The sequence below is a fragment of the Electrophorus electricus genome, chromosome 16, assembly GCF_013358815.1.
Source record: "Electrophorus electricus isolate fEleEle1 chromosome 16, fEleEle1.pri, whole genome shotgun sequence".
In the NCBI taxonomy this organism is placed as follows: Eukaryota; Metazoa; Chordata; class Actinopteri; order Gymnotiformes; family Gymnotidae; genus Electrophorus; species Electrophorus electricus.
In genome coordinates, this window is record NC_049550.1 from 18,738,786 (window position 1) to 18,881,662 (window position 142,877).

The 142,877-nt window shown below is 42.2% G+C and overlaps 9 protein-coding genes across 18 annotated transcripts in view; 6 read left to right on the forward strand and 3 right to left on the reverse strand.

Moving 5' to 3' along the window:
- The window catches only part of zbtb45 (zinc finger and BTB domain containing 45), a 5,470-nt gene extending 2,491 nt beyond the window's left edge, over positions 1 to 2,979 (reverse strand). The window contains exons 1-4 of the mRNA XM_035534741.1: positions 2,554 to 2,979; positions 1,034 to 2,035; positions 653 to 772; positions 1 to 71 (exon numbers count right to left, since the gene is read on the reverse strand). The exon at positions 1 to 71 is cut by the window's left edge and continues 73 nt beyond it. Of these exons, the coding sequence (XP_035390634.1) occupies positions 1 to 71; positions 653 to 772; positions 1,034 to 2,029 (1,187 nt within the window). The 5' untranslated portion in view covers positions 2,030 to 2,035; positions 2,554 to 2,979. The remainder of the gene's footprint in view (positions 72 to 652; positions 773 to 1,033; positions 2,036 to 2,553) is intronic.
- A 10,087-nt stretch (positions 2,980 to 13,066) lies between these two features.
- LOC113567719 (transmembrane channel-like protein 7) lies at positions 13,067 to 32,182 on the reverse strand. Of its 3 annotated transcripts, XM_035535044.1 has the most exons (16): positions 32,009 to 32,181; positions 27,977 to 28,259; positions 27,537 to 27,676; positions 26,806 to 26,961; positions 26,492 to 26,577; positions 25,818 to 25,963; positions 25,353 to 25,500; positions 20,410 to 20,583; positions 20,105 to 20,262; positions 18,718 to 18,829; positions 18,462 to 18,559; positions 17,933 to 18,116; positions 16,891 to 17,021; positions 15,175 to 15,330; positions 14,453 to 14,531; positions 13,067 to 13,915 (listed from the first exon to the last, which is right to left on the reverse strand). In XM_035535044.1, the coding sequence occupies exons 1-16, from the start codon at positions 32,025 to 32,027 to the stop codon at positions 13,778 to 13,780; spliced, it is 2,208 nt and encodes a 735-aa protein (XP_035390937.1). In that variant the 5' UTR covers positions 32,028 to 32,181; the 3' UTR covers positions 13,067 to 13,777. The 3 variants fall into 3 exon arrangements, with proteins under 3 accessions (XP_035390937.1, XP_035390938.1, XP_035390939.1); XM_035535045.1 differs by lacking the exon at positions 14,453 to 14,531 and having other exon boundaries at positions 32,009 to 32,182; XM_035535046.1 differs by lacking the exon at positions 32,009 to 32,181 and having other exon boundaries at positions 27,537 to 27,683; positions 27,977 to 28,060.
- A 3,757-nt stretch (positions 32,183 to 35,939) lies between these two features.
- On the forward strand, positions 35,940 to 40,130 carry LOC113567718 (WAP, Kazal, immunoglobulin, Kunitz and NTR domain-containing protein-like). The gene is made up of 2 exons (XM_026995812.2): positions 35,940 to 36,173; positions 38,543 to 40,130. The coding sequence occupies exons 1-2, from the start codon at positions 35,940 to 35,942 to the stop codon at positions 40,079 to 40,081; spliced, it is 1,773 nt and encodes a 590-aa protein (XP_026851613.2). The 3' UTR covers positions 40,082 to 40,130.
- A 3,111-nt stretch (positions 40,131 to 43,241) lies between these two features.
- Positions 43,242 to 69,121, forward strand: zmp:0000001082 (integrin alpha-M). 3 transcript variants are annotated; one of them, XM_035535131.1, is made up of 32 exons: positions 43,269 to 43,316; positions 49,934 to 49,977; positions 50,075 to 50,192; positions 50,324 to 50,424; positions 50,693 to 50,760; positions 51,523 to 51,637; positions 52,250 to 52,380; positions 53,939 to 54,081; positions 54,297 to 54,462; positions 54,605 to 54,740; positions 54,831 to 54,904; positions 55,485 to 55,614; positions 56,230 to 56,372; positions 56,525 to 56,671; positions 59,361 to 59,558; positions 60,515 to 60,645; positions 60,977 to 61,131; positions 61,240 to 61,406; positions 61,733 to 61,855; positions 62,115 to 62,185; positions 62,340 to 62,481; positions 63,358 to 63,459; positions 63,958 to 64,037; positions 64,912 to 64,992; positions 65,278 to 65,356; positions 65,647 to 65,754; positions 65,844 to 65,882; positions 67,090 to 67,215; positions 67,427 to 67,528; positions 68,217 to 68,246; positions 68,480 to 68,590; positions 68,711 to 69,121. In XM_035535131.1, the coding sequence occupies exons 3-32, from the start codon at positions 50,122 to 50,124 to the stop codon at positions 68,996 to 68,998; spliced, it is 3,558 nt and encodes a 1,185-aa protein (XP_035391024.1). In that variant the 5' UTR covers positions 43,269 to 43,316; positions 49,934 to 49,977; positions 50,075 to 50,121; the 3' UTR covers positions 68,999 to 69,121. The 3 variants fall into 3 exon arrangements, with proteins under 3 accessions (XP_035391023.1, XP_035391024.1, XP_035391025.1); XM_035535130.1 differs by lacking the exon at positions 49,934 to 49,977 and having other exon boundaries at positions 43,242 to 43,316; XM_035535132.1 differs by lacking the exons at positions 43,269 to 43,316; positions 49,934 to 49,977; positions 50,075 to 50,192; ... (1 more) ...; positions 50,693 to 50,760; positions 51,523 to 51,637 and having other exon boundaries at positions 52,308 to 52,380; positions 53,991 to 54,081.
- Positions 69,122 to 91,612: 22,491 nt separating this feature from the next.
- Positions 91,613 to 98,790, forward strand: parn (poly(A)-specific ribonuclease (deadenylation nuclease)). Its single transcript, XM_027031908.2, has 26 exons — positions 91,613 to 91,684; positions 91,854 to 91,931; positions 92,066 to 92,145; positions 92,491 to 92,558; positions 92,660 to 92,741; positions 92,828 to 92,888; positions 93,323 to 93,488; positions 93,631 to 93,693; positions 93,819 to 93,857; positions 94,005 to 94,047; positions 94,170 to 94,250; positions 94,336 to 94,392; positions 94,473 to 94,550; positions 94,712 to 94,755; positions 94,837 to 94,879; positions 95,005 to 95,080; positions 95,258 to 95,368; positions 95,471 to 95,540; positions 96,039 to 96,094; positions 96,170 to 96,256; positions 96,708 to 96,782; positions 96,900 to 97,071; positions 97,167 to 97,291; positions 97,383 to 97,461; positions 97,553 to 97,650; positions 97,869 to 98,790. The coding sequence occupies exons 1-26, from the start codon at positions 91,666 to 91,668 to the stop codon at positions 97,916 to 97,918; spliced, it is 2,001 nt and encodes a 666-aa protein (XP_026887709.2). The 5' UTR covers positions 91,613 to 91,665; the 3' UTR covers positions 97,919 to 98,790.
- Positions 98,791 to 101,861: 3,071 nt separating this feature from the next.
- LOC113591415 (RNA exonuclease 5) lies at positions 101,862 to 109,716 on the reverse strand. 3 transcript variants are annotated; one of them, XM_027031897.2, is made up of 19 exons: positions 109,272 to 109,716; positions 109,057 to 109,181; positions 108,822 to 108,948; positions 108,533 to 108,641; positions 108,115 to 108,225; positions 107,508 to 107,596; positions 107,280 to 107,395; positions 106,282 to 106,420; positions 106,027 to 106,121; positions 105,653 to 105,755; positions 105,482 to 105,570; positions 105,251 to 105,380; positions 104,922 to 105,041; positions 104,687 to 104,824; positions 104,199 to 104,291; positions 103,531 to 103,750; positions 102,900 to 103,111; positions 102,517 to 102,626; positions 101,862 to 102,213 (listed from the first exon to the last, which is right to left on the reverse strand). In XM_027031897.2, exons 1-19 carry the CDS (start codon positions 109,344 to 109,346, stop codon positions 102,162 to 102,164), a joined length of 2,253 nt encoding a protein of 750 aa, XP_026887698.2. In that variant the 5' UTR covers positions 109,347 to 109,716; the 3' UTR covers positions 101,862 to 102,161. The 3 variants fall into 3 exon arrangements, with proteins under 3 accessions (XP_026887698.2, XP_026887700.2, XP_026887699.2); XM_027031898.2 differs by lacking the exon at positions 101,862 to 102,213 and having other exon boundaries at positions 102,523 to 102,626; positions 102,865 to 103,111; XM_027031899.2 differs by lacking the exons at positions 102,517 to 102,626; positions 102,900 to 103,111.
- Positions 109,717 to 109,838: 122 nt separating this feature from the next.
- On the forward strand, positions 109,839 to 113,841 carry eri2 (ERI1 exoribonuclease family member 2). Its single transcript, XM_035534742.1, has 11 exons — positions 109,839 to 109,973; positions 110,106 to 110,167; positions 110,257 to 110,337; positions 110,760 to 110,887; positions 111,161 to 111,314; positions 111,762 to 111,862; positions 112,019 to 112,100; positions 112,330 to 112,418; positions 112,555 to 112,794; positions 112,854 to 113,001; positions 113,138 to 113,841. Exons 1-11 carry the CDS (start codon positions 109,951 to 109,953, stop codon positions 113,839 to 113,841), a joined length of 1,812 nt encoding a protein of 603 aa, XP_035390635.1. The 5' UTR covers positions 109,839 to 109,950.
- Positions 113,842 to 114,310: 469 nt separating this feature from the next.
- thumpd1 (THUMP domain containing 1) lies at positions 114,311 to 117,023 on the forward strand. The gene is made up of 4 exons (XM_027031895.2): positions 114,311 to 114,735; positions 114,955 to 115,117; positions 115,748 to 115,996; positions 116,149 to 117,023. Exons 1-4 carry the CDS (start codon positions 114,535 to 114,537, stop codon positions 116,481 to 116,483), a joined length of 948 nt encoding a protein of 315 aa, XP_026887696.2. The 5' UTR covers positions 114,311 to 114,534; the 3' UTR covers positions 116,484 to 117,023.
- Positions 117,024 to 132,842: 15,819 nt separating this feature from the next.
- LOC113591421 (axin-1-like) lies at positions 132,843 to 142,649 on the forward strand. 4 transcript variants are annotated; one of them, XM_027031904.2, is made up of 10 exons: positions 132,843 to 133,260; positions 133,656 to 134,556; positions 135,853 to 135,990; positions 136,110 to 136,206; positions 136,865 to 137,002; positions 138,034 to 138,410; positions 140,223 to 140,402; positions 140,690 to 140,827; positions 140,923 to 141,078; positions 141,227 to 142,649. In XM_027031904.2, exons 2-10 carry the CDS (start codon positions 133,709 to 133,711, stop codon positions 141,351 to 141,353), a joined length of 2,199 nt encoding a protein of 732 aa, XP_026887705.2. In that variant the 5' UTR covers positions 132,843 to 133,260; positions 133,656 to 133,708; the 3' UTR covers positions 141,354 to 142,649. The 4 variants fall into 4 exon arrangements, with proteins under 4 accessions (XP_026887705.2, XP_035390895.1, XP_026887708.2 ...); XM_035535002.1 differs by having other exon boundaries at positions 132,843 to 133,250; XM_027031907.2 differs by having other exon boundaries at positions 132,843 to 132,994.
- The last annotated feature ends 228 nt before the right edge of the window (positions 142,650 to 142,877 follow it).

Here is a 142,877-nt window from a genome sequence, read left to right on the forward strand (position 1 = left end):
AGAGTCTGAGATGTATCCGCTTGTGGCCAGTAACCCCCAGCAAACACACCCGGCTCTTCATAAAATCCACCCTGAAACACACATACACACACACACACTCTTACCTATATGTAATAAGAACATATGTATATGTAATAAGAACATATGCTTAACTCTAAACTCTGAACTTAAGCTCTGTAACATCAACATCAGGTGCACCTCTTACATTTTAGGTAGATAGAACCAATTTTTCTGTTTGTTTTCCAGGTCCATTAAGCAACACAGGTCCTCTAAACTCAGCCCCGCTCCGCTAGATCCATAAACTCGACCTAGGCCATTTAACAGTATGTGTGTGTTCTGCCTCTAATCTAAACTCTCTAAATTTTCTCATGACCTGTGTTGTTACCTAATCTTCCAAGTCAGCTACAGAAGCACAACGATAGCAAATACTGAACATGTGTTGTCTGACTGTGCCAAGGCAAGTTATATGGTTGTGTGTGTTTTACTTAATTAAAAGCTACATTGGCGTGTGTTTTACCTGGCTATACCTAGACTGGGGTGGGTGGGTGTGTGCATGCTACCTGGCTCTATTTATGCTGGGGTGTGTGTGTGTGTGTGTGTGTGTGTGTATTTTACCTGGCTGTAGCAAGGCTCATGTTTGTGTGTTAGTTACCTGGCTGTAACTAGGCTGGTGTGCATCATGTGTTGTATCTCGCCTCTCGTCCAGCTCAAACAGACCCTCCCCATCCTGCACGCTTTCATCCTTTACCACCACCTGCTCTGCTCCCAGCACCTACAAACCCACACATACATGTGCACACATATACAAACATATACATACACGCACGCACACGCACAGGTGTGCACACACGAACATGTACATGCACACATACACAAGGAGACAAAGAATTACGTGACTACACTGCACAGTTGCTATGGTGTGGTAAGAAGTGTTTAAGTGCAGACTGATTAATAACATGCTAATAATGCTGTTATAAGGCTGTTATGAGGTGTTATAAAGGTGTTACAAGGCTATTATAAAGCAGTTATAAACCTGTAGTCGGAGTGGCTGCCTCTGTTTGCGGCTGTGCCCTGCCCCCCTTTCTCTCTCTCCGTCTCTCCCTCTATCTTCCACCTCTTCCTCCTCGCTGAATCTCTCCATCCCCACCCCCAGCTCCTCGCCAACGCCCACATACTCCGCCCCGTTGCCACGGAGACCGTCCCGTACCATGGGGGCGGGGGTGCTCATCTGGGCGCGGCCTGGTTCGGGGAGGTTCTGGCTTTGGTTCTGGTTCTGCACAGCACCTCGATCTGCGCTCTGGTTCAGCATATAGTTCATCTCCTGAGTGCAGCTTGCCTGCTTCATCATGGCTCCACCTCCAGCCCCACCTAGCCCCTCCCCCCGGCACAGCAAGCCCCCACCCAGCTCCCCAAGCGGCATCAGACCGCCGACTCCGCCCCCGTCCAGCCCAGTACCCTCTCCCTGCCCCCCTCCACTGAGGCCAGGGTCAGGCAGGGTGGGTCCCGCCCCCACACCAGGTGCGCACTCCCCCATTGGGTAGCCATACCCCTGCAGAGCCCCACCCGCTCCACTAGCGCCCTCCCGCCCCTTCCCACCCCCCTGCTCCTCTTGCTTGGGCATGGCACCCCCTAGCGGGCCGACGGCGGCGCGTTTCTGCGAGATGATCTGCGTGCACTCGTCGATGACGGTCTTGATCTGCAGGATGCTGGCGGCCGTAAGGATGCAGAGGGCCTGCGAGTGCAGCACCACCAGCGAGCCGCTGTACATGAAGTCCACCAGCTGCTTCACCGTCTCCGCGGGGACCAGGGGTGGCACAGAGATCTCCGAGTGACCCAGAAGCAGCTTGTCCTGGAAGAAGGGGCTGCCGGCAGCCAGCACGCAGGCGTGCGCACGCAGTGAGGCGTCGTGAATCCGCACGGTGACGTCGCAGAACAGCCCCTTCCGCCGCTGAGACCGCAGGGCTTCCAGAACAGACTGGCTGGCGTTGTGCAGGTGAATGTAGTGAACCGTCTCAGAGCCCGACGACATGACCGTCTGTAGAAAAGTAATAGGCTAGTGGTCTGAGCACGCGCGCGCGCGCACACACACACACACACACACACACACACGACCATAAACACAGGACATTTAACATAGAAACAAGAAAACGGATGAGTTCAAATTCAAATGTTCAATATTGAACCGCAACTGTAGTATATGACTGTAGTATATGAGCCGTAATAATGTTGTCTATGGAGTCTTATTTATTTATTTATTTATTTAAGCTTTGTCTGCAGGCCTGGGACGTTCATTGTCAACACCACCGAGCTCACTCGCTCTGTTTCGGCGGAGGGCCGATTTCATGCCTGTCGATTATGACGTTTAAACTCCGGACAGCGACAGAACGCGAGCGCGAGCGTCCGGCCGTTCCCGACACGTCCCACCTTAGCGCGAGAGGCGTTCCGCCACTGCGGCAGCGGAGACGGACGGAGAGGACCGCTGGCGCGTGTCCAAAACACACCTCTGCGCTCGGCTGGCGAGTGATAAAAAAAAACAAGGCGGGACAAACTTACCTTCGAATGTAAAAGAGTGACGACGGCGCGGCGGTTCAGAGCGAGTATACCGTAACCAAGCTTCCACGGGCCTGCAGAGGAGCGGAAATCATTTGTTTTTACAAAGTTAGCTCGCTACATCGAACAAACACTGACAATGGCTTTCGCTTCGTCTACTGTCATAAAGCCGTTTGTATTCATGCGGCAAGTAGTTCCAGACATATGCATGGTAATTATTGCAAGAACCTGCAATAAATGCACGAAGGCGACAGAGGCTTTCTATATTACTGTACTAGCTGGACCTAATCTTGTGCAGAAGCGGCTGGCTAAACTGATAGCGGCTCGGCGTTGACTGGGCTTGCTAACGACTGCTCAAACTACGGAATCTCTCCTAAGACATACCGTTCTCAAACAATGTCAAAATAAGAGTCTTGTGCAATAAAATCAATTCACTTCACTTATACGTCTCAATATTTTATATGTCAAAGTAGCAGATGAAATGTGCTCTTCCTGTAAAGCGTGTGTATTATTTTGCATACTACTGATTAATACATTTTGGAAAGTCATCTGTGAGGTTTGTCATCTTCCTTAACGTACTGTGTTTACACAAACTACTGGCATGCAGTCACTGACATTGTGATGACCAGTGGGCTGGTTTCACACTTTCACAATCAAAAACAAAAAAGTCATCTGGTTAAAGCCCTAGTCATATAAATTCTCTAAATCTCTAATCTCCAAATTCTCATAAAAAGGAACTATACGTGTACAAGGTCAGTTTCTCCCAACTGCTCATTCTTGTCCCCAAATTTATCTTTCCACATAACCTTTCATGCATTCATCCATCGAGCCATCCATCCGCTGAGCAAGGTGGTGTGTGTTGTGAGTGTACAAGACTGACTTGCTATGAGTGTGTGTATTATGAGTGTACCATACCTTCTTGCTCTGTGTGTCATGAGTGTACAAGACTGATTTGCTGTTTGCTGTGTGTGTGTGTGTGTGCATGTGTTATCAGTTTATAAAACTGACTTGCTCTTTGTGCTAAGATGGTTTGATCAACACTTTACACAAAACTGAATTGGCAAATGAACTACAGCAATATTAATTTTCTCATCACAGTCTGCTGAAGTAGATATATGAAGCAGAATTACAATCCATTGTTTTATCGTGAATAAAGAGTAGATTATCTTTGGAATCACCAACTGTTTAAATAATGAGGACAAAGCAACTTGTGAACTCAGATATGGTTAGTTCTACTCCCAGAGCCTTAGTCTAAATGACAGAAATGTCAGATTTACTAATGTGCCTTCTCAGCAGACCTCTGTTCTCCTGTCCTATTACAGCAGACCTCTCCTTTTGCTACAGTCCCATTTCAGTTACTACTGAGACAGTGTGACAGGTGCACAGGCCATACATCACAGTGCCACTCAGATCATCTGTAGTTATCCACATCATCAGATGACATTTACATGACTTAACCTTTCCACAGAGAGTTTGCACACAGCATTCGAAATCAGGCAAAAGTAAATGATTGCCATTGAAATTTCTAACAATTTAATTAATATCCCACTACTTTACATGGACCGCAAACGAGAATGTAAATCAGTCAGCAAGAGAGTGGACCATGGATCGTTCATTAAAAACAAGTGCTTTAGCTAGAAATGTTTTAGATGCAGGCTGCAAGGAGCATTCAGCACAATAACAAATACTGATAGGCATTTATGATAACACAAAAACACACCAATAACAAATACTGATAGGCATTTATCATAAAAAAACACATCAATAAGGAAATACTGATAGGCAATTTATGAGAACAAAAACACACCAATAGCAAATACTGACAGGCCATTTATGATAACAAAAACACACCAATAACAAATACTGATAGGGCATTGACAATAACAAAAAAAGACAAATACAATACAATAACAAATACTCACAACTATTGATTACGGCTGTTATAAAATGTGCTACATAAATAAATTTAACTTTGACTTTAAATCTCCACTCAACTCGTTGCAGGAATAGTGTTTCTCCCTGTTGTGTGTGCCCGTGTGCGCTGTCAGACTAGACTGTACACAAGTAGAGTGCGAGTATGGTTTCTCGTCCACGTGTCTCTTCATGTGGACTTAAGTGGGAAGGTTTGATGAAGCATTTTTCACACAGATTGCAGGAGTATGGAGTGTCTCCACTATGCATCCTTGTGTGTTTTAACTGCTTTGTGCACTGAAGCACACTCCCCACACAGAGCAGGGGTAGAGGCTCTGCTCGCTGTGGGACACTGTGGCACTTGTGCCTCTGGAGGTGAAACTCCGCTGGCAATGGGAGCACTGGTGCCTCCAGAGTTTAAACTCTGCTGGACGTTTAGACATTTTGTTCTGCTCCTCTCTCTGAACTAACCCTTTCACATGCTGTGGCAACACCTCCACCTAGAGGCAGAACAAAAGATTCTGATAAAGTCAAAGTTGTACTCAGTAACTATGAACTTTGTCTAGTTTAACTATCAGCAGGATAATGGTATTGAAATTGCTGCAATAATCACAATAGTAGTCTTTTTAACCATCTTTTAAAATCAAGAGGGACAATAAATCACCTAGCAACATGTGGAAACATGCTCTCTGCTCATGTCAGGGACTATGAACGAATGTAAACTCAACGGCAGAAATTATCCTCTAACACACTTAGACATATAAATCAGGCAACTAAATATGGATATGAATTTATTATTACTAAAGGTCAGCAGTTTATCATAATGTCTGCCCTTTTCTAATTAATAAAGCATTTTGTAGAAAATATGGACTAAAAAAGTCATATGCTAATTCACTCACTGGACTTATTGAATCACACAGTCATATGCTAATTCATTCAATGGATTTAATGAATCACACAGTCATATAATTTGCTCAATGGACTTAATGAATCACACAGTCATATGCTAATTCACTCACTGGACTGAAAGTTTATTTTCAGCAGCGTTTCCTCTCTCCTGTACTGCACTGTGAACCCCCAGTGCTGCTGCCCCCTGCTGGTCGCCATAGGGGCACTCAGGACACACACTGCTTCTCAGGCTGGGATCTGCGTAGTAGAGGTGCATGAGGGTGGAGACATCCTCCTACAGAGTGGTGGTCTTAAGCACCCGTGCATTAAAGCTGCCACTCTGCTTTTGAATCTTGGTCAGTGTATTAGAGAGTCACTCAACAAAAACCTTTTTGCTGTTTCTTTTCTTGTTGCCTCAACTTTTCCAGCAGTAATGCCACTTCCTTTTTAGTTCAATTATTTCTGTTTCCAGATTTCTTATGTGCTGCATGCTTAGGTCAGCTCCACCTGACTTCATGCAACAGGACGTCTCAACACCGTTCAACAGACACGCTTGCATTAAAACTTTGCCATGATCTTTTCGCTGAGTAGACATCTTCAGTACACCAACTAAAGACATTTACCTTTACATTTACATTTTTGGTATTTGGGACCTGCGTGAAACTGGCAACCCATATGATCAAAAACAGATAAATGTATTTCTATTCATTTGTGCTGGTACCATTTTTGAGAAATTAAATAAAACATTTTATTAGCCGTGATGTCACCCAACTCCCCATTAATGTTCAGATTGCACCAAAACACTCTTGTTCGTTTGTGCCGCTAAAGGAAACATTCATAATATTACATTTCTCAAGTTATAAAGCAGTAACGGGTTGATGAGTGATGTCACCCAGACCAAACATTCTTGTAAGGAGATTAAATCTCTTAGTGTTGCACTATGAACTTAATTTTCATTTTAGTAAAAGGTGAGCACACCGTTAGTACTACAATGCCGAATCAACAGTGACAGACTTACTATATACTAGAAAATCAAAGTGTGAGCAGAGGTCTGTGGAACTTTGGGAAGGGGGGAATACTGGTGAACTGCAGTCTTACAAAATAACACTTAGCTCCAGAGCCCAGCCATCTACCATGTGGTTTTAAAAAACAATAGCACTTAAATCCAGAACCCAGCCATCTACCATGTAGTCCCTTATCCTGCATTAAGATCTATTTAAAATAATCACACCGATTACACTTATTTAACACAGCAGCATTACATATATGTGCTCTATAGAAGGAACACTGGAAAATCACATCTTCATCTAGCAGGTGTGACCATGTATGCAAATGATTAATACTCAGACATCAGATTATGTTGGAAAGGTGTATACAGATTTTGCTCTATGCAAATATACACTGTATGGCTACTTTATTAGAGAGACCCATCTCGTAGTACGTTGGACCTACATTGTCCTACAGAACCACAGCAATTCATCACTGCATGGTGTTGAATTTGTTCTGCAGGAATCTTGGCCCATGCAGACAGGATAGCTTCTCGCAGTTGCTGTAAATCCTTTTGTTATCTAGGGTTAGGGTTTGATATGACAAGACTCCTTTTGTTATCTAGGGTTAGGGTTTGATATGACAGGACTCCTTTTGTTATTTAGGGTTAGGGTTTGATATGACAGGACTCTTTTTGTTGCACATCTTGCCACCCCAGACTCCTGGCAGGAAAAAAAAGCCTAGAGGACCAGTGCCTGCCAAGCTATGGAAGATCATTATCACACCTTTTCTTAAGTTGAACCACCAATTCAGACTCCTTGCTCTTTGTCTAGAATAGCAGAATGCCTCTGATTGTTTGTATACTTGTAGTCTTGCAGGAGCCTGAATGAGCACATAGAGACAGAATGGGTAACCCTATCTTCTTGCTTCAGAAACCACCAAGCAGGTCATCAGCAGTTTCTTTGTCGTTGTGGACAAGCTCATTTCGTGTGAAGGAAGGACCACATTGGCAGCATTCGATGAACTTTTCAAGGTTCGTTTTTTCAGTCTAAACTATGATGAATCTCTCAGCAGCATGTACATGTTTCTCCAGACAGCAGTGTACAGTATTGATGTATGCACCACAAGAGATAACTCAAAGGTTAAAGAACTGAGAGCAAGGTTTATGAATCATGTATAGATGTTGCATAGATGAAATGAGAGTAAAGTGTATAAATAATGTTACATTTGTAAATCATTGCATGATGCATCAGGCACCTTCAGTCAGCATATTTAGTTGTTGCTTGGTTCATAACCAGGAAAAATGTTAAATTCAATTTGTGCTCAGGATGATTGTTCTCTGCAGCTGAAAAGTTTTGCATCTGAAAATTGTTCAAGAAAGAAACACGTGGCACAGGTAGCAATAGTGCCTCAGTGTCCATAGCCTTCAAATGTAGAACACACAGTGTACCTTCAAATGAAGAACACAATGTCCCAAGCTGATTATTCTGATGTAACCAGTTATTTGCCAGCTCAGCCTGAAACTTGTCATATGTCCACTGAAATGTGCGCTTCTGTAATTGACAAGCTAACAGGGTACTGGTGTTACCAATAAGGTCATTTTGCATCACGTAGAAAGTATGGGAGAACTTGAAGACTGAAGTCCACACAACAGTAAGTATTAAAGGTATTGCCCCCAGACAATTCCAGTAAAAAGGCAGTATAAGTTGTTTTTGAAAATCTACACATTCAAGGTCATGAGTTCATGTTTAATAATAAGACTTTATATGTTTATTTATTTATATATATTTATATATCTCTGCTGAAGACTTTGGAGTTCATGTTCAAGAACAAGGAAGTGTGCAGTCACATTCAGTCATTCTATGAGGGAGACCTTTACCATTTTTGTGCTGGAAACTTTAAAAAAAATAGCATCCACTATATTCGCAGTATAAAAATGCATTGCAAATTCAAGTTTATTGTGATGAATTTGAAACAGCAAACCTCTTGGGATATAAACAAAGCATGCATAAACTAGGATGTTTGTATTTTAAACTCAGAAACCTCCCACCACAATTGAATTCTTCTCATTTCCTTATTTTATTCTCCAGCTGCCAAGAAGTATAGTACTGATACATATTAAGCCTATGTATACAAGATATTAAAACTTCTGGGAGACAATTAAATGAAAGTGTCATTTTCAGAGCAACCTCTTTGGGTTGGCATTTCACAAATCACAGGTGACAATTTAGAGTTGAATAGTATTCTAGGCTAAGTAGAATCTTTCAGTACTAACTATTATTGCAGGATCTTGCTTACTGATAAGGCCACTGCTCAGACAGGGTTCAGGGCACATGAGCCACAGGTTGTTCTGCACCCCAGAACATTGAATCAGTGTTGAATGTTGGAATCATTGAATGAATCAGCAGTATTATAGTGAATTAAGTGAAATAGTTTCTCAATAGTTTGACTTACTTTAGTGTGATGGATAACTGTTTTTGATATTATCTTAGAGGGTTAGGACAGTATGAAATCAAGCTGAGTGTAAACTTAATCTCCAATGAAAATAATCTTATAAGAGTGCATTCAACTGTGGTTATATGGACAAAAAGAACAAACCAACTAAACCAAACCAAGATATCCCTTCAAGGTAATAGTGCCAGGCTCAATCCCAGTCAATGTCCCTTATTAAAAATGTTCCTGTCTTATTTGACATGTTGTTCCAGAAGGAAACAGAAATTGGATTTTGATGTTACTGTTGTTGGACTTAATCAAAATACTGTTCTCCTAGTGTCTCAGAGGGGACTGCTGTATATTTGAAGTACCTTTAGCAGACAATCATCGTTTAATCACAGAAGTGTAACTTCAAAATAATTTGATCCCAAAACATCACTTCATGATTCATTATCCCGAATGTATTTGCCAAATTGGTCCATTGGTCCATGTCTGGAGTATGAGGTATGAAGTAAAGCATCAGTTTTTCAAATCTAGTATAAAACATTTTAAGAATCTGAAAAAGTCCCTTGGGCTAGAACACCAAATAGCCATTGCTTATCATTGTGAATCACTGTCCATAAAAGGCATTGAATCTGGCCCTGCCAGAACTCTAAACTCTACACAATGGATTGGTTTCAAAGTACATTCAACTTGATCTGTGCACAGAAAGAATTATATTCATTCTTAAAATAAACATTTTTAAAATAATCAATCAATAACTAATTACTTTGAGTGTGCTAAAATGCACAAAAACGTGTAATGTATAAAATATATTGGGGGGTTAAAATTAGCTTCATAGTACATTCCCTCTCTTCTGTGGTAACAGAAATATCGACCTATCGACCCATCAGTAGTGGAGTGGTGATAACTGACATTGTTGATAACAGTGTCAGTGGTGCAGCAGAGACAACTGACCTTATTGATAACAGAGTCAGTCAGTGGTGGAGTAGAGACATCTGATGTTATTGATAACAGAGTCAGTCAGTGGTGGAGTAGGGTCATCTGCTGTTATTGATAACAGTTTGTCAGAGGTGGAGAAGAGACATCTGATGGTATTGATAAGTCTGTCAGAGGTGGAGTAGAGACAACTACGTTATTGATAATGATGAACGTGATTACTCAAGACACTTACATTTCAGGCCTACCCTAATTCAATAAAATCTCTTCTCTAAAATGAATTTAATTTTGGTGAAACTTGGTGGAGAAACTACACGTTGCTGACTAGCTTACTAATGGTTAAGATGCTAGCTAGCTAGTCGGGTTGTGCATTTTGTGCTAGTTTCCCATTTATATTACCAATGATCTAGTCAAACCCAGGTTTGTGCTAGTGTTAGTTAATGGCTTTGCAATGTTAAATTAGTTCGCTAGCTAGCTAACAGCTTATTGTGTAGTTAATTTAGTGGTTGTTCGAGCTAACAGCTTATTGTGTAGTTAATTAAGTGGCTGTTCTAGATAACGGTTTGTTGTGTAGTTCATTTAGTGGTTGTTCTAGCTAACAGCTTATTGTGCAATTTAGTAGTTGTTCTAGCTAACAGCTTATTGTGTAGTTAATTTAGTGGTTGTTCTGGCGGTTCGAAATAGCTAGCATTCACTAACTGTTAGCCTGCTAGTAGTTTGTTAATGTTAGCTGCTTAGCTAGCTAGCTTATGGGTTTTAGTTTTGGCAGTTGTGTGTGTGTAGGAGCTTTCCTTTTGATACCTAATTTACAGGTGCATCTCAATAAATTAGAATATCATTGAAAAGTTAATTTATGTCAGTAATTCAATTCAAAAAGTGAAACTTGTATATTATATAGAATCATTACACACAGAGTGATCTAGTTCAAGTGTTTATTTCTTTTAATGTTGATGATTATGGACTACAGCCAATGAAAACCCAAAACTCAGTATCTCAGAAAATTTGAATATTGTGAAAAAGTTCAATATTGTAGACTCATGGTGTCACACTCTAATCAGCTAATCAACACAAAACACCTGCAAAGGCTTCCTAAGCCCTTAAACGCTCCCTCAGTCTGGTGCACTAGGCTACACAATCATGGGGAAGACTGCTGACTTGACAGTTGTCCAGAAGGAAGGTAAGCCACAAAAGGTCTTTGCTAAAGAAGTTGGCTGTTAACAGAGTGCTGTATCCAAGCATATAAATGGAAAGTTGACTGGAAGGAAAAAGTATGGTAGAAAAAAGTGCACAAGCAACAGGGATAAGAACCTTGAAAGGATTGTCAAGAAAAGGTGATTCAAGAATTTGGTGGAGATTCACAAGGAGTGGACTGCTGCTGGAGTCAGTGCTTCAAGAGCCACTACACACAGATGTATCCAGGACATGGCCTACAACTGTCGCTTTCCTTGTGTCACTCGTGACCCAGAGACAACGTCAGAAGCATCTTACCTGGGCCAAGGAGACAAAGGACTGGACTGTAGCTCAGTGGTCCAAAGTTCTGTTTTCAGATGAAAGTATATTTTGCATTTCCTTTGGAAGTCAAAGTCCCAGAGTCTGGAGGAAGACTGGAGAGGCACACAATCCAAGCTGCTTGAGGTCTAGTGTGAAGTGTTTACTATCAGTGATGGGTTGGGGAGCCATGTCATCTGCTAGTGTTGGTCCACTGTGTTATATCAAGTCCAAAGTCAGCACAACTGTCTAGCAAGACATTTTAGAGCACTTCATGCTTCCCTCTGCTGACAAGTTTTATGGAGATGTGGATTTCATTTTCCAGCAGGACTTGGCACCTTCCCACATTGCCAAAAGTACCAATATGTGGTTTAATAACCACAGTATCACTGTGTTTGATGGGCCAGCAAACTCACCTGACCTAAACCCCATAGAGAATCTATGGGATATTGTCAAAAGGAAGATGAGACACCAGACCCAAGACCCAACAATGCAGACAAGCTGAAGGCCGCCATCAAAGCAACCTGGGATTCCATAACACCTCAACAGTGCCACAGGCTGATCACCTTCATGCAAAAGGAGCCCTGACCAAGTATTGAGTGCATATACTGTACACTTTTCAGTAGGCCAACATTTGTATTAAAAATCATTTTTTTAATTGGTCTGATATAATTTTTTTGAGATACTGACTTTTGGGTTTTCATTGGCTGTAAGCCATAATCAACATTAAAAGAAATAAACACTTGAACTAGAGCACTCTGTGTGTAATTAATCTATATGAGTTTCACTTTTTGAATTGAATTACTGACAAACTTTTCAATGATATTCTAATTTATTGAGATGCACCTGTATAGCCAGATGATATCAGAATACTGCATTAACTTTGAAAATGCAAGCCATCTAATTCTTAAAAAGATGTTTCCCTTTAATAAAATACTCAAATTTTTTTCTAATGATATATACGGTCCCTTCCATCTGAACACATTAGAGCTGCAATTACTGATAATGGTTGCTGCAACTTGAGTATGTCGCCTCCGGCCCCACCGACTGTAACCCTATTCATTAACCGCATTAGTTACCTAACCTAGTTATCCACCTAAACTGCTAAATGTTGAGAGGGTTAAATCTGATTACACTTTAATATATCTGGTGGCATATTCACTAGCTAGCTGTGTGTGAATTCTGCTAGTGTGTTTGCTAGCCTAACAGTTAACCAAGTTCTATCAAGCATAGACAGCATTTGGTAATCAATGTAACAAGAGAAATAGACACCATGGCTGTACCCTGAAGGTAAAACAAGCCCTTAAACAGTCTTACCAAAGGGGCTCACTGTCTGGCTCGGTCGTCCGGTCTTCCTCTGTACATGCTGGCTTGGATTCTGATTCAGATAGCATGGGCATGTTCACAAAATATTATACAGTATCTGATCACAGAAAAATGTCTTGGACATTTTTTATCCAGTGGCATAGGGATCTTTTTTCTGTTTACATTTTGTTTTTAATGTTGGTGACTATTTTTATCGTCAGATTTATTTTTTTGGTCCAATTTTTTAATGGCATGTAAATAATTGAATACAAGACATACACGGGCCTCTTAACTACCTATATCTGAGTCCACAAACATCTGAGCAGATCTCATAATTTAAGACTGCACAAAAGGACGAACCTAACCGGTTTCTGCTCAATCATTTTTCTTTAGTCACATGCTGTGAGAGGCATGCAGCAATGTGAATTCTTCTTCAGTAATAAGCAGGCCACTAAAAAGTTTGTTCCTGCTTCTCTGCAAACCCAGGGTCTAGTTCAGAACTGCAACTTGACTATTTGAACACAAAAACAAGACACAAAAACACGCAGACGTGCCGGCGTCGAAATACTGTATAGTTGTTTAATACCCACACCTAAACGGTTCCATTACAGATTGTTTGATTTCAACAATACAATTTAAATACTTAAAAATATAGCAAAAAGACAAATTACAAAACAGGCAATCCGTGACAGGAATGATCATGAGCAACAGTTTCAGTAATGTTACAGGATTGGAGAGTTAGTTAAAGTTGCCTAGTTATATCTTTTGTTGTCAAATGTTTCATCCAGGTCTTTTATTATAGTTGTGTGGTTTATGGTATACAATGTCTGAGGTACCCTTGGGGTTATTATCCAACCTGGTGGTTAGTGTTGTGTGTGCATGCAGGTTTATATACAAATGTGGAGGGGGGGGGTGCATGAGTGCCTATCTGTGTGTGTATGTGTACATATATATGTGCACGTGAGTGTGTGTGAGAATGTAACATTCGGGGGAAGTGTGCTCCAGTACATGTGAACACTCAGGGGAAGTGTACTGTCTGCCTGCTGTTCAAGAATTTCAGGTTTTCTTTCTGGTAAACTCAGATGAAATATAAATAGAAAATAAAAATGCATTGAACTCTTTCCTTTTAACAGTTATACTGAAGATTTTAACTTTTTAACCAGTAAGAGATCTCTCCACAAGTTTGATCAATAAGTTAATCATGAAGCAAACCAATAACCCAAGAGCACCTTAATAACCCACACCCATGAGAGTACCTCTATGCCTGAGTCTTCACCTAAGTGGGCACCTGAACCATGTACACCCCGGTACTGCCATGTCTTCTGTTCCCGTGGTAACCCTGCACCAACCGACTGGATGAGTTTGCCTGGGCCTGACACAGCTTCTGAATGAGAAAACGCTTATCGCGTCCCTCCTGGGGGGAGAGAGAGGGCGCGATACAGAAATAGAGATACAGACAGATAGAGAAAGAGCAAGCAAGAAGGGGAAGGACATTATATATGCGAGAGAGATACAGAAACAGTGATAAGGACAGGAAGCAACAGACAAGTGGAGGAAGAGAGAAGGCTATTTAATGTACTACAATGTTTACTTTTTTATATATAATTACAAATTTTCTGTTGGGAATCTTTAAGACATTTAATTGTAAAGAACAAGAATAATACTGAATGGTTGTGTGTCTTACGAGAGAGTGTTTGTTTGTGAGTGACTCTCATATATGCATTTAGCTGACGCTTTTATCCAATGCGACTTCCAATTATGACTGAGTACAACTTGAGCAATTGAGGGTTAAGGGCCTTGCTCAGGGACCCAAAAGTGGCAATTTGGCAGTGGTGGGGCTTGAACCAGCAACCTTCCAATTACTAGCCAAGCACCTGAGCTACCACTGCCCTATATGTGTGTTGGTGACTGATTGTGAATGTGAGATTGTATGAGGTTATGTTATACACACCATGACAAGCTGATCTCTCAGCTGATTTATCACACGTTTATAAGCTCCAGCCAATGCTATGACATATAACATTGCCATACTGCAACACAGAAACACACAATTTCATACACTTGTGCCACATACATCCCTAGTGTGTAATGTTTAATATTAAATGTAACATTTACTGCAACACCTACACATGAAAGAGGATTCATTATACTCATTTTCACTGTTCATAATTAACGAGAACCTATTATGCTCATTTTCACGCTTTATCATTTTATTTTGGGGGCTACTAGAATAGATTTACATACTTCAATGTTCCAAAAACACAATCTTTCCTCATACTGTACATGTTTTCATTCTCTGACCAAAACTCTCTGGTAGAGCTCCTGTGTCCACCCAATTTTCAATGTCCACCATCAGCCTAGTGGATAGGACTTTGGGTTATCAATTGGTTGCTGGTTTGAATCTCGGCTCTGCCATGCAGCCTCTGTTGGGCCCTTGATCAAGGGGCTTAACCTTCTTGACTTTAGGGCTGCTGTACAACAGCTGACCCTGCACTCTGACCCCATATGGGATATGTGAAGAGAAACATTTCATTTTACTGTACATGTACATAGTGTTTAAACTTTATCCCTTTAACACATGTGAACAACATCCTAGTGGATCTATTCTCTCCATATTACAGAACAAGTAGATCTCTGTGTGTAGATGGTGTGTGTGTGTGTGTATTTCCTGACCAGGTGATGACGAAGAAGGACACAGCGAAAGCCTCAGAGGAGAGCGTGGTGAGGAAGGAGCGTAAATGTGGATGTAGCAGTGACACAGTCTGTGGAACCACTGCCCACGACGTGTTGTAGTTCACAAATGGCCCACATGAACCAGAGCTCCGAATCCTAACGTGCACACACAGAGATACATGCAAAAACACAGGCATATGAACGCACACAGACACGTGCACACACACACACGTTACTCACTGAGTCATGCTCGCTATAATGGGCACAAAAGCCAGTACTCAGTGTGTGTGTGTGCGCATGTGTGTTACTCACTGAGTCATGCTCACTATAATGGACACAGTAGCCAGTACTCAGTGTGTGTGTGTGTGTGTGTGTGTTACTCACTGAGTCATGCTCACTATAGTGGGCACAGTAGCCAGTACTCAGTGTGTGTGTGTGTTACTCACTGAGTCATGCTCACTATAATGGGCACAGTAGCCAGTACTCGGTGTGTGTGTGTGTGTGTGTGTGTGTGTGTGTGTGTGTGTGTGTGTGTGTTACTCACTGAGTCATGCTCACTATAATGGGCACAGTAGACAGTACTCAGTGTGTGTGTGTTACTCACTGAATCATGCTCACTATAGTGGGCACAGTAGCCAGTACTCAGTGTGTGTGTGTGTGTGTGTGTGTTACTATAATGGGCACAGTAGCCAGTACTCAGTGTGTGTGTGTGTGTGTGTGTGTGTGTGTGTGTGTTACTCACTGAGTCATGCTCACTATAATGGGCACAGTAGCCAGTACTCAGTGTGTGTGTGTGTGTGTTACTCACTGAGTCATGCTCACTATAATGGGCACAGTAGCCAGTACTCGGTGTGTGTGTGTGTGTGTGTGTGTGTGTGTGTGTGTGTGTGTGTGTGTTACTCACTGAGTCATGCTCACTATAATGGGCACAGTAGACAGTACTCAGTGTGTGTGTGTTACTCACTGAATCATGCTCACTATAGTGGGCACAGTAGCCAGTACTCAGTGTGTGTGTGTGTGTGTGTGTGTGTGTGTGTGTGTGTGTGTGTTACTATAATGGGCACAGTAGCCAGTACTCAGTGTGTGTGTGTGTGTGTATGTGTGTGTGTTACTCACTGAGTCATGCTCACTATAATGGGCACAGTAGCCAGTACTCAGTGTGTGTGTGTGTGTGTGTTACTCACTGAGTCATGCTCACTATAATGGGCACAGTAGCCAGTACTCAGTGTGTGTGTGTGTGTGTGTGTGTGTGTGTGTGTGTTACTCACTGAGTCATGCTCACTATAATGAGCACAGTAGCCAGTACTCAGTGTGTGTGTGTGTGTGTGTGTTACTCACTGAGTCATGCTCACTATAATGGGCACAGTAGCCAGTACTCAGTGTGTGTGTGTGTGTGTTACTCACTGAGTCATGCTCACTATAATGGGCACAGTAGCCAGTACTCAGTGTGTGTGTGTGTGTGTGTGTGTGTGTGTGTGTGTGTGTGTTACTCACTGAGTCATGCTCACTATAATGGGCACAGTAGCCAGTACTCAGTGTGTGTGTGTGTGTGTGTGTGTGTGTGTGTGTGTGTTACTCACTGAGTCATGCTCACTATAATGGGCACAGTAGCCAGTACTCAGTGTGTGTGTGTGTGTGTGTGTGTGTGTGTGTGTGTGTGTGTGTGTGTGTGTGTGTGTGTGTGTGTGTGTGTGTGTGTGTGTGTGTGTTACTCACTGAGTCATGCTCACTATAATGGGCACAGTAGCCAGTACTAGGCCGATCAGCAGTACTGCCAGGAAGAAGAATGTGGAGCTGCTTGCCCTGAATGGGCGTGAAGCAGGGCGACAGTTATTCACCAGAGTCACCTGCAATATGACACCTTTATCAATGGTTATTCACCAGGGACACCTGCATTAACACCTTTATCAACAGTTATTCAGCAGGGTCACTTGCAATACAGCAGCTTTATCAACAGTTATTCAGCAGGGTCACTTGCAATACAACAGCTTTATCAACAGTTATTCAGCAGGGTCACTTGCATTACAACAGCTTTATCAACAGTTATTCAGCAGGGTCACTTGCAATATAACACCTTTATCAACAGTTATTTACCAGTCACCTGCATTAACACCTTTATCAACAGTTATTCACCAGGGTCACCTGCAATATAACAGCTTTATCACCAGGTATGCTAACCATTACAACTACTTTATTAAGATACAAGACAATTAACCCTAAGCTATAATACACATTATACGGTTAATTATTTAACCAGTGAACACTGAGGTACGAGTCCCCTGTGAACAGCTAAACCAACATTTTTCACTTTGTCTACTAAAACGTTTTAATCAACACAATCAGTACATTCTCATTATAGCATCCCCAAATCTACAATGCATTCACTTTTGTCATGCAACACACTTCACTGTATTTACTTTAAGTATGTGACAGATTTCACTGTATTCATTTTAGTCATGTGACAGGCTTCAGGATGTGGTTTGGGACATAGCATGTCTTATTAGCGTTTATAAAAGTGAAGAAAACTACACTGTACGGATCAGTGGTGATGTCTGTATTAAGATGCCAGGGGATGAATATATGGGAATGTTATTATGAATGATATTGGGTGATATTGAGACTAGTTACTTCTTAGCTACATCAGACTCCTAGCTCCTGTGCAAATTTATAAAAAGAAAAAGAAAATGTCAGACTGCAAACATGTCTCTGAGGATCGAGTACAGTAAAGGGTTAAATGTCTAAAGGTGAATATTCTTACCTTCTTGATATAAAATACTAAGTAGTATTTGATGGTGTTGATGGCGGGCAGCAGGGGGCAGTAGAAAGCCCCAATCCAGCAGATGGTTTGGCCGTAGATGATCTCCAGGACGTTGTGAGGGATGGCAAACTCCTGCTGACCCAGCCACTTCACCAGCGCATAGTCACAGTGATTCACTAGAATCCTTCAGAGGAGTCAACTCTTTAATACCCTCAAAACACGTGCCAACTAAATGATTACTAAGATGCTTCAAACAAAAGAATGATAGTGATTCATTATAATCTATTACAAAGCAAGAGTTGTCTCCCATAGTAGTGGCTAATGTCTACTTTAAACAGTCAGCCTAATTCACACTGCTATGATTTCTTTATATTATTTGACTGAGTCAGAACTGAGTTGTCAACCCAAGAGCTGATCATCATAACCATAATTAACTCAGACTAAGTGTGAACAAAGACTTATCTCTGACTGTAACAGATCAGTCAGGCTGATCTATGCCTGTGTGAACAAAGTAAAGACTTTATCCTACTTTCGGGGAAACTCCACGAAAAGTGTGACCGCTCCGATGATGAGAAAATCAAAGATCAACAGCTTGTACATCTCCTGCCCGACATGCGTCTCCCAGCACTGAACTCACACATAAATACACACACACAGTGATTGGTGAGGTGGTGGATGGATGGGAGGGTGGGTGTGGGTGTGGGTGTGGGGGTGGGTGTGTGTGTGTGTGTGTGTGTGTGTGTGTGTGTGTGTGTGTGTGTGTGTGTGTGTGTGCGCACGCTCACAGGGTAAAGCTTTTTGTTGTATCCACAGGGACAATCTGTTTCAGGGCATCTAATCTGGGACCACAGAGAAAAGAGCAGGACCCCAATACTGGCCAATCGCATGAAAACACACCTGCAGAGGACAGCACGCACGCATGCGCACGCGCACACACACACACACACAGTGAACAATGAGCAACAACATTCTAACTTAAGAAACACTCTGCAATACACAACCTGACAAAGCAAGCCAGTGACTGTAACATTTTTATATCTCTGTACACCATGAAAATGCGTAAAACCATTCATGGGATTAGAGGTTACACGATATGATAAAGGCATTAGGGGTTGGAGGTTACAGGACATGATATAGGAGTTAGGGTATGGGAAACAAAGATTACGGTATGTTAAGGTATGTGAACCAGATATTAGGGTATGTTATGGTATGTGGAAGAGGTTAGGGTATGTTAGGAGCAGGTGTTAAAGGAAATGCGATAAGAGGCTAGACGTCAAAGGGTATGAGAAAAGGATTTGGAATAAGTTGGACAGGGGCTGGGGTAACAGGGATGGCTTGGGGTAACAGTGACAGGGGTTGGAGTAACAGTGACAGGGGATGGAGTAACAGTGACAGGGGTTGGAGTAACAGTGACAGGGGTTGGAGTAACAGTGATGAGGTAATGAGGATGGGGATTGAGGTAATAGTGACGGGTGTTGGGGTAATGGGGTAATGGGGTGCAGGGGTAATGGTGATGGGAGTTGGGATTATGGTGAAGGGGATTGGGATAATAGTAATGGGGGTTGGGGTAATAGTGACAGAAGTTTGGGGTAATGGGGTCGGAGGCTAGGGTAATAGGGATAATAGTGATGGGGTTAGGGTAATGGGAACAGTTTGGGTTAATAGGAATGTGGGTTGGGGTAATGAGGTTGGGATAATGCTGACAGGGTTGAGGTATAATAGTGACAGGGTTAGGGTAATAGTGATGGGGTTTGGTTAGGGTAATAGTGATGGGGTTTGGTTGGGGTAATAGTGACAGGGTTAGGGTAATAGTGATGGGGTTTGGTTAGGGTAATAGTGATGGGGTTTGGTTGGGGTAATAGTGACAGGGTTAGGGTAATAGTGATGTGGTTTGGTTGGGGTAATAGTGACGGGGGTTTGGGTAAATGAGACGCAGATTTGAAAAATGGGGATGGGGATATGGGTAAAGGGGATAGTGCTTGTGGTAATAGTGATGGGTTTGTGCAATAGGGACAGGGGTTGGGGAAATAGGGACAGGGGTTGGGGTAATGGAGCTGTACTTGAGAAGTAACTACAAATTTACTCTCATGCACACATACGCATGCGCACCACATGTACACACGTGTGCGCGCGCACGCGCACACACACACACGTGCGTGCGCACACACACACCTCAGGAGTGTGAAGCGGATCTCGAAGGCAGGAGAGTAGTCCTCAAAGCTGATGATGATAGTGAAGATGATCGGAGTGATGAAGTTGGCCATTGTGATAACGATGGAGGGCAGATACTCAAATATCAATGCCACAATAAAGGTGTACTGCTGAGACGCCTACACACACACACAAACAAATGAAGATAAACTATGATAAAAGGTATACTACTGATCTCTCTGCACACATGCAGGTACACACTTGTGCACACACAAACAGCTCTACAATATAGGTATACTATGCATACACACACACGTGCACTTCACCTGTGCCTGTATTTGCTGTGAGAAGATTGTGGCGATGTAGATGGCGTAAAAGCAGGCGGCCAACACACAGATGACAAAGAGGTTGAGAGTGAATCTGAGTGTGTAGATACGACACTTCTCCTGACGGGAGCGCTCAGCTATTTTCTGTCTGATCCTCTCCTCCTCCAGATCAGTCTACACACACACACACACACACACACACACACACACACACACACACACACACACACACACACACCATGCAAGGCAAGTTCAAATTCAAAGTGCTTCACATAAAAGAGATAAACAACAAGCTTATTTCATCCCAAGATCCATCACCTCAGGAAGGTTTTTATATTTAAAAAAAAAAACATAGATAAACAAAAATATTGCTTTAGCTTATTGTAAAATATTAATAATAGTAATAACAATAATAATACATTGTATTTATTTAGAGCTTTTCAAGGACCCAAAGATGCTTACAGTAGTCAGTACAAAAGACACTGATAGGACAACATATCCAGTATCCATTACATTTACAGATGGCACTTACAGAACATGCACAAGAGCTGATGAAAGAGGTTAGGATTGAGAAATATTATAGGCAAGGGAAGAGAGATTTTTAAAGTTAGACTTGAATAGAGAGAGTGGCAGCCTGCTGGACCAGAAGGGGAAGAGAGTTCCAGAGTGGATGAGCACATCTACAAATGGCACAGTCACCATCGCCGTGTAGGCTGGAGGAAGGAACAGTCTGCAGCCTGGATGAGGAAGATCTGAGTGTGAGTGGGCTTGTAAGGAAGGAGAAAATCAGACTTCTCCGTAAACGCACACCCACAGCGCGCCTGTACCAGCACACCGTAAATGCATACCCACAGCGCGCCTGTACCAGCACACCGTAAACGCATACCCACAGCGCGCCTGTACCAGCACACCGTAAACGCATACCCACAGTGCGCCTGTACCAGCACACCGTACGCACACACAGTGCGCCTGTACCAGCACACCGTAAACACATACACACAGCGCGCCTGTACCAGCACACCGTAAACACATACACACAGCGCGCCTGTACCAGCACCTCGTAAACACATACACACAGCGCGCCTGTACCAGCACACCGTAAACACACATACACAGCGCGCCTTTACCAGCACACCTGTACCACCCCACCGTAAACACACACAGCAGATCCTGTATTTGCACACCATAAACATGCACATACACCTGTATCATGACACCTTAAACACACACAGCACTCCTGTACTACCACACCTTAAACACATGTGCTAGTACAGGCGTGCTGTGTGTTTACGGTGTGCTGGTACAGGCGTGCTGTGTGTTTACGGTGTGCTGGTACAGGCGTGCTGTGCGTGCGCGCGCTGGTACAGGCGTGCTGTGTGTGTGCGCGCGCGCGCTGGTACAGGCGTGCTGTGTGTGTGCGCGCGCGCTGGTACAGGCGTGCTGTGTGTGTGCGCGCGCTGGTACAGGCGTGCTGTGTGTGTGCGCGCGCTGGTACAGGCGTGCTGTGTGTGTGCGCGCGCTGGTACAGGCGTGCTGTGTGTGCGCGCGCTGGTACAGGCATGCTGTGTGTGCGCGTGCTGGTACAGGCGTGCTGTGTGGACACAGCACTTACTGAACTGTAAAATTAGGATGACTCTGCTACAGATGTGTCTGTAGTGGTAATCAACGCCTGCAGAAGGCTTTTGTTGTGCTTTTCCTTTAGTTCCTCATCTACACTGAGACTGACTTCTCAATCTCATCCAAGTACCTTTTTTTCACTCACACTTCACCAAATTTTCATCACATACGTCCACAAACCTAGCATCTTTACAATCTGAAATGTCATTCCTGTCTACATATCCCACAATTCATTGTAGATGCTGCAATGTCAGCAACTACATTTACTCCCAACATTCGGTACAATCACAGATTGTGGTGGCAGTAGGGCCTGAAATTACCAATCTGCTGTCCAGAAGGCTGACTTCATCTCCGCCCTAGCGTCCCTCCACTCACTACATTTCCTGGCACTAACAGAGACCTGCACCACCCGTGACCTCGCGACTCTGGCTGCCCTGTCCTCTGCCTTTTCATTTACACATTCTATGAGGCATCTTGGCAGGGGATGTGGCATAGGTTTATTATTTTCTCAAAGTTTGCATTTCACTCCACTTTCCTTCTCTGCTCTTTCCATCTCTTCTTTTGAATTTCACACTATTAGTAGATGACAATGATGTGAGGTTTGGTATGAATGACACTGTAAGCCCTCCAGGTTCCCTAGATAACTTCACTGACGAGCTTGAAGTTCTCCTGAGTCAATTCCCCATTGAAGGAAATCCACTCATTCTTCTTGGTGACTTCAATCTTCCATCAGACAAGCTATACTCCTCCTGCATCTTTCCACTGTTGATGACATTTGACCTCACCTTCAACCAGTCTCCTCCGACTCACAGAGCAGCAATGACCTGATTTTCACCAGGACCACCACAACACACAACATCGCAGTCACCCCCCTCCACCTTTCAAACCATCATTTTCTATACTACTCTCTCCCTTGCTTCTCTTTCCATCCATACCTCCTCAACATGTTCTTCCTCCTTCTATCGCAATCTGCACTCCATCACTCCCTCTTCTCTTACTTCTACTATTTTGTCCACCCTTCCTCACTCTGACACACTTTCTTCTCTCTCCCTGGATTGCTAATACTTACTAATACTTTCCTTTCTACATTTTCATCATCAATGAAACTTCTGTGCGCTCTCTCCTCTAGACCACAATATCTTCCCCACCTGCCCCCTGGCTAACAAACACTCCACTGCCACAAGAGAAAACTAAGGACTGCAGAGAGGTGGTGGAGGAACACTCACCTAGAATCAGACCTCAGCTCATACCAGTCTCTCCTTTCCAAGTTCTCACTGGAAGTAACACCTGCAAAGTGATCCTACTACACAGGAAAATTTGAATCATCAGCATCTGATCCACACAAGCTTTTCAGTATGTTTTCTTCTCTCCTTAACCCTCCCCCTCCTACCTCATCTCTTACTGCTGAGGATTTCATCACGTTCTTTGAGGAGAAGGTTGCAGCAATCCGTCAGTCCTTTTCCTGTTCCCACCAGTGTTCAATCCCCTACATCTAAGTCTCTGGCTTCTTTTTTCTCCTATCTCCTCAGACAAAATTATTCAATTCCTGACTTCCAGCAATCCACTAGATCCCATTCTTTCCACTATGTTCCAGATCTCAAGAGATCTGCTTCCTTTCATCTCTGTCATCAACAACTCCTTCCTGCTTCCTTTCATCTCTGAAGGATCTGCTTCCTTTCATCTCCATCATCAACAAGAACTCCTTATCCTCTGGACATGTACCAACTACGTTCAAAACTGCCAGGATAGTACCAATCCTCAAGAAGGCCACTCGATGGCTCCAAAATAACCAATTACAGACCAGTATCACTTCTCTCTTTCCGCTAAAAGCCCTTGAACGAGCAGTTTACAATCAATTATTTATTTTCCTCACCTAAAAAAAGCTGCATGATCCCAATCATTCTGGCTACAAACCAGCACATTCAACAGTAAAAGCCCTCATAGCAGTGACAGAGAAAATTCATGCTGCTAATTCTGCCAAACTGTCATCTGTCTTTTCGACCTTTTGGCAGCCTTTGACAAAGTAACCACAAAATTCTCCTCTCCAGCCCCGGTGTGACTGGCTCTGCATGGAAATGATTTCAGTCCTATCTGGAGAGACGGTCCTATCAGGTAACGTGGGGAAGATCCACATCCAATACATATAAACTCTCCATTGGTGTCCCGCAGGGCTCAGTATTAGGCCCTCTTCTCTTCTCTTGGTGATGTAATATCTTCTCATGGCCTCTACTACAACTGTTATGCTGACGACGCCCAATTATTTCTTTCTTTCCCACCCTCCAACACACTGGTTTCCAGATGTATCTCAGAATGCTTGAGCAATATTGCATCATGGATGACAGCCCATTTGAAGCTCAACCCCAGTAAAACTGAGATTCTGTACATCCTAGGAACTCCCAGCCCTTACCATGACCTCACAGTTTCCTTCAAGAACTCCCTGGTATCACCATCTGAAGCTGCTTGTAGCCTGGGCACAACTTTGGACAACCAGTTGTTGTTCTCAACCCATGTTTCAAATGTGACCCTTGCAGATTCCTCCTTTGTAACACTGAAGGATTTGGTCTTTCTCTAAGAGCCATCAAACCTCTACAACTTGTCCAGAATGCAGCAGCACGACTGGTCTTCAATCTTCCGAAGTTCACACGTCACTCCACTGCTGCTCTCCCTTCATTGGCTTCCAGTAGCTACATGTATCAGATTTAAAACCTTGATGCTTGCCTACTAGGCCAAAAACGGACCAGCCCCTTCATATATGATGTCAATGTTCAAAGCCCGAGCCGTACCTTGAATATTTCAAACCACAAGTATGGCTCAGCCTGAAATACCATACTTCAAGTATCATGGAAGAGAAGCATCAAGACTATTCTCTGTATTTCCTCCTAGATGGTGGAATGAACTTCTGCTTGCTGACCGAACAGCAGGGTCCCTTGCACTCTTCAAATGCCGACTGGTAGGGTACTGTTTATTGCACTGATGTTGACAGCTCCTATATTGACTAACTGGATCTCTAGTACTAATTGTAGGGTTTATTGCACTGATTGAGCTTTTGTAATTTGCACTTCTACACATCAGCATTGATGCCTGTGTTTCAACAGTATTATAGTTCATTGGTATCTTGGATACTAACCTACTGTACTGGCCAGGAGGTATTCTATGAGTAAATGACAAGGCACTTTTTGAAGTCCCTCTAGATAAGAGTGTCTACCAAATGCCATAAATGAAAATGTGTGCGCTTAAGATTTGATGGTATTTTGGGGTTGTAGTGAATAATGGGTGTGTGTGTGTTTTAATGTGTGTATATTTCAGGTGTGCTGTAGGTTCGGTACCTTGAGCTCATAAAGGAGACTTTTGTGTTTCAGTCGGGCGGCGTTCTCATTAGTGATACAGCAGTCCCAGGCAGCAAAGATCTTATTACAGAAACTCTGGAAACGGTCTTCATCCCGAATAAGCTTCCGCTTAAAACCAGTCACTGATCTGAACACACACACACACACACACACACACACACACACACACACAGAAACGGTCTTCATCTTGGATCAGCTTCTGCTTAAAGCAAGCTCCTGACATGAACACCCACACAGAAATGCACACTCACAGATTTACACACACAATATCTTATTACAAATCTAGTTAGCCTGTGGAGCATTAGCTCCCCCAAACATTTAGCATGGCCTTGTCACACTCACACACACCCAAACACATACATACTTAGCATGGTCCTGTTTCAGGCTCTCAGTTAACTTCTGTAAGATGCATCACTCACACACACACTGCACACAGAACTGTACCTCTTAACGATCCAGAGGAGGCTCAGGAGTAGGTAGGCAATGGTGCAGAGCAAGTAAGCTATCGGCACACTGTAGCTGAATGAGGGGAACTGGATGGACTCCACCATATAGGACCCATAGAACAGGTAGGTCTGCTCCAGGAATCCCTACACACAAACACACACCTTCTTTATAGTACCCATAGAACAGGTAGATTTAACCAAATTTACATTTAGCTGAAGCTTTTATCCAAAGCAACTTACAATCATGGCTCAGTACAACTTGAGCAATTGCGGGTTAAGGGCAACTTGGTGATTGTGGTCCCTGATGTGGCAACCTTCCGATTACAAGTTGAGTACATTAACCACTGAGCTACCACTGCCACTACCACAAAGCATTAGCTGATTCATTATTTATATAGCACTGCGTGACTCAGTATTAAAATAGCACTAAGTGATTCTTTATTAAAACAGTGGTGAGTGATTCAGTACTGAAACAGCACTAAGTATTTAAACAGCACTGAGTGATTTGGTATTGAAACTGCACTAAATGCAGTTTGAGTATTCACAGAGCACTGAGTGATTTGGTATTGAAACAACACGGACAGTTTGAAAGCATCACAGATCAACTCACTCAGTGTTAATGCAGCAATGATCAATTCACTCAGTGTTAACGCAACGCAACATGATTCCTACCGTTCCAGACAGCAGGTCAGTAATGTACTGGTGAAAGACCACCAGGCCCTGTCGAGATCTGGGAGGATACACACTGCATTCTATCTCTGAACACATGCACACAAACACATACACAGTTAAAAACAATCTTTTGAAATAATCAGTGGAAACAACATATAGATAATACACAGCTGCTGTGGATTATGAATGAAATAAGGTGTGGGTGCATGTGAAAGTGGAGAGAGAAAGCAGAGAGAGCAGTACTCTTTGTGTGAGTGTGTGTGTGTGTGTGTGTGTGTGTGTGTGTGTGTGTGTGTGTGTGTGTGTGTGTGTACCTTCTCCACTGGTGACAGTGAGGTTGGAAGACGTGCGTTTCGCCACGATGACTGGTAGGATCACAAAGCTGAAGATGAGCAGAAACATCATGAAGTTCAGCAGGACCAGGAAACGCAGGAAGGAGAAATATGAGAGAATCCCCGTCCCGAACATGCCTGCAGAATACACACACACCCCATCATACAAGACAAGCCCTCTATGCTGAGGATGTGAGAGAGAACAAGTGTGAGAGTCTGACCCTCTATGATGTGGATGAGAGCACGAGTGTGAGTCTGACCCTCTATGGTGTGGGTCTGAGAGAGCGAGTGTGTGAGTCTGACCCTCTATGATGTGTATGAGAGAGACCAAGTGTGTGAGTCTGACCCTCTATGATGTGTATGAGAGAGAGCGAGTGTGTGAGTCTGACCCACTATGATGTGTATGAGAGCAAGTGTGTGAGTCTGACCCTCTATGATGTGTATGAGAGCGAGTGTGTGAGTCTGACCCTCTATGATGTGTATGAGAGAGCGAGTGTGAGAGTCTGACCCTCTATGATGTGTATGAGAGAGCAAGTGTGAGAGTCTGACCCTCTATGATGTCTATGAGAGAGCGAGTGTGTGAGTCTGACCCTCTATGATGTCTATGAGAGAGCGAGTGTGTGAGTCTGACCCTCTATGATGTGTATGACAGAGCGAGTGTGTGAGTCTGACCCTCTATGATGTCTATGAGAGAGCGAGTGTGTGAGTCTGACCCTCTATGAGGTGGATATCTGTTCTCCAGAGCTGCATGCTACTGAACACCACAGAGCCCTCCTCTCTCATCCTCTTCAGGTAGTGCCCTGCACTTGAACGCCACTGTTTCCAGCCAGACAGATCACGGTAGAGTTGCAACCTGTGCTCTCGTCACACACACACCCAGAGAGGTATATATTGCAGTGTAGTACATTGCAGACATTAGCTGTTAAGGGAAATACCCACAGATACCCACACACAGACACATGCTTGTGTCTGCATTTCTCTCACAGACCCACACTCACTCACCCCCTCACATACTCACTTATGTCTGCATTTCTCTCTCTCTCTCTCACACACACACACACACACACACACACACACATACATACACACACACCTACACACACACCTACACACACACCCACACACACACCCACACACACACCCACACACTCACTTGTGTCTGCGTTTCTCCGCCATGTTCAAGGGCAGTTCCCGGGCGAGTCTGTGCTCAGTAGTACTGCGGGAAGGCCCATCCTGTGTCCTCCCATATGCACACTTGCCTCTCACGTCCTGGGTCCCGCCCCCACTGCTGGTGGAGCCATAGCGCCCTCGGGAGACACGCCGACGCTTTGTGCTGCTGCTGCCTGATGACTTCCTGCGGTAGAGCAGGGTCTGGTAGCTGGGGAGCTGGTCCAGCAGAGGGTTATTGACAGCAACAACCCGTCTGGAGAGGAATGCTAAAGAAAACACAACACCTCTCACTAGGGCTGAAATGATTCAAGAAACTTGAGTAACTCGATCACTAAAAATCATCGATGGAAATTCTTTGCATAGAAGCTTCTTTTAATCCATATAACTCTATCCACAAATATTCCTATGCCCCATCATGCCTTAAGCCACATATTTGCAAACATCCATCAAGCTGAAAACAGATTCAGTAGCTAAATACTAGGTTCTCTAACAACAAAAATGTGGGAGCATACCAAAATAATGTTAAAGCGAGGTGATATTGTATTACTTCTACCATAGAATGGTGGAAGCATAATATGAATAAGTCAAATTTTACTTTTTAAAGTACTTTTGCTTGTTTTCTAGAATCATTAGCCAGGGATGGAGGCTATGAATAAGCTCCCAGGAACCAGTATCTTCATTGCAGTAATGTTGAGTGGGTTCTAGTGAAGACAATAGACAAATATGTTTACTTAAATGCAGACATTGTGCCCAGCCAGAGTTTGATCAGTCCATACCATCATGCTTGGTTTATCAATGCAGAGACAGGAGAGGTTCACAGAACAGGGTGATCATACATGGCTCTTGAGGTCATGCAGTCATGCTGCTGCCAGTTAACAGAAGGTTAGCTGGCAATGCATGCAATTCCCTATGCGAGATTGTTGAACTCTTCCAGAGCGATTTCTCATGTTTATTGGCAGAGACAATGAATTTGACATTTTTATATATATTCAATAGGCATTACAGTAAGACTAAAGTAAGTTATATTACATACAATTGTATTTCGGATGAATAAATTGAATTTGTGAAAAAATATACTGTTAGGAAATCACCTTTTGTACACTGAGGAAGTAATAACTTTTGTGTGTTCTGAGAAATGTTTCTACTGTTTTCAAAACTGCTTTCACACAAATGTTAAGGATCACTGAGTGCACTGCAAAGGTTATGGAAAGTAGCAAATGGCAAATTACTTAGTTTTACCTGATTTATATTTTTATATTTCTTGTAAACCAAACTATTTTGTGTTTCCCTTTCATATCAACAATCATTGGTACACCAGCCTCGACAAAATAATGTTTAATGACTCCATTCACAAACCATACCGCACATATCTTGAAAAACATGAAAAATAAAAAGGTCAAATGAAAATATCATAGATACCTTTATTTGAAATAATTGGAAATTAATTTTTTTTTAACTTATATATTTTTACGATTTACTCTTCTTGTTTTTGAATTTCAGAAAATGTTTTATTTAAAATCCATAAGGCAATATGGCATTTAAATACACTAAATTAGGAGTAGTTTTGAGAAATATATTATGAAATTTAAGCAATAAAAATGTTGATTTTCTAAAACAGAAACGAATTAGTTGTTCATTTTAAGACACCCGTCATATTCTTTTTTGTATATTTACTATTGCTCTTTAATAAAACAAAAGTATTTGTTTTCCAATTACATAATTAATTAATGGAGTAATCCTTAGAATACTTAATTACTAAAATAATCTATTACTGCAGCCCAACCACTCACAAACTCAGTCTCTCTGTGTGACACAATTGGAGGGGAACACTAGAGAATACACAACACAACACATGGAAATCTTTCCTAGTACACACAAGGTGAAATAACAAAACAAAAGCATTTTCATAAAAACGCATCTTTGAGGTTGTTTTAAACATGTGAGGAGCCAAGAGATTTCTCTTTAGCTACAACTACTGCAGGTAATGCATTATTTAGCTACACCAGAAACACAACAGTCAATGGCAAATACAGCTGATAGATATGCAGGACAAATCTGCCAGAGCACTGGGCTCATCCTGACCCTATCACCCACTCAGACCAGTAATGGTGGCCTGGTGGTTATAACGTTTGCCTCCCAGCACTCCTGCTGGTTTCCTCCCGCAGTTCAAGATCAGGTCAAACTGGCTATCATAATAAATTTTCCTGGTGTAAATGTGTGTTAAGGTTTGTGTGTGTCTGCATGCCCAGTTGTGGATGGTGCTCTGTCCAGGGTGTTGTCACCTCTCCCCTCCCTGCACCTATTTCAGTCCCCCAGGGGGACATGGTTTCTGGTTGAGAGTACACTGTGTAAGATTGGCTGCTTCTTCTCACTGGCATGTGATTGTATGCAAAAGCTGTGTGTTGATTGTAAAGTGTCCTTGGGTTTCCTTGAAAGGTGCTACATAAGTGTAAATTCTTTCATTCATAATAAAGAGATCATCTGCCAAAAACATTACTCACTGCAGCTTTAAAAAGATGGGCCCATCTCAGGTTCATTCATAAGACAGTGTGCCAGTTAGAGCCATATAAAGTAGGCATGGTACTGGATATCTGTAAAGCTGCTTTATAACAAAAGCTGTTATAGCATTATATAAATAAATTTGACTTTGACATTAAGTACAGTTTATGTTTAATTTTATGAAATTGTTTTATTTTCATGAGAAGGATCAAGAGAGCTACTTCCACATCCACCCAGAAGTAAACAATCTTTTTTGGATGGTTTATAAAAAGGTTGCTGTTTGGTTTTCCTACATCTAAGAACTTTCAACTGGTACAAGAAACTACCATAGCTATAGGCACCATTCTACCTGCCCCCTCTGTCTGTGTCTGTCTGTCTGTCTGTCTCTGTATGTGTGTGTGTGTGTGTGTGTGTGGGGGGGGGGGGGGGGGGTTAAATGTGTCAATCAAGCCTCAAGACTCAGCTTCAGTGACTGAAGATCTTGTGTATATATCTTATACACAAACACTAAAGAACAGAATTTTCTTTTCTCCTCTCTAAAACAACGGACTGTTGAGACATTAAAAAGAAACCACAAAGCGATATTTAGACTGTAGAGACCATTTTTGTTTTCCACGTTTGTTATTTCTCGATTTTACAAAGAGCGTAACATTCTGGCTAATACACTTAACTTAAATAGTAATTCCAAATTTTATCCAAGTTCGCACTTTAAGTTGTGATGTTACCCAGACTGGGCTGTGTGGTGTTCGGGACCATAGCTAGCCAGCTAGTTCATCTGCGCCACACGAGTAACACCATCCCGTTTGGCTACACGCATTTCATTTATTATTGAGATCGACATATTATTGAGATCAGCAATGTTTGGCTACGTGACGAAAAAACGCCAGTGTTGGCAACTGCACCAAAATGAAAAGTAGCGAGTCACGATGTAATTTAACGTTAGTTACATTAGTTAAATGTAACCTTAGCTACTTTAGTAACCTTATCTAGTTATCTGCCTAGTTAGTGGATTAGAACAGTACTCTTATACATGTCAGACAAACCAGCACCTAACATAACCTAGATAGTTAATGAACTTACTTCAGCCAGCTATGACAGCCCCATAACCGCAAATATCATTATTTAGAGAGCCGGCCAGCTAGCGTTAGCACTAGTAAGGTATCACCCCTGTAGTCTCTCCCAGTCTCTCCTGCAGTCTCTCCCATAGTGTCTCCGGCAGTCTCTCCTATAGTGTCTCCCAGTCTCTCCGGCGGTCTCTCCTATAGTATCTCCCAGTCCCTCCGGCAGTCTCTCCGGCGGTCTCTCCTATAGTATCTCCCAGTCCCTCCGGCAGTCTCTCCCATAGTGTCTCCCAGTCTCTCCGGCCGTCTCTCCTATAGTGTCTCCCAGTCTCTCCGGCGGTCTCTCCCACAGGTACTGAACTCCACACCTAGAGCTGCGTGCCTTGACAAGTTTGCTAGGCGGCTAGCGTTAGCTAGCTATAACTAATATCAATGATTTTAGGATGTTTACGTACCCCCATCAACGTTGTCCATTTGTAATGTTGACTATATAACGTGACCAAACGGTCGCTTTCTTAGTTAAATAATTTCAAACGGAACAGATGTTTGTTGTGGTTGATCCATAACAGGCTAGCTAACGTAGCCACATTCCTGAACATCCGAAGCAAGTAGTCTAAACTGCGCGTGCATGAATCTTGAAGCGCGTCCTTGTCAACACCGTGAATACCTAAGGCTTAGACCCAACCCTAATGCTGTATCCAGAAAAATGTAATTGAGAAACTGTTTAATATCGCAAATAGTGTAGAATTTACTGTAGAATGCTAATTAAGGGTTTCCAAAGCCTATTTACAATGAAAGCTAGAAATCCAGTGAATGATAAATTAAATCTGGCCTGTTAAGGTATGACAACCACCCTTCTCCGGTATCTAATTTACTAGATGTACTATCAATCAGTGATTATCTAAATGAGAATAACTTTAATTACAACATACTCAGACTAATCAGACACACTGGACAATTTACATAGTACAAAATATAGGAAATAAACTAGTCTTAAAAAAGGCAAAATAAAGAAATAACAGTATTATAAAATAGTAATCTAATATAACTAATGGGCTAGTTTATTTGTGTATGAAGAGGTGGTGTCTGAGGTGAGAGGGGTTGGGTATGATTGTACCTGCATGCTTCATGACTGCTTTGGTCCTTGTTTGTGGAAAGGTGTCCTAAAATGTTGCCTTGTTACACATATATGGTAAAGACATAAAGATATAAGGATATAATATGACTCCTCACGTATGTCAAGGCCAGTCCTTAGATCACGCTAACATCTTATGAAGAGATGTCTTTGTATAGAGATGTCTTTCTATGGACCTATTGTATCGATGGACATTCTATTCACCAAATAAACATTCCCCGCGCGCTTCAGTGAGCTCGGTCAATAGTTCCTGGGAGATGTTTAAGGGTCTCCATCTGCACATAAAGGCTTTGGAGCTCGGGAACCCCCACAGACAAAGATATTAAATGCAAATGCTTTCCAAAATCACTCTGCATACTGAAACACCTCATGCTGGAGTGATGTTATGTGTGGTGCCATAGATTAGCAGCACAAAAGCTAATCACAAAGATCCCACAGAAATCCAGGCTTGTGCATTTTACTCACATGATGTTTTTTTCAGTGACTTTTCATTTATTGGCCTTTTAAAACAAATCAGGATAAGGAAAAAACAGTCCCCTTTCAGGTGAAGATTATTTAGAACATTTAAGCATACATCATCGCTAAATATAACATAGTGGTACCAATCCCCCTTCATATTGTGTAGCTGCTGTAGCTGCCACTCTCCCAGACTCCCTATCAGTCCCTGTTTCTGGTGTAAAAGAAACCACCCAGCCAGTTCCCACCCACGGCGAGAGAGACGCCACCAGCCCAGTTCCTGCCTCTGGCAAGAGAAATGCCGCCCAGCCATTCCCTGCCTCCGGCGCAAGAAACACCACCTGTCCTGATCGTATTCCAATCCCTGGCGCGAGAGACACCACCCATCCTGATCCTGTTCCAGTCCTGGGCGCTAGAGACGCCGCCTGGCCTGTTCCCGGCATAGTGGATGCCGCCAATTCTGTTCCTGTTCCCAGCCTAGTGGTGGCCGCCTGGCCTGTTCTTGCCACCCAAGAGGTCTCTCAACCTGTTTCTGTTCCATGTGTCAAGTCTGTACCTGTAGGTGTGCCCCCGGATATCCCTGCAGCACCACTGACCACCACAGCCACTAGTCCAGACTTCCCAGACTCGCCGTTGAATGCTACAGAGTTTATTTTTAAGGGTGATATTTCCCTTAACATGCCAAGATCATGGACCAAATTGTCATGAACATGTTTTGGACTGATGACACCAGGAACAATGCATGAAAGAGGCCTGTGGAAGGATGTCCACTGTAAGGTGCATAAGGTGTTCTAGGGGCCCAACACTGGCAGTGACAGGGCTTGAACCAGCAACCATCCCATTATAAATCAAGTACCTTAACCATTGAGCTACATTTATTCAAACTGGATTTAGTATTAAAGCCTTATGTTATATTCAATAATTAATGTTCTAATAAAATACTAACACTTAAATGTATTTTCTAGCCACCCTAATTTGACTCCAGTCTTTAAGTAAGTGTGCTGGCAGTACTGAGTGAGTTGAGAATTGGTTGGTGATCTGATCAACTTCTGTTACCCAAGATTAAAGGAAGTGTGCAAGTGATGAGAAACTATTTAAATTTTCCCTTTTTATCCATTTAGCTCCGTTCACTCCCATTCACTCTCTCGCATGCGCCCTGCATTTGCAGTCATTTTTTGATGTAACGGGAGGAATGGTGAACAGGCTCCTCATAAACCAGCTCTGGCGGGATAAAGTCTGCTGCCATATGCAAACGACGAATACAGGCACCAAGACCTGAGAATAGAAAATATGTGGTAGCGAAGCTACAGCACTGCCTACTGGTGGAAGGAGGAAATTACTACTCTCAGGCTGGGGAAGGACTGGTTTGCTGCTCCAACTCTGCTCATGCTTCGGTTATTTCATCTCCTTATTATTCCAACTTAATATAATAAATAATAACAATCATAGAGACTACAATGATTGTTATGATGGTGAAAACTGTAGTTGAGAAACTGATTAATATCACAGTTGACCAAAACATCAGTAATACATCCCTAGTGTAATGGAACTGCAAGCTCAATTTTCTATCCTTCAAAACCTATTACAACAGCAATAAACATGGGGGCTGGGGGTAAATTTAGACTATAGCGCGGTTACTCTTGCTCAGTATAGTTACAGTATTGAGAGTTGGATATAACATAATTTTTCATGTTTGCCAGTAAATGTCCACCCTGTTTCTTAGATCAAGTTCAGCAAAGACGTTCTATGGACAGACGTTCTATTCACCAAATAATCACCTCCCACGCGCTTCAGTGAGCTCGGTAAAAAGTCACCAGGGGGAGGGGGGGTGGGGTTAGGGGTCACCGTCTGTACATAAAGGGTTCAGAGCTCTGGAGTACCCACAGACAAAGACACTTCCCTGGATATTAAAACATGCAGTTGCATTCCCAGATGGCTTTGCATACTGAAACACCTCGTGGTGGAGTGATGTGATGCCTGGGCCCATATATTAGCAGCACAAAAGCAAACAAAAAGTCCTGCAACTAGAAAAACTTTAGCATAGATTAGACCTACATGTTTATAATATGAAGTATGAGAATCACAAAGTTCTCAGAAATCCAGATTCATGCATTCTACTCACATGAGTATTTTTTAAACATTTCCTTTTTACAGTAAAAAGAACATAACACAGACCCCTTCCAGGTGAAAATCATTTACACTATTTACGCTTAAAATCATTTAGGATAGACTATTTACGCATAAAATATAAATTTGTCCAGTTCATCCTTACTGAGTCAAATGTAAGTCTAAGAATTTTGAAACATAAAGCGATGTTGTTTCTTCAAACTGGAGTGACTGGACATGTAAAATTCGTCTAGACCTATAAAGTGTATTCTTGCACAATAAGTCACAACGCGACTTCAGAGCTCGAGCTCCTTTGATCTCTTAACGATGTTTTTGCAGTTGCTTGGCGCGCGCCAGCCTATTCCACGTGAGACTGTTAAGACTTCAGACAGCCTCACGCGACCTGTGCATGGTCGGTAGTTGCAGAAAATGCGCGACGTTTGAGTCCCATCTGCACATGGTCTAATGCAAAACTGGACGGGCTAATTTCCTCGTGCACAGAGAGACCCAACGTTGGCGCGTTACGTGATATAAGCGTCCGTCTTCGTCCGATATTGGGGTTAAGACACTGCTGTATCGTCTAAAAGATGCATTTCTATTTCTGAGTACGTGGTTTTGGGGAGCTCTGGTGATCAGCCAAGTGAACTCCGAGACTGCGGATAACTCCCGAGGTCACGTTGTAAGGAATCATGACTCTGGCTGGAAGTTGGACATTTTGTCTGGGGAAACCGACTGTTCCGTGCCCCTGTTGCCTTTCACTCCTGCTTTGGGTGCTCGCTGCTGTCTCGCCCCCGCGGGCACTGTGCGCGAGTGTGGCAGGGTCCCGTCGCGCGGAGCATCCCGGAGTTTGTCCTGACAAACTGAACGCGAACCTCTGGGTGGACGCGCAGAGCACGTGCGACAGAGAATGCGAGAAGGACACGGTGAGACCATGAACACTGTACATTTATCGGCATTTGGGACACACATCTATAAATAATGACTTAGTTGCTGTTTAAACGTTAGAGTGGAGCATTCCGCCTCTGTGAACGATATATAAATGAAGCAATTAAGCGATATATCCGGCTAAGACCCAGGAAAGGTTTTGAAGTTGAAGTGTAGCAAATCTAAATTGTTATGAGTGCGCGAGGCACACTCGCGCTTACTCACGCACACACGTAACCTTCCACGCTCTGGCTCCACGTGCAGTGGTTCGCTTTCTCCGCCGCTAGAGGGCGCAGTCTGACTAGTGTACCAGCAGACACTGCTGGACTGCGTAGTGTGCGGCGCGCATGCGTACCGTGCCTCTCTCAGATGAAATTCAGTGGCTCTTTACTTCGCTGTTACACGTTTATAAGTAGACTGGCATAAATCGGCGGACCCAGTGTTCTGCTGGGTCTACACGGCAAAATTGAGCTAGATGTGTCAGGCCACAAAATATGGCATATGACCTTTATTGCTGTTCTGTGTGTGTGTACGTGTGTGTCTGTCAGTTTGTCTGGATCTGCTTAGTGTGTAAGCATTTTCGGGGTAAATGTTACACCAGACTCTACACCCCACATCTGTTTCCTTTCCTCATTCACAGAAGTCACGGGTTATAGGTGTCTCTTCTCTAAAACACATGTACATCCTAGATGGAAGGACCAGTTCTCCAAAGTTCTTCCTCCATATGTTCCTGAAGTGAATAATCTCAAACTGCATATTATCAGTTCTAATAGTATGTCCTATTAATAACTTGCAATCCTAAATTAGTTTTCCACTTTCCATAACTAATCAGGACATCTGCTCCTTTACGAGGAAGCAAACATCTCTTCACATTATGTTAATGAGCATGCCTTATATACATTACCTCTTAACCATACGTTCAAAACATATATATGTTATCTCTTCACCTTATGCTGTATATGTCATACAACTACTTTCCTATTACAATGAAATTTCTCCTGAAAGTTGCTTTACACACACATACAAGCATATGTGTGCATAGGTGTTATTTTTAGTTACATATGTATAGCACCTTTCTCAGACTCAAGGGACGCTTTACACACAGATATTGGCTTTTTACAAACACACACCGATGAGACATACAGCATACTCTCTATCAGTGTACTCTATCAGTGTACTCGTATCAGTGTACTCTATCAGCATACTCTCAGTGTACTCTATCAGCGTACTCTATCGGCGTACTCTCTATTAGTGTACTCTATCAGCGTACTCTATCAGCGTACTCTATCAGTGTATTCTCTATCAGCGTACTCTATCAGTGTACACTCTATCAGCGTACTCTATCAGCGTACTCTCTATCAGTGTACTCTATCAGTGTACTCTCTATCAGCATACTCTATCAGTATACGCTCTATCAGCGTACTCTCTATCAGCGTACTCTCTATCAGTGTACTCTATCAGCGTACGCTCTATCAGCGTACTCTCTATCAGCGTACTCTATCAGCGTACTCTATCAGTGTACTCTCTATCAGCATACTCTCTATCAGAAAGCACAGCCGGGTGTAGGGAAGCGGAGGAGGTTAAGACCAGGACAGAGCACCAACCATCACTGGACACACACAGAGGTCATATTCATACAGGATAATTTAGAGTGTCCAGTCAACATAAATTCTATGTTTTTAGACTGTGGGAGGAAACCCACAAAGACACAGGGAGTATGTGTATGACTATGTATGTGACAAATAAACTTGAACTTGAACTTGAACTTGGAGAACATGGAAATTCCACCCAGATAAGGACTCGAAGCCAAGACCCTAGCGCTGAGACCCTAGCCAATGTGCTGCCCCAGCTACATAATATATTTATGTGCAAGTGAACACATATGCTAGTGTGTATATGCAATTGTGGATTAACATTAATATGTATATCTAAGTAGTGTGTGTGTGTGTGTATGCGCAAGGATTTCATATGCATGTTCAAGTGTGTTCAGCATTGCATTTGTGTGTATCGGTTGGTTTTATTAATACGTCTATTAATATGTCGTCTATGTCTTAGTGTGTAAGCAGTAAAGTTACTTTTCTGGGTAAAGGTTCCCTGGTAGGTTCACCCCAGCTTCCACCAGAAGAAGATACACACACACACACACACATTCACCCTAGATGGAAGGGCTAGTTCGTCCATGTTGATGTGCATATGTATATGTGTGTATGTTCACCTTAGGAATGTAGGGCTATAAATTGTTTGGGAAATGCTGTGCTAATGTATGTGTTTGTGTGTGTGTGTGGTTGTATGTGTGTGTTTGCTGTAGGACTCTGCTGAGTTGGAGAAGTGCTCTGCTAACCTGTGTGTGTGTGTGTGTTTGCTGTAGGACTGTGCTGACTTTGAGAAGTGCTGTGCTAACGTGTGCGGTCTCCTCAGCTGTGTGGCTTCTCGTTTCCCTGACGGCACCCTCGCTCTTCCGGATGGCCAATCAAGTGCGAGTGTGTCATCAGGCGGTGCGTCAAGCTGCGACGGTTTCTTGTGCAATCAACAGGGGGCAGTGTGTGACGTGTGGGAAGGGCAGCCGGTATGTAAGTGCCAGAACGGCTGCGAGAGTGAGCCCAGCTTTACTTGCGCCTCCGACGGCCTCACCTACTTCAACCGCTGCTACATGGATGCGGAAGCATGCATTCAGGGTGTAACCCTCAGTGTGGTCACCTGCCGATACCATCTGTCTGGCCTGTGGACCAGCCCGTTGCCCCCGGACACCACCGCCCAGCCCACGCCCACCTCCTCCGCCCCCTTCCCCCCCACCCTTTACTCCAGCCCCCAGCACCAGGCCGTCTACCTGGGCGGCACCGTCAGCTTCCACTGTGACGCGATTGGCCATCCCAAGCCTGACGTCACATGGGAGAAGCAGTCAGAACGTCGGGAACGACTGGTCATGCGTCCAGACCAAATGTATGGCAATGTGGTGATCACCACCATTGGCCAGCTGGTGGTCTATAATGCCCAGACATGGGACACGGGCATCTACACCTGTATCGCCCGCAACTCCGCGGGTGAGCTACACGCCGACTTCCCGCTGTCGGTGGTGCGGCGGGCAGAGAGAGAGTTCTACGAGGAGCAGGAGGGAGGAGGGGAGGACGAAGAGGCCGAAGTGCAGCCCTTCTCTCCAGCGGACTGCCTGGCACCACTCGAGCGGGGTGAGTGTGGTGAGAGCCACGTGGACTGGTACTACAACACCACGCTGGGCTTGTGTCAGCCATTTGCCCACAGCGGCTGCCCAGTTGGGCGGAACCGCTTCGAGACATATGAGGAGTGCCGGGCCCTGTGTCAACTTGAGGGCCCAGGCGTGTGCAGCCTGCCTGCCGTACAGGGCCCGTGTCGCAACTGGGAGGTTCGTTGGGCCTACAATGCCCCCTCCCGCCACTGTCAGCCCTTCATCTATGGCGGCTGCCATGGAAACAGCAACAGCTTCCGTTCACGAGCGGAGTGCGAGGAGGCGTGTCCGCGGCGGCGGGCGCGGCCCTGCAGAGGGTGCCGGCCCCGAGCTCGCCTGGTGCCCAGCCTGTGCAGCAGCGATTTCGCCATCGTGGGGCGCCTGGCGGAGCTGCTGGAGGAGCCAGACTCAGGCGTAGCACGCTTCCGTCTAGAGCGCGTCCTGCGGGATGAGAAGATGGGCCTGGAGCTGTTTAAGGCCCAGCACCTGGAGGTGACGCTGGCACGCATCGACTGGTCCTGCCCCTGCCCCAACATCACGCTGCAGGATGAGCGCCCCCTGCTGGTCATGGGGGAGGTGCAGGACGGCATGGCAGTAGTGCTGCCCGACAGCTACGTGCGACTTGCTTCAGAACGCAAAGTCAGGAAGATCCAGGAGGTGCTGGCCAAGAGGACCTGTGAGATGCTGCAGCGCTTTCAGGACTGAGACTGAGCGTGTGTGTGTGTGTGCGTGTGTGTGTGAGTGAGCACGGCTTTGTGTATGCATGTCTGTGAGTGTGTGCATGTGTGAGTGTGTGCATGTTTGTGTCAGTCTGTATGTCTGTCTCTTTGCATGCATGCATGTGTTTGTCTTTTGTGTCACTGTGTGCGTGTGTGTTTGTGTGTGTGTAATATATCAGCATTTAAAAGAAGAACTGTATGCAAAACAATATTTTAAAGTCTTTACACAAATTAAGTGGGCAAGTTTACTGATAGCTGAACTGGTCACAGACAGGCAGATTAATAGATAGGTGCTGTTCTGTGTCAGCTATAGGAAGTGAGTTCATTTCAGGAGGTTTTTTTTAGCTGTATTAGTTGAAATGTGTTTTTGCTGAAACATGCATGGTACTTGTGGACAGTGATGAGTCGTCTATTAACGCAAAACAATTTTAAATTCTATTTTACTGTAATTTACTTGTCTACTTAAATAAAGCATTTACATTGTGTGTCTGTTTGTGTGTATGATGAAGAACCTCTGTCTGTTTCTCTGTACTACTGCTATTTTTATTAACCTCCCTCTCTCTCTCGTTCTCTCTCCCCCTATATATATATATATATATATATATATATATATATATATATATATATATATATAAAATCACACACTGCCTGGCCAAAAAAAAGGTCACACACTCTTAATATTTGGTTGGACCGCCTTTAGCTTTGATTACGGCACACAGTCACTGTGGCATCATTTCCACAAGCTTCTGCAATGTCACAACATCTATTTCTTTCCAGAATTGCATTAATTTTTCCCCAAGATCTTGTATTGATGATGGGAGATTTACACCACTGCGCAAAGTCTTCTCCAGCACATCCCAAAGGGGTTCAGGTCTGGACTCTGTGGCGGCCAATCCATGTGTGAAAATGATGTGTCATGCTCCCTGAACCACTCTTTCACAATTTGAGCCAGATGAATCCTGGCATTGTCAGCTTGGAATATACCTGTGCCATCAGGGAAGAAAAAAATCCATTGATGGAATAACCTTCAGTATATTCAGGTAGTCAGCTGACCTCATTCTTTGGGCACATAACTTTGCTGAACCTAGACCTGACCAACTGCAGAAACCCCAGATAGCACTGCCCCCACAGACTTGTACAGTATGCACTAGGCATGATGGGTGCATCACTTCAGCCACCTCTTCTTACCCTGATGCACCCACCATACTGGAACAGGGTAAATCTGGTCTCATCAGACCACATGACTTTCTTCCATTGCTCCAGAGTCCAATCTTCATGCTCCCTAGCAAATTGAAGCTGTTTTTGCCGGTTAGCCTCACTGACAAGTGGTTTTCTTAAGGCTACACAGCTGTTTAGTTCCAATCCCTTGAGTTCCCTTCGCACTGTGCTTGTGGAAATGCTCTTACTTTCACTATTAAACATACCTGAGTTGTACTTTTTCTACGATTTGATTTCACCACATACTTAAGTGATCGCCGATCACGATCATTCAAGATTTTTTCCCGACCACATTCCTTCCTTGAAGATGATGTTTCCCCACTGTCCTTCCACTTTTCAATAATGTGTTGGACAGTTCTTAACGCAATTTTAGTAGTTTCAGCAATCTCCATAGATGTTTTCTCTGCTTGATGCAAGCCAATAATAATTTATATATATATATATATATATATATATATATATATATATATATATATATATATATACATACATACATACATACACACACACACACACACACACACACACACACACACACACACACACCTGTGAGAAATTACGAACATACATTCAATAAACCAACTAAATAAACTTAATTAAAGGAATGCTCTGGACTTAAAAATGTAAACAAAAGGACTGACATTGTTATTAAGCCAGCTGATAAGTGTGGAGCAGCTGTTTGCAGAAAATACCTTAATTAGAAATAAGCAATCAAACAGCTTTCTGATACTAGTTTTTATAGGCAGAACAGCTCTGACATCACAGAACAGCTCTGACATCACTCCACACTTACAGTCTTACATTCAGTCCACTATTACTCAGCCATTTCAGCAGGACGCCTACCTGATTCTGCACAAATTCATATTGATAACCCTCACTATAACCATTTCTGTCTAAAACAATTCTGGACATCCTATTGTATGTTGGGTTGATTTGGTCAAGATTACATAATTAGATCTGTACTTACTGTGGGCTTTTTGACAGCAAACATTAAACTAGCTGAAAGCACACAAAAGTGTATGTTCCCTTTGATGGGCTTGGTCTGTCTGTCGACACATTTTCTACCTGAAAACGGAAATATTGCTTCATGGGAAATCATGATTGCAATGGCTAGCAGAAAAAAAAAAGTCCCTTGTGTGTGTGTGTGTGTGTGTGTGTGTGTGTGTGTGTGTGTGTGTGTGTGTGAATATGTGATCTAACTGAATTAACAGGACTGCTGTTTTCTCAGTAAAATTAGGGTGCTCAAACCATATGAGTGAGGGAGTGTCATGTGTATGGGTAAAAAAGTGCGTGTGGTTTGCACAAAGATCATCATGGGAAATGTACAGCCTTGCTTTACCATTTCCATCAACAGAAACAGCAGATCTGATATGTTGAAGGTCTTTGGTAAAGGTCATCCCTGATGTACCAGTACCAGTCTTAGTACCAGCTACACCAACATGTACCAGTACAAGTCTTAGTTCCAGCTACACCAACATGTACCAGTACCAGTCTTAGTTCCAGCTACACCAACATGTACCAGCACCAGTCTTAGTACCAGCTACACCAACATGTACCAGCACCAGTCTTAGTACCAGCTACACCAACATGTACCAGTGCCAGTCTTAGTACCAGCTATACCAACATGTACCAGTACAAGTCTTAGTTCCAGCTACACCAACATGTACCAGTACACTAATGTGCTGATAAAGCCCTAGATTATAATTACTAATTAATATCTAATGTTTGCCATGTGAAAACAGTATACTCACATCTCGCTGTTTACCTCACTACACACAACACATATTAATTTACGCTTCTAACTGCTGAATGCTTTTGCTGCACACCACCCTTTCACCTCCACAGATGCAAAACCACAAGGAAGTGCAAAAGAAAAACAACTTGAAACTCAGCAAAAGTGGTTGGGGAGGGGGGAGAGAGACTCATACAGAAAGATCAGTGAAAAGGAGACCTGGCTATGGAGAGGTGGAGAGCTCTCTTGCTGCTGATTTACAGTCTCTGGGGTAGGAAACTGTTCATTCAGCCAGATCTTATATAAATCCATAGTCATTTTATTTCAATGTAACATTTATTGTTATTTACTGTCTTATTACAGTATAAAAACATACTGTTTTTATGTCTCAATCTCAAACCTACTTAATGTATTTTTTTATCTCTTAGTGTCTTTCCTAACTGGTTATATCTAAAATTTTCTTGGCTATTATATTAATGTAAAACAGTTTGCACTGAAAATCATAGTATGAGTTTCTTGGTAAATTTAACCGCTGAAACCCGACATCCTCTGTAGATGGTTTCTATTGTATTAGGGTCAACAATATGTTAATTAATCTGCAGTATTCCTCTCATTTCACTTAATTTAATCATTTATTACTGAAGTTCTCACTGAAAATGCTGCCCCAGATGAAATGCTTGAGCCATTGATTTGTGAGAAAAACAGAACTCCACTGAGCATGTGTACAGGGGAGGTGAAGCATGATTGAGTTGTTGTGTAGAGCACATTGTGTATCCTGATCCTGCATGTTAGGGTTGAGTACGTCTTTATATACTTTACATAATAAAAAGCTGAATTTCACACGGGTCCAACATGCAAGAACACGTGTGGGAGGAGGTGGTGCTTTTTGGGTGTATTTGTTCCTGTGTAACCACAGTGAGAAGTTCCGGTAAATACAGAGAAAGAAGTCACCACTCCCTGTTCTAACCACACACATGTGCGCATGCTAACATGGTGGCCCCACTGCTGCAGAGCGTGGAGCGGGACGTACATTCTTCCTAGACATGGACGAACATTTAATTGAAACAAAGACAATGGCACTCACATGTATTACAAACTATGAACACAACACGGTTAACATTGGACAAACACGATAAACACGGATACCTTTAACAACAATGGGAAGACCATTTAACATTTACATGCTACATGAACATCTACACGTACAATGACCAATCCCCTGCACACAAGGACAAGGGTTTATATACATAAAGACAAGACAAGGTGCAGCTGTGTGTGGGTTTGGCGGGCCAAACCACGTGACTCGCGGGAGGCGAGCGTTCCGTGACATATACACAGGTACATGCACACGAATACACAAATTATAGGGTAAATATATAGATGTGAAATCTGTTAAAGCGCTATCGCTGTTTCTCTCTCATTGTGCAAAAGTGTGAGTTTTCTGTTTTTTCCTTTCTATTTTTTCATTATTATTAATTATCATAGATCCATTTTGTGGTGACATTTTGTAATAATAATAATAATAATAATAATAATAATAATAATAACATGCTATTCTAGTACCCAAAGTGTTACAAATGACTAAAAACATCAGAAAAAAACAACCCATACCAGAGACAATAAATAATTCAAACAAGTAAAATAAAATTATTAAAAATAAAATACAAATTAAACACTACCAGAAAACAAAATAATAAATAAAAATAAAATACATAAATAAACAAGAAATAAAAAATAAAATACAAACAGCAATCCAACAATGACATTTATGTCTTCCAGATCCTATACTACAATAATTAAAATAAAAAAATCTGAATAAGTCATTTTAAAAAGTCACATTTTCAGTAGTTTCTTAAAATTATCATGTGTGGGGGCCATTTGTACATGATTAGGCAAACAAGGAGTTCTCCATGAAAATATTTAGGTTTGTGAAGTGGAGAAAACAGGAAGGCACATAAAGCTTCATTACACCACTGAAGTATTGGGCAATGAACTGATATGTTTCAACAAGAATTTTATACTCTATACATTCATAGACAGGCAGTCAATGTAGTTAATGTTGAAGAAGAGAAGAATGAACATGAGCTGCACAATTCTGCACTGTAACTTGATAAGAGATTAAGTAGGGAGGTCAATATAAAGATCATTGCAGTTGTCAATGGGTAATAAAACCATGCATTAGTCTTTAAGCAAAAACTATACATATGAAATTTTAAATGAAATTTTAGATACATGTTCATGATGTGCCTCAGATGTCGGCTGGTTGACAAGGGCACCAAGATTCTGAACAACCACAGAGGGAGCAACCAAATTGCCATCAGTGGAAAGGCCGATGTCATCTTTCTGTAATACACAAGCTGCACCAATTAAAAGAACCTCAGACTTAGAAAAATTCAATTTATGAAGATTTATGCTGCCTCCATGACTTCACCCCATTCAGATGTAAGATGCAAGAACGTCAACTGAATGGGACAGATCACAGAGTGTGGTAATATAAATATGGATGTGATCTGCTTAGATATGAAAATCCAAATCAAACTCTCCAATAATATGCCCAAATGGAAGGTAATGAATACAAACAAGAGTAAGCCCGAGAACAGAGCCCAGAGGAACACTGTGCTGTACTGGAACAGGATGAGATTTCACCATTGTTAAGAACAAACTGAGAATGACCAGAGAAGTAAGAGTTGAACCAGTCAAGCACAGTACCAGACAGTCCAATCCACCAGTCAAGTAAAAGAGAATGTTGACACTGACCAAGCAATACAAGGATGTCACTTTTACTTCGGCTATATCAGTACTGTGCTTAGTATGTCGTTCATAACCTTTTCTACAGCTGTTTCAGTACTGTGCCCAGCTTTGAAGCCTTTGAAAAAGGGTCAGATAACCTAGAACATGAAAGGTGATTCTGTAGCTGACCACCTACCACACATTCAAGAATTTTAGCCAAGAGGGGAAGGTTTGAGATTGGACAATAGATAGAATAGTCATCATTCTCATAACCAGATTCTTCAGGAACCAGGCAGATGCAATCTAAAATTCTAAAGGGGCATTTACATGGGAAGGAGCATTTCATGGGGACAATGTTAGTTCAGTGATTAAAGTACTTGACTAGTAATGAGAATGGTGCTGGTTTAAGCCCCACCTGTGACATGAGAGGTGAAGTTCCACCAACAGATTATTTATTATATTATTCATTTTATCAAAAGCAGTGATGACGATTCTAGTGGCTTTTCAGGCGCAGAGTAGCCTCTCTCCAGTAGGCTCGTGTGGTCTTAACCGCTAATGTGCAGCGCTGTCCCTCCTAACCTGTGCGTGTATAAATGCGCATAATGTTTAACGAGACACAGGTGTCTCCTGTCAGAAGACAGGCGATTGCGAGCTGCGAAGGTGAGCGGTACGGTCCTGGTCCTGGTCTAGCGGGGGCGTGTTCCCCCCTGAAGGGGACCGGACAACCGTGACACCACCACCGCTGAGTTGCCACTGTTGGGCCCTTGATTAAGACCCTTAACCCTCAATTGCTGAAGTTGTACTCGCTTTGAATAAAAGTGTCGGGTAACTGTAGAAAGAGTTATTATATATGTTATAAAATATATTTCCATTCGATATGAGGAGCTAAGGCTGAGAATCAATTATTTAAATGTGCAGTGGGAATTGGTTCAAGTACACATGTGGTTGATTGCATATTTACTACCAGCTTGGATATAAATCAGTATTAACAGTAAATCTTGAAAGAGTATCGTCAAGGGAAAAGTCATTATAAATTAACACATGTTATTTTCTCAATCTCATCCATAAAATAATCCATAACATAATCCAAAAAATTGTTACAGACCTCAGTGGAAGAGCCAATGGAATTACTTTACATGAATGATTTAATTGTAGTATTAACAGTAATGCCACTGATGATTTGTGAGTAATAGGAAGTTCTGCCCACTTTAAGAGCAGTACCATATTCCAGTACATGCTGCTCTTATATTTGTCAATGGACAATGAGACCAGATGCTTAAACTTGGGCTCAAGATGGCTGCTGTTAGTCACGCCTTTGTAAACCAAGGAAAGGACCTTAGAAAAGAAACAGCTTGTTCCTGTAAATGTACCATTTGACCCGACAGAGAAGTAACTGCAGAGGTGTAACAATCAGCAGAAATACATACCAGGAAGTGCAGAAACAGCATCAGAGAAGTTTCGATAGTCAACATTCCTAAAGCATCAGAAATGTTTCTAGGCAATACATTTACATTCCTAAAAGTGATTATGAGCTTATTTGCAAAGTGAAACAAATTAGCATTCAGATCAAATATGAGCAGTTTAGGACCTGAGATACACATTATGTACAAGTTTCTAAAAGCAACTACAAACAATCTAAAATGTGACTGTCCTGATGTACAATAAAACTGACATGCTGAATATAATTCAAACAATGAAGTGTGCCAATGTAACCAGGACACAGGTAGACAAGGACCCAAATACTAGAGATCGTTTATTGAACCACAAGCAGGAAGGAGTAGTGCGGTGGGTTGGTAGGGTAGTTATTAGCGATCGGGGAATTGCAATGAGGAGTGTCGTAGGAACAGTCAAATGTGGAAACCAGCAGGCAGAGTCAGGAGTATTTCCGAGGGCTAGGGGCAAGGCATAGTCTAGGGGGAAGCAGAGGTCAATAGCCAGGAGAAGCAACAAAAAAGGGCCGCTCGGTATGCATAAGAGTAATACAATGCTTCACAAGCTGGATAGGGAAACCAGAACAAGAAACAGGTGCTACCGATCAGTACTCAGGCAAAGGCTAGTGAGTTGGACAAAAACTGTCACAGCCTACAAACCACACTGCTTTACTACAGTTTTGATCACCAATGTGACATTGCTGCTTCCCAAAAGGGTTCAGTGAATTCAAACAATGAATTACCCTTAGAAAAAATACAATAAGTAAAACCAGAACAGGAGATCCAAAACAGGCATTCAAAAGTTGGTTATGTTTAGCAACCCCTTCAGAAGCCATTTGCTTTTAACCCTTCCCATACTGCTATGATACAAATATCAAAATGTTACAATTGTGCAAAACTTAATTGGTGATTTGAATGCTTCTTTAAGGTTACCCAGTATTCTCTTTTTAACCCTCCCCCCCCCCCCATCCTTTCCCTCTGTTCGCATGCTTCCAACCAGTGTCCATTCCCCTATATGCAATTCTCTGGCTTCTCTTTCTCCTCAGACAAAAACCTTCAACTCCTGACTTCCATCAATCCAACATTAAATGTACAGCATTTTTAGCTGTTTTAATGATTAAAGCCCAGTCTGTACATCGAGTACTTTGAACCTCAAGTACAGCTAAGCTTGCTTTCAGTCTTATGCAAAACAAGCAGAGAAAGCAGAGCTCCTTGCAGTCTTCAAACACAGACTGATGACATCTATTTGTGGAATGTTTAGAATGACCATTGATTTTGCACCTTTGTTGAGTAACTGAAACCCTCATACTTATTTTAGGGTATTGTTTGTTATTGCACTTGTTGTCCAAGTAAAAATTTAAACATATTTTGCACTCTAACCTACTGTAATGGCTAGGACACATTCTATGAATAAATGACAAAGCACTTTTTTAAAGTCACTCAGGATAAAAGTGTCTGCTAAATACAGACAATGTAAATGTATTACAGCAGATCTAACCATATCTAATACAGAACAGATCTAATGCATTACACCACATCTAACCAAACCCATCATATGTAACGCTGCTGGCCCGAGTGCCGCAGGGCAGGACGCACAGAATTCCTCGTTCGTGCAAGACATTTATTCACATTAAACACTGACAACACAAGTGGCACCCAGATACAACTACACAGGTGAACATTTAACACTAACGATATACACTTAAATACGAAAAAGTGGAAACAAACACAGACGTTACCTGCTACAGCTACTGTTTACATTAATGACTCACAAAGAGACCCAGGTAGCGACAGTAACCAACGAAGGTACCACACATGGACAGGGGTTTAAATAGAAACACAACGAAGAACACATGCACATTAACGGTGAGTACACGGACTAACGTTACGGATACAGCGATGTTTACATAGATCGACTTTAACACATAAGTAGCGACATAGCCACTTACGCTACACAGCTACAATAACCAACAACGGTGCACCCATGGACAGAGGTTTAAATAGACAAACTAACACGTAACATCAAGCCCTACACACGTGTGTGCAATCCCGGGGGCGTGGTTACAAAAACAGACACACAGCACACTTGTGGATGCCCCTGCACGCGGCGGGCCGTAGCAGTCCGTGACATCACACCAGATCTATTGTCATACACTTGATCTAATGTATTACACAAGCTCTAACCAGTTCTAAAGTATAATACCAGATATAACTGATTACATCAGCTCTAACATATTACATTATATCTAACTTCATATCTTACACATTACACCAGAGCTAAAAGATTACACTAGGTCTAAGGGAAAGGTCCTGCCTAGGATAATTTAAACTTCTAGTGGAGGGGCTATATGTGTTAATGCATTTGTATCAGGGATCAGTCTAAATGTTAGTGATTTGTTTCTGTTTCTGTTTTGTAGGCTTAGGGACCTCATTTCAAGATGTTTTAGGACGTGTAAGACTTATTTTTGATTTATTGAGTATTGTGTTTAAAAAATGTGCTGAATATTTTACACCACAAATTTTAAATTTTGGGGCAGGCTATAACTATAGAAAGGAAAAAATAGCAGTTGCTTAATTTTCTTTATGGACTGACAAAACTTGCTATCTACAAAAAAAAAAGAAAACAAAACAGGGAAACGGATCCGCTCTGAAAGCTTTAGCCATTGTTTATAGCTTTTGTGAAATCCAGACTTACAATGGTGCTATAAGGACCTTCTTTGCATTGTAGTGGAAACTGAGCTTCATCTGGGTGGCTTTGGGCTGATACATCACGTATGTGAAGAGTTCTTTTAACAAATATATTGCTAAATTGACTGAATAAAAGTCTTTGCTAAATCAGTATATATTGCTTATCTCCCTGTAATTGCAGCTGTATCAGTCTCAGATGGATTTAACATTGACATAACAAATCCTGAGATGTTTGTGGGGGATGGAGAAGGTTATTTCGGTTACAGAGTTCTACAATATCAGTCCAAACTGCAGAATCAGTGAGTACACATTCAGCTATGTTTGTTATTGTTATAGTGAATGTTCCTTTGGCATAGAGCTAACAGATTAAATGGTTAAGTGTTTCATAGGATCATCAATAGAGGTAATTGGTTAACTGACTATTTTATAGGGTCATAGTTAGTGCGCCATTAAGAGGAAACCAAAACAAATCAGGAGCAATTTTCAGCTGCTCCCTGAAAACAAAAGAATGCCAGCTGCTGTACCAACAAGGTATATATAAATATATGTACACACACACACACACACACACACACACACACACACACACACACTCACACAGACACACACACACACACACACACACACTCACACACACACACACACACACACACACTCACACACACACACACACACACACACACACACACACACACACACACACACACACACACACAGTTTCAACATACACTGCATGTAGAATAAAAGATGTATATTAGAATAATCTGATCAGTCTAATCAGACTTTTACTGATCCACAGATACAGATGGCATCAGATTTTTTGGGATGTCCTTGGCAGTGAAGCCCACACCTCCTACTGGCCTGATTGTGAGTTTGGAGCTTATCATTTAAAAACAGGTTTTAAAACAAGCTTCTCTCCAGCTGTGACATAAAGCATCATTTTGTACTTATTTGAATAGAGGTTCAAAATTGAGCATGTCAGAGCAACATTCTCAGTACCTGTGTAACACCCCCTGTACTGTTAAACATGGACTAATCCTAACCCCCTGCACCGTTAAACATGGATTAACTGTAACCCCCTGCACCGTTAAACATGGATTAACCGTAATCCCCTGTATTGTTAAACATGGGTTAACTGTAACCCCATGTACTGTTAAACATGGATTAACTGTAACCCCCTGTACTGTTAAACATGGATTAACTAACCCCCTGTACTGTTAAACATGGATTAACTCACCCCCTGTACTGTTAAACATGGATTAACTGTAACCCCCTGTACTGTTAAACATGGATTAACTAAACCCCTGCACTGTTAAACATGGATTAACTGTAACCCCCTGTACTGTTAAACATGGATTAACTAACCCCCTGCACCGTTAAACATGGATTAACTAACCCCCTGTACTGTTAAACATGGATTAACCGTAACCCCCTGTACTGTTAAACATGGATTAACTGTAACCCCCTGTACTGTTACACATGGATTAACTGTAACCCCCTGTACTGTTAAATATAGATTAATCCACACAAAACCCTATGAGAGATCCCTGACACTGTTATATAACCCTTGTTACTACTGTTCATTTGAATCAATGCATAACATTTTATCTGTTTGTGGTGGTGTTTTAGAGCTGCAGTCCCAGTCTCACTCATGAATGTAATGGAAACTCGTATCTGAACAGCATCTGTTACGAGTTCAACCGCGAACTGGACACTGTCACCAACAGCACAGTTGCGTTCCAAGGTACCGAGCAGTTCTCTCTCTTCTTTTATTTCATTCACTCTTTCCTTTTCTCTCGCTCTCTGTCTCTTTGTCTCTCTCTTACTCTGTATGTAACTGAGTTCTAATTCCCAGAATTCCTTCACTGAAACAATTCCATTTCAGGGTCTCATCTTGTGAATTTAATTTAGTTCACTTCATCTTGTTAACATTACAGTCTCACAAAAAGTCAAGATTGATTTTCCAACAACTTGCTTCCTGTATGAATCACACACACTCATAACTCATAACTCAGATTATCATTTGCAGATGTTCTAATATTATCAGGATCTGGTGTCTTAGAGCTGGACTGCCACCCAAACCCACACCCCAGCCCTAACCCTAGAGCTAACCTTAACCCACAACCTAACCGTAACTCTAAAATTAACCCTAACCCACAACCTAACCATAGTGTTAATCCTAACCCACAGTCGAACCCTCAGGATCCTGAGATCATTTAAGTGTTTGCTGTGTGAATGATGAATATTGTGTTTAGAAGTTTAAAATGTTTAACTAGATTCAAAGCAACATACCTTTTAAACAAAACAGCAAATTTTGATTAATAATCTGATATAATTTCCTACAATTTCTTTGCAGAGTGCACAAAAGATTTGGTGAACCTGGTCTTCCTGTTTGATGGTTCTAGTAGTATGAAGAGTGATGATTTTAAGATGAATAAGGACTTTATATGGGATGTCATGTCAAACCTTAAAAACTCATCCATTCAGGTAATCATACTCTAAAAGCTTTAATCTAAATTAGTGTTTCTTTTTGCTTTCAGATATTCTTGATACTGGTCATTTATTTACACTTTATTGATTCTTGTCATAAGGATTACAGAAACTCACTAAACATTAAAATACAAATGCTCTTGTTTTTAAACTAATGCTAACTTTTGTAAACTACACTAAAATTGTGATGTCATAATTCCATTAGTCAGATAGACACATTAACCTGACACCTTTATCCAAAGCAACTTACAATTAAGACTGAACACAGCTTGAGCAATTGAGGGTTAAGGGCCCAGTAGCAGCAGGGCTTGAACCAGCTGCCTTCCAAGTACAAGTCAAGCACTTTAACCACTGAACTACTGCTGTACGTTTCATTAGCCCTACCATGTGATATGAATTAAAGATGACAATAACACCATTATCAATTACACCTGAGGTGAGATAAGATTAAACGGTTTGTAGACATTTCAGCACATTAAATAAGAATGTCTGCCAAATGCAGACAGTGTAAATTCTTATTAATTTGCAATCCTGGAATTGTGCTTGTGACAGCCCGAGAGCAGCAGGGCAAGGAACAGGATTCACAAACGTTTCTTGATGAAGACAGACTTTTATTACACACGGCAAAGCAATGGAGACTACAGCACTCACATCAAACAGTGCGGCGTGAGATGAACAATAAACAAGCACAAAGGCAATGTTAACACACGAACAAGACTTACAACAACAACAACATGACTATGAACATGAAAATGACTGACATCTAACCACACACACACACATGCACACAGGGGTTTAAATACATACATAACGATGTGAACAAAAAGGTGCAGGTGTGTGATAAGGCGCATGGTAAACAAGAGGGCAGTCACAAAGAGAACAGTCAACATTGACAACTCCACATGCACATGGCGGGCCGTACCACGTGATAACTTGGCTGGAGTGGGCTCGTCCTCCTCCTCCGGTGTGGCTGCGAGCTCTGTTCGAGGTCTTCGCCCCACCATCCAGCGATCCAGGCAGCAGCTTGGGATGTCAGCAATAGGGAGCACTCTGGATTAGCCATGACTAGGGGAACATCCCCCAGTGTCAGAGCAGCACACTTCCTCCTGGTGCGCACCTGCTCTGTGCCATCCTGAGTGCACAATCTCAACCTTGATTGCTCCCTGTGAGCAGTCCTTTAGTCGAGAGTAGCCGTCCTGTGGTGGTCGGCCGTTGTGTGACCGAGTGCCGCAAAGGCAAGCAGCAGGATAAACAGACGTCTCTTATGCACATACACAAATACACAAAAAATATAATGTGCCTTGCTTCAAACAGGTCATTCATGACGAGGGCCACTGGAATTGTGGTACAACAGTGCAGAGAATAAGACATATTACTAACATTCAGATAACCTCTGTGACAGTTTTTCAGAACTGTCTGAAAAAGGATTGCAAGCTTATAAGTACAGCTATAAAGTAAATGTATCTAATAAAGTGATGATTGTATGAAATGTTGATGTATTTAGGTATTTGCTTGTATGTTCTGAATAGTCCAACTCTCATCTCTGTGCATTTAGTTTGCTGCTGCCCAGTTTTCTGAAACTACTCGGACTGTTTTCACCTTTAAAGATTACATGGATGGCACAGCAAAGAAAAAACTTGATGATGAGAAACATATGCAAGATATCACAAACACATATGACGCTATTGGCTATGTACTGTGAGTAACCCAAGTATTTGCTAATATAAGTGGTTTTGGCTCAGACTGATACTGGATGATATTTATTTAGTGTTTAAATTGAATGTGAGCAAATCTTAGATTAGAATTGCAATTTTATAAAATGTGCATGTATGAAACCTACAATGTATGCAGCTGGACCATCAATTAATTGTTTTTAAACAAGGGTTTTAGTGAGCAGTTTGTTTGTTTTCCAGACAACATCTCTTTAATAATGTAACTTCTGGGGTGACTCCTGAGGCTACAAAAGCACTAGTCATCATCACTGATGGGAGCCCTAGTGATGAACACTCTCAAAAAAACAATAAACAAAATGTTCTAGAGAAATGTGAGGAGCAGAGCATCCAACGTTATATTATAGGGGTGAGCTCACTTAAGCAGACACAAGCCAACCATGAAATGTACACACATTGGTCCATACATCCATCCATCTATCTGTCCATGTACCCATTTAGACATCTACTCAGTGATCCACTGATACAGTCAAGATGTGTTTGATTAACAGGTTGGGCAAGTGAAGTTGAACAAACTTACCGCACTTGCCTCAGAGCCCAAAAAAGAGAATACATTTATGATTAAAAACTACAGTGGACTAAAGGGCCTTTTGGATAACTTGCAAAACAAGATCTACAACATTGAAGGTATTAAGAAAAACCTACACATACCAAATGCAATCATAGATTTCAGTATATCCTTATTCGGAAATCGATGCCATGTTTTTCTGGGTTCAGGAGAGCAGAGAGGAGTGAGCAGGAACTTGGTCAAGGAGTTGTCTCAAAGTGGATTCAGCGCAGCCTACAATGAGGTGCCTTTAATCTCACAAACTACCATTCTGAGAAAACAAACTACCTTTCTGTTAAACATGTGTCTCTATCAAAAAGAGTAGGGAAATGCACTTTCTGGTGGTGTTATCAGACCATTAAAAATGTGTCTCTAGCACATACAGTAAATAGAAGTTAATAGAAAGTGTTGGGTGGGGGTGGGGGGGTTACCAAATTTGTACCAAACTTCAAAGACTGAAGTTTAATATCATAATTAAAGGTAGCTTGTGTAGTTTGTTTCAGATATTCAGAAATTAGTTTGAGAATCCATTACCACAATGGGATGAATAGATTTCTTTTGTTATGACAATGAGTCCTAAGGCTGAGTGTTAAGTTTTGCCCCTGGGTGAAACACTACTGAACTTCTGAACTACTACTGTGGCTTTCATTAGGCTACTGTAATGCTGCTATTACTAATGTTAATATATTACAGACATGACCAGACTGGCCTGTGAATAAAGTGTTACAGTGGGACGTGGCTCTATAGAGCTACTGCTACAGAAATGATCATACAGCAATGACAAACCCTGATTCAAATATCCTTGGGTTTATTCTGGATTCCAGGACTTGCTATTTTTGGGAGCGGTTGGATCTAATAACTGGCGTGGAATACTTTATGGCGTAACGGGATCTGGAGCTGAAACCAGAGAAATAGAAATCACAGACCCAGAGCTGAATGAAGACTCCTACATGGGTATGTTAGACACTACACTGGGCTATGATGACCTGTCCATTAGTGCTCTTAGACACTATACTGGACTATGATGACCTGTCCATTAGTGCTGTTAGACAGTACACTGGGCTATGATGACCTGTCCATTAGTGCTGTAAGACACTATACTGGGCTGTGATGAGCTGTCCATTAGTGCTGTTAGATACTACACTGGGCTATGATGACCTGTCCATTAGTGCTGTTAGACACTATACTGGGCTATGATGACCTGTCCATTAGTGCTGTAAGACACTATACTGGGCTATGATGACCTGTCCATTAGTGCTGTAAGACACTATACTGGGCTGTGATGAGCTGTCCATTAGTGCTGTTAGACACTATACTGGGCTATGATGACCTGTCCATTAGTGCTGTTAGACACTATACTGTTATGTGTGCCTGAGCTAGTATCTGATGTTGTCTTTATGTGTATATATATGTGAATATTTCCTGAAACTGTTAGTTCTATTCATGTGCTGTATTATGTTTGTGTATTTATTGTGTTTTTTGTGTTGTTGCTTGTTGTTATACACTGCAATGGAAAGTGTGTTGGCAGTTTTATGTAAATTGTTTTGTATGTGATGCTGTTGTGTTTAGGTTACTCGCTAGTGGTTGGGGAGAAAGGTGGAGTTTCTCTGCTATTTTCTGGGGCTCCAAGAGCCAATCACAGAGGTCAAGTGACTCTCTTCAGTAAACAGAATGACACGTGGAACATCATGACCAGAGTCATTGGAGAACAGGCCAGTTATGATGTGCAAAACAACTCATTCACCTTTTAATTGCTGTTTTTTTTTTTTCTATTTACAACTCAGTTTACAGAGGAATGAGACTCAAGAAGTCTCATGTTCAGTCCCAGCTAAGCCCCTGCTGACTGTAACTCATCTCTATGCAGATTGGCTCGTACTTCGGGGCATCTCTGTGTTTGTTAGACGTGGACGCTAATGGTGACACTGATTTCCTTGTGGTTGGAGCACCTCTGTACTATCAGGCTCATCCTCAGAGAGAGGGCATGATGTACATCTACAGCCTCACACAACAGGTACAGAACCCTCTACAGCACATGCTGCTTCTACAGCAAGACTGCAGACAGACACACAGCCAGTCAGCCTAATAGCCAGGCAGCAGAACAGCCAATAAGACACCCAGCCAGTCAGCAGAACAGCCAGTCAGCAAAACAGCCAGTCATCCACTCAGCAGAACAGTGAGTTAACCTAACATCCAATCAGTCTAACAGTCAGTCTAAGCCAATCCATCCGCCTGACAGCCATTTAGTCAAACAGTGAATCTTTCTAACAGCCAATCAGCATCAGCCAAAGCCAGTAATCCTAACAGTCTGTCAGTCAAACAGCCAGTCAAGCAAATACCCAGTCAACATAAGACCCAATCAGCAGGACAGCTTAGTTAGTGGATCAGTCCGTAAAATCAGAACAGACAGTAATCAAAACTGGGTCAATGAAACAGACAACCAAAAAGCTAGTCAGTTAAACAGCCAATCAGTCAAAGAGACAATCAGACAGTTCAACAGATACTCAGACAGTTAATCTGACAGTCAGTCTAACTGCCAGTCAAGCATAGTCTGCATGTTTCACAACACTGTGTTGTAGAAATTATGTGTACATTTGTAAATGGATGAGGAAAAAAATCCTTGGCACTGTGTTTTTCTCAGGACTTGGCACTGTGTTTTTCTTAGCGTATGCCCCTCAAACCTTTGCTAATATTTGGAATATAGTATATGTCAGGTTATTTTTAGATTGTAGGTCAAGATTATGTCTCTTGAACCTAAAATTTTGAAATGTAGAAAATGTTGAGAAAATGTTATTTTTAGAGTACCAGTCACAGTCGCTCCTCCCTGACATGGTTCCTATGGCAATGCTGTCTGTTGTTTTCTTCCTGGTTTTGTTTCCTCCTGCTTCCTTGTTCTGGTTACATTCTGCTCTGCCCCTTGTTTGTATCTCTGCCTATCATTATGTTCACCTGTGTCTTGTTAGTCATCATTAGTCTCTGTATTTAAGCCACACCATAAATTAATTATGTTAATTACTTACATTCATTAACATAACTAATTGATGTAATTATAAACTTTATTGTAATTTTAGTCATTATTAATTCTGGGCTTGGGAAGGGTTATGGGTTTACATCATTGTACTAGTTCCTCTGCCTACACAGCTGTTTCTATGCAAGCATCTGCCGATATAATAGGCACTACTACTATATATCGTTCATATTATGATGTCAAGTTACATTTCTTTTATACTTTATAAGTGTAAGATGATGTGGATGTGGATGTGGATTCACATGTATATGTACTGCTTCTTTGTGTGCCTTAGGACCACACACATGCACACCTGAACACATATAATACAGAGTGGATATTGCAGCAAGCATCTGTAAATCACACACACCTCTGTACTGCCAAATAAACAGAAGATAATTCAGTCTGGAAGATAATCTGGTATTCCAGGATCTTATTCATTTTAATCAGATGACCCATAGTTTTCACGCTTATACTCTGTAACCTCACTAACACTGTGAGTTTCTCATGGTTTATCGGATTACTGCCTGTGTCTCTGTATTACTCTCTTTGCCTGTTCCCTTACTGCTATGTTTGTCTCATGGACCGCAGTGTGAATATTACCTTCGTTTGTTTATGGACTAGGTCTTTGGATTGCCCCTGTTCTCTATTAAACTATATAAACATTATACTTCGTTTGATGCCACCTCTGTTCGCTCCCAGAACTTGACAGATACAAGTGTGGACCAAGGTGCTTTTCAGTCAAATTCAATGAATAAAAAAGTATTAAAAGGAAAAACTCATGAGATAAAACAGACATAAAATATACCAATCAAAGACCACATGAGACTGTTTGTCAGGACAACATGAGGAAGCATAGTGACTAAATGCTAGGTTTTCTCAAATCCTCAAAAAGTGTTTCATCATTTTATTGTATTGTTTTATTGCTGTGGGGCTATTACCATCTTAATTATATAACATTTCAATATTAGTAATAATAATTTCTTCTACATCTTATTTTAATAATGTTTAATTTATCCCCTAATATTTCATACCTTTGTAAACCAGCTGGATAGTGAGTTAGGGGAACATATTTGAGACACAAGCAGCCTTAGGGAATGAATACAGAATTTACAGAAACCAACACCAAACCCACACCATCACCAAACTCAAGCTAGCACCAAACCAAACCAACATGACAAAGCAAAATGACTAAATGCTAATGAATGTTCATTAAGAGATGTCTGGGAAAATAAATATGTTTTCAAATTGGAGTTAAAATGTATAGTGTGTGACATGCTTTTATAGAGATGATTAAATTATTCTATAGTCCTGGGGCATCAGAAATATCACCTTTGAACCTCACCCAAGAGTTGGACTGTCTAGTAACATTAGTAAACATTAATGAAACAAGACACAATATACATAATCCATGATACATAATCCCTGAATATCAACTAAAAACTTATAACCTATTTATTTATTTATTATTATATTTCTTCTGTGCTCCTCATTATCGGGCTTTCTGGTTTTGCTTGTTGCCTTTTGATTACTGTCTGACTGAATGATGCACCATTTTGCAGTTGATTGATTGGTTAATTGGTCATTTTGCCTATTTTGTTTAATAAAAGGTTTTTCTCAATTAAATAATTTCCCAGTGCATTCTGTGTGATAATTACTAAAAGCCTCACTGTGTGGCCTTTCTGTTTGTGTGCAGCTGAAGCTGGTGACAGTGCAAGAAGTGTGTGAGTGTGTTCAGGGACGGTTTGGGACATCCATGGCACCGATAGCAGATCTGAATGGAGATGAGCTGCAGGATTTAACTGTTGGAGCTCCACTTGAGGATGATGGGAGAGGAGCAGTGTACATCTACCTCGGCAACCGCACACAGGGCATACGCCCCCAGTACAGCCAGGTAAACTCCAAAACCCAAACAAACACAGGGCATATGCCCCCAGTACAGCCAGGTAAAACCCAAAATTCAAACACGCATAGGGCATATGCTCCCAGTACAGCCAGGTAAAACCCAAAACACCCAGTACATACACACCCATTACAGCCAGGTAAACCCCAACACACAGGGTATATTCCCCCAGTAAAGCCAGGTAAAACCCAAAACCCAAACATACACAAGGCATATGCCACCAGTACAGCCAGTTAAACCTCAAAACCCAAACAAGAAAAGGAGATATGACCCCAGTGCAGTCAGGTAAACTCCAACACACACAGGACATACACACTCAGTGCAGCCAAGTAAACCCCAACATACACAGGCCATAAACCCCCAGTACAGCCAGGTAAACCCCAACATACACAGGCCATATTCCCCCTGTACAGCCAGGTAAACCCCAAAAGTCACACGAGACATACACCCCCAATACAGCTAGATAAACCCTAACACACACAAGACATACACCCCCCAAGTATTATCCTGGATCTTGATGTTTATTCTGTATAACCAAAAGCTGCACTTTAACATCTTGGTGTAATGAAGGCCTATCATTTTACCTCCTTATACTGCACCCTAGTGCCCAATATCAGTACTACTGTTTCATCAGAGTTTCGATGAAAGAACTTCCTGCTCATTCAAGCTGTTTTTAACAAAGCCATCAGTTATGTGTTGCTGTGTGGCTTGCTGAAGTAATAATGTGTATGTGTATCATGTGTAACTATATATCAGTGCAAAAGTCAAGATGTTTACAAAAATAGAAAATTGATGTACAATATATTGCACTCTCTTACTATATATTTTACTTTATATTTATCTTTTTTGGTTTGTTCATGAAAATATGATCAGTAGTGTCAAACATGGCACTCAGTTTTAGCCGTACCAAAGGGAACACATATAAACCTGTGTGTTTGTGTATGTAGCGAATCCCAGCACAGACCCTCTCTGAGAAGCTGCAGCAGTTTGGTTTGGCAATTGATGGAGTCATGGACATGAGTGGAGATAGACTGAACGACATCACTGTGGGAGCACGAGGGATGGTTGTGCTTTTAATGTAAGAACAATTCCCCAACAACGCAAAAAACTATTAGAACTATTATTTATTACAATTTATTGTAATTATTGCAATTGGGTAACTAGCCCAACTAGTCAACTAAGGAACTAACAATCTATCCAGTAGCTCCACTGAGCAAGCAAAAAAAACGTTTTAAGTAGCCAACCAAGTACATCATTGTTGTTTGTATAAATATATATATATATATTTTTTTTTTACTAATGTTCACTTTGTGAGCTGTATCTGTTATGTTAACTGTATTTTTGATCATTTCTATGAGGTATTCCTAGAGTTCTGTTTGTTATGCCTGTGATTTGTGTGGCTCTTTCAGGGCTAGGCCAGTTCTGTCTGTTTCTGCAAAGCTCAGTTTCTCCCCCTCTGAAATCAGTCTCAACAACTTCGACTGCATTCTCAGAACTGAAACTACATTTCCCATAATTACCCTCACCACCTGCTTCACCATGGCAGAGAGCACCAACAGCACAGGTATGCTCACCTAGAATACATTTAAAGGTACTCTACCTGGAACACAGTAAAAATATCAAAAACACAGGTGTAATTGATAGTAAAAGTGTGTTTACATTTTTTCCTCAGGTGATGCAAACCTTAGTCTGAATATATCATTTAGGCTCACTGCAGATGCTGTGAGACAGGACAGTCGAGCATTTTTTGAACAGACCATTAAAACATCCAGGAGTCTCCTACAGTCTGTGCTGCTCAGTTCACAACATTCCTGCTTCAACAACACAGTCTACATGCTGGTGTGTAACAGTCTCATATGACCCAGGAGTTCTTAAACAATACAGTCTACATGCCAGAATGTTACAATTTCATCTTATCCAGAAGTTCCAAAACATGTTCCTGGAGCTCCACCTACTTGAAGAATTTTGCTCCAACATTACAATACTATACAGTATAACACTAGAAATCTTTGAACTAATTTCAATATGCTGCAAACGTTCTAGTAGGTGCAGGGAGGTCTAACCTGTGGTGGTCATGTCTGATCTACCCACAGCACCTACATGCCACCACAGACCCACCTTATCTCTCCTCATGATCTATAACAAAGGCTGTCTTTCTGTTTCAGAACTGTGTGAAGGACACTTTGTCTCCATTATTGATCCGGATGAATTTCTCCCAGGTTGAACAGCAACCAGGCAGCTCCCGTGCTGTTCTTAACATGGACAGCAGGACAATGGCTTATGTGGAGGTGAGCCATGCTTCTTTCAGACTGTGTGATTGGCTGCTTTGGGGCACTCTGTAAGGTGATTATGAAACTTCAAGCTGATGAGGACTCATTGAATCAGTAGAATCTCTGTTTAAACTACTACCTGACTGATTCATCATTTGAGCAAGAAACAATTACATAATAAAGTGAATTATATGAATAATGAGATTTTTCGTTTGCTCACTGAAGAAGGAGATTTCAGTTCTGTCTGTGTTTGACTTGATCACTGCTGTGGTACCAGGTTCCCTTTCAAAGAAACTGTCGTGAGAATGTGAGCTGTGAAGCAGATCTAGAGCTGGACTTTAAATTCATGTAAGATTCAGAAACAAGCACATGCACACATACAATGTTGTGGATATGAATCTGGATCTATATGAAACAATGTGGAGTGTGTGTTCTGATTCACACACACGGTACAACATGATGGTCATAAGCTGTATGAAACAATGTGAGGTGTTTGTTTCAGGAACAGCTCACTGCTTGTGGTGGATCAGGCTTATTTCATCATCACTGTGTCTCTGCTGAATAAAGGAGACGATTCCTTCAACACCAGTATTGTGCTACACTATCCTCCTGGGCTCTCACTCTCCAAGTTTGAGACCATTAAGGTACAGCTGATCCCAGATCAGAATTACCAGTACAGTGACTGCAGGCTCAGTGAGAATACAGTCACTGAACTGACATCAGATCAAAACTAGCAGAACATTGAGACCAGTGGCACCAGTCTGGCTTCCCCCATCTGATGAACTTTTGAAATGTAATTTTGGGAAAACATTGTAATGCATAGAAATATTTGCTGATGTCGGTGATGGAAACGGTAGTTATAAGTAACATTGACAACTTTTCTCCATTTCATGTTGAATAAAACTTTGAGTGTTGCAGAAACAATTTGATAGTGAAAGTTATGCAATTAAGAAAACATGGCATTTCACAGGATTTACATCACATCTCTCTGAATCAGTTTTCTGTTTTATCTCCTTTTTTTCTGTCCTGTTTCTGTCACTATGATCAGTAGACTTTGAAAAAATCAAGGAAGCCGAACAAAATAATTATTTTTGATTAATCCATTTTCTCCCAAATGTATCCATTAAGCCAATTCCCCTTCACCTTCTAGCCAGCTCTCTCTTGTCATGCGACAACTAGCAACTGCAATTATTATTTTTTTTTTTACATATACATGAAATTCATGATGGAAGCATTTTTGCAGGAAATTAATTCATTATGTAAAACTTTTTTATTATTATTTTTTGCTAGATGTCATTGTTGCTAGATGTCAGCTGCTGCTTGTGAAACTCTCATTCTTCTGTCTCATTGTATTGCTTACAAAATGCACGCATAGTGAACGGAAACATTGCCACTGTTACGGACTCCATCACAGGCAGCAACACTTCCCTGCACATTCATTAGCCTATAAGTGGTGGTTACTCTTTAATTATATCAGAGTGTCCATCCATTGGAACCATTACATATAATGTGTCTTCCAGGCCAATAGGAGGACCCTGACCAGTTGTGGAGATCGGGATGATGGAGCACTGAATAAAACCACCTGCAGTATCAGTCGACCAGTGTACCGCAGCAAGACCAACGTAAACCTTCCTTTATTCTCAGTGCCTTGAGTGCATTCAACTCCCATAGTGTCATTCAACTCCCATAGTACACCTTTATAAATATATCTTCCCTCTTATTAGCATAGCATGCCTTTTTTAGCTACAGATCAGCATTAATCAGGTTTGCTGGCTAAATTATAACATTTCAGGTGACATTATTCCCCTTACATGCTTTTGTAGAGATGCTATTCAAAACGAGCATGAGGTTTAAAAATATGCTACTTAAAAAGACATGCTGTGCTAAAAAGGTGTGCCCTACTAAAACGTTATGTTAAAACCTGCATGCTATGCCTAAACAAAAAGACATGCTGTGCTAAAAAAAAAATGCATGCTCTGCTTTTTAAGTACAGCAAGCTATGCTGTACCATCATGTACTGTACTACGGCATGAAACTTTACATTTTAATGTGAAAATTACAAAATACAGAGAAGGTTATTAAATAGTTATCAGAACAATGCTCACTGTCAACTGTTGTAGGCAACTTTCCAGGGCATTTTTCGTATCTCTCGATTCTACAACTGGAATGATACACTGGAGATGACCCTTGTGGCCAGCAGGTAGGTACACCCATCATAAACCACACAGTAACTGTTCTGTGCTCAGTTTCCCAAAATCATTTTAGTAGTAAGATCGTTTATCCATAACCCTGAAATGGCAAGACGAATGAGAGAGTTAAGAGGGGCTTCTCACTCTGTCAGACTGAAACAGAAAGAGCATGTAACAGAAATATGACAGTTATGAGTAGGTGTAAATGAAAGATGACAGTTATGAGTAGATGTAGACTGCAGTTCCACTTAAAGTTGCTGTAATTAATTTTACAGTTTTTGTTTACTTCCCTGAGTCTTAGTAACTGAAAAAAGATACTCCCTTTATTTCCAGTCTCTCCAAGTCCATTCTCCAAAGCCCCTCCCCCAAAGCTTTCTTCAAAGCCCCTCCCCCAAAACATTCTCCAATGCCCCTCCCCCAAAGATTTCTCCAAACCCCTCCACCAAACCTTTCTCCAAAGCCCCTCCCCCAAACCTTTCTCCAAAGCCCCTTCCTCCAAAACTTTTTCTAAAACTCCTGCTTCAAAACATATGCATTCCTAGCATTTAATCTGCCCTTCTGTGTATTGCTTACACAAAATAATACATAGGCACGGAGGAAATCGGCTTTGTAGAGAAGCTTTCTATACTTATTTTATACAACTGGATTGTGTTAGCATTGGTAATTGTCCAGGACAGAGAGGCGTAATTTTCTCAGAGCTGTTTCAGGAGTTAGTTTAGTTGTAGTGCTCTTAACATTAATGGCATACAACAACACAGTACCAATCTGTCTTGCACTGAATCAGCAGCCAATGTGTCAGTGGGATGTGTTGTTTGTTTTTGTTTGTTTACTTTGATGTCAGTGTGTCAAAGCGACAAGTTGTCTGCTGTTTTTTTGTGTTTACAGTGATAACAATCGTAACTTCTCTCATGGATCAGTGAGGAAAATTCTGCCAGTTCAGTATGCTGTGGACTTGAGTGTTAGCTTGTGAGTAATTACACACACACACACACACACAGAGTGTCTGACAATATTCATAAAGATTTATGAAACTTTTAATAAATGTGTAGCAAATAAACTTTAGCAAATAAACTAGCAAATAAACTAAAAGTTATATGTGTGTATTTTAGCTTGATTTTTCTCTTGATTTATTTATGCGTATGTTTGTCTAGGGCCATGTAGTGTTACATTTCAATTTGAGCCACTGCACTAAATTGAACTTATAGCAACTTCTCTTCCTCCTCTTTTTTTTGTCTTACCCCGACTCTCCAGTGTACCAGAGCTCTCTAAAGTATATCTGCCTTTCACTCTTGAAGACAGGGGCCCAAAGCCTGTCATCATCATCTACAGCGTGAGTACCTCATTCATGCAACAACACAGAGCCTTCTCTACTATATATACCCCACACTATGCTGCTCTGTGTGAAAATATGTAGAGAGAGAGCTAGGCCAGATGGAACACCTCTATTTGGTCGTATATATACACATTTATTACATGTTGAGAAGGTTAAGAGCCTAGCTCAGGGACCCAACTGTGTTTGCATGGCAGTTAGGATTTGTACCCACAACCTCTGTATTGATGCACTAAGCTAAAACCGCCGTGTATGTGTGTGTGTTTGCATGTATGTATGTATGTATGTAGGTGAAGAATCTGGGACTGAAGGGTTTGCCTGTTTCATTAAGTTTCTTAATGCCATCTCAGATCAGTCAAAACTTCACTCTAAACAAACACACCATCAGTGTGTCACAGGTATTCATTCATTCATTTATTCATATTTACTTTTCTCCATATGCGTGTTGTTCAGATCATTCACAGTAATACACCATGTTTCTTCACAGAACATGAATAACTGTAGCATCATAATGGAACCTTCCTCTGTAAGTCAATATTGAGATTCATTCATTCATTCTCTGTTATCAGACCAATGCTTACTGCCAGTTTTATTTTTATTAATGGATTCTGTTTCAAAAATAATCATGTAAGAAGCTTTGACACTGAATAGAAACTTTTAGCTTCAGGAAAATACATTCACTGCAGCAGAAGGAGGTTTCTCTCCCTGCTATGCCCCCTGCGGCCCAGTGCATGTCATTGACTCTCATCCACAGATATTCTGCCTGGGTCGTGTCATAGTCTGCTGTGACTGGGGTTGGATATCGTTTGGGCTTTTTTGATTAAAAAAATATATAATAACAATACTTTATTATAAAACAATATTGTGCAACAATTATTTTAAAATAAGGGAAAAAAACTATACATCAATTAGTATAGTATTTTATCAGGAGTGAAAGCAGGTAACAGGCTTTTAGTGTTGCAGTATGAGGCAGAACTGAGATAGAAGAGTTGATGTCTGAGGTTGAAGCGCTGGTGTTCGAGGTAGAAGTGTTTATATCTTCAGTGTGCTTTTTGGTAGCCATAAACTTGTTACTTGAAAATAAAATTACTCACAAAAAACAATTTGGACAAGATCTTCACATACTTTAGTAATGCACATATATATATATATATATATATATATATATATATATATATATATATATATATATATATATAGAGAGAGAGAGAGAGAGAGAGAGAGAGAGAGAGAGAGAGAGAGAGAGAGAGAGATGTTGTAATCCGTTATATTTATTTTTTCATGGAATGCAGTCATCATAACTATTGTAATTTGTAGGAATATTTACAAGCACACGATACATATACATGCTGTTCCTGGTGTACACGCTTCTGAAGCTGACAGAATGCTGTTCCTGGTGTTCATTCTTCTTATTAATCATGGGTGTTTTGGTATTATAAAACTGCTACCACATGTCTGGTACTGCAGACAGTGCTGCAAAATTTTGCTGAGTTTCTACCATCATAGTCACCTAAATATGCTTATAATTTACTTGTCCAAAACTATCTGGAACAATCTGGCCAATATTGGCCTGGACTGTGTTCAGCAGTTTTAAAAAGTTCCTTGCTCAAGCAAACCTGATTAAACTCTGAAGGATTCAGTATGTGTGCTAGAAGGAGGAAACTGGACTCCTGGAGTGAGGCAGTCTTTACTGCAGAGTTCCTAATGCAGCTTGTCTGCTTCTTGTTCTCCAGATTTGTTCAATGTGGATAAGCTGTGTAAGGTTCCAGTGTGCTTTCTCCTCTCTGGAGCCAGAATCTGATGTTCAGTTTGAGTTGAGAGCTGACCTTACTTTCCACAATCTGCAGAACTACACTGGGGTGAGACACACAAACACACACACACACAAAGACAGTAACTTAATTCTACAAGCTCCGTCTGTTGCATGCTTCACAAACACAGCCAATCTCTTATTTACCTTTCGGTTACTCAGCTGTTCCAACCTAATATTTGTTCTCTCATTATGTTCCTTTTGGCCTTTCTCTCACTTTCTATTTATTTATCTATTTATGTTTGTTTTTTACTCTGCAGAGATGGTCTTTCCATGAGTTCAGGTTGGAGGATGTCTTTTCTCCCTACGCTAAGTTGGGCTTTGATCAAAATCACTATACTCAGATATCCAGCGGCCCAGCGGTGAGAGCACTGATCAGACAGCTGAGTTTATGTGCTTATCTATAATGCTAACCCATCTGAATTTGTCTGTTTAATGCTAATCCTAACCCATCTGAATTTATCTGTGTAACCCTAACCCAGCTGAGTTTATCTGTTTAACCCTAACCCAGCTGAGTTTATCTGTTTAACCCATCTGAGTTTATTTGTTCATCCCACATGTTTATCTGTTTAATCCAGCTAAAGTTATCCATTTAATCCTAATCCATCTGAATTTATCCGTGTATCCCTAACCCACATGTGTTTATCTGTTTAACCTTAACCTGTATACAGCTGAGTTTATCTGTTTAATCCAGCTAAGGTTATCCATTTAATCCTAACCCATCTGAATTTATCTGTGTAACCCTAACCCAGATGGGTTTATCTGTTTAACCTTAACACTTATCCAGCTGAGTTTATCTGTTTAATCCAGCTAAGGTTATCCATTTAATCCTAACCCATTTGAATTTATCCGTGTAACCCTAACCCAGATGGGTTTATCTGTTTAATCCATCTGAGTTTATTTGTTCATCCCGCATGTGTTTATCTGTTTAACCTTAACCATTATCCAGATGAGTTTATCTGTTTAATTCAGATAAGGTTATCCATTTAATCCTAACCCATCTGCATTCATCTGTTTATTTCTTCTCTCTCATGTTCTTTTATTTTACAGGATGATCCTTCCAAAGGCCACAAAGCAGAGGTAACATTCTAGCAATAAGAAGCCAATATATACAAACCATTTATTACCATAAACTTGTTTTGCCAGCTATCGGGTTTTGTTGTTCATGTAAAATACTTGCTCTGTTTTGACGCTCTCTCTAAGTCTTCCTCTGTGTCTGATGCTGTCTGTAAGACTTCCTGTGTGATGCCGTCTGTAAGTCGTCTTCGATGTCTGATACTGTTTGTAAGTTCTTTCTCTATGTCTGCTATCAGGTCAGTGTGAGAATTGAGATGGTTGTTCCACCTGATATGATTATGATTTGGAGCTGTGGGGGAGGGGGTGGATTCCTTCTGCTCATCATCATCACAGTGCTGCTGTTGAAGGTAACAGACCATCAGTGTGTTCTTCACTTATGATGTCATTAACTACAAATAGATCTTCACTTGTGTGTTGGGCTGTCTCTCTCTGTATCTCTGATGGTTCCTGTTTGTCATCCATTCTAGTGTGGATTCTTTAAACGCAAGGGACCATACTCAATGTGTTACGAAAAAGAACAGGAAGGTGGAAAGGAAGGACAGCTCGGGGAAGGAGACATGTGTGGGGAAGGTGGGGTGGAGACTGGCCCTGGAGTGGGGCATGATGGGAAGGAAGATGTGTGTAGTACTAACTCCAATGGAACGGCAAAGGATCTGTCACCAGCACGTGAAGGACAACCTCTCATCGCTTCTGGAGAAACAGAAAAGGAAGAAATAAAAAATAACAATGCAGCGAAGGAAAAATGCCAAGAGTAAGGAGTGTAACACACACAGCGGTGTGGAAGTGTTTGCCCGTTCCTGGTATTTTCTTTATTTGCATGTTTGTCACACTTAAATGTTTCAGATCATCAAACAAATTTCAGTATTAGACAAAGATAACACAAGTAAACACAAAATGCAGTTTTTAAATGAAGGTTTTTATTATTAAGGGGAAAAAAATCCAAACTGTGTGTGTGTGCGTGTGTGTCTTTCTTTTTATGTTTTTTGTATTGCGTGGCAGATTTTGTTTCTTTCTGGTTCAGAGGTTAGAATTAGGGTTAGGTATGATATGGAGAGGAATTGGTGCCAAATTGAAACACAAATGCAACTCGCACGATGTTACATTTCAGTATCAGCATGCAGACTAAGTGCCAGAATGAAAATCAAAGCCTGTTATTTTTACATCATTTGAAATCTTTACTGAAAAACAATGCAAGTGACATAGGCTGGTATACATGTCCAAAATGCATGCAAATGGTTCTCTGTATTGTTCGCTGTGCATGTAAATTATTATCTGTAGTGTATATGTGTGAATTTATATATAACCTTGTATTGAATTAACTCAGTTTTTGCTCATTATGAAAGTATTTTTAGATGATTATGTCCACACTGTTTTCAGTGTTAATATCTTTTTCTCACTTAAAGGCCCTGCAGAATTGTTGTTTTTTTTAAACCTGTGAAATACAAATATTTTTGCAAAAAAAAAAAAGTTCTATATTCCAGTTACAACCTTTTTAGAATAAAACAACATTAAATATTTTATGTTTTGAATTTTCGGTTTTCTCTGTTGTCTTTTCTGCTGTGAGGGCGTGGACCACAGCGGACTGATTGACAGCCTCCGTGTGAAACGTAACCACCCAGTTAGTGAGTAGGGCACAGGCTGGAAATCAGATCACATCAACTTGTCTAAACCCGAAGAGCGGAATCCATGCTGTGTTTTAAATAGAGGCTGATCAAATTATCTAGTTAAATTAGACCCACATTTCATAAGTTAAGAGCTAACATGAGCTAGCTAGCCAGTTTCTATTCAGCTGGCTATCCAGGTTTAGCGAATAGGATTCGACTATACATGGTGGGCAATGTGAGAAAGTCAAAGACTACTGGCAATTTCAAAAATGTCTGTATCAAATAATGTTATAAAAATACATTTGTAGCTGAGCTAAATTACAAAAATGTACAAATGTTAGCCTGCATGTTTTATGATATTCTCATTGCTACATTATTGAATAAAGTGTCTCATGAAAGCAATGACTGTTAATTTAATAAAAAATATCCACATCATCATCCACGCTGTCTCCAGTAAGTGTTGGGAAAGATGTTGTTTTAAGCTTTAGTCGGCTGTATTGAGCCCAAAATTCAAATTAATTTGCAGTAAAGTGCCTGCTACAAACTCTTGTATTTGGTGTCACTTCAACACCAGAAAGAAAACGGAGCCATTTTTATTTGGCCTCATTTTCTGTACATAAAATTTAAAGAGTAATTTTTCTACAGCTTGCATGCAAAAACTGAGCATTTATGTGAACATGCCATTTCTATTTCTGGAGTAGAGCCATGCGGAGTAAGGGATATTCAATAATATAGCATTGGGAATGCGGGGCAGCTCAGTGGTTAAGGTACTTGACTTGTAATCAGAAGGTTACTACTTTCCAAAATTGTTGCAACTTCAGCAGCTGTACACTTGTTGCGCAACATTTTAGCTAGCTAGGCATCGATTGAATGAGGAAGGAATTGTTTCCGACGTCAAGGGTAACGCCTTAGTGATTTCTTCATTGTTTATTGGTTAGTTTTATACAGATTAACACACAAATTCACCAAACACACACGGCAAATACATGACTGAGACCCGAGTGACACACGAACACGCGAATCACACGGTGAGGGGCGGATGACGTGTGACGTGAATCTTAAACTATATTCTAACTTGTATATCAACCTCTCTTTGTTCTTACCATTCACAAAATTTAAAGGAGAAGTTGCCCAGATTCAGGAAATGTTTGAACCACATTTCTTCACTGTCTTATCGCAAATATATTAATAATATGGCGAAACATCACAAATGACGACCGGCACACGTAGGACCACTACGGGTTCACTGATCACTGATGTCTTGCCCAATAACATTTACCCACTGCAAAATGTTTTTATTTTTGAGATATAGATTAAATTAAGGACAGGAACATGTCAGAGACAACTTTATTTTTCAGCAACAGCAAAACATCAACTTTGCAGGAAATGATGTCATTGTGTAAATATACACTTATGCATGAAAAGTCAGGAACTAGTATGGTGTAAGACCCTCTCTAGCCCAGCGAAGTCCAACAACTCGACATGGCATCAGTTCTATGAGTGTACCGGTGACGTCCATTGTCCACTGTGAGTGGTAATGCCTTTCACACGTGACAATGTATATTGAGGAATATTAAATGCCTGCACAACTTGGAATGTTGTGAAACAGAATATCCCATCTGTCTGTCACCCACTCTTATGCCTCTTTCAAACTCCAATAATTCACATTGCCTTGCCATGAGCATTCTGGCCACTATCCATCCTCACTCACAAGCAAACACTGTACATCTTAGCTCAGTGGGTTACACCACTGGTTTACCCTCACTTTGGTAAAGAAGACTGATGGTTTCAGATCCTGCCCAGGGCCTCTCCAGTGTGGTCTCTTTGGCAGTGTCCTTTGTGCTGACCTGAAGTTGAAGATCATGGCTAAGCTGAGCACCTGTTTTAGCAGAACAACAAGACCAAGTGAAGTACCAACCAGATGGTATACGGCAACATTGATATTTGAGATGGATGGCTACAAGATGAACATTGTGTCCTCCATGGAGAAGAAGGTTAAAGGGCAGCACAGAGAGGATGCAGCTAGGATGAGTAGGCACATGCTCAATACATGAGTGGGGCCCAGAGAGGCATTGGCAGGAACACCAGAGGAGCCAAGCACCAGCTACTGGTGGATAAAACAGTCACCCGTGACTGTAAGACCAACAGACTAACCTGTGCACCACCTGGATTGACTACAAGAAAGCCTGTGATTGTGTCACTATTGTATGTGGGCTTTAACAAGCAATCACTGTAACTGCCATCAAAGTTGGACTGCAGAGAACTATCTGACCCTTTCTGCATTTGTAAAGTGCTAAGTGGCTCTTACACACTGATGTTACTTAAGCACAATTCACATTTTTCTTCTGAACACTTAATATGTGCAGAATACCCAGTTCTCTAGCAAAATGTAATAAAAAGACGAAAATACACTTGGTGTTCCACTCTTGACCACTGGGCAGTGCTGTAGCTCCACTCACTCAAAATCCATTTAAGAAGTTTAATCTTAGTGAACATCCAAGTGAAACATACTGGTTAGCGTGCCTGTAAGCATAATTGTAAATTTCCATCAAGGTGATTTCTTAAATTTAATGTTTCATCAGCACAAAAGAAAATCGATTTCTTGTCCACAAAAAAAACAATCTGAATCAAAATGCCTTCCTGTCATGGTTACCATTTATAGCGTTTGTAAGTGGTGGGCATTGAAGTCCGGCAGAGTCTGAGCACTCACAGCCAAACCAACGCATTTCCCTAAAATAAATGAAAGATTTCTAACTACTTTATATAATTTATGTATTTAAGTGCTGGATTGACTTATTAAAATTGTGAATTTTGCAAGCTCATAATTACCTTGAAAACACTGGTAATTAGTTTGAAACCAGCAAAACGATGTAATGTAAAATGTTGACTGCACTCAATCATGAGCTTAAAACGCAAATATGGAGTTTAGTGATTCCGTATAGAGTGAAAAAAAGTTTGAATAATTCTTTACAAAAGTATAACACGTTTCATTAAGCAAAACATACTATATAGATATATTATTTAGTAATAAATACATTCCTAAATAATATTTGAACAAAGAATATTTGTGATTCTTAAAAATAACGAATTAAACACGACCAATTACTACATTCATATTTGAATTGCATGAATACATTTATTACAAGCAATATACTGAATAGTAAAATGATTCATATTTATTGCCTTCCAGAAATATAATGCAAATTGCATGACATGACTCACTGTACCTGCCACCAAAAATAAATACATAAATAAATGAACAAAGAATATTTGTGATTCTTAAAAATACGGAATTAAGCTCTGCCCTCACTCTGAACAGTGATACGGCTTCTCTCTTGTGGGAGTGCGCTGGTGTCGCTGGAGATTACTCTGACAAAACTCTCAACACACTGAGCAGTGATACGGGATTTGTTGTGTGGATAAGTCAATCTGACAACACACGGCAAGAAGAAACATGTTTGGTACGGCAGTCTGTACAAGGCCGGTTTCTGGGTATGGAGGTATGGTAGTGCTACCCTGAACATAGATAATGGCCATTTAACATGGCATCATGTACACACAATGGTTTAAATGACTGATCTTACATAAATACTTTTATTGTGAGTTGTTTGGTTGAGATGGATGTCAAGGTTCATGATACTGTGTAAGCTCGCTGCAGCTCCATCTCAGAACAACTGGGCTAATGCTAACAGAGATGGGAAAGAAACACTCAGTTAAACTTACAGAAAAGGCGTTGCTTGGAAAACTAGAATCCCTATATAAACAAAGAAATGTAAACTAAAGCATCTAATCTAAAAGGATTATTGAAGAGCTTTGTCAAAATCAGCCACCCCAGTTGTAGATCTGCAAAGTGTAGTCATTCATCTAGTATGTTTGCACTCCTACAAGTTGAGGCAGAAAGAGTAAGCGCTTGCTGCTCACGCTGCTTCCTTATAGGAAAAGTATATTCTGGAGAAGCAAGCAGCTGAGCTGAGGAGGAGAAAGGAGCACATAGAACGATGCAGACATAGCTTCTTCTACTGCTAAACTGTCAAATTTGAAAACACCGACTGTAATAACTGATGGGATGGAGTCCCATTTTAAAAAGGGAGCAAAACCAAAAGGAGTTTCTTTACCAACCATTCCAGAAAGAAAGCTGTAGAACTTAACTGGAGCTGCAAGGCAAATGCTTCTTCATACCGCATTGTTACCTCCAGAAACAAAGGTGCATATGTCTTCTGGACATAAATGAAATAGCTTCAATAAATTTGCTGCAAAGACAAAATGAAATAGCAGGAATGTTGTATTAACATCAAAATGATCTTCTTATTCCCCCAATGGGATTTCCCATTTTTAAGGCAATCCTCTGCAATATAGAATGTTTATTAAGGCCTTTGAATATTGTGTACAGGGAAAAGCTTGTACTTTCTGGAAAGAGATACTAGACGACAGCCACAAGTGCTAATTCTTAATTGCTAACATATGGATCCTGAAAGAGGATGTTACAACAGCATTTTGGAAACGAGGCTAGCTTACTTGTAAAGGGTTCTCATTTAGCCAGTGGTAAAAGTGGAACAAAGCCATACAGACTTGTACATTCTTGAATGCAGGTAGTACATCCATCTTTTGTTCTGAAAGTCTATTGACAAAGTTCAACTTGGCGTCACAGAACATTGCCCCCTGCCACTGGTCACGTGGTGTGGCCCGCCACGTGCAGTGGGAGTCACGTTGTCACATTTATAACCACGCCCTCCATGAAAGCACACACCTGCACCTGGTTTAATGTTACGCGTGTGTGTGCATCAGTGTTAGTCATTGTTTATGTTACCGTTGTTAATGTTCACGCTAGTTGTATGTGTATACATATTAACCGTTCATGTTGTGTGAGTGCCTGCGTTTTAAGTTAATAAACGTCCGTCTCTGAGGGAGTCTGTGCGTCCTGCTCCACTCAGGCCGTTACAATTAGACAGAAGATCACTTTACTAACAATGAGCCCAGAAACATCAGTTTACAGTTGTGCTGAATGATTTGGAGATTTCTAATCTATTCCAATAAATCAAGAATTCCAGTCAACACACTGCACAAATGCCTCCACATCAACACGCCACTGAGAAGCGACAGCCAATTACACGCAGCCGGAATCATTCAATCAGAAACTACAGCCCTCTGGGAGAATGGATCCAGGATTTTTGGACTGTGGAAGAAAACCCAAGCAAGCTCTGGGAGAACATGGAAAATCCATGTTACGAACCCCAGGAACAACTCTCAGCCCCGCACAGCCATGCTCACTCGCACACACCCCCGATCTGACTCACCGGAATTCTAGCGCACACCTGATCCCTATTCCCTTCATTACCAACCTCTTTATAAGCTCCTCCTCCCCGTATTCTAGTCGCGAACAATTGCTCACCTATGTAGCGTACCGAGCGGGTCCTCATTTGTGTATTTTCCCGGTTATTGACTCCTGCCTGCTTTCTAGACCTCGTCTCCTGTCTGACCCTCGGACACCTCCTGAACGCCACCCGTGCTTCGACCCCGGACCAACCCGACAACGCTTACCTGTCTTACTGCACGTAATAGTTTGGTTGCTCAAAAAAACCTTTGCAACTGGATCCTCTTCTTGTGTGTGCAATCGTTACACTCCACCCAGATATGGACATGACACTGAGTACTAGAAAACAATGCACTGCAAATTACCAAAAATTCTGGAGGGAAACAAAAACATACAGAAACAATAAATAATTCAAATAGGTAAGTTATATACAAATAAACCAGAAAGAAATAAAATAAGCAACAATCCTACAATGACATTTGTATACCAAATCCTACACTACAATAAAATCCAATACAACATTAATTGTTTAAACGTTTCCAGTAGTTTCTAAAATCATCATGTGTGGGGGCCTTCTGTACATGATCAGCCAACCAAGGAGTACTCCATGGAAATATTACGATTGTATAGAAGCTGCTGTGACATGACCTACTGTGACGTCCAGAGTGCCGCAGAACGCACAGTCTCCCTTGATGCTGTGAAACATTTATTTACGTAAAACACAAATTACAGGTAGGCCAGTATAAAGTCCTTTACAGTTGTCAATGGGTAATAAAACCGTGGATGTGCCTCAAATGTCAGCTGGTTGACAAGGACACCAAGATTCTGAACAGACAGAGGGAGCAACCTAAATTTCTTATAGTGGAAAGGCCGATGTCATCTTTCTGTAATACAGAGGCTTTACCAATTAAAAGAACCTCAGACTTAGAAAATTCAATTTAAGAAGATTTATGCTGCATCCATGATTTCACTTCATTAAGATGTAAGATGTAAGAACCACGATTGAATGGGACAGATCAGAGAGTGTGGTAATATAAATATGGATGTGATCTGCTTAGATATGAAAATCCAAATCAAACACCCCAATAATATGCCCAAATGAAAGTCATTGAATGTAAACAAGAGTAGGCCTGAGAACAGAGCCCAGAGGAAACACCGTGCTGTACTGGAACAGGATGAGATTTCACAATTGTAAAAACAAACTGAGAATGACCAGAGAGTAAGAGTTGAACCAGTCAAGCACAGTTCCATGACCAGTCCAATCCACTAGTCAAGTAAAAGAGAATGTTGACATATCAAGCAATACAAGGAGATTACTTTTACTATAGCTGAAGCCTTTGATAAAAGCCCCGATAACCTGGAACATGAAAGGTGATTCTGAAGTTGACCACCTATCACACTGGAACGTGAAAGGTGATTCTGTAGTTGACCACCTACTACACATTCAAGAATTTTTGACAAGAGGGGAAGGTTTGAGACAGGACAATGGATAGAAGAGTCCTTATCACAACTAAACTCAGACAGATACATTCTTAAATTCTGAAGGGACATTTCTTGTAGTACCAGTTATATACATAAGAAGGGACATTTCCTGTAGAAAGAGAGTTATTATTTTCATGTGATATGAGGAGCTAAGGCTGAGAAACAAACAATTCTTTAAAAGTGCAGTGGGGATTGGTTGAAGTACACATGTGGTTGACTGCATATTTACTATTAACTTGGATACAAATCAGTATTAACAACAGTAAATTGACATTGAACAGTAAATTGACATTGACATTGACATTGACATTGACATTGAAAAAGCAATGTCATGTTAACACAGACGTTAACCTGTTTATTTTCTCAATCTCGTCCATAACATAATTCATAATATAATCCAAAAATGTGTTACAGAGCTCAGTGGAAGAAGAGCCCTACCCCAACGGTGCGAGTCCCAGCGTGCCAACATATCGGGCTACTGCCCCAAAACAAACGCCAAATGGCGAGGCTGGAGGACAGAGCCACCCGACAAGGGCTGGCACGAGCAGGACAGAGAGGGGAAGGACAGGGACCAGGATGACAACAGACACAAGGATGGACACACTGACAGGTTCAGGTACTGACACAAAGCGATTGGCACAGACAGCGTGATGGGGACAGACACAGTGACAGGGACAAGTACAAAACTACATAGTGGATTGCTAAAGAGTCCAGGGAAGCCAGCAAGAGCCCCGGCCTTTCCCCCATTCGTCGGCTGGGCTGAAGTCCGACCCACATGTGGGGGATTGCCTCTAACCGATTTGGGGGGCGTTGACTTCTGCGCACCCATGTCAGGAGGCACACCAGCTACTTTGCCTGTCTCTGGGCTGGGCACTGGTGTTGCCTCCTTCTTGCCCCTACGAGGCTTAGGTACGAGCACATGAGTTTTGGGGCTGCATGCCCTAAGGAAGGGAGTATCCTCGCCGGACAACGGCAATGCCTCTCTGAAAGCCACATGGCACAGCTTGCTGGCTTCAGAGTGGCGTGCCGTGGGCAGAGCCTTGGGTGGAATCTTGGGTGCCAGAGGCTTGTCACTGTAGTCTGCAGTCGCGGTGTCACTGACAGAGGGAGGGTCCCTACGGAGGACCTCCTCCACCTCCATTACGGGATCCTCCCCACGGTCGAGTTCCGAATTCTTTTGCAGACTAACGTCACCGCACTCCCCATTCCTCTCATAATCTGCAAGAGAGAGTAATAGTATACACTAACAGTCAAAATTATTTATTGCTTGATTTGATTTTTTTTTAATCATTAATTGAGAAATAATCAAGTGATTAAAGTAAATAAATGTTGAGTCTTAAATGAATATGTACCACCCAGTCTTTAATGTCCGCTCTGCTCCGTTGCCGGTCATGTACTGATACTCAAACATGTGTATGGGTCTCAGTTCTCTCTCTCTCTCTCTCTCTCTCTCTCTCTCTCTCTCTCTCTCTCGCTCTCTCTCTCTCCCACTCACTCACCCGTATGTTCGTACGCACCTAAAAAGCGATTTGCTGCTATGGAAAGAATCAACAAATCGGCGTGGGGTGACTCAATTCATTATTGGGTATTCAAAGATAATCGTCATGTGGGGTACGTTTTTGATGTGTAAAAAGGCTAATTAATGCTTTTCATGATCTCGGAGCCAGGTGAGACCTATTGGACATGTGCTACAGAACAAGTGGGGTTTGATCACTATGACTGGAAAGAGTTCAGAAGATGGCACACGGAATTTGACTACGTTAACGAGAAAGAGCTGTGGTGTTCTGGGGGTGTTCGCGAACATGAATGGAAAAGCCAGAGACCTTCATATAGCACGTGCAACGTCAAGGTGAAGATGATCTCCGAGGGTGAGGTAGAAATTTGTTTCTCAGTGATTCATGGCCATAAACGTCACGAACCTGGTGCAGATATCTGGAGAGATTGTTGGATGTAGCAACTGATTTCAGATGCAAAAGTATTTCAGCTTGATCGATATGTTATTTAAACAGTTGAAACATGTTTTGGGTATTGATTCTTTAAAAGTAAGGCTGTCTGATAAGTTTGAAGCGGACAACCCACCCACCCCACCCATCTAATATAAAAAGGGACTCACCTTAACATTACAGCTTGAAACGATGAGTCTAGAAACAGGTCTCATATTCTATACTCCAACAATGAACTCATATGACGAAGAAGCAGCTCTTACAGGTGTGAATGACAGTGAGAGCGGACCCTCTGAAACAAGCTTTTGTGAAAACGTTAATAACAACGAAACCAATGGGTGCATCAACACACCAGTGCTGGCGGTCGTTCCAGCTGGGAATCTGATGTATAGAATTATTGATGAAGATATGAGAGAAAACTTTTACGGTTGTGCTATTGACCATCCTAGTCAGTGTCAGCACGCATGCCTGTACGATCCGGATGAATCCTATTTCAGCTTCAACGCACCTAAGCTGATAAAAAAAAACTGTTCAAACCGTGGTTCATACACACTCTAGCCAGAGCTTTGAAGCTGTGTGGCATTCAGATACCTCCATCCTCTAGCAAGATTCAAGTTCAAGTTTGGTTTATTTGTCACATACACAGTCATACACAGTAAAACTCGCAGTGAAATGGTTGATTCAGGCTATTGCTCCGGTAGTGGTAACCGACCTGCAGGAGGAACAGAACATCAAATCCGCTCTCAAAGAGTTCATAGAAAAAAACAATAGTGTGTGCAGGAAGCAGGTACACGAAGACGTCGAGTACTACTGTAAGCTGCATGAAAACTTGAACCCTGGTGATCAGGTCATATGGGAAACCTCTTTGACACCCGCTAAGGATAGAGTTGTTCTGTAAGGATAGAGTTGTTCTGTAAAACCCTTGAAAATAGAGCCAGTACAGTAAGCATTACCGATAAGATCAAATCTCTATATAATTTGGAAAAGTTGATGTGTGTAGTATGTGAGTCTTACAGTCAGTGGAGTTCTTTAGTATCAGAAGCCAATAATACTGTTACCCTGATTGAGTCGCTATGGACTCAAGGAATCCTTTCACACATTCTAGGGCTGGATCATAAACCTCTCACACGTGATGAGCCAGAGGCACCATTCCCTGCCAACATTCACGCAGGATTTTACACCATGTTCGTGTATCTGGATATTATACAATATCAGAGAGTAGGGGACAGTTTTGTTCCTTTGCTGAGATGTGTACATATAACTGGGAAGAACAACAAAATCATAACTTTAACGTATGACAAGTCACACTACATACCTGTTAGCAAATCTCTCATAAGTGATATTACCATTGAGGTAAAATCTGATAAAAAACATTCATAAACCCTTCCTGTATGGTAAATGTGTGGCAAAGCTTTCGTATGTTAAGTTTATGAGTTTAGCATTTGAATAGTTTAAAGTGAGACCCTTGGCTTTCATTGTTGTTTTACCTTTGAGAGTCCTATGTTTTAGGTCCTGAGCTGACAAATTCTACAATCTCATCACCAGAGTCCAACTCACTTGTAAGACCCCCCCAGGTAATCACCCAAAGACGATATCCAATCACCTTTACGACTTCTGAAAATGATGCTATCCGTGTCTGTGTACAAGCAACAGTCTTGTAAACGATCTATAAAATTGTACAGCTCGGGCCTAGCATATGCGGTCGTAAAAATACCTATGAACACGTTAGCATTACCCAGTTTACAGCACCTGATGTCCTTGTAAAGCCACTGCACCATTGCCACCTCGTCATTCAGAAAAGAGACATGACTTACATCGTACAGGTTTGAGAACATGTACTCTAAAAACTCATCAGGATCTCTGATCAAAACCATGTTTGACCTGTCTGGTTTTTGACACATCATACCCCATAGAGAATTCAGCGCGAGTTTAGCTACGGACCTCTTGACCGGATTGACTGAAATTTTCTCTTCCTCCAGCTTAACCCCTTCGTTCTTCTCATATTTTTGAACATACTCCTTTTTTGTGGTTTCATCAACCACCCAGGAAGGATAACCTGAGCTCTCTTCTTTGGTTTTCAAAAACATTTTAATGTAGTCTGAAAACAGCTCCTGATCTATTAGGAAGGTTCCAGATCTCTAATACATTCATCAATCTGTACCCCTTCTGTAGGGCCATCATCAGCTCCATACTGCACCACGCACCTGTCAGGGCCCTCTCATCATCCCTATGATCACAGCTACACTGTTGTTGCTCAGTGCAGGTTCTACAGAGAGGGAACAAGAGTTTCTTCTTTACCCAGTAGGGAAGAACAGGAGCCCACAACCCCCTGGGAGGTAAAACCTTTACCTTGATGATGCCAAAGTAGTTTTCCAATGGCCCAAAGTCACGATAAAGGATAACAGGGTGACCTATAGGGTACAGTTTTACTTTATTCACATAAGCGTAGAGGGAGGTGAAGTTGTAGTAATTGATTCTTTCACCAGGTTGAGCTGTGTAATACAGCTGTAGGGCATTTGTACGCCCCCCAAACAGCACATCCCGAGGATTTAAGCGCTCTGGAAAGTCAAAGGTTTTGAGAAATTTTTTACATCTTGATTTTTTTTTTTCATGTCATTCCATTCATGTTCCCATATGACGGTGACAGACAGTTTGTGAATGCACTGCAGCGTCTGAATTTTATTAAGACTGTTCTGGGGCTTTACTTAAAGGGTGTGGTGTGCATGATAAAAACAACCAAGAAACCATCTTCAAAGTAACCATCTACAAAATAATTTACGATCTTGGTTTCCCTATTGTTAAGTGCATGTTGAATGGGTATCTTCTGTTTGTCTGAGACGTACTCGAGCCATTGAATAGACGGCGTCGAGAAAGATTTCTGACAGTTGATGTAATTATCTAGGGGAGGGATGGACAAAGTGTTTTCGGGCAGGAACATGGTACGGAATATTTTCATGCAGACGGATGCTATGGTAACAGACTTGAATGGATCAATGCCTGTGTCTCGCAGAATGCTCACGTGAAAATTTTACACCGTTTTCAAAATCTTTTTGTTACAGCAGAATTCTTTAATCTCTTTTCTGAAGTCAAAGACTTTATCAGTGACCATGTTATACCAATCAAAGAAATCCTACCTCTCTTTGGGCTTCATCGTATCCACAACGTAAAACTCAGGCTGAGGATACGACCCCACATAGTTCTGATTCTCTAGGGTGTTGTAGAAGTGGGGAATGTTCCTTTTTTGCATCTGTAAACCCCATGGCTTTTGGAATGGTGCTAAGTTTCCAAAACGTTTCATAAGTAGGAACGAGAGGCTGTCTATAAATCTCTGCTAATAAGCGGTATCTTCAAAGCACAAAATTTTCCCCCTTAGCGCTATGATAGTAGGAGTAACCCCTTCTTTCACCAGATAATTCAACAAAAGATCATTCAACAAAAGAACCCCTTGCGTTATGTGCTACGAATGTGTACCCTTCGAATTTTCTTTGACAGAACATTTTAAAAAAGGCTTAGATGCACCCATCCCCTTCAGCTGCCCCCCCCCCCATTAAACCCCACGCAGCATATAAAATTAGCTATATGCACACCCGTTTCCTGTCTGGACTCTATATCATAAAATATGTAACGTTCATCCGCCATCTCTACCTGTAACGTTTGTATGAAACATTCGTGTTTGACCTACGCTTCTCTTTTTTCATTACAAACTGTGCAACGAGGCTGAGCACATTTATATTCTTTTTTACCTGTGCTAAAGGGGCTCAGATGTTCTACCATTCCACATTTGGGGCAGTAGAAACCTATTTTGCATAACAAATATGTATCGCCCAACAGGTTTTCCCATCTCTTCTTGTGTTTTTCGTAGCAGTAATCTGACCTACACAGTCTGAAGACTGTAACGTATTCTGAGTAAAACTATTACATTCAGGATCAAGACATATGTTACAGTAATACTCGCATTTGTGTTTGCTCATACTTGTGAACCCTTTGTAACAAAAACAACAGACGTAAGGAAACCCGAAAAAAGACCCTCAATATTTTTAACACCGTAGTAATGGTTGTCGTGTAAGAATAAGAAAATGGTTTTCTCATGGGTGTCCTGCTAGTTTAAAAAAAAGTAACTGCTTTTGTTGAACGTCTGATAACAACACAACTATTTTACAATTCAATAACTTCTAAATCGGTCTATATTGTTAAAACTAACCATATCATTATCGGATAATCCATGCTGCATCTGACATGCAACATTTGCAATGTGTTGGGGTGTTTCCTGAGGATTCAAAAGTTGTGCGAAGCATAAGGCAAAGCATAGATTATTATTAGTGTTATAAAAAAACATACAGCTATCTCATCTTCTTTCGGAAAACGTCTGATCTGAAGAGGTGTGCTATTTTACTCCTAACACCGTCTTTGGGTGGGTGCACTGTCTGAATCACAAATTCCATACTATCACTTGCCAGGATCTCAAGATTGCTCTGCATCGCTTCTAAGCGTGGTTAGAAAAGTGTCTAGTTCCACAGCCCCATTATTCAACTCAAGATGTGATGATACATTCAGATTAGGACCTTGAACTAGAAACTTTACAGCATCTCGGACCAGCTGTTTCATTAACGGTATCCGTCATGCCATTTATAACCTCTAGAACATAATTGTAAAATTCTGCAAAACTGTTAACATTACCCAGTGAGGCAAAATTAACTCTCCTCCAAATTTCTGTGTTGTTGTACTTTTTTCTACGAATTATTCATTCTAATGTCAGGATCTATCCCATACCCCGTTTGCTCCGTTTGCGTACGGTTTTCAGCATTATCTGAAGGGAGAAATTCTACACGTTTCATATGTTCTAGGACTCGTTCATCGTTATCAAAATTGGTTGAAGAACTGTGACCCCGGCTGTTGAGTATGTTCACCACTTAAGAGCCTCTCATTTAACGCAGCCAAGCACTGATTCAGTTCATAGAAAATGTCATTTTGACTAACCTGTGTGTTTTGAGGACTCTACAGAATTTTTATTTTTTAAAATTTGTATTGCACTGGTTTGAAAAAAATAAAACAAATGAAGTGACCACAACAGTGTATATATATACCCAACCATATTACATATTTTACCTGCACTGTACATTCTGTAGATTGTGTACATATATACCCAACCATATACATTGTACATTGTGTATATAATCATAATATACATATATTGTACATACATTGTTAATATATTTTTGTACATACATAGAGTATATATATTTATCTTGCATATATACATTTTTCTCTATGCACCCCTGTTTCCTTTCCTCAGTTTGGACAGAGCACTCTCCACCATTTCACTGCGAGTTATACTGTGTATGACTATGGATGTGACGAATAAACCGAACTTGAACTTGAGTTTTCTCATCAAACACATATTAACGCAAAATAAACATGAAATGGATGGAATGACTTAAATAAATTTATCAGGGGTGTGTGCCAATGTTTTTAAATTAAATAACAATTATTTAATTCAGAGATGCTAAAATAAATAATTGTAGTAGTCTAAAGTAAAAGATTTAAAGAGAACAATATTGTAATATAACAAAACAAAAGCATGTAAAAGGTTTGTGCTTACTCTCCAGAGAGTAGCAAAGAGGACAAAATTTTAGAAGGCGTGTTCCACTATAGTGGTTCCTTTCACATCTAGTTAATGCATTTGTGTTTCTTAAATCTATCCAATTTTGTGAAAACCCTGCCCACACTGTGAGCAGTGATGATGCTTATTTCCTGTGTGAATGACCAGGTGTCTTTGGAGATCATTTTGTGCAATAAAATTCTTTCCACGCACTGAGTGGTAATATGGCTTCTCTCCTGTGTGAGTGAGTTTTTGGTGACATTCTCAGATTTAATCTCTCCTGATTTCAACAGTCTGACATACTCCTCATTGTGGAATTTCTTGATGTGTTTGTTGAGGTAAATTTGAGATGTATAGAAAAGCGGACACACATAGCAGGAGAAGTATTGCAAATGGACATCATTCATTTCTGGAGGGAAAAAGACATTACAAGTGTGAGGTACAGCATAATTATGACAAACAACTGTTAGGGGCTGTACATCATGTAAAAATGTACATTTATGGCATTTAGTGGACACTCTTATCAAAAGCGACTTATAAAAATGCTGTCATTTACTCACAGAATACATCGTAGCCAGTAATGTAGGTTAGCGTCCAAGGTAAAGAAAGTTTAAGGTAAAGTTTAAGGTAAAGAAAATCATGATGGAAAAAACATTAGGTTTGTAAAAGTAAATTTTCAATCCCAATTATATGTCAAACAACCAAAACTCACATCTTAACTCACTCTAAACAAACATTTTGAGCTTTTTTCAATGATGAGGAATGTTGATCTAAATCTAAATGTCAGTGGATGGTAAACTTGATAGTTTTTAAAGTAAAATGCATCCTAACATAAGTATTAAGAATAATGAGCAAAATAAGAGGGCATAGTTGAGCTTGTAATGGACTACCACATGTTATAAAGATAATATAAATAACCAGACAGCCCAGCACTAGGCTTAGCATCAACTCGAGCTCCAGACCTCCAGCTGCCACTGCTGCTTGGTCGAGCCATCTCTATCAGACGGACCAGCCTTGAAATCAGAGATTCTTCTCTCACTAAAAGTGGACCTCTTGGTCATGATAAAATCAGAACTGAAAAACAAAACTTGTCTTAAAAATGAAATACAAGTGGTAAAAACAGAAATAGTAAACAATATGTCAGTTTACCATTCTGAGATTGAAGTGATGCAAGAGATGCAATCAAAGCAGTGGAAGGTTGATTATTAACCTGGTTGGATGAAGTAGTTACTCTGCAGAGGATGGTAGCTGATTTGAAAGAGGAGGTGACAGAGCTAAAGAAGAAATGTGAGGGCCTGATGGAAAAATGAGGAGATGCAACATCAAAATATCAGTCGTGATGAAGTGCTTTGAAAAGCTAGGCAGAGACTTCATCACATCTTCACTGCCAGCCTCCATGGACCCACTGCAATTTGCATACCGCCACAACCGCTCCACTGACGATGCAATTGCACATCTGCTCCACACTACACTGACTCACCTGGACGAAGGGAGGGGAAATTATGTTAAAATGCTATTTGTCGACTACAGTTCAGCATTTAACACTATCATCCCCTCCCTACTCACTACTAAGTTGGGAGATCTAGGACTGCATACATCCCTGTGCGACTGGATCTCCAACTTCCTAACAGACAGACCACAATCAGTACGGGTGGGCAACTGCGCCTCATCCACCCTCACCCTCAGCACTGGAGCTCCTCAGGGTTGTGTCCTAAGCCCCCTGCTCTACTCACTGTACACCTACGACTGCACAGCCACTTCCAGCTCTAACATCATTGTCAAGTTTGCTGACGACACCGTTGTCCTGGGTCTGATCTCGGACAACGACGAGAGGGCCTACCTGGAGGAGATTAAACACCTGGAAAACTGGTGCCAGGAAAATAATCTCCTCCTAAACGTCAGTAAGACAAAGGAGCTGATCGTGGATTGCAGCAAGAAGCAGGAGCGGCACTACCAACCTGTGAGGATCAGTGGAACCACGGTGGAGAGAGTAGATAGTTTCAGGTACCTTGGAGTTCACATCTCGCAGGACCTGTCCTGGTCCCGCTATACCAACTCCCTGGCAAAGAAGGCTCGTCAGCGTCTTTACCACCTCAGATGCCTAAGGGACTTCAGACTGCCCTCCAAAGTACTGCGGAACTTCTACACCTGCACTATCGAGAGCATCCTCACGGGGAACATCACAGTCTGGTTTGGGAATAGCACCAAGCAGGACAGACAAGCACTCCAAAGGGTAGTGCATTCAGCAGAGCGCATCACTCACACGGAACTTCCTGACCTGCAGACCATCTACTACAAGCGGTGCCAGACCAAGGCCAGGAAAATTGTGAAGGACCCCACCCATCCCAACAATAGACTCTTCACTCTGTTGAGGTCAGGGAGGCGCTTCCGCTTCCTGAAGACCAAGACAGAGAGGCTGAAGAGGAGCTTCTTCCCACAGGCCATTCGGGACCTGAATCAGGGAAACTGAAACTGTGGGGACCACCACCACCACCATGTAATATGACTGTATATCTGTACATCTGTATATATAGATTTATACTCAATTACCCTGTTACACAACAACTGTAGATATGTTATTATACAAAATGGATCTGTACATTCTGTAGATTGTGTACATATATACCCAACCATATACATTGTACATTGTGTATATAATCATAATATACATATATTGTACATACATTGTTAATATATTTTTGTACATACATAGAATATATATATTTATATGCATATATATATTTTTCTCTATGCACCCCTGTTTCTCTTCCTCAGTTTGGACAGAGCACTCTCCACCATTTCACTGCGCGTTATACTGTGTATGACTATGTATGTGACGAATAAACCGAACTTGAACTTAAACTTGAACTTGAAAATACTTGTACTAGCTGAGATGACTATCAAGTTCTCCTGCTTCAGTCTCAAAGCTCCTGAGAGTAGCACTATAGATAGGTAAAGATGTGCTTGTAGACCACGCACACAGAAGCCCTGCTCTGAGGAGGCTGGATGCATCATTGTAGCTAAACTCCACTATTACCAAGCTTGTGTTCAGCTGCTGAGTCATAAGTAGGATTCATATCCAATTTGTGGCCTAGATGCAGTTCCTTGGTGCTGACCTGGAGGCAGTTCCTTGATGCTGACCTGAGTTTAAAGAAAAGCTCCTGCAAAAGAACTGTTCTGAAGGCAGCTCTGCCATGGAGGCAGATCCAAATGTAATCCAAATTAACCAGTAGGCAGAGCTTTACTTTAGCTATTTCCTGAACGTTAAATTTAGACTTCAACTATGAGCACGACTACTTCTGTTCCAGACTGCTGCAGTATGTTCTTAATCATTTGCTGGCATTTCTGGCTGTTACAGCAATGTGAAGAGTGAATGTGCAGCATTTTTAAATCTCCGCCCCTTGGCTCATTAACCAATTTATGTTAATCTCAACCAGTTGGATTAACCACTGTTTGTTCTGTTCCCATGGCAGTGCTGCCTTTAGAATGCTTCTGATTAATGATTTTGCACATGAGCTCTAATCACTAAGGGCATTTTCACACCAGGTGTTTTCTGGACCCAGTTCCACTTGTTCTGTGAGAGCGGTATGTCTGGTGAAGTGTGAATGCTGTTTTCAAGCCTGGGGTCTTGTATTTGCTTCTAGCAAGTTCTGCTGCAGTCTGCAGCAACTATAGAGCTCTCTGCTCCTGGCTCAGTGTATGGGGCTATACGATTGGTTCAGTTTGTATCGTGATTGCTACAGCTTATGGCAATACTTCCCTTTTCAAGTTTTATATATTTTTTGAGTAAATAAACAGTTACTATCTAGATACACTTTTTGAATCAATTTTTTCTCAGGTACATAACATTTTTTGCACATCACTGAAGAATATATTTGACAGAAAAACAAGACTCTTCTTTGAAAAAAGATTCTTTTGAAAAAAAGATTCTTTGACTGCTACCTGCTGCACTCACATTGGAACAGCCTAACATGAACTTTTCCTTTTCACATTCCCGCCTGGTGTTTTTGCTGGCAATTGTGATCTGTTGGCTAACATGGTTTATCTACCTTTCACCCAACAACTTCCTTTGAATGCCTTGCTCTGAAAATAACAGGCTCAAAGCTCTTACTGATCTTGTTGGTCTACTGCCTGTCTAAATCTAGTTCTGTACCTGTTTTTCTATCCGATCTGTCTGAATTGCCAGTTGTTCATTATTCCCTTCAATATTATTGTAGATGCCTAACATTCATATTGCCTCAGGTAAATGTGTTCACTCTGTTGATTTTCTCAACCTGTTGTGCTGCTTTGATCTCACCCAAAATGTAACCTCTGCCACCCACACTAAGGGAAATATCCTTTATCTTGTGTGTACGATTCCTTGTGTCTCACTTTCTAACGTGCACATTGCTGATTTTCATATCTCTGACCATAGAACAGTTCTTTTTAATCTATCCCTGTCTCTCCACTCCACAAGGATGCACACTCCTCATAGTATCACCTTTAGGAATGTTAGAAATTCAGTTTTTATGAACACACTCAACAAGTTTCCCATCACTCACATCTCCTGTGGTCCTGCTCAATCATTACACTGATGCTGTCTCAATTGTGCTTAACTAGAATGCTCCTCTTCGTACAGGAGTTGTGACTTTCCATCACTCTGCCCCATGGTTTACCTCTGAACTTAATGAAAGCAAGAGGCAGTCAACTGTAGCGCCTTATTAAGAAAACTAAAGTGAAAGTTCATGCAGTTGCTTATAAGGAACACTTTATCTCGTATAAAACTGCCACACATAAGGCTGACTTCCACTCCACCAAAATGACCAATTCTTGCAGTAATCCAAGAGCCCTCTTTTCTAGAATAAGTTGCGGCAGCCTGCTTGGTTTCCCTTCAACCCTTTCAGCCACCTCTGTAATGATTTTTTGACTTTCTTCAATGACAAGGTCCGCAACACTTAATGAGAGTTTTGCTGCCAGGCTTATCATTGGCTCTAAAGAAACTTCTTGTATTTTAGACCTTCTGCCTACCCCTCTGATTAAAGCTTGCCAGCCATCACTTTGCCCACTCATCACCTCGATCTTTAATATCTCACTTAGCTCAGGTAATTCCCAACTTAAAAGTAGCTGCCATTACCCCAGTCCTGAAGAAGTCCTTAACCCATATAAACTTCACAACTACAAGCCTTCTTTTTCTCAGTAAGATACTGGAATGTGAAATGAGCAGTTTCATTCTGGTTTCAGAGTAAATCACAGCACTGAAACTGCTTTGGTAAGGGTTATGTATGATCTACTATTAGCAGATGATTCTGATCTAGTAAATATCCTTGTCCTTCTGGATCTTACTGCAGGATTCAGTACAGTCACTGCCACAATCACACATTGTTGAGTCTAGACTCTAGGCTTGAGGCTAGAGTGTTGGACTAGTGTCACTAACACAGCAATAGCTTGGTTTAGGTCATATCTCACCAACAGGCAAGCTTCACTTTTGGCAGTTTACCTGCACCAAGCCCTCTGCTACACTGCCCCATGACTCACTGGTCAGCTGCCTGGTTCGCATTCAAAACTGGATAGCTTTGAACATCCTCAAACTTAATAGTAATAAATCCAAAGCCATTGTCATAGCTTCTCCTTCTACTCAAGAAAATTGATCAACCTCTATCTATCACTGGTCTTATCACCTGCTCTGTGACTCAGATCCAAACCTTGGTGTTGGACTCTACACTCTCTGACGCCCACATTAACAACATCAAAATTCTCTTCTTCCACCTTACAAATATTGCCAGACTCCATCCCTCACTCCCTGACTCTGTAGCTGAAACCCTAATTCATGCTTTTATTAGATCCCGACTAGATTACTGGTTCCTGACTACCTTGTTTCTCTGTTGTCTAGACACATTCCCTCATGCATTCTCCAGTGTGCCAATGCCCATTTGCTCCCTGTTCCTCCTGCCTATGGTGATATAGCTTTTAGTGTTGCAGGCCCAAAGCTATGTTACTCCATTCCTTGGCAGGTCCGTCTCTGCCCATCACTATTCACCTTCAAAAAGCATAAAAATTTATTTCAGAATACCTTTCCTGATCTGTAAATCTTTATTTGTATTTTGTCACTGTTTAGATATTTTAGCATAGTCGTGTTTTGGTCCTGTCAGTCATTACTGTAACTTTACCATGTCTTAATCTCTCATTTTATTCTTATTTATTTACTGTGTTGTCATTTTATTATTCTTGTTTTACCCTGTTATTCTTTCTTATAATTCTTATGTTTTAATTTGCTATTGTAAAGTGTCTGAGTATTGTCAGTTCACCCTGGGCTTAATAAAGTGATCTATCTATCTATCTATCTATCTATCTATCTATCTATCTATCTATCTATCTATCTATCTATCTATCTATCTATCTATCTATCTATCGTGAAAGACGTTTATTTAAAAAATGTATTCTTATTCTTCTGGTCATACAAATGAAAGTCTAATGAGGCTGTGTGGTGATATCACAAGAAAGGTCTGCATCCTCATAAACACTCAAAATTAAACCTAAAGCGTTTACTTGGATTCAAAATAAACTACCACACTGTATTAATTAGTCATTGTACCCTTTACAAGGTAACGAAGATCAATTCCAGTACGTGAAAGACATTTTAAAAGAAACTCCGCTCCACAGGCTTTGTTTTCTATGATATCTCTCTGTACATAGGATGCGTTTGTAGACTCCGAGGAGTCCTTCGTTTTGGAACAGCCTTCTATAGCGTAGAGACCGAGAAATGCAGCCTAGGATTTGGAGCACAGCAACTGAATCAAAATATATCAGACGATTCTAGACTACATTGAGCCTACAAGCTAACTAAATATATTATTGTGTAATGTATTCAGTATCTCGCAGGCAGTTTCAAAATTAACGTTTTTTAAAAAACAAGACATTTTTGTCAAAAAAAGAGAGAGAAAGCGTCAGCTAGGCTATTTAACTAACGGTACTGCTCAGCGCCTGACCGTGGATGCTTTTATATGTATCTGCAGACGACTACTGCCGCCCTTACGTAAAGCCCCGCCCCCTTTGGGCCAACGAAGCCACTCTAGTCTGACTGAGACGGGCGTGTCCCACGGTGGGCAAATATTTACATTTATGGAATTTAGCTGAAGCTTTTATGCAAAGCGACTTATAATTATGACTGAGTACGACTTGAGCAATTGAGGCTTAAGGGCCTTGCTCAGGGGCCCAACAGTGGCAACGGTGGGGCTTGAATCAGCAACCTTCCGATTACAAGTCAAGTACCTTAACCACTTAGGAACCCATCAGTTAAGAATGCCGCACTTGTGTCTAGCTATTAGCAGCACATACTTTAGAAGTGCTCCCTGTATAGTAGCGGTCATTAAGAAACACCCACTCCCAGCGCCAGGTGGCAGTAGAGCAGTGCTCCAGCTTTGCAGAGTTCCGGAAGTGTTTACCGTAAAAGGTTAAAGGGCCAGCGAGACTGCGGCTGGCGATAATTGTTCGGGCTCGTGCAGGGATGGAGGTAACACGACAAAGTAAGACACTGGCGCGCGAGCGCATGGGGGGGGTCGTCTTCGTACGGGGCTCCAGGGGCGGTCTGTCTGTACCCGTAATTATGATTTTGGGGTTTTAGCTGGGCTGCTTGTATGCGAATACGCGCAGTAGGTTCAAACTGACCTGAAGCGTCTGTTTTCGTCCGTGCAGATTTTAAAGACAGTTTATGCCCCATCTACAGCGCCATAGAAGAAGCTGACTTTCTCGCCATCGATGGAGAGTTTTCAGGTGAAATTCTGGCCGTTATCCGCTCACTTTGCATGTGCGTTATTACTGGGGTCGTAGGCTGTTACAGCGTTTTCCTGCAGTGCTCCAGAATGCGCCCCATTTCCAAACGTGAAGGGCATTTGCGCGTTTTTCAGGAATAAGCGACGGGCCCTCCGTAAGTGCGCTGACCAACGGGATGGACACGCCGGGGGAGCGCTACGTGAAACTAAGGAAGGTATCCGCGCTGCGGGGTGTACTGTGCCGGAATCTCAGTGACCGGTTACTTAACGATTCCAGTCGGGATGATAATTGCTTGATTTAATTTATCTGTTTGTGTTTATCCCTGTTTTATCCCTGTCTTAACAATGTATATAGTAGCTGGATATATAATATACTTGTATGGTTAAGTAATGTGCTTGATGTACCCTAGATGATGATGATGATGATGATGATGTATTGTTTTAATTGAAGTGGTTTTGTGTAAAGTCCTAAAAGTGTCAGGTTTCTTCAATCAGAGGCAAACTTTGATGGTCATTTGGCTTGATGCTGTCCAGCTGACATTGTTCCCTGCTTCCTGCAGCACTCCATGGACTTCCTGCTCTTTCAGTTTGGCCTCTGCACGTTCCGCTATGACCAGTCGCAGAGCAAGTGAGTCCCGCACGCATGCCTTCAGCTGCGCACGCTTGACTTCAGCTGCACAAATGCCTGAACTGTTACTGCTCTTGATTGTATTGTTTTCTCTTTTGTAGGTATCTGATGAAAGCTTTTAATTTTTATATATTCCCAAAGCCATTCAGCAGGAACTCTCCAGACATTAAGTTCATCTGTCAGGTGAGCATGCATGCGTGTGGGAGTGTTTTTTCTTTAGTGGTTGAATGTCATGTGGTTGTGACTTGGATCTCCATCTCCTGTTTCAGAGTTCCAGTATTGACTTCCTGGCCAGTCAGGGATTCGACTTCAACAAAGTTTTCCGCAGTGGTGAGTGATGTGCAGTTGATCAGACCCTGCTCTCAGACTGATTCTCCTGCAGTCTGCAGAACTCAATCAAGTCTGATTAGACTCTGCATGATGGTCAGACCTTCTCTGGTCTTTAGCGGGAGACTGCTATTTCCTTCTCTTCAAGATTGCTGTGTCAGTCTGATCAGGGGGTGCACAGATGGTTGTTGTGAATCATGTTTGGTTGTACCACAATCCCTGTTGCTGCTCTGGAAGTTTCACTGCAGCATAACAAGGGTTGGTGTTGTCTTACTAAACTCTCAACAAACCCAAATGGTCAGACTCTGTGCAGTTAGTGATTATCTATAGTGACTGACTTGCACTGAGCTTTATTTTGGTGTCTGTGCATTCAGAACAAATGGCCAAGCTTAGTCGTGTTGACTGACGGATACCCCCCCTCCCCGTGTCTGTCATAGGGATCCCATATCTGAATCAGGAGGAGGAGTCTCAGCTGAGGGAGCAGTATGAAGAGAGGCGGAGCCAGGTGAATGGGGCTGGGACTCCTTCCTACATCTCTCCCAATTCCTGTAAGGGACCAGTGAACGTGCCAGACGAACACAAAGACTTCATCGGCAGAGTCGTGTGAGTTTCTTTCTCGCATGCTCTCCCTCACTGTCTCACACACAGGTTTCATGTTTAGTGATGTTTGAGATAATTGCAATAAATCTCTGCCTGGATCTCCATGGTGTTGTGCTGATTGTCTGTCTGCTCTCTGTTTCCCCAGGGAGAAGGTAGATGCTCTTTTGAACAGTTCTGAGAAGTCAGTGGAGTTGGAGCCCTGCTCAGGGTGAGCTGCAGTACATTGCTTTGGAGCCAAGCTGCTGGGTTTTCTTGAGTCAGAAAGTGGGAACAGAAATGATGCCACCCACTGTTTCTCAGGGTGTCTTTCCTCCATTGTTCTCTTCCTCACAGGTTTCAGAGGAAGCTCATTTACCAGACTCTCAACTGGAAGTGAGTATGTCTGAGGGCTTAGGGTTTAGGGAAGAGTGTTGGATAAGCATGTGAGGGTTTAGGGGAGCATGTTGGTTGGCCATGTGAGGGTTTAGGGGAGATTGTCTGTATTGTCTAGTATTCTGCTTCATGTGGTGATTCCTGCAGGTACCCCAAAGGCATCCATGTTGAAACTGTGGAAACTGAAAAGGTAATGGTGTTCTGCTCATAATGACCTTTTACCCATACTCCCCAGCCATGGTACTAATTGGGAATCACAGTACTGCACACAGGTGTGTGTGTGTGTGTGGGTGTGGGTGTGTGTGGGTGTAGAAGGAGCGCTTTATTCAGATCAGTAAGGTGGATGAAGAGGAGAGAAGGAGGATGGAGCAACAGAAGTATGAGCGAGAGCAGGTGACATTTCACTCCTACACTTTCAGTCCAGTGGGTCACTGAAGTCTTGCAATCCATAATTTGCGCACGTGTGTGTGTGTAACAGGAGGAGATGAATGATGCAGTTGGGTTTTCAAGAGTCATTCATGCGGTCTCCAAATCTGTGAGTTTCACTTGGCTGTCTGTCAATGTTACTAGCAACCTTGACATTTAAAGGTCTTTAAGAGTCTCTCTCTCCCTCAGGGGAAGTTGGTGGTTGGCCATAACATGCTTCTGGATGTCATGCACACCATCCACCAGTTTTACTGCTCTCTACCAGAGGTAGCCATGGCAACAGAGAAAGATTTGTTGCTTTGGGTTATGTGGGGGGGCAGTTTTCAATGCTTTTTGGTTTTTCTGTTTCTATAGATTGATTCTTGGAAGGTCCTAGTTTGTAGTGGGACATTTTCTGAGCTAAAAAATTAATGTGTGTGCCTTTTCAGGAGTTGGATGACTTCAAAGAGGTCACCATGTGTGTGTTTCCCAGGTAAGTGTGTATGTAAGTGTGTGTTTGAAAGTCTGTTCAGTTTGATTTGCTTCATAATGTTGGTTTACTTTTTGGTTTTAGGCTTTTGGACACGAAGCTGATGGCATCCACTCAGCCTTTCAAGGCAAGTCACACAGATTAAAGTCAGTGTTCTCCATGGAGAACAGACCAGGAGACCATGACTTATTAGAGGCACTGGAGGGGGTTAACATGGACTCCTACTGTGTGTGTGCGCATGCCTGTGTCCAGGAGCTGATTACAAATACATCTTTGGCAGAACTGGAAAAGCAACTGAAGGAGAAGCCATTCAAAGCACCTCGAGTTGGTGAGTATGTACTTGCGCACAGTCAGACCAGCTGTAGGGCACATGGCTCCGTTTGTCTTTCTGAACGGAGTTTTGAGTTCTGATGTGATCTAGTGCTGCTGACCTCTGTCAGGGTTCATTCAGAGAAGGGCTGGGTGTTAAGGTTGTAAAAGTAAGTGTGTGTGTGTGTACCTCTAGAATGCTCTGAGGGCTTTCAGAGTTACGACACTGCCTCTGAGCGGCTCCATGAAGCCGGTTATGATGCCTACATCACCGGCCTCTGCTTCATCTCCATGGCTAACTACCTGGGTAAGGTGGGGTGGTGCCTGAGTGTCTGTCTTTCTTTGACTGTATGTGGTGATGGGGCTGGGATTTTTTTTCTTTCTTTAAGGTGTGTTGTGGTGTTTGTAGGTTCATTCCTCACTCCTCCAAGATCTCACATCTCTGCTCGCTCCAAACTCCTTGAACCCTTCTACAACAAGTGAGTGTGTGCGTACACACGGCAGACTGACGCCTCTCGTGTCATTTATTAAAGCTTGACGTACACTGTGATTTGAATCCCGACTTTGCCCTTCCAACAAACTTTTCCAATCCCGCTGATAATCTGTCAGTGTTGATTTTTATGACCGAAACCACAAGTGACCCTTCTAGTGTGTGATGATCAAAGAACCAGCCATCCGTTGGCTTCAGCCCATAGCTGCTTAGCTGTGTCACATGGAGGAAAAACTTGTAGAACTCTTGCAAACGCACAAGCGCCTCCAGTGTCCTACTGATTTGCACAATTTTTAGGGTGTGGGAGATGTAGGAGGCCTGACGTTGAGTGTGAGGTACTTTTTTGTATCATTTATGACTTTCAAAATCCTGGCGCATGTGTGCGAGCTTGGTGCATGTTGGCTGAGGCTGAGATGTGCTTCAGATTTCAATTCTCTTTATGTATTTGGTAATTTGTGAATACATTTATTCCCCCCCCCCCCCCCAGATTGTTCCTCATGCGGGTGATTGATATTCCTTACCTGAACATTAGTGGACCAGACTGTAAGTAAAAACACACAAACATTTGTTCTCTCTTCACTGGCCATGCCTCTCACTCATTGTGTGCATGTGTTTCAGTGCAGCCAAAGAGAGACCACGTTCTCTATGTCACATTCCCCAAAGAGTGGAAGACCAGTGACCTATATCAGTTATTCAGTGCTTTTGGTAAGATGTCCCCAACACCATATTTCAACACTATCATATAAGAATACAAAAACTCTGCAGGGATATAAATGCAATAGCAAGCAGAGGTAAAAAATATTCTGGACCTCAAATCCCACATCTGCTCCTGGAGGTTGTGCCACCTGTAGTTACCTAATGTCATAAGATACCAGCATTCAATCCAGTAACACCTATTCAGGTTCTACACATTTTCTGATACGATGACTGTGACCAAGCAGTTTGGTCAGCTGTCAGTGGTTTCAAAGAGTAATTGGGGTGAGCTCCTGAACTCGAGATAAGCAGTCAGTGTGCTGCATTTAGGGCTCAGAGTTTGATGCTTGTCATTGTCTGAAAGTACAAGGCAGTTAACTGCCTGATCACAGAACAGCACTGGTGTTAAATATAAGGTTGAAATTTTAAAATGTTTTGTCTGTGTGCATGCTGTATTGTTCAGGTAATATCCAGGTGTCTTGGCTCGATGACACATCAGCTTTTGTGTCCCTCAGCCAATTGGAGCAGGTGCAGATCGGTATGATGGCATCGGTGACATCACTAATATGTATTACATCACACACAGGGTGATTTTCAGCATCAGATTGAAGCTTGACTGTCACTTCGTGTGTCTCACTCTTGGCTCTGTTTGTAGCGGTGAACACGAGTCAGTATGCCGAGAGTTATCGGATCCAGACGTATGCAGAATATTTACAGGCCAAGCAGAAAAATACAAATATAAACAGGAAGTGGGCCGAGGATGGGTGGGCAGATGCTTCCTACAAATCTGCTGGCATGACATCTACGTGCAGCCGTGCACACAACAGGTGAATAATTAGGGAAAAAAGACCCTGAATTCTTGAAAATTAAATCTAGAAAATGTCAGTTAAGAGTGCGTGCGTGCGTGCATGCACATGTGCAGGTCACTGACGGGGAAGAGGAGTCTTAGTCCCACTCAGGAAGATCAAAACTCTGACTTCACCGGGATTGCTGATAGCAACTGGAGTAACTACAGCAACCCAGAAACAAAGAAGATTAAGAGAGATGGTATGGTGTAGGGGGTTGCATTTTAAAAATTTACTTCAGTTATGTAACACCTTTTGTTCTAATACTGCAACTTTTTTTTTTTTTATTTTAGCTGGCGTGAGTGGTGGGTGTGCCCAGACATATGCTGATGTTTTAGTCTCCAGAACCACAGATGATTGGCTTAGAACTCTGTACGTCTCAGCCTCTCTCTCTCTCTCCCCCCATTGGTCCACTCAATCTTTAGTCAAGATGTGTTTTAATATAGTTGCTCTGTTCATTTAGGCCAGTAGAAGGCACACCTTCTACCAGCCCGACTGAAGCAGAGGCCGAGTCCCAGGAAGCAGACACCTGGCCCAAAACCTCAGCCAATGAGAATAAAGGTAGGCAGGAAGCTGTAGTCAGCACTGTAGGCCGAACACAACCATACAGATCCTTTCCAGGCATTTCGGAGAGAAAGGAAACTAGTGTCGTGTTCATCTGATATGACCAGTGTGTACTGCACTCAGTCTGAAACTCCTCTAGACACTACTGTATGTTAGAAACCAAGAATCTTATTAGTGTTAAAACACTGCTTTGTGGATTTGTTTTCCCTCCTCAGATCCTCAGGCCACTCAAACAGGACTGTTTGATGTTCCACAAGTTTGGTAGCACTAACCAAATGGAAAACTCCCTGTGAAAGCAGCTACTCAGCCAATCAGAGGAAACTGAGACCGCACTTACCTTACAGCCAATCAGAAGAGTGTCAGACTGCACTTCAGCACACAACCCAAAGCCATAACTTTCACTGTGGCATAACATGCACACATCGTCACGTGTACACACACAGGCACAGACATCGCCAGCCTCTACCTTTTTGACTTGCACAACTCCTTTTCTGATTGCATGATTTGAGGGGGGGGGGGTTTCATAAGGAGTTCGCAGAGAGTTCACTGGTCGTTGTAACCATCCCCTGAAGGTGCTAAGGGTAAATCTGTAGCTTGGATTGCATGGTTTACCATTTGATAGCTCTTGTTTTCTGATGTGTGATTGGGAGAGGGAGAGGAAAACCGTGTGCGTGTCATGTCAGTTTAAAACAAATGTCAGGTGTTCTCTGCCTCCCTCTCAGCAGACGTGGTTTATAGATAAATGAGTGTCAGGATTATCCAATATTTTTAAACTTGGTTAGGCATTCGGTTTTGGGGATTTTTGTTTGTCTTGGTCTGTGTTTGTGTTTTGGTATTTTTTTTTGTAATTTTTAAATGTGTAGGATTCCCCCAACAACATAACCTAACCTGCTCCATTTTAGCAAAGCCAACACTTTAGAGCATCTGTGTTTATTTCCTGGTGTCAAAAGTGCAGAACCTTTTTGTTAATATTTTGTAAATGTGGTGTCTAATTATGCTTTTGCCACTCTTGGATCAACTGCAGGAAAGTGAAAGAATGGTTTAGTACAAGCAGGACCATGTGGGCTTTTTTGGTTTTGTTTTTTGTATAATTGTTCTCTTTTCAGAGGGAGAAAGATTAAAGAATGTTTCTTAGTACATGGCTTTCCAGTTTCCTTTTGTTATAAAAATGGCTCTCAAAATAGCACTAGTTTCTATAATGAAACGAGCTTTTCTCGGAGAGCAGAGCGACGCTGCATAATGTAGACTTGATTGGAAGTGTTTGATGGATGCCTGAGACGATTCAGTTCCAGTATGACATCACATGCACTCTGTAGGAATAGAAGCTGTCACCGTGATAACACGAGTGAGCAACCGACCTTATCTGCTATGTCTTCTGTTTGTCATTTATCCTTCACTAGGGCTTCCTTTTCACATGCTACAAGTAGTCTTTTATTCACAACTGAATGTAAACTCCATTTAGGCAGTGAATAATGCTGCATGCTGATGGTCTGAAGCTGAAGGGGATTTTTCTGGTCAGAGTTCCAGATGACGCAGGTTTGTGTAGTACAGCAAACACACCTCTGTCCTGGAGCCCTGTCTCAGACCTGTGCTGTAACCACCAGCCCAAACAGCCATACCACAAACCCTTAAGTGATGATCGCTCTGCCTTCTTCTCTTAGGGGCAGTCTCAATCCCTCTATGACAAATTCTGTGATTGTGCTCATGTTTTCCAGTAACTGGCTACTGACAATGGAAGTCTATGGTCACATTACTTAAAATGTTTTAATTGGCTGCCAAACAAGTTTGCAAAGCTGAACAGATAAAGTGTTGGTCATGGTCGTCACTCCTGAAAGGAGGATGGAAAATGTATAGTACTTGGACCTTGATTTTTTACCCTATGGAATTAAATGTAAAAAAGATTTTATTCAAGGTGTTAAATAGTTTCAGGAGGATTTGTCAAATGGTTTAGAGATGCCTGCTATTAGAACCTCAAGACAACTCCATTATATACTCCTTAGTGTATAATTTCTCCATCTACAAAACTAAGCATTTGACAAATGTTCAAATCAATTTACACTACTCTGAATGCTGTGTAACTATTTTAAAGGACTCTGGTGGGTTTGTTCACATTAAACCACTCATTTCAGTTGTTTTCCCCTCCCTCAACTGGTCTTTTGCATCAATGAGTGTGTTTACATGCACTCAGTAATCCAGGCATTGGTGTATTTCTGCAGTTATCTGATTAGTCAAGCACTCATGGAAACAGTATATGGCAGATTAAGGCCTTTTTTTTTTTATCTGGTTTCTCAGTGCATGAGTCCACATACTCCACTTTCTTTCAGATTGTTTAGACTGCATATGGTCATGTTCAAAATAATAGCAGTGTGGAGTTCAAGGAGTGAGTTTATTCATTCTGTGAAAAAACAGTTGTCAGCCAGGTGGCCCTTATTTAAGGTTGAAAGCAACACATGTTGTACATGCATTTCTCTCTGAAAACCTGAGAAAAATGGGTCGTTCCAGACATTGTTCAGAAGAACAGCGTACTTTGATTGAAACGTTGATTGGAGAGGGAAAAACAGAGAAGTGCAGAAAATGATGGACTGCTCAGCTAAAATGATCTCCAATGCTTTAAAATGTAAAGCAAAACCAGAGAAACGTTGAAGAAAATAGAAGACTATCATTCGAATGGATCAAAGAATAGCCAGAATGGCAAAGACTCAGCCAATGATCAGCTCCAGGGTGATCAAAGACAGTCTGAAGTTACCTGTGAGTACTGTAACAATTAGAAGCCACCTGTGTGAAGCTAATCTATTGGCAAGAAGCCCCCACAAAGTCCCACTGATTAAAAAAAAAAAAAAAAAAAGACATACTGAAGAGGTTACAATTTGCCAAAGAACACATAGACTGGCCTAAAGAGAAATGGAGAAACATTTTGTGGACTGATGAAAGTAAGATTGTGGCCTTTGGATCCAAAGGCCACAGACAGTTTGTCAGACGACCTCCAAACACTGAATTCAAATACACTCTGAAGACAGTGAAGTATGGTGGTACAGGCATCATGATCTGGGGATGTTTCTCTTACTGTGGTGTCGGGCCTATTTATCACATACCAGGGATCATGAATCAATTTGCATATATCAAAATACTTCAAGAGGTCATGTTGCCTTATGCTGAAGAGGAAATGCCCTTGAAATGGGTGTTTCAACAATACAATGACCCCAAACACACCAGGAAGCGAGCAGCATCTTGGTTCCAGACCAACAAAATTAAAGTTATGGAGTGGCCAGCCCAATCCCTGGACCTTAATCCGATAGAAAACTTGTGGGGGGACATCAAAAATGCTGTTTCTGAGACAAAACCAAGAAATGCAGAGGAATTGTGGAAAGCTGTCAAATCATCGTCGGCTGGAATACCTGTTCACAGGTGCCAGAAGTTGGTCGACTCCATGCAACACAGATGTGAAGCAGAACACTGTTCTCAGAAACAGTGGTTATACAACTAAATATTAGTTTAGTGATTCACAGCAACGCTGAATCCTAAAGATTTTTCAGTTTATACAGCAAATATTTGAGTTTGTGAAGAAAAATGCAGAATGCTATTTTTTAACAGCCCAATATTCATTTTTCTTAATTTTCTGTAAAATAATTTAAAAATTCATACATTTTTCTTCGTTTTGATTTAGAATATAGTGTGCAGTGTTCCCAATGCCTGGAAATAAAAACTATTATAAGGATTCTGAGCATTACTCGGATTATAAGGATTCTCAGCACACTGCTATTATTTTAAACACAACTGTATGTCAAAACGTCCTCGGGCACACAGTGCTGTACAAGACAGCGCAAGCCTCATTCTGAACAACAGCTGAAACAGCAAAGACAATCTCTAAGAAGGGCATGAGCCCACATGAAATCTGAAATGCTTTGAAATAAAAACTGGGATCTGTTATGTAGGCAGAGAAACAAATTGAGTGTGAACACGTTTGTTACGCCAAACATCCAGCAGTGACGCCTGTGTAGTGGTCCTGAAAGTGTGGATAGATTTCACTGGACCCCACCCCACTCTCCGGAGAGGTGTCAGTTGCCCCACCTGCTCAGATGTGAACACTCCCTCTTCGCTGAGGTTGGCTCTAAATCTGACACATGACTTCTCTTCTCTAGAGCATCATAGTAAATAAATCCCATATATCACATCTTTAACAACTTTAGCAGGGAGACACATCTCTACTATAAGAGACCAATTTTAAATTTTACTAGCAAAAGGTAACAAATGCATTACAATGTCTTTAACTTTGATAGTAAAACATGAACTTGGAGCTGCTCTGGATGTAATCTTATTTTGTGGGGTATTTGGTCCAAGACAGTAAACAAAGTGTCATTAGTAAAATCATCCTCATTTAAAAACAAACATCTAAAGGAAGGCCTTCCATGCATTCTTCGTTACCATGGCAGCCCTCAAGACAGCCCGGGAAAATGTGTCATCTGACCTTTCTGAGAGGTGAATAACAGCAGCACTGGGTGAGACTCCACTCACACCTGCTTCACCTCAATGAAACAGAGACCAGAATATTCCACACTGCCCCTGGAGAAACACACAAAAACAGGGAGAGACCTGTTAGAGATTTTAAAAAATACACAGCAGTGTTGTATAAAACAGGCTTGGATTCAGGGCCTTCCTCCATTTTTCCCCTGCTACCGCCTGCTGTCTGGTAGAGTGGATCAGTGCTGCTCTATCATCTGTTTTCTGGTAGAGTAGTTTAATTCTGCTCCATCATCTTGTCTGGTAGAGTGTTTTAGTGCTGTTCTAATCTCCTTCTGTCTGGTCGAGTGGTTCATTGCTGCTCTATCATCTGTTGTCTGGTAGAGTGGTTTAGTGCTGCTCTACCTCCTGCATCCTGGCAGAATTACAATGCTCAGGGTTTTGTCTTCCAGTGCCTTAAACATCTTCCCCACATTCCTGTCCAATGTCCTCATCACACGCTCCATCTCCCCATCCTACAAAACCCCCCCCCCATAAAACAGGTTAAAAAACAGCCAGCATCTGCCAAAACAACAGCATGCTACCATCTACTACAGTAGAGTCAACTGACTTATCTGTGTATGTTCTTTTGTGTCTATTTTGTTTATTTAAAGGTTAATGCTTTATTTGCATCTGAAACCTTAAAACACGACATTATCTGAATTATCAGTATGTTGAGCAGCGCTGGTACTATCCATGCAGTGTAAAACTGACCTGGGATCAGGTTGCAGTGCTTGATATCTGCTCACCTGTGTACAGGTGAGCCCAGAGGACTCCAGCTCCCTACCATCGCCCTCCCTTGGATCATCCGTTTCTCCGCCCATAACAATGGAGACAGGGTGTGTGTGTGTCCATGTGTGCATATGTGGGGGCGTGAGTGCATGACACACACTAAGCTTCCTGTTTCCAATCTCTGCCTGAGATCTGACAGCAACCAGTACACTCTCAGCACTGACAAACTCTGGACACACACACACACACACACACACACACACACACACACACACTTCTTTGCTTCATTGCACTAAAACAATTAGGATTCCTTCACTTACTTCTCTAAATGAAAAGCACTTTTTTGTGTGGTTTCCCCCTTGAAGCATTCTGTCTTAATGGTGTCCTTAGACTCGGGGCTGGTAAACTGGCATAAGGATACTTCCATGGAGACAAGACTGTAAGTCACTCTGGACAAGAGTGTATGCTAAATTCTGTAAATGTACATGTAATGTAACCTGGGGGGGGGGGGGGGGTGTCTCTAACTGTAAAAGTTGAAATACTCAAAACTCTTAAGGGAAATACTACATACTCATCATGAAATTACCTTTGTTCATTTTGAGAGATTGTGAGATACATGCCATGCAATTAATCTGAAGATCATCTTACCGATGTGTGCATGCCTCCTACATTTCCCAGAGTTCTTTGCCGGTGTGACAATACTGTCAATGGGGCCAAATGAACTGAAGACCTGGAACAGATCACCATAGGAATGATGATGGGGGGAAATCCCACCCACATAGATCATGTGACCATTCATCACGTCGCGCTGTAGCTCAGCCAGAGAAGCTTCCAAATCCAGGGTGGCCTCAGTGAGCGGACGCTGCGCCTACACGTCAGCACACATTAACACACGTTAACATTTACACACATTAACGCTGACACATTTTACTTTTAATGTCAAAACATATCACCATTAACACAAATATATCACTAACATTAACGATAATACATCTTTAACATTAAAATAAACACACATTAACATCAACAAACTTTACCATTAATGTCAACACACATTAACACACCATTAACACTAACGTCAACATAAATTAATGTGTAAACACATTAATGTCAAAACACATTACCAATAACATCAGCACACATTACCAATAACATCAACACATCAACATGTTAACAGACCAATAACATTAACGTTTCCATAACATTAACAGTGTTACCACAACATTAAAACATCACTGTGTGTATGTGTGTATATATGTGTGTGTGTGTGTGTGTGTGTGCGTGTGTGCGCGTGTGTATATGTGTGTATTTCCTACCTTTATCATTTGATTGAGTTTTTGGTGTCCATTGAGAGAGTGCAAAGCAAGCTCAGCTCCTTCCAAATGCTTAAACTCAACCCGTGCATAAAGCTAGAGAGACATAAATAAAGAGCAAGGCAGTGGTAACTCAGTGGTGAAGGTACTGCACTTGTACTCGGAAGGTTGCTGGTTCAAGCCCCACCACTGCCAAGTTGCCACTGTTGAGCCACTGAGCAAGGCCCTTAACCCTCAATTGCTCAAGTTGTACTCAGTCATAATTGTAAGTCACTTTGGATAAAAGTGTCAGATGAAAGAAAGAGACATGCAGAGAGACACACATATAGAGAGAGAGGTATGATTTTACTTTATTATAATTTGTCACATTTTTTATTGGAAGGAATTATGTCATGTTTTATAGAGAAAAAGTATGTGTGAAAGCTGACAAGTGCACATGTGTATAGGCACTCACCCTGTTTGTGTTTGTGTGTATGTGTATAAGTACTCACCCCGTGTGTTGTCTGCACAAGTCTGATTTTCCGCAAGCCTCCATAATGTCTGAGCAGAGTGTGGAGGTTCCTTTCTGTGTAGTCACGTGGTAAAGGACCCAAGAACAACACACACATCTGCTCCAGCCTGTCCAACATCTTAAACACATACACAGTAAAAGACCCCCGAACAACACACACACCTGGCCTAGCCTGCTCGACATTTTAAACACACACATACACACACACCGTGTACCTGCTGGAGGTGACTGTCTTTTCTTTCTTCTGTAGATTGGTTAAGGACGTCACTGAGTGAGGAGAACTGAATCACACTGAGAGAATAAGTCTGAGCAATCCGCCTAAACACACACACACACTTCAGGGAGAGAAAAAGAGAGAGATAGGGAGAGGGAGATACAAAGAAAAAGGGGGACACACTATTGATCGTTTAGTTTACTATTGATCAATGTGTTTTAAATGCTCAATAGTAAACTAAATGATCAAAAACAAGAAGAAAAATCAACATGCCAATAAGTTAAATACATTTAAATAAATAATGAACTTAACTGCTCCAGAGAGACCCACCTCCTTATCTGTGTTGCAGCTATGTCTGCGCCACACCTGACTGGAGGTCAGGTTGTCACTCTTGGCTGATTTGCCCAGAAGAAGAACTGATTGGCCATCCTTATGCAAGGCCTGTCCAAACCTGAGAGGGCTATGAGTGGAGGAGAAGGGGGAACTGTTGCTGAGTGTTTGTTTCCAGAGGGGCATTATGGAGACACACGTTACAGAGAGGGGAGAGTTTTAGAGATGCACCTTATTGTGTGATTGTGTAGTGATTCGTTTAAAGCCTGCTGGGGTCTGGGAATCACTCCCCATAGATCCTCCAGATGGTAGTGAAGAACCTGAGAGAGAGAGATTTTAGTGTGTTGTTTAGTGTTTAAGTGTAAAACTGTTTGTGGTATTGTGGGTAGTGTAGTTCTTTACTTGTCGTGGTCCCTTGCTGATGAAGTACTGAACCACCTGCAGAGCAGCACAAGCATCTTCACAGGGGTCATGACCTGTCCTCTCCTCAGTCTGAATCTCTCTCCTCACGCGCACACACACACACACACACACACACACACACACACACACACACACACACACACACACACACAGGGGTCATGACCTGTCCTCTCCTCAGTCTGAATCACCCTCCTGACACGCACTCTAAATTTTTAAATAAGCAGTTATAAATAAATAATGTTTTTTTTTCCTACTACACAATATACTAAACAAATTCAGTATGAACCAAACTTATTCTCTGTATGTATGGTATGTGGTGTGTGTGTAAATATGTGTGCAGGCGTAATACTTACTTTAAAATGACCTGGGCTAAATACTTCAGTTTGAATCTCTGCCCAAACTCTCTGCGGTAGAGAAGAGAAGAGTCTATCACATGAGGGTGGATCATCTGGTAAATACAGACACACAGAAACACACACACACACACACACACACACACACACAAACTACTAAATGAAGAGGCTCAAACGTGCAGGTTCACACACCATATGGCTGCGTGACAGTCACAGGAACACAAGGAACTGATCTGGTAACACTTAGAAGCTCACCTTCAGGGCACGGAGGTCGCTATCGAGGGAGTGGCCAACCAGGACCGCATCCCGTGGCAAAAGTTCCACGAGTTTTGTTTGGACATCTTGGAGGCGAGTGGTTACTGGCTTTAGAATAGCCTGGGTGATGCCTGAGAATCTGTAGTGAAGATAGACGACATCTTATTCCTCTGATTAACTGGTTTGATAAGGTTGAACTGTCTCAAGTCCTGCCCACAGACAGGAACCAGGACCCCTGTGGCTCAAGATGTCTAGCAACAACAACCATAAAACGTCAATAGCTCAGGGCTTATCACTCCTGCCTGACCATCTGACTTACTGCTCCCTTTACCAGGACATCATAAAGTGTCATAAATCTACAAATTGTAATGTAGGAACCTTCCAGCAGCTTGTTAATATTACTATGACTGTATGAACTATAACTCTAAATTCCATCAGGACAACTGAAATTTTCCATGCACATCCCAATGACAAAAGACACTTCCACATGAATTTATTCATAAAATCTATCAATATGCATTATCTATTCATTTTTCATAGGTCCATGGTGCCACATGATGAGAAGAAATTATGATATATAATATATGATATCATATATATATATATATATATATATATATATATATATATATATATATATATATATATATATATATATCATATATCATATATTATATATATATATCATAATATATGATAATAATATATGATAATATATCATAATATATGATATATCATAATATATGATAATATATGATATATATATTAACTTTTTGTGATGGACCTCCTTAGAATGCCTTAAAACAATCTTGGTTAGAGTGGTATTCTAATTTCAGGTAGATGATAAATAATTACATTGCCAATCTTGCAACTTTTTAAGACTGCAGTAGTTGAGGACAGGGTTGTGTGTGTGTTATACTTTGTGCAATACTTGATGATATCGTTGAATTTGTGTGTGTGTGTGTGTGTGTGTGTGTGTGTGTGTGTGTGTATTATACTTGGTGCAGTAGTTGATGATAGGGTTGGATGGTTTCACCAGTTCATCCAGCACACAGCACCCTCTGCTGTCTACCACTGCCACACGGGTTAGCTCAGTACCAGCCTGTGTCACACACTGAAACAACACAAAACATATTTCAAAAAGGAACTAAAGTAGCATCTTACTAATGACTATTTACTGCAAATGGATTATGGGTACTGTAGTCCAAGGATTATCAGGGCCTCACCATCTCACAATCCAGTCCATACAGAGGACTGCTATCAGTCACATGATCATCAGCCTGGGTGCACACAAAGGCCTCGCAACCCTGCACACCTGCAAGGAATTGTGCGCACAAAACTGAGAAATCTTTATCTTCATAAAACATTTATAACATGGTAATACTACATGTGTTGCTGATGCAAGTGTGCAAAATCTGCATATTGCATTCATAAGTCAGTTGTGAATGTGTGAAAGAGGAATTATGTAATTATGCAGCAGAAGCTGTAATTATAAACATGACAGGAAACTCCTCTCACTCTCTGTAACCTCACTGTAGTTGTTTCTCTGTAACCTCACTGTAGTTGTTTCTCTCTGTAACCTCACTGTAGTTACGTTTCTCTTTGTAATCTCACTGTAGTTACGTTTCTCTCTGTAACCTCACTGTAGTTGTTTTTCTCTGTAACCTCACTGTAGTTAAGTTACTCTCTGTAATCTCACTGTAGTTATGTTTCTCTCTGTAATCTCACTGTAGTTATGTTTCTCTCTGTAACCTCACTCTAATTATAATCTCTCTCTCACTGCACTCACTTGAGTTATAATGACTCACTGTAGTTACAATGTCTCTTTCTCACCCTTGACTGGAAAGTTTTTCCTGATCATCTCCTCCTCAGTCAGCAGGTAGCTACTCAATCCTCTCCTCTTCAGGCCATACCTCCTCGCTACAGGGTGCCATATAACATCAGCTACACCCACACCCAAACACACACACACACCCATGAATTTTAAAGTGCAATCTGTATGATTCACAGAGACAGACATTTGTGCCTATGTTCATATGAAGTGTCCCTAACCCCAGAATCTGCATGGTGGTAAATCTTCAGGAAAAGGCTATAGCTAAACTCTACAAGAGGACATATTTCCAGGATCCAGAATTGGAGCTAAACTCTACAGAGTGGTAGATCTCAAGGAACAGATGGCTATTCCTCTGCATTCTTGAATCTCTTAAATGCTTATACTATAAAACAGATCTGACCCTGTGTGACCCCTGACCTGTAGGGGTCGTAGTCTGGATGTCTGGATGTGAGTCCTGAGGATCTGGTAGTTCAGCACTGAGGAGTGTAGAGACCAGATCACACGAGGAGGGCACTAGAGTGCATCTCTATGGAAAGAAAGAACATGGCGAATGTTAAAATATATACAGACAACCATCAAAAAGAAAGCATAATCTGTAAATTTATTATTGCCAATTTAATCATATTTAAATTCAGTAACAACATAACCATCTTTTTTCCTCACTGTTTAATCACTGCCAGCATAGGACGTTTTTGTGAGCACTTACAGCAGTGTATGACCTCCTGAGCTGTTTGAACTGGGAGTAATATCTGTAAAAATGCAGCTGCGTGACACCCTCCAGGATCACCACGTGCACCCGCGCCACTCTGCCCTGACGGTGGAGCCGGCACCAACTGGTGAAAGCGGTAATAAACGGGGAAAAACAACAAACTCCTCATCACGGTGTTGTGGTCTGGACTGGCTAACCGGCGATGCGCCTACAGGGCTATGACGCAGGGTACCTGGGCTTGTCCACGCCGTGTCTTTTCCCGAGTGAGGCGTAGAGCAGCAGAGCGGTCAGCTCGTTCAGGGTGACGGGCTCGCGGCGATGCTCGCGCGGCCGAGTAAAGCGAGGCGCCTTCTGCGGCTGTCGAGGAGCACGTGACACGCGTTAGCTCGTGGACGTCGCTACTACAGCCGCACACGCGAGCTTTAAAGTCGTGTGTCCATTGCTCACCTTTTCCTTTTTATTACCGATGGCGGACAGTGGAGAGTCGGCTCGCTTCCTTTTACAACTGGCTGATTCTTCCATGATGCTCAAGCGTCCGTGAACTCAGTCCCAGTCAAACACTTATGACATTAGTAACACACACTCTCTCTCTCTCTCTCTCTCTCTCTCTCACACACACACACACACACACGCAGCAGCAGCTTGTCCGCCAGAAAATACACTTAACCTTAGTTAGTTAGCTAACCTATGTAGCCAGGCTGTAAATAGCCTTGCTTTACTTAGAGGTTCTGATATCATGCAAACTAGTAAAACGTGTTACTGTATTGTTTTTCTAACTTATAGACGCCTTGAGCAGTAAGCAGAATAAACAGTATCTACCGGGCAGAACTGCACGTCCATGTGTTTATCGATCTGTCGCTCCGGGTTGATTAGTTTACTACAGACCAACACAGTAGAGCCCAGAACACCGGAAATGACGCAAGGCAAACCGGGACTTTTAAAAATCTATCGCGGGTGTTTATAGCTATTCTATGATACGTTGTGAATATAGTTTAAGACGTTTAATTACGTTTTGAAGAATGAAATCTCTTCTTTTAAACCAGAGATTATCTATAAACAAGTCAGAAAAGGTCTCGTACATTTCTGAATGATATGAATGTGTTTAATGCGCCTGTAGCTGACAGATATGTCAACAAAGAGACTGGCTCGGTAAGTCGGCTGGCGATCTGGACTCTCATTTATGTTGGCATTTACTTTAAACTTAAGGTATAATGAAATAAATGATCCGACCATACATAACTATGGTAATAATCACTGTTAGTTGACTCGTCTTTCCCACAGAGAGCTCGGGCTGATTAGACAACGCAGTCAGCCTTCAGGTGGGGAGAAGAAGCCTGGCTCAAGTAAGGACATCCGTTATGCAATCCTGCCGAAACTACATTGTTTGCCTGAAAATGTATTAACAGCATTTTCCCTTGTCTTGTTTATACAGAACAGTTGTTCTCCTACCTGATCGTTATCGACTTTGAATCCACTTGTTGGAGAGAAAAGAACAACTATGGTCAAGAAATCAGTAATACAATTTCACTTCTTTGTATCCCAAATAACAGAATATCTCTCAGTGTAATTCAGCTCAGTTCACTGCGATAAACATATGATGTCATCAGAAAAAATGTGTACACAATGGATAATTCTGTCTGAATCAGTACAGTGACTGGTACCTGAGTTTATCACAGGTGTCTGACAAGAAGTTAATTTGAACGTAGCATTTTACGATGACCTAAAAAATTCACAGTTCTGCTGTGCAATAGCTTGACTGTGAAGTATATCAATGTGGTAAGAGGAGTGTTTAGTATCTCACTGTGTGTTACTGTGGTCCATGAAACTTCCTGTTCAAAGACCTGTTGTGTATTAGCTTGAATGTGTGATATAAGTGTGGTAAGAGGAGTGTTTATCTCAGTGTGTGTTACTCTGATCTCTGAAACCCCTGTGCAGTCGAGTTTCCTGCTGTGTTGATGAACACGACGAGTGGTGAGATCGAGTCAGAGTTCCACTCCTACGTCCAACCACAGGAACATCCAGTCCTCTCTGCCTTCTGCACGGAACTTACTGGAATCACACAGGTAAACACCCCTCCACAGCTCCCATCTGAGCACAACTACACGGGTGTATTTGTGAGTTTGTGTTTGTTTGTGTGTGTTTGTGTGTGTGTGTGTGTGTGTGTGTGTGTGTGTGTGTGTGTGTGTGTGTGTCTTTTATGGCAATGGTAATCACAATTATTCAGGAAATACACATTGAACACCGTAAAGTGTCACAGTAATCACAATTGTTGAAATGAGGCCTTTTTGTGGATTTAGTTTCTAAGGTTTTTGTGAATGTACATGGTTGGTCCACAGACACAGGTTGAAGCAGGGGTTCCTCTTAGGATCTGCTTGTCCAGATTTGTCCGCTGGCTTCATCAGCTGCAGCATGAGAAGGGCATGGTCTTTGTGACTGACAGCAAACACTCTGTCCCCTCAGCACACCTCTGTGCTTTTGTCACCTGGTCAGGTAAAAAAAATAAAACAATTCTGAATTTCTTTAGCAAAGATCTTGAAGTTTGTTTACTGATGTTTTGATTCTGACTGAGATCTTGAAGTATGCTTACTGATGTCATAATGTTTACTGATATGCTGGGAGTGACTTAAATTGCAACCTGGAAGTGTGTTAACTACTGTTTTAATTCAGATTAGGATTTAGGAGTATGTTTTAATTCAGACTGCGATTTGGGGCTATATTTTAATCCAGATTTGGATTTGGGAGTATGTTTTAATACAGATTTGGTTTTTGGAGTATGTTTTAATTCAGACTGGGATTTGGCAGTATGTTTTATTTCAGATTTGGATTTGGGTGTATGTTTTAATCCAGATTTGGTTTTGGGAGTATGTTTTAATTCAGACTGGGATTTGGTAGTATGTTTTAATTCAGACTGGGATTTGGGGGTATGTTTTAATTCAGATTGGGATTTGGGAGTATGTTTGCTGTATGAATGTAAGCGGAAGCAAATCAATAAACCTGGAGTTCTAAACAGCTGGATCGACCTTAGAGCCACGTACAAGGTAAAACTGCGCGCGCGCACACACACACACACACACACACACACACACACACACTCTGATACACATGCAAACACACTCTGTCTCATGCCCACTCCTATACAAGACACACACCATGTTTGCTGCTGTGTCAGTCGAGTTGCTGCTTCTTTGCTTCAGGGTTTTTACAGCCGTAAACCTAAAGGCCTCAACGGTGCCCTGCAAGACTTGGGCATTGAGTTCTCTGGACGTGAACACTCTGGTACACGTGTACACACACACACACACACACACACACACACACACACACATACACACACAATACAGATACGCACACACACACAATATTCTTGTTGTGACATATTCTACAAATCATTAAAATAATATTTTTGTGCAACGTGAGATCATTCCAAGCAAGTGGTGTGTGTATGTGTGTGTGTGCGCGTGTGTGTGCGCGTTGTGTGCACGTGTGTGTGCGCGCGTGCGTGTAGGTTTGGATGATGCACGGAACACAGCCCGTCTGGCCTGGCGTATGATTATGGATTGTTGTGTGATGAAGATCACCAAGTCTCTGAGCAGGGTGAGTGGGTCTCCCTCAGGTCCTCTTCATTCCCCCAGAGACCTACACAGGTGACTGCAGACCCAGGACCAGCTTTACCTAGGCAGGAGTTCAAAGTCAAAGTTAAACTCTCCCCATCTCTTCTCCTTTCTGATAGCCTCAGCTAAAGTCCAGTCCACTGTACGGAGATGTGAATGTCCATAACGGAGCCAGCGATAAGAGAGAGAAACAGCCATTACCCTCAGCAAACCGGACCAGCAATAGCTCAAGTTCAACCACACCTGTGACTGCATGTCAAAGTTTAGTGTCTCCACGCACCATGCTAACCTCCTTCACTATGCCAGTGTGTGTGAACACACCCCAGCTGGGTCTGACCCTGCATCACTCCACCTCCAACATGACCTCCACAACACACACTTCAACCCTGGACCTGACCATAACCCTCCACCCCCAGACATGTCCCCTGACCCTGAAACACCAGGCTGCAACTGGCCAGAAGGCTTCCTGTCGGCGGAGGTTGGGGAGTCAGGTTCCTATGATGATGTGCTGTTGGAGGATGAAGCAAATGTTACAGGGGACCAATCCCATGCACGCATCATTTCCAGTGCCATTCCTGTCCAGGACAGGCACACATGTTTCTAAAAACACACACACATTGTCCAGAACCCAGTGTGCCTGCCAGACTGAACTGAATGAGAGAGCATCTGTACTGTGTGAAAACGTCATTACTCACCCTGCAGGAGATCCACTTCCTCTAAGCACAGATAGGCCACACCCCTCCAGACCAGCCTCCACCTTTGCTCCTCCTCTTCCACTCCTTGATCCATACAAATCACTAATTTACCGAGGGCTCCCTACAACTACATTTCCCAGAATCCCTTTGGCCATCTACATGGACCGATCAAATCAGTCTTTTGAGAGGTCCAGGGCATCAGTGAGAGGATTGTTCCATGTTCCTTCCTCTCTTCTTTCATCTACTGTCAACAAGTCAACCAACATATCCTGTTCTGTGAACCAATCATCACATTATGTCTGTTCTCATATGCAGTCAGCACTCTCCTCTTGTTCAGTCAACCAATCGGCTCTCTCTAACCATTCTGTCAAGCAATTATCTAGCTCTTCCTGTTCCAACCAATTAGCTCTCTCTTCTTCCTCCAATAAGTGGTTGTCACTCCCACCTCACAGAGGCAGGGCTAAAATAACATCTCCACTGTGTGATTGTGGACGGAGGGCAAAACATTTAACAGTGTGTAATGGTGGGCCAAATCATGGCCGAGCATTCTACAGCTGCACGGTGCGTAAGAACAATGCTGCTGGCCCCACTCCCCACAATGGGTGTGGCTTCTTTAAGTGGGAGTCAGCATTGATTGAATCCTCACTGGGACAAACCTCCATGTCTGTAAGCTCCACCCTCACCCGAGCAGCTTCCAGAACCTTCCGCTGAATTCTTTTAACTGCTGCTCTTCTCTGTCTCTTACTATCTGTCTCTTTGTGTCTCTCTTCAGCAATTCCTATCAGTCTTGCTGAAATTGGTGGGGGGTATGAACAATTTGAGAAATTGTTGGGGAATTTTATTTTTAGAATTGTATTAAAATAATGAATCAGTGGGGCAGCTGTGTGAATGATTTTGTGAACTGTGTTGATTTGTATTTCTCTTTTATGTTTGAAAGTACGTTTTATTCATGTATGTTTTGAGTCTGCATATTATGAACTGAATTAAATGAAATAAAGTACCTTAGGTTAATTATTTAAATCGTAGGCATAACTTTTTTTGCTAAATAAATTCAAATAGATTTTCCAATTTACCTTCACTTTCGATTAATTGTTCATTGTGCTTTTTTTATTCTTCCGGGAAAAACGCGTTTTTCAATGAAGGGTGTCCTTGTTCGCCCACCGTAGAAGTATTGCGCACCTCGCGCAGCAGCAAGAGTGAGCGTTCCTCCGCCGCCTTACACTCGCGTGCGTCTTCAGGCTGGCGTGGTGGCGTTGCGGTGTTTGTTTTTGAAGCCCCGCACGCATGTGGAGGTGTGCCTCTCTGTCCGAGCAGAGTGTTGCGGCTGGCGGCTTGTGTTCTGTAGGAGCAGCAGCCTTTGGACACGTGTGGCATCACAGCGGTAGTTAACCAAGTCAAGTCAACATGTCGGAGCTCCAGGAGGCGAAGAAGAGGAGCAAAAAGCGCTATGGCGGGCTGAGGCATAAAAGGTTTAAGGGCTCTCGCGAGCTGGAAGTGGGCATGCAAGGTATCCTTATCACGTGCAACATGAACGAGCGCAAGTGCACATCCGAAGCCTACAGCCTGCTGAACGAGTACGCGGACGAGCTGTTCGGCCCCGAGGACGTGCGTGAGAGAACCTTAACCTTGCTTTTGAGTAATTACTAAAGCCTTTAGACTGTGAGTGTTTAGCGCAGTGCCAGGCACGCATGAGCACTTCGTGAAGAACGTAGTGATTGTCTGGAAGGTTGACTATGCTGTTTGACTAGATAAAACAGGGATCCTAGTGACTATGTTCATAGTCTGACATATCACGATATGTGGAACGTATCTAATTTCTCCCAGCTTGCAGACACTGAAGAGAGCCCCAGTGAGGAAGAGGAGGATGACGTGGAGGCTGCCCTGAAGAAGGAGGTGACGCAGATCAAATCGTCCACCCACCAGCGCCGCTTTATGGCGCTGGATAGTGGCGCCAATAACGTCGTCTTCATACACACGCACAACATTGGTGAGAGAGAGAGACACACACACAACATTGGTGAGAGAGGGACCCGCATGCACAACATTGGGGGGAGAGAGGGACCCGCACGCACAACATTGGGGGGAGAGAGGGACCCGCACGCACAACATTGGGGAGAGAGGGACCCGCACGCACAACATTGGGGAGAGGGAGAGACACACGCACAACATTGGGGAGAGAGGGACCCGCACGCACAACATTGGGGGGAGAGAGGGACCCGCACGCACAACATTGGGGAGAGAGGGACCCGCACGCACAACATTGGGGAGAGGGACCCGCACGCACAACATTGGGGAGAGAGAGAGAGAGAGAGAGAGACATGCATGCGCACACAGATGTATGTTAAGCGAGAAACGTCACCTTGCTTGAGAAGCCGAGTGGGGTAAGTGACTTCTCAGTGAGATGGAAACCCTTAATTGAAAGTGCTGATAGAAATGTTGCATAACTCTTCTGCTCTTTGACTTTGGTTTAAGTTATCCAGGTAATGGCGAAAGCCTGCTAACCAACCAGAACAGAACATCCCCACAAACAACAGATCCAGTTGTGAGAGCCTTTCCCCTATAGCTTGGTCAGATTAGGGTATCTTGTTTCAGAAACATGTCCCTCTCTGTCTTTCAGACCCAGAGAAGCTGGTCCACCACATCCTGCAGGACCTGCGTGAGACAAAGAAGAAGAAGTCTCGTGTGATCATGCGCATGTTGCCTGTGTGTGGAACATGCAGGGCCTTCCCTGACGACATGGAGAAGTTCATGAGCTCGTTCCTAGAGCCATGGTTCAAATCACCTCAGCAGGCCTCCTACCAGATCAGCTTCAAGTCTCGCAACAACAGTCACAGCAACAGAGATGATGTCATCAAGGCGCTGGCTGGTATGGGGTGGGGGCTGTGTCTCAGTATCTCCTCCAGGGGAACACTCATCTCAATGCCCTCCTTTCACTGTGTACTCCCATTTTATATGGTTATGTCTCATCATCATCATCATCATCTCTCTTTCTCTCCCTTCCTCTCTCCTTTCTCTCAGGGTTAGTAGGTAAGATGAACCCCAAGAACAAGGTGGACCTGACCAATCCAGAGCTGACCATCATTGTGGAGATTATAAAGACCGTGTGCTGCGTCAGTGTCGTGCGGGACTACATGCTCTTCAGGAAATACAACCTGCAGGAAGTCACCAAGGGCTCACCCAATCAGGAGCAAGGCCAACAGGAAGTTGTGAAGTGCGAGACCAATGTGACAGCACAGCAGAATCTGACAGAGAGCGGACGGAGTCAGGGAGGCTCTGATGGGGAGAAAAGAGGAAGCGCGGAGGCGACCACTGTTGCCCACGACAATGGGAGTAAAGAGGTGGAGCAAGAGTGATGGACAGGTCTGAAAGTGTGTTGTCCTGTCCCCCATAGCCTCCCAACACCTGCAGATTGTAGGGGGTGGGGCAAGGCAGTACAGGGATCAGGAACAGAACTTGTGAACACACACACCTTACAGAGTACTCTGTATGTGTTTTTATGTCATTCGGATCAAGTCCTGCTTGAAATGGATTTTAGGGTGATCTCGCCACTAATCCTGTAATGTATACTAAAAAGAGACTTGAAAGCGAACAGTATGGTTTAGGTTTTTATGTCAGGAAAGTTAGTTTGGTTTTGAATAAATTTCTGTTAGGAGTGTGTGTAGCGTTTAGTTTATTATTACTGAAAGAGCCTCCCATGCTACTGTTTGATTTTGTTATACATGCAGTGGCCCCTTGTGCGGAAGGGCTGTTTTCATTTCTTTTACTGCATCAGTTTTAATTCTTATTTTTAAAAGAAAATCTTTTGTAAAATAGTTGGATTACGATTATGATGTTGGCAGTGAAGTCCTTTCCTCCCTTCATCCAAAATAAACATGCTGCCATGTCCAGTCTTATTCAGAAGTGTGTTTTCATTGCTGTCTTCCTCCAAAAACTGCATGGATGGCAAACATACTCAGGGTAATTTTATCTCGTCTACCCTGTTATTCATGCAAAGCTAAGACTTGGTTTCACGGCAGCCTCAGAGTTCAAAAGGCTTGTGTATGATGAGCTGCGCCTCGCCTTGGTGGCCATGAGAGCAGTCGGATGTACAGTAGAGAGCTGAGAATCCGGACAGTTTTACCTGCCATGCCACAAGTGAGCTGTTGGCTCTCGCTTGATTCTTACAACAATGTAGCATTTCTTTCCTGATTTCGTTACTGAGCCTCAACCCGTCTCAGCAGCTATGGCTTCTCCCACCACCCCAGCCAACTACTTCCCGTTGCCCTTGACAACCATTCCTGTGTAAGATAGGTTTTGGACACGTACACTCTAGAACAACAGAAGGGGCATTCATTGCTTAGTTTTTGCTACTCTACTTATTCTGTTCCTCACTTTACAGCACATCTGCAAAGTATTCATAGCGCTTCACTTTTTCCACGTTTTGTTATGTTACAACCTTATTCCAAAATGGATCAAATTATTTTTTTATCCTCAAAATTCTACATATACACATACATATATATATATATATATATATATATATATACATACATACATTATATATACACACACATATATATATAAAATGTATATAAAAAATGTGTGTGTGTATATATATATATATATATATATATATATATATAATTACACACACACACAATACCCCATAATGACAAAGTGAAAAAAGTTTGTTTGGAATTGTTGCAAATTTATTAAAAATAAAAAACCAAAAAATAGATATATATCACATGTACATAAGTGTTCACAGCCTTTGCTCAATACTTTGTTGAAGCACCTTTCGTAGCAATTACAGCCTCAAGTCTTTTTGAGTATGATGCAACATGCTTGGCACACCTATTTTGGGCAGTTTCTCCTATTCTTCTTTGCAGAACCTCTCAAGCTCCATCAGGTTGGGTGGGGAGTGTCGGGGCACACCCATTTTCAGATCTCTCCAGAGATGTTCAATCAGGTTCAAGTCTGGGCTCTGGTTGGGCCACTCAAGAACATTGACAGAGTTGTCCTGAAGCCACTCCTCTGTTATTTTAGCTGTGTGCTTAGGGTCGTTGTCCTGTTGGAAGATGAACCTTTGCCCCAGTCTGAGGTCCAGAGCACTCTGGAGCAGGTTTTCTTCAAGGATGTCTCTGTACATTGCTGCGTTCAACTTTCCCTTGACCCTGACTAGTCTCCCAGTTCCTGCTGCCGAAAAACAACCCCACAGCATGATGCTGCCACCACCATGCTTCACTGTAGGGATGATATTGGCTAGGTGATGAGCACTGCAAGATGACATGACACTTGGCATGCAGGCCAAAGAGTTCAATCTTTGTTTCATCAGACCAGAGAATTTTGTTTTTCCATGGTCTGAGAGTCCTTCAGGTGCCTTTTAGCAAACTCCAAGCGGGCTGTCCTGTGCCTTTTACTGAGGAGTGACTTCCGTCCAGCCACTCTACCATACAGGCCTGATTGGTGAAGAGCTGCAGAAATGGTTGTCCTTCTGGAAGGTTTTCCTCTCTCAAAAGAGCAACGCTCAAGCTCTGTTAGAGTGACCCTTGGGTTTGTGGTCACCTCCCTGACTAAGGCCCTTCTATCCTGATCACTCAGATTTGGTGGTTCCAAACTTCTTCCATTTATGGATGATGGCGGCCACTGTGCTCACTGGGACCTTCAATGTTGCAAAAATATTTCTGTACCCTTCCCCTGATCTGTACCTGAATACAATCCAGTGGAAACAGGATGCACCTGAGCTCAATTTTGAGTGTCATGGCAAAGGCTGTGAACACTTATGTACATGTGATTTTTTATTATTTTTTTAATATATTTGCAAAAATTCCAAACAAACGTTTTTCACCTTGTCATTATGGGGTATTGTGTGTAGAATTTTGATGGGAAAAAATTAATTTAATCCATTTTGGAATAACGCTGTAACATAACAAAATGTGGTAAAAGTGAAGCGCTGTGAATACTTTCCAGATGCACTGTATATTGTTACTATTGTAGTGTCCGTTATCACCCAGAGGAGGATGGGCCCCCCCTTTGAGTTTTGGTTCCTTTCATGCTCTTCATGCTCAAGGGAGCTTTTCCTTGCCGCCGTCACCCTTGGCTTGCTCACTGGGGGCTTGGAATTGGACATTTGTAAAGCTGCTTTGTGACAACTGTTGTTGTAAAAAGTGCTATATAAATACATTTGACTTTGAAGAATATAAAATTTGGTATGTGGGCATAATATTGACACAAAAAAATATTTTAATAACCTGTGTGCTGCATTACCTAGTTTAGGGGTATGTGTTTGTCAGCATATTTTAACCATTGTGGATTAAGCTCTGTTGTCATCATCAAGCCGTCTCTCAACTCACACAGCCAGGTAAAGAACATCATCTCTGACACCTGTAGCCAACTCGCTGATTATAACAGCATATGTCTTCACACTCATGAGATTATAACTGCGTATGTCTTTGCTCTTATGAGATTATAACAGGGTATGTCTTCTTTTTCTCTTCTCTCAACAGACGGAATTCTTCTACTCCTGACTTCCAGCAATCCAACTACATGTCCGCTGGATCCAATTCCTTCCACTCTGTTCCAGACAATCGCAAGAGATCTGCTTCCTTTCATCTCTGTCATCATCAGCAACTCCTTATCTTGTGGATATGTGCCAACTGCATTCAAAACCACCAGGGTGGTACCAATCCTCAAGAAGGCCACACTTGACAGCTCCAGCGTTACCAACTACAGACTGGTATCACTTCTCTTTCCTCTCAAAAGCCCTTGAATGAGCAGTTTATAATCAATTGTCTTTTTTTCTCACCCAGAACCAGCTGCATGATCCCAATCAGTCTGGCTACAAACCGGCACATTCTACAGAAACGGCCCTCAATAGCAGTGACGGAGAAACTTCATGCTGCTAAAGCTGCCAAACTGTCATCTGTCTTGATTCTTCTAGACCTTTCAGCAGCCTTTGACACAGTGAACCACAACATTCTTCTCTCTGTTCTCTCCAGGCTTGGTGTGACTGGCTCTGCTTGGAGATGCTTTCAGTCCTATCTGGAGAGATGGTCCTATCAGGTGAAATAGAGAGGATCCACATCCAAACCGTGTAGACTCTCCACTGGTGTTCCACAGTGCTCAGTATTAGGCCCCCTTCTCTTCTCTTTGTATGCTCATGGTTTCTCCTACCACTGCTATGCCGATCACACTCAATTATTTCTTTCTTTTCCACCCTCTGACACACAGGTCTCCAGACGTATCTCAGCATGCTTGGCTGACATTGTATCATGAATGACAGCCCACCATTTGAAGCTCAACCCCAGTAAAACTGAGCTTCTGTTCATCCCAGGTACTCCCAACCCTTACCATGACCTCACAGTTTCCTTCGAGAACTCCCTGGTATCACCATGTGAAGCTACCCGTAGCCTGGGCATAACTTTGGACAACCAGTTGTCGTTCTCAACTCATGTTTCAAATCTAACCTGGTCTTGAAGATTTCTCCTTTAAAACTTATGACGGATTTGGTCCTTTCACTCGCAGGAAGCTACCCAGGTGCTTGTGCAGTCTCTTGTGATCTCAAAGCTAGACTACTGCAACTCACTACTTGCTGGTCTTCCTCTAAGAGCCATCAAACCTCTACAACTTGTCCAGAATGCAGCAGCACAACTGGTCTTCAATCTTCCGAAGTTCACAAGTTACTCCACTGCTGCGCTCCCTTCACTGGCTTCCATTAGCTGCATGCATCAGATTTAAAACCTTGATGCTTGCCTACAAAGCCAAAAATGGACCAGCCCCTTCATACATGAGGTCAGTGGTCAAAGCCCGATCTGAACCTCGGGTACTTCGAACCTCTAGTACGGCTCGGCTTGAAATACCTTGCTTCAGGTCTCATGGACAACTAAAGGACAACTGAACCTGCTCTCATATTGACTGACTAAATTAGTACTTATTGTAGGGTATTGTTTATTATGTTGTTTTACAAACTCTAGCACTTATTGTTTGTTGCACTTATCATTGTTTAAGATAGACCTTATGTATTTGGAATTTGGACTTCTAGGTATCAGCATTGATCCATGTATTTATATATTATTGCAGTTCATTGGTATGTTGGACTCTAACCTACTGTACTGTACTAGGATGTATTCTAAGAGTAAATGACAAAGCACTTTTGTAAGTCACTCTGGATAAGAGCGTCTGCTAAATGCCATAAATGTAAATAACAGGGTATGTCTTCACTCTCACGAGATTATAATGGCATATGTCTACACTCTCACGAGATTATAACAGCACGTCTTCACTCTCATGATGGCGTACGTCAACGTGGTGTGCCAGTGGCACTGACGGATGTACTGTATTGAGCCGGTAAGTTGGTTTGCACAGAGCTGTGTTAAGTTGAACAAGGCTAATATGTGTCAAATCTAGAAGGCACAAAAACAATCTGTGAAATATCCCCCTAATGAGGACAACTATCAAATTGAGAAGGAAAAAATATTTTGAACGAGATATTGTGATAAAGGAAATTATTCTTTCTGAGCATGTGAGTTTCACATTTTCACTTGTGTCTGGGATATTTAGATACATGTTAAAACTTGAAAAAAACCTATATTTTTCACCTTGTGTGTTTGCATTCTCTAGTTTTGACATTAACGTGACACCATACTAATATCTCACCATGGCAGATTCATTAGTCATGTGAACCAGAAATCTTCCCATGTCTTCCCATAAACCTGTTTGGAGCTCATTTTAGATCTATAACTTGTTTGGAGCTCATTCTAGATCTGCAACCTGTTTGGAGCTCATTCTAGATCTGCAACCTATTTGGAGCTCATTCTAGATCTGCAACCTGTTTGGAGCTCATTCTAGATCTATAACCTGTTGTGAACTCACTCTATGTTGTCAACACTTCACTTCCTCAAAGGCAGTCACAGATCTAAAATTGTCTTGTAAATTTTAACCCAATTGATATGATGTAACTAAGATCATAGAACTGATGGGGTTGTGCTTGTAAAATGTCCAATCACAGAACTGATATAAATATCCTGGGGGCTGGGCTTGTTACATGTCCAGTCACAGAGCTGATAGAGATACCCTGAGGGTTGTTGTAGATAATGGCCCAATCACAGAGCTGATGGAGATATCCCAAGGGTTGGGCGCATTAAGTGCCCAATCACAGAACTGATGAAGATACCTTGGAGGTTGGACTCGTTAAATGCCCAATCACAGAGATGACATGAGGGTTGGGCTTGTTTTTTTTGTTATATTTATTTGGCTTGTCTATAGCATAACTGTGACAAATTAATTTGATATAAATCTCATAATTACCCTCACTCCTACCACCCACACACCACTCAGATGGCTTTTAGGCTTGTAAGTCTAATAAAACAAAGGAAAAAATGCCACAGAATTACAGCTGTGAAGTGGCCATAGTTTCATAGAAGTGCAGAGCCGGCTGCGCTCTTTCTGACATTTAACCACGTTGGTGTTAGATAAAGGGAAACGTCTTAAGTATCTATGGTTAACATACATATAACATATACATATAACATATGTTGTCTTACTCACTGGGGGATATATAAATAAATACATTTTAAATTATGTAATATCATTTGATCGTTATTAGTTTTAAAGACGAGAGCCGTGATAGTTTAACTAAATAGCTGAGTATTCATATCTTTTGTTTGGATTAATTTACCTATATAGCAGAGTGCTCGTATCTTTTGTTTCGATCATTGGCCCTCGCTATTGCATCGTGCTGGAGACAGGCGTCTCACCCCTGCGTCTAATTTTGTTCTCTGCTCACACACGTTTAACCTTTCCCCTTTTACCCTGCTGTTAATGAATTAGCGTCCACCATGCTCCAAACGCTCCAGCGCTGCACGTATCTGTCCCCGCCCCACTCATGGCATCCACAATTAGGCTCGGGAGCTGAGCCAGGACTCCCAGGACTTGCTGAATACTTGCATTTAGTGCTTGATTGTGTTTGAATTAGACTCGTTGTTTCCTTCGTTATTTTAATTAGTGTTTTTATTTTTGTTAGCATTTTCACTGGGAAAATGGGCTTCGCCGCAGTACTTCCACTTCCTTTATTATCTGTGCCATGTTGCTTTAAGTCCTCGGGGAATCATTTGTCTAATTGCGAGGGTGATGGCTAACGTGCCCGATGCGACACAGTGACCCGCACATAACGAGTGCACGGACTCGCGCGGAATGTAAATGTTCACGAGACAAGTCGATGCTGCAGCCGTAATGTGCACGTGCAGCGGCTGAGCTAATGTCACGCACGTGCTGTGAATACGGACCCGCGCGATACGCAGAGACGCGACACCAAACCAAGGTGTGTTGTGGTAGCCTGTGCAAGAATTTAAATGTGCTTAAAATATTATATATATATATATATATATATATATATATATATATATATATATATATATATATATATATATATATATAGATAGATAGATAGATAGATAGATAGATAGATAGATAGATAGATAGATAGATAGATAGCAGACTTTATTATCTGAAATCTGGAGCTTGCGTACATGCATGCAGACCCCTCAGCCGAACTCTAGGTGTGAGTGAACCACGTCACGTAGCATGTACAGCCGAGTCCTCTCACAGCCCATGGTAAACAGTGCTCCATGGTAAACATTACACATAGTGAATGCTGATAGTCTGACAATTAATATATAAAATAACCCCCCCCCCACACACACACACACACTTGTGCTAAAGGTCATGTCTTTCTGAAACAATACCTCTCGCGCTGCATGCTCCCTCCCGAAGGAGCGGATTAGCATCCGTTTAGCCACGGCTGTGTTGACCTTTTGGCTCTGTGTGTGTTTGTGTGTGTGTGTGTGTGTGTGTGTGTGTGAGAGAGAGAGAGAGAGAGAGAGAGAAACTATGAAGTTCTCCTGAGTGTCACTCTGTCCTCCACCGTTTCTGACACACTAATCCAGACATCTGACCCGAGATCAGCCACACTGGTCTATTAAATTACATTCGTCAACAAACGGCAGGCAAACACTGGTTCCAGATCAGTCCCACCTGTCTGTTAAATATCATTAATAAACAAACACCAGGTAAACACTGATTCCAGATCAGCACTTTAGTTTAAAGCAGACTTAATGTTCATCATGGCTGTTCATGTATACTGCAATTCAGTAATTATTTTAAAGAGGTTGACAAATCTTCTCTTCATGACTCTGGACCCCATTTGAATATACTAGTGTGTGCGTTTGTGTGTGTGTTGGGTGGATATTAGGAATGTCTACAGAGATTTATGCATATTTCCATAATGTGGCAAACAGCTGTCGTTTTACACAGTCCCAGGGGAGAGAGGGAGAACGAGAGTGTGTGTGTGTGTGTGTGTGTGTGTGTGTGTGTGTGTGTGTGTGTGTGTGTGTGTGTGTGTGTGTGTGTGTGTGTGTGTGTGTGTAATTCATGTAGGGTATTATAATTGCTTGGCTGATTGTGTTGGTGATGCAGTGTGTGTGTGAGTTTTAATAGGAAATGCTTATCAGTCCTTCATTCTTTCCATTACAGCAGAAATACAGCAAGAATGTTTGATTTGCACAAGAATAGCAACACAAAACACTTGCCTCACTCTTATTTGACTTTCTATTGTATGTTTGGAAGCAAGAAGCATTTTTATATGTGTGTGTATGTGTGTGTTGTTATAGCTGCAGTGACAGTTTTATTACTGTTTTGCACATGGAAGTTCTTCACAAGGTGAGACAAGATAATGTCTTATCTCTACCCCTGCTGCCCATCTCTCTCTCTCTCTCTCTCTCTCTCTCTCTCTCTCTCTCTCTCTCTCTCTCTCTCTCTCTCTCTCTTCTATCTCTATGTTGTTTTTGTTGTTGTTTGTTAATTAATTGCTCTGGTTGTGTCATTAGCTGGTGTTGTTTGCTCTAACCTCCTGCTTCACCGCCTTCACCTGCTGAGACAGTTGTGTTAGCAGAGCCGCTACCCAGAGCAGCCAGGTGTGTTAGCGGACACGCTACCCTGAGCAGACAGGTGTGTTAGCGGACACGCTACCCAGAGCAGACAGGTGTATTAGCGGACACGCCACCCAGAGCAGACAGGTGTATTTGCGGACACACTACCCAGAGCAGGCAGGTGTATTAGTGGACACAGTACCCAGAGCAGACAGGTGCGTTAACGGACACGCTACCCAGAGCAGACAGGTGTATTAGTGGACACACTACCCAGAGCAGATAGGTGTGTTAGCGGTGGATGACTGTATATTCAGAATTCGTTAGGGTTTTCACATTCAGAGCATATCACCCTAATCTTTCATTATTTATCTTGGCTGCCATTACTACAATTCAAATTACTACTCACCAGCTTCAAGGTCTTGCATGGTTTAACCCCACAACCCAGCTCTGTCATCCATACATCCCCCATACACTCAGGTCATTTGGCACTGGGAAACTACCTGCCCCGCACACTAGACTAACCCTGCGCTGGGGTTACAGGTCTGTTCACTAACCATACCCTGTGGTAGCAGGTCTTTTAGTGCTGTGCCCTTTACACGTTGTAACTCCCTTACTATTGTTATAGCAGCTTTGTGACAAGGTGCCATGTAAAATCAGCATTATATAAACTTCATTAAGCACTGTGTGAACCAAATCTTATATAAACTGAATTAAGCACTAGATAAACTAAGTATTATATAAACTGAATGAAACACTATATAAACTTTATTTAAGTATTATATAACCTGAATTAAGCACTATTTAAATGGAATTATGCATGATATAAATTGAATTAAACACTAAAAAACTGAATTAAGCACTATATAACATTATATAACACTATGGAGGTATAGCTTTTCTCAGAATACTTTCACTCCCTCAACTATTACTTGTGACTATGGATTTTTTTAAATTGTAAAGCAACCTGGGATATGTGAAAGGCACTGCATAGTCACCCTAACCTTACCCTGTAATTTACTCAGTGTGTTGATACAGTTTATATAAAGTTTTCAGTTTGTATGAAAAATTGTATACAATACAATCCTGGATCTCAGTACTGACAGACGTCCATAATATCAACTAAATAACATTATAACTATATTAACTACATTATGTTGTAATTACATAGTAATAACCAATTTTGATTACCAAAGGACATATAATAATCAATGACATAATTGTTATAATCAATGATCGGACTGATTTCCTTTAACCCATTAAGTGTATCAGAACAAATCCTGACAGACAGGTCCAAGCCCTCAAGAGGATTCCCTTTGTGTTGATGCAGTGGGGAATTATGGGACATGTAGTCAGTGGTTATTAACTACATAACGGAGGGGAGGTAGGGTTGAGGGACGCACCCATGCCCCTCCCTGCAGTAAGAGGAAGACGGTGAGAGGAAGGTGGCCATCTTCGCCCGCCTCTATCGCGGTCGGACCAGAATCGTAGGAACTCAGACGGGATTAGCAGTGTTGGCGTGTTAGCATCCGAGTTCTGTGCGACTACCTGGACCTGAAGTCTGATGGAACCCTGGACTTTGCGAGACAGCAGGAATACAGCGAGGATTTCCACCAGACACACACATGCAAGTGGCACTACTTATGGCTGCCTGTCGTCATACGGCAACCAGACACAACAACTCGACATGACACCAGCAATGCTCCAAATAGACCCGAAAGCGCTTTCAGCTTTTGTCCATTCACGTATGTATGAGTGTGTGTTTGTGTGTTGAAACTGTGTGCATGTGTATGTGTGTGTGTATGCGTGTGTGTGTGTGATTGGAGACAAAAAGAGAGGATAAAATGAATGATACCAGACCAAATCCTGTTAATGTCTGTGTTGTCGGCGGGGGGGCGTGGAGATGTAACGGCAGCGAGACGTCTGGCAAACTCTCCACAGCGCAGCTCTGGGAGAAAGGAACTAAAGGGACCAGCCGAGAAGTGGGGAGATGAGAGGAGCAGCGGCTGTGGAGGTTGGGAGCTCACTGCTGGAGATCACGTCTCCCCTCATCAAAGATGGCTGCCTGGACCGGTGCAAGGCGGAAAGGCAGAGCCGAAGCCGCGGGTGCACACCGTTGTGCCAGGACGCTCCTGTCGGGGCCCGAGGACCCTGTAGTCGGGTTTTTCTATGGTAGGTACACTCTGTTCCCAAAGAACACCACTGTGAACTATGTGCTTTACAATTCAAATATTTTCTTTTCTTTTGCGAGTCTTTTCTCTCCGTGGGGGCGGGAGGAGGACACTTTGTAGGAGCCGCTCAAAGGGACCACATCAATTGGTTTGACTGCTGAGGCTAAAAAAGGCCAGGACACACACACACACATGCACACACATGCACACACACTCTCTCTTCCCACTTATATATTCACACAATAACACACATAGACTTTACTCTAATGCACTTGTGCACTCTTCCAGCACACATACGTACACCCGCTTCACAGGCCATACTCTTACACTCTACTCACCAACACATGCACACACATACACACTCCTACACAAGCACTTACACATGTTCACACATTTACACATACTGTCTCTCACACACACAGAAACAGTCTGCCAGCACAGAAAAATGCCAATGTGCACATGTACCCCAAATACAAAGCCCCCAGAACAATCAGCATATGCTAGTGCTCAGAACAGTTCTCCTCTCAGTGCTGCACAGGTGTGTGTGTGTGTGTGTGTGTGTGTGTGTGTGTGTGTGTGTGTGAGAGAGAGAGAGAGAGAGAGAGAGAGAGAGAGAGAGCGAGAGAGAGATTTTTAAGGGCCATAAGTAAAACAACATACAATAACAGCAGGGTTCATATCCCACAATGCAGTGCAACTACTAATCCAATCAGAACAGAAACTCAGCTCTACACCACACACACACACAAACACACACACACACACACACACACAATGGCAAACAGCAGGAAAGGCCACCACACACACTCTCTCTCTCGCGCTCTCTCTCTCTCTCTCTCTCTCTCTCTCTCTCTCTCTCACACACACACACACACACACACACACACACACACACACACACACACACACACACACACACACACACTACTGTAAACCTAATACCATTCAGGGAGAAAATAAATGCTTAGCTTGCAGGGTATTTAAATAAAAATATATAAGCTTGTGTTGTCCAGTACAGCTCACTGGTTTTAGGTTGTTTACATGTTAATAAGGATACTCATAATAACATGTATAACAATACAAGTACATACACGCACATTTTCACTATTCATATGAGGTTTTTCCATTAAACTCTGTACAACTGTAGCTAAAAAATACAGGACATTAACAATGTCTACCTTTAAACTAAAGGGGCTGTTTAGGGAGAAATGAGTGAAACACACACACACACTACTTGCACATACGTATGAAACATTTTCACATAAATAGCCTACTAATTACATTTATGTATTATAACACACACTTGCATATACACGCATTGCACATTTATTCACTGGTGTGTAAACACAGTTTAACCATGGTTATGTGTATGTGCGTGGCCACGTGTGAAAATATTTTCAGTGTGGCCGGGAAGTTTAATTATAAACGAGCTATATGTGCTTATGGTATAAGAACTCCTGATGAGTTATGGAGATTTGAAAATTAATTTACTGAGGTTATTGATTGGACATAGCTACTATTAGAAATGAAAATATTAGGTGCTACGTTTTCTTAGAAAATATTCGGAATGAATGACATTGATATTGGGAGTGTGTACTAATAAATGAAGGCAAAATATACATTCTGAATATTTACTCACATACTGTAGGCTGAGGATACTGAGAAGCTAACATGTAGCCTAATGGTATGATATAGCCATGTCTACAGGCTAAAGATCGTATAATGTCAACATTTCTAATTCAGTTCATGCTGGAACATTTGAACATAAACTATCCAAACATAGTTCTCATTAGCACTGGGAGTTTATTCCCAAATTTGCTTAAAATTCTCATTAGATAATAAATTGTTTCTAGTGACGGGACACCAATATGTTGTCTGTGTCAAACAATCCAAAAAGTGGAATGATTCCATACTAATTAAATCCCAGCTCCAAACACTGATTAATATGAGCCCCTGTCAAAGTGTACCATGGGTGCGAGAGCTCTAGCATGAGTTGTACAAAACGCTGGTGGAACTGTAAGAATATTAAGAATATTCCTTCCGTAGTGTCTTTTAACTTCAGTCTGTCAGAATTAGACACTGACATAATGAAGCTTTTTTCTTTTTTAGAGACTCTCTTCACCTTATATTGATGAGCATGCTGTGTGTGTGTGTGTGTGTGTGTGTGTGTGTGTGTGTGTGTGTGTGTGTGTGTGTGTGTGTGTGTGTGTGTGTGTGTATATACACACACTCTGAAAATGGTTTTAATCGCACGCGGCCACACACATACAAGCATAATGAGACACTGTGTATATGCAAGTGTAATAGGCAATTTAGTGTAGTAGGCAATTTATGTGAAAATGTTTGATATATATACACACAAGTATTTCATATGGGTGCACAAGTGTTTTATAGGTATGTGTGTGTGCGCAAGTGTTTCACTGATTTTGCCCTAAACGGCACCCCATAAAAAAAACAACACAAATACACACACACACAAATATAAACATACACCATCAGCACACACACACACACAGATACACAAACAAACACACCACCACATCGACACACACACATACACAGACACTCATTGCCTCTTTTTTCAGACACACACCACCACACACTCACTCACTCACTATCTCTCTCACACACAAATGCACAACACACAGACACTCACACACACACAACTCCACACTGACAAGCTCTCTCTCTCTCACACACACACACACACACACCAAAGCAGCAGGAAGGAAGCCCCTAAAATCTTTTTTGCTCTTTGGAGTTTTCTGGGATGGAAGAACTCTATTGTGTCTGATCAGTGAGTTCATCCTCTGCTAAAGATGAAGACAATCTGTGAAAACATTTCAGATCTCTCTAAAACCTTAGTCTCTCTCTCTCTCTCTCTCTCTCTCTCTCTCTCTCTCTCTCTCTCTCTCTCTCACATATGCTCCACAAATGCACACATCTTATGTCATGGACAACTGACTAAATACAATAGAAATCTGACTGTGAAAATCTGAGAAACTCATGAGTGTGCCCCTGATTCAGACATATTGGCTTAAAACTCTTTGTCACGCACTCTCTCTCTCTCTCTCTCTCTGAGTGTGTGTGTGTGTGTGTGTGTGTGTGTGTGTGTGTGTGTGTGTGTGTGTGTGTGTGTCTTGTTTTGGTGGTAAGACAGAGACAGATGCTGCAGAATACTTAAGACGACCTGCTGGTGCACATTAGACCCCCTGTGGAGTGACCTTACACACACACACACACACACACACACACACACACACACCTCCCTCCCTCCCTCCCTCTCCTGTCTTTTCCTTGTCTTTAGCTTCCTTCCTTCTTTCCCTCAGGGTCAGAGAGAGAGAGAGAGCGGAAGAGAGAGAGAGAGAGAGAGAGAGAGAGAGAGAGAGAGAGAGAGATGGTCTCATGTGAGATTTATGAGTATAAGTAAGGGCCCCTCTCTCCTGTGGATGTCTGAAAGGTCATGTTCATTGTCTTTGGTAGCACTTAAGCAAAACTACAGCCTCTTACAACTACAGCCTCTTACAACTACAGCCCTGTAAAAACATACCCTAAGGGCTACAGCTTCTTACAGCCCTTTAAAACTACACCCTATTGATTGTTTCTGTTAATCTATTACTGCATTTGCTTATACAGACTTCACTGATTTCAGACTCTTAGACCACAAATAACTAATTGTTTATTGATATATAATGTTTAATATTTATAACAATATTTAATTAATATTTTATTTATATTAAATATTTTTATCTTCCTCTACCTTTGTTTCTCAAAGTATATTCGTGTAGAAAATAATCCACAGAATTCAAGGAAAAGTATCAGACAGTTGTCTATAAGTGAAAGAGCTTCACTGCACTTTTCACTAAGTTGGAAGAGTTATTCTACTGATCTTAGACCATCCTTCTACAATAAAACTATTATGAACCACTACAGGATAAAGAGAAAATTGGTCTCAGGTCAGTGGTCTCTGCCAACACCTCCCACCAGCATCACTGCTAGTGTGACTGCCCCCTGTTGGGTTGGAGGTCTGGGACCTAATGATGTCATAATGCTCCCTGTGATGGCAAGACAATGTTCCATAAGGACATTTTTATTGCATTTTATGCACCAATGACACATCAATATAACGTGCTCACTTAAATGTATCGTTTTAAATGCACCAATGCAAGAGACATATGCCACTATATGAATGACCACTCCAAGTCCAAGATTTACTTGTCAAATTGTTCATGAGAGAAATGCAAGGCATCGATTTGTGTGTGTGTGTCTCTGTGAGCGTATACACTCAGGTAATGCATGTGTGTGTGTGTGTGTGTGTGTGTGTGTGTGTGTGTGTGTGTGTGTGTGTTCACTGTGGTAATGAATATGTATGAAGTGAGCACTTACTGTCTGCAGTCTTGCTCCTCAACAATTTCCCTCTCTCTGTCTTTTCCAATCTTCCTCTCTCTCTCTCTCTCTCTCTCTCTCTCTCTCTCTCTCTCTCTCTCTCTCTCTCTCTCTCTCTCTCTCCTACCTGTCTGTCTTTCTGTTCTTCCTTACCCCTCTTTGTCCGTCTATCTCTCCTTCTCTACCTCTCCCTCTCTCTCTGCTTCCCTAACTGCCTCCCACCCCCACTTCATATGACTGTTAATGTTCCAGAGCTGCACTCCTAGTCTGGGTGGTTGCTGGGTGAAGTGTGTGTCCCCCTGCGAGGTCTCTGCGCTCTCTGCTTAGCTGCGCTGCCATCAGACCCATCTCTCTCTGCATTGGGTCAAGATGACCTTCTTGCTGCACCTCTAAGAGACATCACCTCAGTCTGCCACAGGCCCATCTGGAAGATTCTGGAAGATCGGCTTCGCTCTGACAAGCTGCTTTTAGCAGGCTGTTTCCCTCTTCTGCCTTTCACCACCAGATGTACGGTTCTACACTGGTTGAGTTACTCTGGAGGTACGTGGATGCTTGTTCTTGATAGTTTTGCTCTACCTCACAGCAGGGCTAAAGCATATTCCTTTCTGAGTGTCTGAAAAATATGCTCCACACCATGGGTGTCTGTGTACTGCCACAGCTTCTGTTACTTGAGTCATTCATTCTTAAAAGTGCGCGTTAAATGAGTAGATCCGTGTACTACTTTACCGCCTTCAAACATAAACCAACACTTTGTCACGCTTATACGGGAATAAATAAAAGCGAGCAACAGCTACGTAATTTCTAATTTACTGTCACTTGTTTTTGTAACAGTGTTAATTCACTTTTACCGGTTAATCAGGTTTGTATTGTTTTGCGATTCGTTTTAGATTGATTTAGGTCTAATCAGATTTCAGCATAACTGAAGTAAGTGTGTGTGTGTTGCATTGCGTGTGTGTGTGTGTGTGTGTGTGTGTGTGTGTGTGTGTATATATATATATATATATATATATATATATATATATATATATATATATATATATATATATATATATATTTATATTTTATATATTTTTTATATTATATTTTTTATATATATTTATATATTGCGGTTTCCATTCGTGTCCTACAATATTAACCTAGTGGTGAACGGGAAAGTTGGCTGTCGCGTGCGTCTGGGTGGAGAACGTGCTGTGGAGGGGCGGGGCGCCGTCGGTCTGTGCGTCTTACGCAAGCTCACGCACGGCACGTACCGACGTTGCGCTTGTAGCGTCGCTTTGATGGGGCTTGTTTATTGTTTTCACTCGGGACTGTGGTACTCTCCAAACCAAGTTTGAGATGATACACGTTTTCAGCGATTTGTACCAGAAGGGCTCATCGTTGTCGGAGTCGCAGAATCGCGGTTTTGGGGTATGAAACTTCTCAGCGCAGCTGTGTTCACGCTTCGAGACAAGCTGAGTGTGTCTGGTGTGTCGAGTCCGGGCTCCGGTCACTGCCAGCGCCGTATGTGTGGACTCTCTCGCTGACTTACTTTGACTGTTTTCTGAACCAGACTTTTCCACCTGAACTTGGTTGGCTGAGGAACTTCACAACCAGTTTTTGGTTAATCCAGGCCCGTGTGGAGTTTGTCCCTCCCCTCCCCCCGGGCGAGGCGAAGGCAGTACGGGTGTGTGTGGGTGCGTGTGGGTGCGTGTTGGGGTGTGTGTGTAGAGGTCTGTACCAGCCGGGTGGAGAACAGTTAGCAACTACCGTTAGCTAAGCAGTGCAGTAATTTAGAATGAACTTTAAATGCGCTAGAATCATATACATGTTAGTTCATAATAGGAGAAATAAAATGCGTCACATCTGGAGTAGTCAGTGTTATTTCTGCATTGTTGCTAAGTTACAGTGGGCGTGTTTGTGTCTGTACGATTGCTTTGTTTTGTTGGAGTTTTTGCCTCACATTAACCAGCTATGTGAGTAATGCACTATACATTTGCTTCGTAGGGGGATGAAGGTTTCTTGTTTTTCTCTCCCTTCTTACTGTTATTCGCTCTCACTCTCTGTGTCTCTTGCCCTTCTGTCTCTCCAGTATGTGTTATCTTACAGCACTCCTCTGACTGTCCCCACAAACCGTACACTGCAATGAGCTTGAGAGTGCATAGTCACCATGGCGACGTGGCCGGCCGTTTTAATGAGGACGCCCCTCGCCCCCCTGTTCCAGGAGAGGAGGACAGTGATGTGGTCCCCTGCTTCTCCAGACCGTACACTGCTAAAGGTGACGCTGTGCGGGGAGAAGGTGCGGCTGCCACCCCCCGTCGCTCTGACCTGGACCTGGGCTATGAACCAGAGGGCAGTGCCTCGCCTCCACCAGCACACCTGCGGTGGGCGGAGTCTCTGCACTCGTTGCTAGACGATGAGGATGGCACTGCTCTTTTCCGCTCCTTCCTGCAGCAGGAGGCAAGTGCCGACCTGCTCGACTTCTGGTTCGCTTGCAGTGGCTTCCGGAAGCTTCCAGCAGCAGCCGGATCAGACGGGCGGAGGCTCAAGCTCGCTAAAGCCATCTACAGGAAGTACATTGCAGACGGGGGCGGGGCTGGGGGCGGGATTGTGGCGAAGAAGATCAAGCCGGCGACCAAGGCCTTCATTCGTGGATGTGTGAGTCGGGCACAGCTGGACTTGGCGCTGTTCGAGCAGGCCCAGGTGGAGGTGCAGGCGATGATGGAGGACCACGCCTACCCACTCTTCCTCAAGTCCGATGTCTACCTCAACTACGCCCACACGGGCGTAGAGAACAGCCCTAGGCCAGCCATGCAGCTCCCCCCGTCGCCCGGTAACCGGGAGACACCACTGCCGGGGTACCTGCCCACACTGATGGAGGATAAGGAGTGGGCAGATCCTATGAAAGACCACACCCACTCTAGCGGGCTGACTCAGAGGCTGCTTATGGAGACCGCCTCTCTCCGGAGCTCAGCCAATTGGAAGGGGGCAAGGTGAGCTGTTCAGTATTAAGCAAAAGCAACAACATGTATCAGAACAGGTAGGGAATCGTAATGAAACACACAGAAATCCATCTGAGTGAAGCATACAGACAGTGACTAAGACATATCATAGAATATATCTGAAGACCTCATAGTGCACACTGTATGTCATCAGACTTAGTTTTTCTAAGGTTTACTAATAAATTGGTTGCAATGTGACAATCTGGTGTAGTAGTGGCATATACATAAAGCCTCTGAGCAATTCTAATGTTTACCAAATAAGAACACAACAATACTTTAAATGTTTTCAAAATAAGAGCACAATAGGAAGAAAATAATCAGTAAAAATTGACATAATGGGCTACTCTCTGGTCAAGAAGTGTGTCCTTTTAATTTGACAGCATGACACGGCTGTTAGTAGCGTCCAGGCTCTATGTAGTTCTATTCCTGTGATTGTGTTTTAATGAAACATGCAACTGGTCAGTGTTTCTAGAAGCACTAACAGGACCTGAGAGAGGCCACACTCAGTACAGTCAGAAAAGCACTGTCCTCCCTCTCCTGTGTGGAGCAGTTAAATAAGAGTGATTTAAAATCTTATATTGAGGCTCTAAGCTTGTCAGTTCTGTCAAGTTCATCCAATAGCTGCTTGCACACACTAACAGCTGTTAAAATGAATTGTACACAGAGCACAGTTAAAAGCACATTTAAACAATAATAATGGTAATATATTTTATTTGTATAGCACCATTTAAAATAAGTGTCCAAGGTGCTTTACATGGGAAAATTATTCAAATCAAAATATAAAATAAAATGGAATAATTAAAATTTGGAATAAAATTCACAAAGGCGGGTGGAGGGTGTTTTACAATAAAATATAAAAGGCACTGTGGTAGAACAGAAAGGCAAAGAATATCAGGAATTTCCTAGGCACCCTACTGCGGCCCGAGTTTGTCTTTCGGTACAGCAGGGCGCCTACTTAATTCCTGTTAGAATACCTGAGGCACTAAACAGGACCATGTTTAACAATCACATCACTAAGTTAGAAGACCAAGACCACCGATGATTTTTAAGACCAAGAAGTTGTTTTTAAAACTGAAGGATGAGGGCCACCACCAGAGAGTCCTGAGGGGGGTGTAATGTTCCCTCATTCTAGTAAGAGTGAGGATTCTAGTTACTACATTCTGAGCTCACTGCAGATTATTAATGGAGCTCTTGGTTAAGATTGTAACTGCGCACTGCTGTAGTCCAGCTGAGATTTCCCAAAGGCATGTGTGAGTTGATAAACTCGTTCTGTCTGTCTCTGTGTAGGTCTGGGATAAAGGAACTAGCTAACCCGTATTATGTGAACAGTGGCTTTTCTCGTGCACCGCTAACCAGCACCAATGATTCGGAGCTTCACAGCCTATCCAGCGACGCTGACACCATCTCTTTGACTGACAGCAGTGTGTATGTATACACACACACACAGACAGTCTCATGAGACTCCAGTGTTATGTTGAACCTCTGACATGTGAATTATGATAGTTTAGTCCTCCATTCACCTCTCTTCTCCCCTGCCCCCATAGTGATGGCGTTCCTCAAAGTCAGATTCATAAGCAACTGCGCAGACACATGCAGGAAAGTGTCCGAGCCAACGGCCACGTCCCTCTACCTCACATACCTGTGAGTATATGTCAAAGTCTTCGTTTATTTATACATCACTTTTTACAACAGCTGTTTACAAATGTCCAAGTCCAAGTCCAAGCCCCCCAGTGAACAAGCCAAGGGTGACAGTGGCAAGGAAAAATTCCCTAGAGCATGAGGAAGAAACCTTGAAAGGAACCAAGAGTCAAGGGGGGCCCATCCTCCTTTGGCCGACAATGGACACTACAATAGTAACAATATAAACAATTTTGACAGTGTGCATGTGGCAGTGGTAGCTCAGTGGTTAAGGTACTTGACTTGTAATCAGAAGGTTGTCAGAAGCCCCACCACCAAGTTGCCACTTAAGTTGCCCTTAACCCTCAAATTCTCAATCATAATTGCAAGTCGCTTTGGATAAAAATGTCAGCTAAATGCCGTAAAATGTAAGTAGTTAGCTAGGGTGGAGGTGTGGTGGGCCACATCAGGGGATATCGGGGTGGTAAGAGTAGCCATGGCCTGTGAGTGTATGCCCCCAACCTCACATACCTGTGAATATCTGGATGTTGTAATTGACTGTGTAGTCAGTTTTGCCTTCCTGAGTGCTTGCTGTGGTGAGATTTATTTATTTATCTATTTATTTAGCTGTGCTGTGCAATGTTTTGTCCTCTCTAAGTGATGACTGGTTTTATGTGTGTAGCGGACCCACCGTATGCCAAAGGACATCCACGTGGAGCCGCAGAAATTTGCAGCTGAGCTGATCAGCCGTCTGGAGCTTGTCCAGCGGGAGAGAGAGAATCTCAGACGCCTGGAAGAACAGCTCCACAGAGTCCGCATGGTGAGGGTGTGTGGGAACAGCACCACAGAGTCCGCATGGTGAGGGTGTGGGTATGTGGGAACAGCTCCACAGAGTCCGCATGGTGAGGGTGTGGGTATGTGGGAACAGCTCCACAGAGTTCGCATGGTGAGGGTGTGGGTATGTGGGAACAGCTCCACAGAGTTCGCATGGTGAGGGTGTGTGGGAACAGCACCACAGAGTCCGCATGGTGAGGGTGTGGGTATGTGGGAACAGCTCCACAGAGTCCGCATGGTGAGGGTGTGGGTATGTGGGAACAGCTCCACAGAGTCCGCATGGTGAGGGTGTGTGGGTATGTGGGAACAGCTCCACAGAGTCCGCATGGTGAGGGTGTGTGGGAACAGCTCCACAGAGTCCGCATGGTGAGGGTGTGTGGGAACAGCTCCACAGAGTCCACATGGTGAGGGTGTGTGGGAACAGCACCACAGAGTCCGCATGGTGAGGGTGTGTGGGAACAGCTCCACAGAGTACGCATGGTGAGTTTGTGTGGGAACAGCTCCACAGAGTCCGCATGGTGAGGGTGTGTGGGAACAGCTCCACAGAGTCCGCATGGTGTGGGTGTGTGGGAACAGCTCCACAGAGTCCGCATGGTGTGGGTGTGTGGGAACAGCACCACAGAGTCCGCATGGTGTGGGTGTGTGGGAACAGCTCCACAGAGTCGGCATGGTGAGTTTGTGTGGGAACAGCTCCACAGAGTCGGCATGGTGAGTTTGTGTGGGAACAGCTCCACAGAGTCGGCATGGTGAGTTTGTGTGGGAACAGCTCCACAGAGTCGGCATGGTGAGTTTGTGTGGGAACAGCTCCACAGAGTCCGCATGGTGAGGGTGTGTGGGTGTGTGGGAATAGCTCCACAGAGTCTGCATGGTGAAGGTGTGTGGGTGTGTGGGAACAGCCCCACAGAATCTGCATGGTGAGGGTGTGTGTGGGGGGGGGGGGTGAGTGAGTGTGTGTATCTCAGCTGGACTTTTGTTTCAGGAATACTGCAGGTGATTTCAAAACTCTGTTTTCAACAGGAAGAAGAGTGTGATGTTGCAGATGTGTCCATGGCAACCTCATTATCCTCCTCCACTAAGACTGGCCAGGTCCATGTCCGTCACCGTGATACCCTACATGCTGTCAGCCAATGGCGTGATGCTCATGATGACAACCCTGAGAGTATCCTCGACGACCACGTTCAGAGGGTCATGAAGACGCCGGGGTGCCAGTCACCCAGAAACCCTGCCCACACTTATACTCAGAAACATCTACACCATACACACATGGAAACGGAGACACGGACCACTTATGCCTGCAATGGAGACTTCCATTACTATGGAAACCGAGGGCATTGTTATAGTGATGGTTTAAGCATGATGGACGGGACCATTCAGAGCGAGGAGCTGCCGTACAGGTTGGTGCCCATAGTTTTGTCCAAGACAGTGTGTAATGTTGGCGTTTATCGTTTTGTGTGTGGTGTGACTGTTGCGTACTGATCTTAGAAACTGTCTAAGAACCTGTTTTTGTATATTCAGCTATGTCATTGTGTGTCAAGGACCAAAACTGTGTACCATATGTATTATATTTTGTTGTGAGCATGAATTGGATACATTTTCTTTAAGGTAGCTTTTGCTGTGATTGTCTGTGGTTATGCTGCACATGCATTGTGTGTGTAAATGTAATTGTGGCTATGTGTGCATTGTGTTCCTCTGGTGGGCTGCGGTAGTGGTCCTCTCTGGTGGGCTCCTCTGGTAGGCCCCTCTGGAAGGCCCCTCTGGACTGTTGTAGTGGGCCCCTCTGGTGGGCTGTGGTAGTGGTCCTCTCTGGTAGGCCCCTCTGGTGGGCTGTTGTAGTGGGCCCCTATGGTGGACTGTTGTGGTGGGGGCCCACCTACACTACTGCTAAACTCCAGTCTGTTTAAGCCCAATATGTTTAGAATTATTGTGTAGTGCAGGTAGCTGCTCTGTCATGTAATTTGTTAGATTGTTGTTTATGCAACAAACAACCTTTCACCAACTCTTTGTCATAAAACTGGGAAACACTACCTGAAAGGAGTGTAACACCTTTTTGGTGTTTTAGGGATGTTCTATTCTGTTTTGCTTTTTCCAATAGTTCCTCAAGGGTCTATTTTGGGTCCTTAATGATTTAAGGTGATTTCTACATATGTTTCCTCTATCTTATATAATCAATAGAAACATTATTTGTTTCTATCAGTATTCAGGTGCTGACACCCAGCTATATCTGCAAAAATATCTGTCTATAGGACCTTTGCTGGACTGCATAGATGACAAAAATCAGTGGATGTCTCAGAACTTGCTGCAATTCATTAAAGATGAAACACAAGTTCTGGTTTATTGGAAATAAGGGTTAGAGGCTGCGTGTGTGTGAAGCTCCCTTATCTGGCGTTTTGAAGAGCTCCGTTATTAATCTGCAGTGAGTTCAGAATGTAGCAACTAGAATCCTCACTCTTACTAGAATGAGGGAGCATTACCCCCCCCCCCCCCCTCAGAACTCTCCAGTGGTCAGTGGTACTGGAATGAGGGAACATTACACCCCCTCAGAACTCTCCGGTGGTCAGTGGTACTGGAATGAGGAAACATTACACCCCCCTCAGGACTCTCCAGTGGTGGCCCTCATTCTTCATTTTAAAAAAAACAATTGTTGGTCTGAAAATGTCTTGGTGGTCTTGGTCTTCTACCTTAGTGAGGTAATTGTTAGACATGGAGCTCCATTAATAATCTGGAGTGAGTTCAGAATGTAGCAGTTGTAATCCTTACCCGTACTGGAATGAGGAAACATTAGCGTCTCAGGTCTTCTACCAAGAATCTACTAGTCACCCAGAAACCCATCTGAAGATGTGGTGTCTGCTCTCAGTTACTTGGGCCCCAGGTGCTGGAACTGTGCCTGGAAGTCTGGAATTTAAGGAATTTAAGACCTTAAGAGTTTTTATCAACCATGTTAAATCACTCTTATTTAATACTGCATTCAGTTTCGGTGTCTCTTATATTTTACTGTAAAATACCTTTCTCCTTTGGGTTTTAAAGATTTTGTGTTCATCTTGTTCTACTATCTTGTCCTTTTCTCTCTTTCTATTGTATTTTGATTTTCATGTAAAGCACTTTAGAAACCTGTTTTAACTGGTTCTATACAGATACATTTTATCATTATTATTGTTATTATATATTATATAATGTGTCTGTGTATGTCTGTGTGTGTGTGTAAGCAGTAGTCAGCTTAACTCATTGTCCAGACGGAATGGGCACGGTAAGAGTGATGATGGGTGTGACATTGATGGACGTGGTCTGGATGGGCGGGGTTTGGATCTTCCTGAGGAGGCGGACCAAAAACAGAAGATCCTTCAGTGGATGCTGGAGGGAGAGAGAGAGAGCACACGCCACAGGAAGAGGTACACATGAACATGTTCACATATGTGTACTCAGACATGTCCGTACATACACACAAACACACACTCAAATGAATATATTTACATATGTGTACTCAGATGTGTGTGTATATACACATAAACACACACTCTTACATGAACATATTCACATATGTGTACTCAGACGTGTGTGTGTGAGTATATATACTCACACGAACATATTCACATAGGTGTGTGTATATATATATGTATGTTTTTATTACTAAATTACTGTAAATTCACCCTCTGCTCCTGTCTTTTTCTCTCTCTAGCGCTTCCGGCATTCGTCCGGGGTGGGCAAGTGGGAGTGATCAATATGACCCAAGCTCTGCCCCCAGCCAATCAGAGGAGACGAGGTGGAGGATGGAGGAAGAGAAGCGCAGATCCACTCCACATCATAGCAAACAGAGGTGTGTGTGTGTGTGTGTGTGTGTGTGTGTGTGTGTGTGTGTGTGTGTGTGTGTGTTAATGTTGCGTTGAACTGTGAAATGTTCTTTCCCCCCAGGCTGAAGTCCAGTAACAGGCGGAGGGCCGTGTGTGACATCATCACCGTGGCATACTACTTCTGTGGAGAGCCCATTCCATACCGTACGTCTGTGAAGGGTCGGGTCGTGACCCTCGGCCAGTTCAAAGAGCTCCTGACTAAGAAAGAGGCTTACAGGTGAGCCTGAACTGCAGTTTATATTATATGCAGTTCAGAGTTTTTGCCGTAGTTGGACTTTAGGCAAAGTGAATTTGTGAATCATGTGGCTGGTGGTTTGGTGATGATGTTTTTGGTGAAGTCAGTAAGGGGGTCTGTTTCTGTTCAGGTTTTACTTTAAGAAGGTGAGTGATGAGTTCGACTGTGGTGTGGTGTATGAGGAGGTGCATGAGGATGACGCTGTGCTGCCCATCTTCGAGGAGAGGATCATTGGGAAGGTGGAACGCATCGACTGAGTGCACGCAAGCCTCTCGCCCCCCGCCCCCCGTGCGTGCTCCCCATGCACGCTCCTCATGTACGCTTCTTGTGCACGCTCCCCGTGTACGCCCCAGCAGCTGTGTCTCAGGGCAGGAAGAGCACTCAGAGTATTCATATTGTTTATACAGCAGTACAAAGCCAGGTGTGTGTGGTTCTGTTTTTATCATTTTTAAATAAAGGTGCTGCTATGTAAATGCTGGCTTTCTATAGTGGGTTTGTATTGTGTTTTGGTTTGTTTTGGGTGGTGGACAATGTTATACGATATTTGTTTTAAAATGAAACTCTCAGTGCTGGTTATCCTGTGTGAGTGGGTGGTGGAGTCCATTCAGCCTTAAATGCTCCACTGTCTCCATCCTGGATGGTCTGCAGATTGAGACCAGCTGATGGAGACCCCATGTTCCTTCCTCCTGCTTGTCTGATGCCTGTAAACCAGGTCTATAATTGTACTGTAAACATGAACATGTAAACATCACCATGTCCTCAGTTGGATTCTTGTTGTTGTGCTGAGCCAAAATTTCGTGTTAAAAGAAGCATTCTATAATGTTACCACCATGACCTAGTCGAACAGCTACAACCAGAGGTGTGTATGTGTGTCTGTACGTGCGCGTATGTTATGCACATGTTTGTGTGCATATGTGTGCATGTAAATCCAGTGCATGCGCGTGTTCGTGTGCGTGTGTGCATGCAGAGGTCAGGTATAACTTTCTGTAAGGCTTTATTGTCATATTATGCATTTCTTTTAAGTGTCACTCAACTGTGAATACTAAAATATAGTCTATGGGACTAATATCCAGTACACACTACCTTAAGACACACTACAGGGAAAGTGCAGACTTTTGCCTGTAGCCAGTGTGTATATGTCAGGAAATGTAAAGGTTAAAGCAGAATATTCATGCATTAATTACAACAACTACAAATCCAAACAGAACCACATGAACCAATCAGAGATGCCTTCAGAGAGTCATCTCTGACACAGTCTTGACCCTGTGTCTGTGGCTACATCAGGGGTCAAAAGTCCATTAGCTCACTAGTCATTGAGCGTGTGAGAAGCAGGAACACAGAAGGTCATCTCTGGCCACAGTGAGTTCAGAACAGGGAGATCTGGGGTTACTGTAAAATATATGACTAACTTTTTCTTATTTAAATAAATGCTGTAAATACATATTTTAGTGCATCTGAATGTTAACTTTTACACTCTTCTCCTTGACAGCTCCGTCTCTGTGTCAGGGGACACTAAATAAAATAAACAATCACCAAAACTTGGTGAGAAAAGATTAAGTTGTTATTGACAGAAAGGTTTTTTCATTATTTGAATGAGTTATAAGCTTTAAATAGGGGACATCGTAACATCTGTTATGACAGTTCTTCTAGGCCATCGATCACGCCTGAGGAAGTCTCTCACCTGATCGTACATTATGAGATATTATATTTGACTGACACCTAGTGGCCTGGATGGTTCAGAGATTCACATGACCTTGGAATCCATTTCAGTTAAATGAGAA

Bases quoted from the DNA above. Each gene is read 5' to 3' on its own strand.
- LOC113567719 (XM_035535044.1), bottom strand. The intron at 18,830-20,104 runs GTGTGTGTGTGC...TGTCCTCTGCAG, and splicing joins ATCCGCTTCACACTCCTGAG to GTGTGTTTTCATGCGATTGG. The intron at 18,560-18,717 runs GTGAGCGTGCGC...GTGTGAGTTCAG, and splicing joins ACAACAAAAAGCTTTACCCT to TGCTGGGAGACGCATGTCGG.
- LOC113567718 (XM_026995812.2), top strand. From the start codon at position 35,940: ATGACTCTGGCTGGAAGTTGGACATTTTGTCTGGGGAAACCGACTGTT. The intron at 36,174-38,542 runs GTGAGACCATGA...TGTTTGCTGTAG, and splicing joins GAGAATGCGAGAAGGACACG to GACTGTGCTGACTTTGAGAA.
- zmp:0000001082 (XM_035535130.1), top strand. From the start codon at position 43,271: ATGGAGAGGTGGAGAGCTCTCTTGCTGCTGATTTACAGTCTCTGGG. The intron at 56,373-56,524 runs GCCAGTTATGAT...ATCTCTATGCAG, and splicing joins CCAGAGTCATTGGAGAACAG to ATTGGCTCGTACTTCGGGGC. The intron at 67,529-68,216 runs GTGAGAGCACTG...TTTATTTTACAG, and splicing joins AGATATCCAGCGGCCCAGCG to GATGATCCTTCCAAAGGCCA.
- parn (XM_027031908.2), top strand. The intron at 94,393-94,472 runs GTGAGTTTCACT...TCTCTCCCTCAG, and splicing joins TTCATGCGGTCTCCAAATCT to GGGAAGTTGGTGGTTGGCCA. The intron at 95,369-95,470 runs GTAAGGTGGGGT...TGGTGTTTGTAG, and splicing joins CTCCATGGCTAACTACCTGG to GTTCATTCCTCACTCCTCCA.
- LOC113591415 (XM_027031897.2), bottom strand. From the start codon at position 109,346: ATGGAAGAATCAGCCAGTTGTAAAAGGAAGCGAGCCGACTCTCCACTG. The intron at 106,421-107,279 runs GTATAATACACA...TCTTCACTACAG, and splicing joins ATCATCAACTACTGCACCAA to ATTCTCAGGCATCACCCAGG. The intron at 105,381-105,481 runs GTGCATCTCTAA...CTCCACTCATAG, and splicing joins CTACACAATCACACAATAAG to CCCTCTCAGGTTTGGACAGG.
- eri2 (XM_035534742.1), top strand. From the start codon at position 109,951: ATGTCAACAAAGAGACTGGCTCG. The intron at 110,338-110,759 runs GTAATACAATTT...ACCCCTGTGCAG, and splicing joins CAACTATGGTCAAGAAATCA to TCGAGTTTCCTGCTGTGTTG. The intron at 112,419-112,554 runs GTGAGTGGGTCT...CCTTTCTGATAG, and splicing joins TCACCAAGTCTCTGAGCAGG to CCTCAGCTAAAGTCCAGTCC.
- thumpd1 (XM_027031895.2), top strand. From the start codon at position 114,535: ATGTCGGAGCTCCAGGAGGCGAAGAAGAGGAGCAAAAAGCGCTATGGC. The intron at 115,118-115,747 runs GTGAGAGAGAGA...TCTGTCTTTCAG, and splicing joins CATACACACGCACAACATTG to ACCCAGAGAAGCTGGTCCAC. The intron at 115,997-116,148 runs GTATGGGGTGGG...CCTTTCTCTCAG, and splicing joins TGTCATCAAGGCGCTGGCTG to GGTTAGTAGGTAAGATGAAC.
- LOC113591421 (XM_027031904.2), top strand. From the start codon at position 133,709: ATGAGCTTGAGAGTGCATAGTCACCATGGCGACGTGGCCGGCCGTTTT. The intron at 138,411-140,222 runs GTTGGTGCCCAT...GTGTGTAAGCAG, and splicing joins AGCGAGGAGCTGCCGTACAG to TAGTCAGCTTAACTCATTGT. The intron at 141,079-141,226 runs GTGAGCCTGAAC...GTTTCTGTTCAG, and splicing joins ACTAAGAAAGAGGCTTACAG to GTTTTACTTTAAGAAGGTGA.